Source organism: Oncorhynchus mykiss, chromosome 5, assembly GCF_057628025.1.
Source record: "Oncorhynchus mykiss isolate SJ-2025 chromosome 5, ASM5762802v1, whole genome shotgun sequence".
Taxonomy (NCBI): Eukaryota; Metazoa; Chordata; class Actinopteri; order Salmoniformes; family Salmonidae; genus Oncorhynchus; species Oncorhynchus mykiss.
Genome location: NC_143026.1, coordinates 80,702,555 through 80,846,733, shown reverse-complemented (window position 1 = coordinate 80,846,733; position 144,179 = coordinate 80,702,555). Strand labels below are relative to the sequence as shown.

The 144,179-nt window shown below is 44.8% G+C and overlaps 4 protein-coding genes, 1 non-coding gene and 1 pseudogene across 5 annotated transcripts; 3 read left to right on the top strand and 3 right to left on the bottom strand.

The window, feature by feature from the left end:
• The first annotated feature begins 26,740 nt into the window (after positions 1 to 26,740).
• Positions 26,741 to 26,867, top strand: LOC118964780 (small nucleolar RNA ACA64). Its single transcript, XR_005051973.1, has one exon. It is a non-coding gene; the product is annotated as a small nucleolar RNA ACA64 (small nucleolar RNA).
• A 9,014-nt stretch (positions 26,868 to 35,881) lies between these two features.
• LOC118964722 (aquaporin-4-like) lies at positions 35,882 to 97,812 on the top strand (annotated as a pseudogene).
• Positions 97,813 to 106,338: 8,526 nt separating this feature from the next.
• LOC110524635 (uncharacterized) lies at positions 106,339 to 113,344 on the top strand. Its single transcript, XM_021604478.3, has 5 exons — positions 106,339 to 108,046; positions 109,380 to 109,573; positions 109,777 to 109,921; positions 110,084 to 110,389; positions 112,475 to 113,344. Exons 1-5 carry the CDS (start codon positions 106,469 to 106,471, stop codon positions 112,634 to 112,636), a joined length of 2,385 nt encoding a protein of 794 aa, XP_021460153.3. The 5' UTR covers positions 106,339 to 106,468; the 3' UTR covers positions 112,637 to 113,344.
• A 1,049-nt stretch (positions 113,345 to 114,393) lies between these two features.
• Positions 114,394 to 126,048, bottom strand: taf4b (TAF4B RNA polymerase II, TATA box binding protein (TBP)-associated factor). Its single transcript, XM_021604477.3, has 16 exons — positions 125,940 to 126,048; positions 125,065 to 125,733; positions 124,613 to 124,746; positions 124,135 to 124,242; positions 123,790 to 123,957; positions 123,394 to 123,516; positions 121,277 to 121,366; positions 120,936 to 121,151; positions 120,050 to 120,185; positions 119,599 to 119,683; positions 119,257 to 119,426; positions 117,927 to 118,057; positions 117,129 to 117,254; positions 116,772 to 116,828; positions 115,648 to 115,755; positions 114,394 to 114,998 (listed from the first exon to the last, which is right to left on the bottom strand). The coding sequence occupies exons 2-16, from the start codon at positions 125,720 to 125,722 to the stop codon at positions 114,852 to 114,854; spliced, it is 2,457 nt and encodes an 818-aa protein (XP_021460152.3). The 5' UTR covers positions 125,723 to 125,733; positions 125,940 to 126,048; the 3' UTR covers positions 114,394 to 114,851.
• A 495-nt stretch (positions 126,049 to 126,543) lies between these two features.
• Positions 126,544 to 129,233, bottom strand: LOC110524636 (proteasome subunit alpha type-7). Its single transcript, XM_021604480.3, has 7 exons — positions 128,752 to 129,233; positions 128,268 to 128,394; positions 127,896 to 128,020; positions 127,580 to 127,702; positions 127,258 to 127,377; positions 126,966 to 127,028; positions 126,544 to 126,875 (listed from the first exon to the last, which is right to left on the bottom strand). Exons 1-7 carry the CDS (start codon positions 128,851 to 128,853, stop codon positions 126,780 to 126,782), a joined length of 756 nt encoding a protein of 251 aa, XP_021460155.1. The 5' UTR covers positions 128,854 to 129,233; the 3' UTR covers positions 126,544 to 126,779.
• Positions 129,234 to 132,529: 3,296 nt separating this feature from the next.
• rad54l (RAD54 like) lies at positions 132,530 to 139,763 on the bottom strand. The gene is made up of 18 exons (XM_021604476.3): positions 139,538 to 139,763; positions 139,030 to 139,116; positions 138,816 to 138,926; positions 138,618 to 138,678; positions 138,333 to 138,468; positions 138,047 to 138,116; positions 137,602 to 137,890; positions 137,272 to 137,396; positions 136,946 to 137,096; positions 136,644 to 136,770; positions 136,118 to 136,192; positions 135,675 to 135,808; positions 135,351 to 135,461; positions 134,343 to 134,466; positions 134,161 to 134,239; positions 133,896 to 134,075; positions 133,502 to 133,665; positions 132,530 to 133,340 (listed from the first exon to the last, which is right to left on the bottom strand). The coding sequence occupies exons 1-18, from the start codon at positions 139,538 to 139,540 to the stop codon at positions 133,139 to 133,141; spliced, it is 2,229 nt and encodes a 742-aa protein (XP_021460151.3). The 5' UTR covers positions 139,541 to 139,763; the 3' UTR covers positions 132,530 to 133,138.
• Between the last annotated feature and the right edge of the window lie 4,416 nt (positions 139,764 to 144,179).

The window sequence follows — 144,179 nt, the reverse complement described above, 5'->3', positions numbered from 1 at the left end:
ACACACACACACACACACACCATGAAGGCACTTCACACAGCCAAACATACTAGCTTGTCCAGACACACAAGGGCAGTTTATCCACTCAAATATATCGTGAGTATATTTAAAACATCTGCAAATACACAAGCATGATTCACCAAGTACCTATTTCACAAAGCCAGATACTGTCACACCCTGACCATAGTTTGCTTTGTATGTTTTGGTTGGTCAGGGTGTGATCTGAGTGGGCATTCTATGTTACATGTCTAGTTTGTCTAGTTCTATGTTTGGCCTGATATGGTTCTCAATCAGAGGCAGGTGTTAGTCATTGTCTCTGATTGGGAACCATATTTAGGTAGCCTGTTTGGTGTTGGGTTTTGTGGGTGATTGTTCCTGTCTCTGTGTTTGCACCAGATAGGACTGTTTAGGTTTTCACACATTTATTGTTTTGTTAGTTTATTCATGTATAGTTCCTTTATTAAAGAACATGAATAACCACCACGCTGCATTTTGGTCCGCCTCTCCTTCACCACAAGAAAACCGTTACAGATACACACATCATAGGAGAGCTCTTCAGACACCTATACACACTTACACACCATGAGACCACTTCAGATGGAGCATATCATATTGATGTACAGTGCTTTTGGAAAGTATTCAGATCCCTTGACTTTTTCCAAATGTTGTTACGTTACAGCCTTATTCTAAAATGGATTAAATAAAAATAATTCCTCAGCAATCTACACACAATACTGCATAATGACAAATGGAAAACAGCTTTTTAGAATAGTTTGCAAATGTATTAAAAATAAAAACAGAAATACCTAATTTGCATAAGTATTCAGACCCTTTGCTATGAGACTCGAAATTGAGCTCAGCTGCTTCCTGTTTCCATTGATCATCCTTGAGATGTTTTGACAACTTGATTGCAGTCCACCTGTGGTAAATTCAATTGATTGGACATGATTTGGAAAGGCACACACCTGTCTATATAAGGTTCCACAGTTGACAGTGTATGTCAGAGCAAAAACCAAGCCACGAGGTGAAGGAATTGTCCGTAGATGGATTGTGTCAAGGCACAGATCTGGGGAAGGTTACCAAAGAAACATTTCAGCATTGAATGTCCCCAAGAACACAAGTGGCCTCCAATCGGGGGAGAAGGGCCTTGGTCAGGGAGGTGACCAAGAACACGATTGTCACTCTGACAGAACTCTAGAGTTCCTATGTGGAGACGGGAGAACCTTCCAGAAGGGCAACCATCTCTGCAGCACTCCTCCAAACAGGCCTTTATGGTAGAGTTGCCATACGGAACCCACTAAAAAGGCACATGACAGCCCGCTTGGAGTTTGCCAAAATGCACCTAAAGACTCTCAGACCATGTGAAAAAATATTCTCTGAACTGATGAAACCAAGATTGAACTCTTTGGCCTGAATGCCAAGCATCACATCAGAAGGAAATCTGGCACCATCCCTACGATAAATCATGGTGGTGGCAGCATCATGCTGTGGAGATGTTTTCCAGTGGTAGGGACTGGGATACTAGTCAGGATTGAGGGAAAGATGAACGGAGCAAAGTACAGAGGGATCCTTGATGAAAACCTGCTCCAGAGTGCTCAGGACCTCAGCCAAGACAACAGAGGAGTGGCTTTGGGACAAGTCTCTGAATACCCTTGAGTGGCCCAGCCAGAGCCCGGACTTGAACCCGATCGAACATCTCTAAAGAGACCTGAAAAACGCTGTGCAGCGATGCTCCCCATCCAACCTGACAGAGCTTTAGAGAAACTCCCCAAATGCAGCTGTGCCAAGCTTGTAGTGTCATACCCAAGAAGAATCCAGGCTGTAATCGCTTCCAACGGTGCTTCAACAAAGTACTGAGTAAAGGGCCATTTACAAAAAATATATAAATTAGCAAAAATGTCTAAAAACCTGTTTTGTCATTATGGGTTATTGTGTGTAGATTGATGAGGGAAAAAACAATGTAATCAATTTTAGAATAAGGCTGTAATGTAATGTGGAAAATACGTTCTGAAGACACTGTAGATGATGTCAGTAAAAGCATGATCATCCTGCAACCCTCTGGTCCAACATGTTGACCAGATCTCATCTTTTATCAATATTCAACCAAATACAACAATCCCATGACCAGAATGTTAAGTCCTAAATCACACTTGTAAATGTAAAATATATTATATACTTATACTCATATTCATGCAGCACTGTTGCTGTTCTAATGACTTGGTCTAATGCAGGGATCATCAACTAGATTCAGCAGTGGGACGTTTTTTTCTTCAGCGGATGGTCAGGATGCCAGAACATAATTACAAATCATTTGTAGACTGCAAATTGTCCGCAAGAAGCCCAAACAGATATACAGTAATATTTTACAAAAACATAATATTTTCAAACCTTGCCCTCATTTGCATATGATCACATGCCTCGCAATTATGTGTGGGAATACTTGGGAATTTCGAAATTAAAATCACTTGGAGCAGATTTCCTGGTGTTTTTACAGTCTTTTATGCCCAGCAATAAAAACTAAAAACTTGGGGAGCCAAATAAAACCAACCATGGGCCAAATTCGGGCCGTGGGCTGCCAGTTGGGCAACCATGTTTTAATGGCTTCATCCCGAAGAGAAACTATGTCTCATGGCTGTTTCTCTCACTAATTCTCTGAGTTATACAGAATTATGTGAGTTATTTTAAACCCATATTCTTATTAACTTCCCTTCCTCTACTCTTCCTGTGTTATGAGATGCATAAAGAAAACTCAAATTCAAAGCAACTCAGAAACTCTGGAGTGAGTAAAAAAAGAAAAGCATACAGGAAGAGACTATGCCAGTGTCCCAAATGGCACCCTATTTCCTATATAGTGCACTACCTCTGACCAGAGCCCTATGGGGACAAGGATTCCATTTGGGTTGCACACACCCTATGATTATTATGACGGAGGAAAAGAGTGAAAAGCAAAAGTAGGCATGAGATTAGCACAGTGAAATTTTATAGTGTAGCGTAGCATAGACTACTGCTGGGACTGAATTATAAATGAAAGCATTGTGAGATGAAAGGGATTGTGGGTGGCCCTCGCTCACTGACACCCACTGAGTACACCTCTCATGGGAGAGAACAGCATTCTGGGGGAATAAAACATAAACAAAAATGCCCTCCGCTGTGGGAAGACGTTATGGTGTACCAGTACTTGCTTAACAGTATAGCTTCCTTCCCTAAGTACCCTGTCCCTTAATGGGCTCAAACCAGGGATCCTCTGCTTTGCAAACACATGTGACCGTCTACTTGACAACGTGTTATTCAATATGCTATAGAAAAGGTACCAATTTGAGAGCTCGAGTGGAGATATTTCAGTCGCATGACACTGGGAAGAGAAGAGGAAGGGAGAAGAAGCAGGGAAGTAAAGACATGGATAGAGGGAGAGAGAGCAGACCCCTCTTCATTTGAGAGGGTGACCTAGGGTATTGAACACTGTTACAAACAAACCAAAAAGTTGCATCACAAAGTCTGCAGAGGAAACAATACACACACAGGGAGAGTTCAAAGTAAAGTTTGTGGTGTTTCTCTCTTTCTCTCTCTCTCTCTCTCTCTCTCTCTCTCTCTCTCTCTCTCTCTCTCTCTCAATTCAATTCAATTAGGGGGCTTTATTGGCATGGGAAACATATGTTAACATTGCCAAAGCAAGTGGAGTAGATAATATACAAAAGTGAAATAAACAATAAAAATTAACTGTAAACATTACACTCATAATGTACAAACAAACAACGTGTTAAACATTTAGTGTCATATTAGTTAAACATTTAAATCGCAATTCCATGTGAATCTGATCTGAACTTGAATGTGTAGATTTTCCAAGAATCAGTTTATGTCGTCCTATCATCAGTAATCATGTCTCAGACGCCAACTGAACTGACATCACATTCATTAACTTCTCTAGGCAGCATTTAGAATGTTGGATGAAAAGCGTGCCCAAATTAAACTGCCTTCTACTCAGGCCCAGAAGATAGGATATGCATATAATTGGTAGATTTAGATAGAAAACACTCTACAGTTTCCAAAACTGTTAAAATAGTGTCGGTGAGTATAAGAGAACTGATTTGGCAGGCAAAAACCTGAGAAAAATCCATTCAGGAAGTAGGATAAAAAATGTTTTTGTACTTTTCTATTCAATGCCATTACAGTATCCATTGACGTATTGCAGTTCCTATGCCTAGTTCCTCAAATTGCAGTTCCTATGCCTTCCACTAGATGTCAACAGTCTTTAGAAATTGTTTCAGGGTTGTATTCTGAAAAATGAGGGAGTAAGAGCAGTCTGAATGAGTGGACCCTGCCATGTCACAGAGCTTTTTCATGCGCGCGACCGAGAGAGTGCCTTTCTTGTTTACCTTTTATATTGACAACGTTATTGTCCGGTTGAAATAATATCGACCTGAGGCATGAGGACTGAGGATTGATTATGGACATCGTTTGAAATGTTTCTACAAACTTTACGGATACTATTTGGATTTTTTTGTCTGCCTGTTGTGACTGTGTTTGAGCCTGTGGATTGCTGAAGAAAACACGTGAACAAAACCGAGATTTTTGGATATAAAGAGACTTTATCCAAAAAAAGGAACATTTATTGAATAAATGAATGTCTTCTAAGTGCAACCATATGAAGATCATCAGAGGTAAGTGATTCATTTTATCTCTATTTCAGACTTGTGTAACTTCTACTTGGCTGGTTACTGTTTGTAATGATTTGTCTGTTGGGATATGTTCTCAAATAATCGTACGGTATGCTTTCGCCATAAAGCTTTTTTGAAATCTGACACCGTGGTTGGATTCACAAGAAGTTAATCTTTAAACCTATAAAATAGTTGTATCTTTTCTGAATTATTATAATGAGTATTTCTGTATTTGAATTTGGCTATCTGCAATCTCACTGGATGTTGGCCAGGTGGGAAGCTAGCGTCCCACATACCCTAGAGAAGTTAAGTCCCAACTAATATTTTCAACTGGTTGGATTACCAAAATATGGTTCTATTTCCCATCTTTTGATATCACCAGACTCTCTCTCAATGTTAACAAAGGGATTTTCAGTAGTCACATCGGTAGAGTAGAGAGAGGAAAAAGGGGAAAGGTATTTATGGGGGTCATAAACCTCCCCCTCAGGCCAACATCATGACACTGCCCACAAAATGAGGTGGAAATTGAGATCGCCATCCTAACCTCCTGCCAAATGTATGACCATATTAGAGACACATACTTCCCTCAGATTACACAGACCCACAAAGAATTTTAAAACAAATCCAATTTTGTAAAACTCCCATATCTATTGGGGGAAATAGCACAGTGTGCCATCACAGCAGCAAGCTGTTGCCATAAGAAAAGGGGCAACCAGTGAAGAACAAACACCATTGTAAATACAACCTATCACATTTCAGGTAAGACCCAGATGCAGACAAAGTTGAAGTAACAACAGTTTATTAATCCAACAGGGGCAGACAAAATCAGGTCAAGGGCAGGCAGGGGTCAGTAATCCAGATAGATAGGGGCGAAGGTACAGGACGACAGGCAGGCTCAGGGGCAGGGCAGGCAGAAAAGGTTAACACAGGGAAAACTACAAAACAGGAACAATCGAGAGACAGGACCAGAGAGAAAAAGCTGGTAGGCTTGACGAAACAAAACGAACTGGCAACAGACAAACAGAGAACACAGGTATAAATACACAAGGAATAATGGGGAAGATGGGCGACACCTGGAGGGGGGCGGTTATAACACTGTACATAGCCAAAATATGACATTGACATTTTTCTATTCCTTTGAAACATTTGTGAGTGTAATGTTCACAGTTAATTGTTATTGTTTATTTCACTTTTGTTTATTATCTATTTCACTTGCTTTGGCAAGGTAAACACGTTTCCCATGCCAATGAAGCCCTTTGAATTGAATTGAGAGAGAGAGAGAGAGAGAGAGGTACTGAACTAGACACAGAGATTAAGAATGATCTGATGTCCTCAGAGCCAGGGACTCTCTTTCTCACTCATTCCCTCATCCTGTCTCCCATCTCTTGCTCTCCCTCTTGCTCTCTCTCTCACTCTCTCTCTTTCTCTCGCTGTCTCTCTCACTGTCTCTCTCTCTCGCTGTCTCTCTCTGTCCCTCCTTCATGCTCTCTCTCTTTTCACAAACACTGATGAAACATGACAATATGGAGGAGTGGAGATGGGACATTATGAATAATACCTAACATCTGAGAATCTGAGAAAAGAAAGACAAGAAAGAGACTGAAGAAGAAGAAGAGAAAGAGAGAGTTGAGTGAAGAAAACCGATGTAAGAGTGTGTGTGTGTGTGTGTGTGTGTGTGTGTGTGTCTTTCCCTTCCCAATTGTAATTTTAAAGAGGGGTTTAATTAAACAACTGACATTTCTGAACTGTTTCCTGACTGTTGTCCATGGAGACGAACAGCAGGATGTCGAAACAAGGAAATCAAAGAGGTGTCAGCCAATCGCAGCTAAACATCCCAGAAAGAACCATGTTAGATCAATGACAACGCGGTAATTACCCTGCGGTTAAATGTACAGTGCCTTGCGAAAGTATTCGGCCCCCTTGAACTTTGCGACCTTTTGCCACATTTCAGGCTTCAAACATAAAGATATAAAACTGTATTTTTTTGTGAAGAATCAACAACAAGTGGGACACAATCATGAAGTGGAACGACATTTATTGGATATTTCAAACTTTTTTAACAAATCAAAAACGGAAAAATTGGGCGTGCAAAATTATTCAGCCCCTTTACTTTCAGTGCAGCAAACTCTCTCCAGAAGTTCAGTGAGGATCTCTGAATGATCCAATGTTGACCTAAATGACTAATGATGATAAATACAATCCACCTGTGTGTAATCAAGTCTCCGTATAAATGCACCTGCACTGTGATAGTCTCAGAGGTCCGTTAAAAGCGCAGAGAGCATCATGAAGAACAAGGAACACACCAGGCAGGTCCGAGATACTGCTGTGAAGAAGTTTAAAGCCGGATTTGGATACAAAAAGATTTCCCAAGCTTTAAACATCCCAAGGAGCACTGTGCAAGCGATAATATTGAAATAGAAGGAGTATCAGACCACTGCAAATCTACCAAGACCTGGCCGTCCCTCTAAACTTTCAGCTCATACAAGGAGAAGACTGATCAGAGATGCAGCCAAGAGGCCCATGATCACTCTGGATGAACTGCAGAGATCTACAGCTGAGGTGGGAGACTCTGTCCATAGGAAAACAATCAGTCGTATATTGCACAAATCTGGCCTTTATGGAAGAGTGGCAAGAAGAAAGCCATTTCTTAAAGATATCCATAAAAAGTGTCATTTAAAGTTTGCCACAAGCCACCTGGGAGACACACCAAACGTGGAAGAAGGTGCTCTGGTCAGATGAAACCAAAATTGAACTTTTTGGCAACAATGCAAAACGTTATGTTTGGCGTAAAAGCAACACAGCTCATCACCCTGAACACACCATCCCCACTGTCAAACATGGTGGTGGCAGCATCATGGTTTGGGCCTGCTTTTCTTCAGCAGGGACAGGGAAGATGGTTAAAATTGATGGGAAGATGGATGGAGCCAAATACAGGACCATTCTGGAAGAAAACCTGATGGAGTCTGCAAAAGACCTGAGACTGGGGCGGAGATTTGTCTTCCAACAAGACAATGATCCAAAACATAAAGCAAAATCTACAATGGAATGGTTCAAAAATAAACATATTCAGGTGTTAGAATGGCCAAGTCAAAGTCCAGACCTGAATCCAATCGAGAATCTGTGGAAAGAACTGAAAACTGCTGTTCACAAATGCTCTCCATCCAACCTCACTGAGCTCAAGCTGTTTTGCAAGGAGGAATGGAAAAAAAATTCAGTCTCTTGATGTGCAAAACTGATAGAGACATACCCCAAGCGACTTACAGCTGTAATCGCAGCAAAAGGTGGCGCTACAAAGTATTAACTTAAGGGGGCTGAATAATTTTGCACGCCCAATTTTTCAGTTTTTGATTTGTTAAAAAAGTTTGAAATATCCAATAAATGTCGTTCCACTTCATGATTGTGTCCCACTTGTTGTTGATTCTTCACAAAAAAATACAGTTTTATATCTATATGTTTGAAGCCTGAAATGTGGCAAAAGGTCGCAAAGTTCAAGGGGGCCGAATACTTTCGCAAGGCACTGTAAATGTTTTCAAAATGTTCTATAATACCAATGTGATCTAAATTGGGAGGAGAACATGTCTGCGTCCCAAATGGCACCCTGGGCTCTGGTCAAAAGTAGTGCCCTGTATATAGAATACTAGGGTGCCATTTGGGACGCACCCCATCTCTGGGGTACTATGAATCACTTTCAGGTAAGCTTTCCTCGGCTCTCCTATACAGCTGGTTACAAATAATTCCAATGTATACAATGCTATAAATAGGATGAACGTATGTGGGAAAAATGTGTAGGTTTATTGGACTGGTTTCCTGTATACCTGCGCAGTGGGGATTGGCATTAAATGAATGGCTCACAGAAGTTTCTGTAATGGGCATAGGATAGGAGAAAGCAATCGCTTATTGGGAGATTAAGTGTATGTCCCAAACGGCACCCTATTCCCTATATAGTGCCCTACCTTTGACCGGAGCCCTGGGCACTGGTCAAAAATAGTGCACTATATAGCGTAGAGGGAGACATTTGCGATTCAGTCAATGTTTCAACATGGAAGGAGATGATTAACTTTGTGAGAAATGTGGAGCATTAAAGGAGAGACTGCTTAGGTTCTTGTGATTGCTGTATTCATTCCGTGAAGAGCAATTACTTAACTGCAGCACAGCAAGACATTTTCAATTTGAATGGACACACAACAGTCAGGTCTCTCTCTGTTCTTTATCCATCACTCAATCTCCTCTTTTCCTGTCCTCACATTCTTTAGCTATACATCTCCCTCTCTCCATCTTCTTCATCCATGACTCTCTCTTCTGACCTCTTCCCCGTTCCTCATTCTCTTTCTATCTCTTTCTCTCTCTCTATTTCTCCCCCCCCCCCCCCCCCCCCCCATCTCTTTCTGAGATAGCATGTTTTAAATCATTTTTATTGTGGAAAAGCTTAAGATACCTATCTTAATCTAACATTACAGGTACAAACACCAACCTACAAAAAACATGCTCAACCTCACACAACAGCCAGTTGTGACTGTGGCTCACAAACAGAGATACCAATAAATGTGTCTTTTTCCCTCCAGTCTAACCCTTTAACTCCCTATTTCAAATGACAAGTGAAAATCCTCTCAGATTCCAGATCACCTTCAGAGACCATTCTGTATGAAGACTGGATGACCTACCTCTGAACCTGGACTATACTGGTATATTACGGCAGACCTCTCTCTCTCTCTCCCTCCCTGACTGTCTTATCTCTCCATCTCTCTATGTAGCTCTCTCAATCTCTTGCTCGCTTTCTCTCTCTCTCTCTCTCTGTTCTTTTATCTTTTTTCTTTATTGTCCTCTAAATCAGCCCAGTTCTCTTGGTTTTCCTCTAGGGGCTCAGGAGGACCCGTGTCTGTCTGGGCTGTCTAGCTGTCTGTAGGGAACTGGTAGCTTTGCTCTTCCCTGTTATTTACCCCTGGTTTCAGATAAAAAGTATACATTTTAATTGATTTAATAACGGTTCATCTCTTCATTGTGCACCTCCTTGCTGTGCTATTGAATAGTTTGTTATGAGACATCTCTATTGGAGGTGTCTGGTTGACACAGACACCATTACAGGGCCACCATGTCTCTATAAAGAGCCCCTGCTGTGAAGAAGTTGGCGTTTTACTCAAACTCTTTGATGTCTCTTTGTGTTGTCTCAATAAGGCACAGAGTGGACAGCGTTTTCACATAGGAAAGGTCATTCCACTGTTTGCGCTCTCTTTACAAACTACCGATTTTATATCATTCGCATTCACACATGCAAGCACACACACACACACACACACACATGAACATACACACACTACCACTCAAAATGTGAGAATTACAACATAATCCTGTGTAGTTTGTGCTACACACAAACGCACACACATGCACACACACACACACACACACACACACACACACGCACATTGCAACCATGTTTCCAGTACGTTGCATAAAAAATGTCACGACAGGCCTGATGGAAACAGCAAATTTATCTATATAAACTTTCCAAATATCGACAAAACAAAATACACTAGACAAGGTGGTATCTGTTTGTCAGCCAGGTCACCCGTGATACAAGTCAATATTAGACGTTCAGCAACGTCTGTGGATGTGAGCGCTGTTACCTTAAAAAAGTATTGATATAATAACATTATATTGAAGTAAACTTGGAGTCATGCTGTGTGGTCCCCCCACTACGACTCGACAAAGCATACAGTTTATTAGGCTACAGGTGAAATAGGCTATGATACACTTCAGACGGTTTCAAAAGTGCATGGTGATGAGCTTGATGCATTTGTCACATGCTTTGTAGACTGAACAGTGAAATGCTTGCTTATGGATTCTTTTCAAACAATGCAGAGTTAAAGATTATATAAATGTTTTATAAAAAAATGTAAATAGTGACGCAGTGAATAATGAATAAAGATAATGAGTAAAAATTGCATGGCTATATGTAGGGAATAGAAAAGAGCATGGCTATGTACAGATAGTACCAGTACCAAGTTGATGTACAGGGGTACAAAGTAATTGAGGTAGCTATGTGATGTATATTGTTTTTATAAGTGTTTTTATTTAACAAGTCAGTTAAGAACAAATTCTTATTTACATTGAATGCCTACCCCGGCCAAACCCGGACGATGAAGGGACAATTGTGCTCTGCCCTATGGGACTCCCAATCACGGCCGGATGTGATACAGCCTGGATATAAAGTAGGTAGGGGTATAGTGACTAACAGCATATGTAGTTTGTGTGTGCGTGTGTGTGTGTGTGTGTGTGTGTGTGTGTGTGTGTGTGTGTGTGTGTGTGTGTGTGTGTGTGTGTGTGTGTGTGTGTGTGTGGCGTCAGGATGCATGTGTGTGTGTGTTTGTGCGCGTGTGCGCGCGTGCGGCCACACAGTCATGGGTAAACAGGGAGTACAGGAGTGGACTAAGCATACACCCCTGAGGGGTCTCTGTGTTGAGGGTCAGCTTGGCGGATGCATAGTTGCCTACCCTCACCACCTGGGGGCGTCCCATCACGAAGTCCAGGATCCATTTGCAGAGGGAGGTATTCAGTTCCAGAGACATTAGCTTAGTGATGAGCTTTGAGGGCACTATGGTGTTGGACGCTGAGCTGTAGTCAATGAGCAGCATTCTCACGTAGGTCTTCCTTTTGTCCAAGTGGGAAAGGGCAGAGTGGAGTGCAATAGAGATTGTGTCATTTGTGGATCTGTTTGGGTGATATGCAAATTGGAGTGGGTGTCTGTGAGGATGGTGTCTGGGAGGATGGTGTCTGGGAGGATGGTGTTGATGTGAGCCATGACCGTCCTTTCAAATAATTTCATGGCTACAGATGTGAGTGCTATGTGGTCTGCTTGAAACATATAGGTATTACAGACTGGGTCAGGGAGAGGTTGAAAATGTCAGTGAAGACACATGCCAGCTTGTCAGCACATGCTCTGAGTATGCGTCCTGGTAATCCGTCTGGCCCTGACGGATTCCAAGCTGTTTAAAGGCACAGTCAACATAGTATATGTAAACTTCTGACCCACTGGAATCGTGATAAAGTGAATTCTAAGTTAAATAATCTGTCTGTAAACAATTGTTGGAAAAATTACTTGTGTCATACACAAAGTAGATGTCCTAACTGACTTGCCAAAACTATAGTTTGTTAACAAGAAATTTGCTGAGAGGTTGAAAAACTAGTTTTAATGACTCCAACCTAAGTGTGTGTAAATTCTTCAAATGTAAATATTGAGGGTCTCAATATTAAAGGACAGGCAGAGGTTCGTAACCAGGTCTGAGACCGATAGGTAATGGGCGGCAGGCAGGCTCAGGGCAGCAGAAATTCGTAAACCAGGTCAGAGTCAGATAGGTACTGGGCGGCAGGCAGGCTCAGGGCAGCAGAAGTTCGTAAACCAGGTCAGAGTCAGATAGGTACTGGGCGGCAGGCAGATTCAGGGCAGCAGAAGTTCGTAAACCAGGTCAGTCAGATAGGTACTGGGCGGCAGGCAGGCTAAGGGCAGCAGAAGTTCTTAAATCAGGTCAGAGTCAGATAGGTACTGGGCGGCAGGCAGATTCAGGGCAGCAGAAGTTCGTAAACCAGGTCAGAGTCAGATAGGTACTGGGCGGCAGGCAGATTCAGGGCAGCAGAAGTTCGTAAACCAGGTCAGTCAGATAGGTACTGGGCGGCAGGCAGGCTAAGGGCAGCAGAAGTTCTTAAACCAGGTCAGAGTCAGATAGGTACTGGGCGGCAGGCAGATTCAGGGCAGCAGAAGTTCGTAAACCAGGTCAGTCAGATAGGTACAGGACGGCAGGCAGGCTCGGGGTCAGGGCAGGCAGATTGGTACGACGGGCGGGCTCAGGGGCAGGCAGAAATGGTCAGAACCGGGAGGATTAGAAAACAGGAACTAGAGAAACATTAGTATGGAAAAACACACTGCTAGGCTTGACGAGACAAGACGAACTGGCAACAGAGAAACATAAAATGCAGGTACACATATTGCACAGGGGATAATGGGGGAAATGGGAGACACCTGGAGGGGGTGTGGAGACAAGACAGGTGAAACAGATCAGGGTGTGACAAAGAGAGTTCAACTGCAAAAGTTTTTATGTGGACTGTGTAATCACACACAGCCTTTTATACAAAACAAGCAATTTGATGGAATCACATATCTGGTGGGATAATGCACATATTATTTTTATGCAGATCTTTGAATATTTACATGAAAATCTTTTGCCATTTGGATGGAAATGTAGCTACAGACACACTTTTATTCATCTATTTTATTTTTGCATTGTGCTCTGCATTCGGAAAGTATTCAGACCCCTTGACTTCTTTCACATTTACAGTACGTAACAGCCTTATTCTAAAATGGATCAAATTGTTTTTTTCCTCTCATTAATCTACACACAGTACCCCAAAATGACAAAGCAAAAACAGGGTTTTAGAATTTTTAGCACATTTCTTGCAAAGACCCTTTACTCAGAACTTTGTTGAAGCACCTTTGACAGCGATTACAGCATCGAGTCTTCTTGGATATGACGCTACAAGCTTGGCACACCTGTATTTGGGGAGTTTCTCCCATTCTTTGCACATTCACTCAAGGCCTGTCAGCTTGGATGGGGAGCGTCGCTGCACAGCTATTTTCAGGTCTCTCCAGAGATGTTCCATCGGGTTCAAGTCCGTGCTTTGGCTGGACTTCTCAAGGACATTCAGAGACTTGTTCTGAAGCCCCTCCTGCATTGTCTTGGCTGTGTGCTTAGGGAAATTCTCCTCTTGGAAACCTCTCCCCAGTCTGAGGTCCTGAGTGCTCTGGAGCAGGTTTTCATCAGGAATCTCTGTACTTTGTTACGTTCATCTTTCCCTTGATCCTGACTAGTCTCCCGGTCCCTGCCGCTGAAAAACATCCCCCACAGCATGATGCTGCCACCACCATGCTTCACTGTAGGGATTGTGCCAGGTTTCCCCCAGACATGACACTGCATTCAGGCCAAAGAGTTCAATCTTGGTTTCATCCGACCAGAGAATATTGTTTCTCATAGTCTGAGTCGTTAGGTGCCTTTTGGCAAACTCCAAGCTGGCTGTCATGTGCCTTTTACTGCATTGTCAACTGTGGGATCTTATATAGACAGGTGTGTGCCTTTCCAAATCATGTCCAATCAATTGAATTGACCACAGGTGGACTCATCAAGTTGTAGAGACATCTCAAGGATGATCAATGGAAACAGGATGCACCTGAGCTCAATTTCAAGTCTCGTAGCAAAGGGTCTGAACATTTATATATATAAGGTATTATTATTATAATTGTTTTGGGAGTGCAAAAATGTCTAAAAACCTGTTTTCGCTTTGGGTATTGTGTGTAGATTAATGAGGGAAAAATGTATTTAATCAATTTTAGAATAAGACTGTAACATAACAAAATGTGCAAAAGGTCAAGGGGTCTAAATACTTTCCAAATATAAATACATTAATGTCATTTGAGAAATTGAAAATGATGTTTTTCCAACGATACCAGATAGCATCAGGGCAGTGCCCCCAGGTAGTTCATTTTATTTGTTTCCCTCTCCAAATCCAATAGTTTTTATCATTCTACTTTACATGGTAGAGATATAAGACAATGCCTTTAAAGCTGAGATCCCATCGCAATTAAAAAGATGGATGACATAGAAGCTCTGTATAAGTGACTGAGATTGCCCTGTTTTCAGCGTCAGCCCAGAACTCAGGCAAATTTCCTAAATATTGCTTTAATGTGTTTTTGAATACTACTGATTTGATGCCCCTGCACCTCTGAGGGTATAGATGTCTCTGAGAGTATAGATGTCTCTGTGGGTATAGATGTCTCTGAGAGTTTAGATGTCTCTGAGGGTATAGATGTCTCTGAGGTTATAGATGTCTCTGAGGGTATAAATGTCTCTGAGAGTATAGATGTCTCTGAGGGTATAGATGTCTGAGGGTATAAATGTCTTACTGAAGCAGACGTTCTCAGTCAATCATCTGTGAAGAATGTTACAGTATATGGGGTGGAGCAATCTGAATGGCCAAGCAGTCCATAGCACCAGTAGGCTACAGAATAAAGTACAATCTAAAACCATAAAACACGTGTCATGTTTATAACTTTAATGTCAGTGTTTAAACATAAACATTAGGCATTTAGATTTGCCAATAAGTGTTCTCGTCTTTAACACAAGCGTTTAGAATGCAAGATTAAATAGTCAGCTTTTCCAGTCAGTTTCTAACCAGGAGAACACAATATATATCTTAAGTGTTCAGATTTTAAACATTAGTGTTTACTTTCCCATCGTCTAAACTAATCCAATCTGTAAGGAGTTGGACATATTGTACCTGTTACTGAGATGGTTGTTCCAGTTTAGGTAGTCTTGTTTATTCAGTCTTTCACCACAGCAGTCATTCTGCAGGTTAGGGATGCTAAAATATTCCAATTGTTGGATATCCTCCCTCTGGCTGGATTCCGATATGAATTACTTATTCACTTCACAAACTAGCGTAGTGTGACTTGCTGGTCTGATGTGGCTCATGAGGATTTTCAGACCACAATGTCAAGGATAACTAAGCGAAACTAAAGGCCTTATGACATGTATAATATGTGGTCATAAAGGGTTGACTTTTTATTGATTCACATTCTCTTAGACAGTCACTTGGTGAAGGCTTAATGAATTAGGAGTTTTTGAATGCAACAACCATGTCTCTGTCACTAACAAAAGCAGTCATAGGTACGGGTATCTCTCACATTCACGTTTTTACACCAAATATTCAAATATGGCTTTACACCACATTTAGTGTTTAAAACCTAAATGCCTTGTGCTGAATAAATGTGTTCATGTGTTTAAAAAGTGTTACAGCGAATTAACATGTCCTGGCGTTTGCAATCTAAAGACTGTGATGTATTTTTATGGAAATTCTAAATGCCTTGATGTGTTTAAAAAGTGTTACTGAAAGTGTTTAGTTTTGTGTTCAGATCCTAAACAATTGGTTTTACAGTGTAGTCCCTACTATACCTGTCACACCCTGATCTGTTTCACCTGTCTTTGTGATTGTCTCCACCTCCCTCCAGGTGTCGCTCATCTTCCCCATTATCCCCTGTGTATTTATACCTGTGTTCTCTGTTTGTCTGTTGCCAGTTCGTCTTGTTTGTCAAGTCAACCAGCGTTTTTTGTTTCAGCTCCTGCTTTTTCCCAGACCACGTATTCACGCTTCGTTGATTTCAAAAAAGCTTTAGACTCTATTTGGCATGAGGGTCTGCTATACAAATTGATGTAAAGTGGTGTTAGGCGGAAAACATACAACATTATAAAATCCATGTACACAAACATGGATTGGCAAAAACACACACATTTCTTTCCCGGGGGTGAGACAGGGATTCAGCTTAAGCCCCACCCTCTTCAACATATATATCAACGAACAACGAGGGAACTAGAACAGTAGAATCAAATGTTTCCTGTTGCTGATTATCTGGTGCTGTTCACAACCAAGGAGGGCCTACAGCAGCACCTAGATCTTCTGCACAGATTCTGTCAGACCTGGGCCCTGACAGTAAATCTCAGTAAGACAAAAATAATGGTGTTCCACCTAGACACCGTTGCCCTAGAGCACACAAAAAACGATACATACCTCGGCCTTAACATCAGCGCCACAGATATCTTCCACAAAGCTGTGAACGATCTGAGAGACAAGGCAAGAAGGGCCTTCTACGCCATCAAAAGGAACATAAAATTCGACATACCAATTAGGATCTGGCTAAAAATACTTGAATCAGTTACACAACCCATTACCCTTCAAGGTTGTGAGTTATGGGGGCCGCTCGCCAACCAAGAATTCACAAAATGGGACAAACACCAAATTGAGACTCTGCATGCAGAATTCTGCAAAAATATCCTCCACGTACAAAGTAAAACACCAAATAATGCACGCAGAGCAGAATTAGCCCGATACCGGCTAAATATCAAAATCCAGAAAAGAGCTGTTAAATTCTACAACCACCTAAAAGGAAGAGATTCGCAAACCTTCCATAATAAAACCATCACCTACAGAGAAATTAACATTGAGACAAAATGAGGTGGAAACTGAGCTGCACTTCCTAACCTCCTGCCAAATGTATGACTATATTAGAGACACATATTTCCCTCAGATTACACAGACCCACACAAGGAATTTGAAAACGAATCCAATTTCGATAAACTCCCATATCTATTGGGTGAAATAGCTGTTGCCACAAGAAAAGGGCAACCAGGTAAGAACGAACACCATTGTAAATACAATTTATTTTCTCTTTGGTAATTTAACTATTTGCACATCACTACAATACTGTATATAAGCATAATATGACATTTGAAATGCCTTTATTCTTTTGGAACTTTTGTGAGTGTAATGTTTACTGTTAATTTTTTACAGTTTATTTCACTTTTGATTATTATCTATTTCACTTGCTTTGGCAATGTAAACATGTGTTTCCCATGCCAATAAAGCCCCTTGAATTGAAATTGAAATTGAGAGAGAGAAGTCAGTCCATACCGTAGCACCAACTCTAGACTCTACTGACCTGTCCTGCTCTGCAATGTATGGCTGGAGGCAGGACAGAGTCGATTTGAGACTGGAGCAGGAAGTCACATTCATGTTGCACGAACACACAGACACATTGATTTGTTACTCATTCATAACCCAATCATTTTCTTTTGACTATTTTACCACATCTCCCATCAGTCCTTATCTGAATTTCTGCCAATTACAGTGCTGAAGTTGTACATTTGAAGTTATGCTACTCTGCCTTTGCAACATTGTATTAACACCCAACCCACAGCATTAGCTCCAAGCAGGCACTGGAGTAAGACACAGGGCTCTATTTTAACAAACCTAATGAAATGGTAACTCGAAGCCCAGTCGGTAGCTGCTATAGGTTCAGGGGTGTGTCAGAAGAAAAAAAATCAAACATTATCAGTGCACTTGCTAGCGTTGGCGCGATAGGGCTGGGGTTTTAGAAATGAACAAACTGTGGGTATGTCGAGGCTTGGCCCCTCACTGGCCAATCAGAACGTGCTCCATTGTTAAATATGTGGTTGCTTTAAGTTGTGTATTTACGGTATTTTAATCTTTACTAAATATGTTAATTTTAACCAATTTGCATTCCATATTGTTCTAACTGCATGGCTTCAATAGCATTCACACTAATATAGGGGCTTGTCAATAAGCAATATTAAATTCATTATCGATAAGACCTAAAAAGAGAACGAATAATTATAATCAAATTCTAACCAAAATGAAACAGCAACTTGTTTTAAACAGGCTATGTCACACTTACAGGCACAATCACTTCTCCCTGTGGCATATTCTAAACTCAGCAAAAAAAGAAACAACCCTTTTTCAGGACCCTGTCTTTCAAAGATCATTTGTAAAAATCCAAATAACTTCACAGATCTTCATTGTAAAGGGTTTAAACAGTGTTTCCCATGCTTGTTCAATGAACCATAAACAATTAATGAACATGCACCTGTGGAACGGTCATTAAGAAACTAACAGCAATTAAAGTCACAGTTATGAAAACTTAGGACACTAAAGTGGCCTTTCTACTGACTCTGGAAAAACACCAAAAGAACGATGCCCAGGGTCCCTGCTCATCTGCGTGAACGTGCATTAGGCATACTGCAAGGAGGCATGAGGACTGTAGATGTGACCAGGGCAATAAATTGCAATGTCCGTACTGTGAGACACCTATGACAGTGCTACAGGGAGACAGGGCGGACAGCTGATTGTCCTGGCAATCACGTGAAACAACACCTGCACAGGATCAGTACATCTGAACATCACAACTGCGGGACAGGTACAAGATGGCAACAACAACTGCACGAGTTACACCAGGAACGCACAATCCCTCCATCACTGCTCAGACTGTCCACAATAGGCTGAGAGAGGCTGTAATGAGGGCTTGTAGGCCTGTTGTAAGGCAGGTTCTCACCAGGGGAGATGGTCGGTTTCGAGCTTATCGTCGAAAGGAATGAGAGTTACACCGAGGCCTGTACTTTGGAGCGGGATTGATTTGGAGGTGGAGGGTCCGTCATGGTCTGGGGCAGTGTGTCACAGCATCATCGGACTGAGCTTGTTGTCATTGCAGGCCATCTCAACTGTGCGTTACAGGGAAGCCATCCTCCTCCCTCATGCAGGCTCCTCCTAACATGACCCTCCAGCATGGCAATGCCACCAGCCATACTGCTCGTTCTGTTCTTGATTTCCTGCAAGACAGGAATGTCAGTGTTCTGCCATGGCCAACGAAGAGCACGGATCTCAATCCCATTGAGCACGCTTGGAACCTGTTGGATCAGAGGGTGAGGGCTAGGGCCATTCCCCCCAGAAATGTCCGGGAACTTGCAGGTGCCTTGATGGAAGAGTGGTGTAACATCTCACAGCAAGAACTGTCAAATCTGGTGCAGTCCATGAGGAGGAGATGCACTGCAGTACTTAATGCAGCTGGTGGCCACACCAGATACTGACTGTTACTTTTGATTTTGACCCCCCCTTTTGTTTAGGGACACATTATTCAATTTGTTAGTCACATGTCTGTGGAACTTGTTCAGTTTATGTCTTCTCAGTTGTTGAATCTTGCTATGTTCATATAAATATTTACACGGAAAATAAACGCAGTTCACAGTGAGAAGACATTTCTTTTTTCGCTGACTTTATTAAAACAACGCAGACTATGGAGGGTTTTACGCACTTCCAAACTTTTCACAGTAGCTGGACAAAGATCCAATATAAATAGAAAGGGAGAATGTCAACTCATGGTTATACTGCTCCCAAATATGCCTGTTTTATGAACATGATCGGAACCATTTTACAGATCAGATCACATTTACACATCTCCAGAAGTTAAATTGCAAACGCGCCACGGACGTTGTCACAATAAAACCGGGAAGGTGAATCATTCTAATAAGTGTGGTTGTAAAAAAAAGTAATGACACACAAGTTAGAACAAGATCTCATTTACAACTGCAACCTGGCCAAGATAGAGCAAAGCAGTGCGACACAAACAACACAGAGTTACATATACACATGGGATAAACAAACGTACAGTCAATAACACAATAGAAAAGTCTATATACAGTGTGTGCAAATGTAGTAAGATTAGGGAGGTAAGGCAATAAATAGGCCATAGTGGCAAAATAATTACAATTTAGCAATTAAACACTGGAGTGATAGATGTGCAGACGATGAATGTGGAAGTAGAGATACTGGGGTCCAAAGGAGCAAAATCATTTAAAATAACAACATGGGGATGAGGTAGTTGGGTGGGCTATTTACAGATGGGGCTATGTACAGGTGCAATGATCGGTAAGCTGCTCTGACAGCTGATGCTTAAAGTTAGTGAGGGAGATATTAGTCTCCAGCTTCAGTGATTTTTGCAATTCGTTCCAGTCATTGCTTGGTTTTTAACAAAATAAAACGAAATGGGGAAAAAAAGTTTTTTGTTTCTCAATACGTATGCAGGCACTAAAAGCACATTAGGCTACTCTTGTTCAATGCGTATATGGGCAGTGTGCATCATGGCTGGACAGCTTTTGGTTGGTCTAAAATATCAACATCAGCGCTGCCTGATATTAGCACTTTTGGGCCATGTTTTTAAGGACACACCTCAGATATTTCCCCCCTCTCATCTGAGTACAAGCGAGCTGATATAAGATGGGTAAATTCCCGAATCTGACGTTAGGTCTGGAAAAGTTTTTACACCAGTTTTTACATAATGAAATTGCAAACTAACTTGCCTTAGTTGCGCAAGGCAATCTGGTAAACTCATTATGACATAATTCTGTGTACAGAGTAACAACAGCTGCCTACCAGTTAAGTACATTTGACATTTTAGTCATTTAGCACACTCTCTTATCCAGAGCGACTTACAGTAGGGAGTGCATACATTTTCATGTGGTTTTTTTCATACTGGTCCCCCGTGGGAATCAAACCCACAACCTTGGTGTTGCAAACACCAAGTAGTGATGATCATTAATATGTCTGTTTATACTCAGTAAAGCTGTGCAAATATACAGATATTGTACTGTATGTGCATACAGTGGCCTAGCCATTTGCACTGTTCTCTTCCTGAAAGGATGCAGGGAGTACATTTGGATTTAACACTGACAGGCTGACAGCCTACTATTGCTTCTGCTGAATTGGAGGTTGGTGTGTGCGTGTGTGTGTATACTGTGAATGGTCATGTGAGCATCTCTGTGTTGTTATTTTTGTATGTCAGACACATGCACACACTATGCACACACACTCTTACTCAGTCAAATATAAATGCTCAGAGAAACATTTACACAGGTTTATATTCAGGACAGGAGGAAATTATCAATAATCAGGCTGTGGAAATGTCAGAATCAATCAGCTAGTCCCTGATGAGCAGAACATTCCCTATGGCAGGGAGGGAGGGAGGGAGGGAGGCAAAGACAGAGGCAAAGACAGAGACAGAGACAGAGACAGAGTGAGTGAGATTGTAATCACTTCACCAGCACAATGAGTTTGTTCAGTTAGTCATTGGTAGCAGAGTCTACTTTCTAAAAAAACCTCTGCTGCCCTCTATAGGTATAGCTCTTCGCTCTTAACCAAACTATTTCATGTAATGTGAATGTATGGTGGAAAAATTGCAAGATGATGTTATATTACTCTTATTGCATCAAATGGTTGTTTTATGGAACAGAATAGAGTATTCATAACTATTGTGTGTGTGTTCTACTGAGGATGGGCCTCTGGGAGATAACACTGACAGGAGATTTACCATGTCCTTTGGGTGATAAAACCCAAAAAGCATTCCAGAGCATGAGTTAATGTTTCTGTTCTATATGGGGCCAGACACTGGTCTCTACACAATGAAAACTGTTGACACAGCAGATACTGTCTGCTATGTATTATAGGTATCTTTCATACAAATCTTAACCTTGTGACCGATTCTATATATCTGTTGTTCGTCATGTAGGTTGAAAGGGGTGCATCTTGGCTATAAAATACCTTTGTACTTTTGTCTCGGGATCTCAACAAATCATCTGAGCCATGACAGCCATGACCAGCCATTATCGTAGAGCACTCAATCGATTCACTTTATATGTGTTAGTTGTCTTGACCTGCTTCCTTATTAATAAGTGATTAAAGATTTAGTTTAATGGAAGCAAGTCCCTGCAGCAATGTTCCAACGTCTAGTGGAAAGCCTTCCCAGAAGAATGGAGGCTGTTGTAGCAAGCAAAGGGGAACCAACTCCATGTTAATACCCATGATTTTGGAATGAGATGTTTGACAAGCAGGTGTCCATATACTTTTGGTCATGTAGTGTATCAGAAAGGTGGGGATATGACCCAACAATGTCCCCAGTATGACGCGTGTTTAAGAGTTAGTATTGCCAAATCTTAAACTCCATTATGTTTGCTTGGCACTAAAGTACCCCCAGCTTCTGTACTCCAAGCCTCATCCTTCTGTCAGCCAACCCAACTGTTTAAACACGTACCCCTAGCGTGTGTGCATTTGTGTGTGTGTGAGTGTGTGTGACACTGTGTGTGTGTGTGTGGATGTGTGCGTTTGGAGCGTGCGAGTCTGTGTGTGTTCTGGCCAAGAGTCAGCCCCTGATTAGCCCACTGTAGGGTTGCAGGGAGAGAGACCATGTGTGGTTTGATAATGACGGAATAATTAGACCCTTCATACACCATCAGGCCAGAAAAATACAACTGGATTCCTGCGATCATGGGCTATTTAACGACCATCATCTATGTATTGATGACAGGTCATTGATGATGTCTGAACAGGCATAGACTATCTAACTGCGGGGGTCAAAGGCAGTATGTGAGCTCGTTCATAGGACACTTTCTCTCTGTGGCGCACTGTTGCTATATGACTCTTTCTGTCAAGGTGTACTCCAACAACTCCCTTTCAGATAAAGGCTGGAAGGCTTTGACCTCAGCGTTTTGGGTTTTCTTGAACAAGAATAACGTGTGATGAATGATCTTTTTTGTCCTATCCCTCCTTTCCCTTATCCCTCTCTCCTCTCTGAGAGTTCCACTAAAGCAACTACCAATACCAAGCCACTCCACATGAAGGAGAGGGGCTCTGTTAGGTTGAAGATGGGAGAGAAGGGGAGGTAAAGAGTTTGATGGGACTAGAGAGGGGTGGAGGAGAGCCTTCTCTCCCCACCATTCAGAGCCATTTATTTGGCTGATTGGACTTGCCTGTGTTTCTTCCTGTGGAACTTCACTCTTTCAGGAATCTGCATCAGACATGAATGAGTAATGTGTCTTTGATGAGTCAATCTGTATACACACACCATTCAGACACACACTCAACAAGCCATGTACACTGTGAAGCCCACATTGAACTGAAAACACTCCAGATATACACACTGAAATGCATATTGAGCCCCTCAAACAGACAAAGAGAGCCTAGAAACATATGAATTAATCTCTAAATAAACTCTGGATAAGTAGAGAATAAGATAGACTATTCTCTTACAAAGGGCAGCATCTCTGTGTATTCGAGGAGAGAAAAGCAGAGTAAAGCTACTGTATGTGAACATTCACTCCACATGGCAGAATCACTCATTGAAAATATCTTTCTCATCCACCCCTCTCTTCCCGCTCCCCTCTACAGTACATGTCTCTATTGGTCTCTCTAGCCTTTCTCTCTCATTCTAGGTCTCTCTTTATCTATTTTCTTCTCTCCCTCTCCCACTCACCCTCTCTCTCTCTCTCTCTCTCTCTCTCTCTCTCTCTCTCCCACCCTCTCTCTCTCTCTCTCTCTCTCTCTCTCTCAATTCAATTCAATTCAATTCAAGGGCTTTATTGGCATGGGAAACATGTGTTAACATTGCCAAAGCAAGTGAGGTAGATAATATATAAAGTGAATATATAAAGTGAAATAAACAATACAAATTAACAGTAAACATTACACATACAGAAGTTTCAAAACAGTAAAGACATTACAAATGTCATATTATATATATACAGTGTTTTAACAATGTACAAATGGTTAAAGGACACAAGATAAAATAAATAAGCATAAATATGGGTTGTATTTACAATGGTGTTTGTTCTTCACTGGTTGCCCTTTTCTTGTGGCAACAGGTCACAAATCTTGCTGCTGTGATGGCACACTGTGGAATTTCACCCAGTAGATATGGGAGTTTTTCAAAATTGGATTTGTTTTCGAATTCTTTGTGGATCTGTGTAATCTGAGGGAAATGTGTCTCTCTAATATGGTCATACATTGGGCAGGAGGTTAGAAAGTGCAGCTCAGTTTCCACCTCATTTTGTGGGCAGTGAGCACATAGCCTGTCTTCTCTTGAGAGCCATGTCTGCCTACAGCGGCCTTTCTCAATAGCAAGGCTATGCTCACTGAGTCTGTACATAGTCAAAGCTTTCCTTAATTTTGGGTCAGTCACAGTGGTCAGGTATTCTGCCGCTGTGTACTCTCTGTGTAGGGCCGAATAGCATTCTAGTTTGCTCTGTTTTTTTGTTAATTCTTTCCAATGTGTCAAGTAATTATCTTTTTGTTTTCTCGTGATTTGGTTGGGTCTAATTGTGCTGTTGTCCTGGGGCTGGATAATTAGGGGGTATCGGCCTAATTCTGCTCTGCATGCATGATTTGGTGTTCTACGTTGTACACGGAGGATATTTTTGCAGAATTCTGAGTGCAGAGTCTCAATTTGGTGTTTGTCCCATTTTGTGAAGTCTTGGTTGGTGAGCGGACCCCAGACCTCACAACCATAAAGGGCAATGGGCTCTATGACTGATTCAAGTATTTTTAGCCAAATCCTAATTGGTATGTTGAAATTTATGTTTATTTTGATGGCATAGAATGCCCTTCTTGCCTTGTCTCTCAGATCGTTCACAGCTTTGTGGAAGTTACCTGTGGCGGTGATGTTTAGGCCAAGGTATGTATAGTTTTTTGTGTGCTCTAGGGCAACAGTGTCTAGATGGAATTTGTATTTGTGGTTCTCTCTCTCTCTCTCTCTCTCTCTCTCTCCCTCTCCCTCTCCCCCTCCCTCTCCCTCCCTCCCTCCCTCCCTCCCTCCCTCCCTCCCTCCCTCCCTCCCTCCCTCCCTCCCTCCCTCCCTCTATCTCATTTTCTCACTTTGTCTTGGTCTCTCTTTCTCCCTCTCTCCTCCTTCTTTCTCCCTCCCTCTTTCGCTCTCTCCTTCATACTCTCTGTCCCCCTCTCCACCTCACCATCTCTCTATCTTTTTCTACCTCTGTTTCCTTTTCCCCCTCTCTCTCTCTCTCTTTCTCTCTCTCCATCTCTCTCTCCCTCATTCTCTGTCCTGTCAATGTTGGTTCTGCTCAAACTGTCTTTGTTTGTGTCCCTGGTTCCTCTAGAGGGGTGCAGCTGCACAGTGATAGAAAGGGGGAAGGGGTGTGGGAAACATAATTTATATATTTTTGTTTAACTATTTAAAACCTGTTCTCTGTATTGTAGAATTGGTGTTGAGCTTCACTTATACTAGTTTTTGGGGCTCTGGTCTTACATGGTTGCAGTAATATTATGTGGATGTTGTGTAACTATTTCAGGGTTGAAGTTGGTTTGGAGCTGGTTTGAACTTCTCTGTGGTTACAGTGTAACCAGGAACATTGTGTTAGTAGAGGCCTTATCAGCATGTCCCATGACCCTCCCTCCCTCATCTTTGTTTCTTCTACAAACACTAACGCCATACGCTGGTGTCTGTCTGCTACCTTCAACTGATATAAGCAAACAGTATTTTCTTGTGGTGGCAGCATTATGTTATGAGTATACTTGTCACTGGCAAGGACTTGAGAGTTTGTCAGGATCAAAATAAATATAAATGTAGCAAAGCACAGGTTCAAATGTTACAGGAAACCCTGCCTCCTGCTTCTGAAAATCTAACACTGGAACAGAGTTGGACAATTACACAAATTGCCAAAGTCACACCAGAATGGCTGTCCAAGAGGTGTTGAGTGTTCCGGAATGATCCAGTCTCAGTCCTGACCTAAATTTGCTTCAAGATCAGAGACAAGGTTGCAACTCTATATTAGGAAGGTGTTCCTAATGTTTAGTATATTCATTGTATGTTGCCCTAAGAGCTGTGCAACGTTGGTAGAATCTTATTCAAAAGGATTCACAGCTGTAATGGCTGACAAAAGTGCTTCCACCATGTCCTAACTCTGGGGTGGGAAGACATACGCAATCAAGACATCTTTGTTTTTTACTTGTAATTAAGAACATTTTCACTTAGAAAATGTACAGTAGCTTTTGTAGATCAGTAGGAAAAACATCTCATTTAATTAATGTTTTGATTTCATTTTAAGGCAGCAAAATGTGAAAACTGTACAAAGGGTGTGTTGTCCTGAGAAGACTTCTCCAAGTCTGGCCTCTGACCGCAGAGAGAACTTTCACCTCGTTCAGAACTACTTCAAGCTACATGTGTTTGTGTTTATATCCTCGATAAGACTGAATTAATAAATGTAATGTAATATAATATCAAATATGGTATAAGATCACTGACACGTACCCCATGCCTTCCTGAACTAACCTTTGACCCTTACCCACGGGTGTGTCTGCGTCGTCTCGGGGCCCAGGTGTGTGGGCTGTTTGTGGAGGTGGAGGGCGTTCAGTTTGGCCGTTGTCTAGATGCTCTGCTGCCCCTTATCGAGAAACATTTACTCTTTTATAAATCAAACTTTTAAGTTATCAAAATATTTAGTATGCTTTAGTATGCTTCCAAAATCATTATCAATGCATGATGTAGGTATTTATCTTTTCATTACAATCTTATATAACCTGTGCTAACAGCTGCTCTATATCTGTCTCTGTGTCAGTGAGGAGGAGCAGGATGATAAGGTAGCAGACAAACAGCTGTTCAGCTTCCTGACCCTGGTCTTCAAACTCACCAAGGACTGTAGCCTCCTGGAGCTCAGCAAGCCTCAGGACACTCTCGCTAACCTCCTGGTTAAGACACTACAACAGTACCTAGAACCTGGTCCCAGATCTGTTTGTGCTGTCTTGCCATCTGTTTGTGCTGTCTTGTAGTTGCGACCATAGGAATTGGCACGACAGCACTAACAGCTCAGGGACCCATCTTTACTACCTCTGGATATCATATCTGTGACGTGGGCCCAGTCTGAAAATCACCTCAGATATCTCAGTTGTCTGGAGAGAGACAACTGGGCCTACAGTACTGTGGTACGTTACGTTTATTGCCTGCTCTGTACAGCAGTGTGATTAAACTCATGTCCCACAATTGTTCACCTCTTAGCACGTTTCTCACCTCTTGTTCTTTGGGTCGATAATGATGGCTATGTAGAACTACAGATCTACATCAATTCAGCGATCACTTAATTGATTTCTCAAATAAATAGTTTACTCTCTGTACTGCTTGCGTACCCCTTGGTGAAATGGTGTAATATTTCCCTCCACCAGTTCATGTTGAGACCAACTTGTGCTTCCCCCACTGTTGGGTGTGGCTCACCGCCTCTCAGCTGTTTGGTCAGCTGTTTGCTGCCTACCGGCCGGACCAGCTATCAGCCCACTGGAGGGAGGACACCACAGATGAGGGCAGTGCCAACAACACCACAGAGGAGGGCAGTGCCAACAACACCACAGAGGAGGGCAGTGCCAACAACACCACAGCCTGTTGCTCCTACATTCCTTTCTACCAGCCTGGACAAGAATGTGACACACCACTTCACATACTCATATTTATCCTGCTACAAAAGATTCTGGTGTAATCAAGATAGGTTTATCAATGACTTTTTCTGTCCTCCCTATCTCCCCTGTCCCTCAGATGAGACTGCCTGTCCTGTCCTTTCATCATCAGCTCCAGTCTAAATACCTAGACATGTGCACAGGAGAATAGGTGAAGACTGTGCTATTACTCTGATCATGATGTAAACAGACAAACAATTTTGGTCCGGGTGTCAAACATCAGGGTCATATTCATTTGTCACGAATGGAAGAAAATAGACTGGAAAAGGAGGGACAAACCAAACTTGTCCAATATGAAACACTTGCTTTTGTTTTACTTTATCTTATGCTGCAGTGTGCCCTCATCAATACAACTGAGTCAGTAAAACAACAAGGACCAAGGCACACTTCATACAATTCATAAAAAATGCCTTATTTTAAACGAATACAGCAAAAAAATACATACAAAATATAGTTTTAGATAAATGTTTGGGGATACATGTGAAATATAAAAAACTGCCCAAATAATTATATTTAAATACATTTGAAATACATTCCAGCATATATTACAGAATTACTGTGCCTTTGGAAAGTATTCAGATCCCTTGACTTTTTCCACATTTTGTTACGTTACAGTCTTATTCTAATTCTTGTTTGTTTTTTAAATTGTAAATCCTCACCACACACAATACCCCATAATGACAAAGTGAAAACAGGTTTTTAGAAATGGTTGCATATGTATAAAATATTTTAAAAAACAGAAATACCTTATTTACATAAGTATTCAAGATCTTCTGGTCTGATGAAACCAAGATTGAACTCTTTGGCCTGAATGCGAAACGTCACGTCTGGAGGAAACCTGGCACCATCCCTACAGTAAAGCACGGTGGTGGCAGCATCATGCAGTGGGGATGTTTTTCAGCGTCTGGGCCTGGTATACTAGTCAGGATCGAGGCAAAGAGGAACGGAGCAAAGTACAGAGAGATCCTTGATGAAAAAATGCTCCAAAGCACTTAGGACCACAGACTGGGTGAAGGTTCACCTTCCAACAGGACAACCACCCTAAGCACACAGCCAAGACAACGCAGGAGTAGCTTTGGGACAAGTCTCTGAATGTCATTGAGTGGCCCAGCCAGAGTGCGGACTAGAACCTGTTCGATCATCTCTCTGGAGAGACCTGAAAATAGCTGAGCAGCAACACTCCCCATCCAACCTGACAGAGCTTTAGAGGATCTGCAGAAAATAATGGGAGAAGTTCCCAAAATACTGGTGTGCCAAGCTTGTAACGTCATTCCCAAGAAGACTCAATGCTGTAATCGCTGCCAAAGGTGCTTCAACAAAGTACTGAGGAAAGGGTCTGAATACTTATGTAAATATGATATTTCAGTTTTATATTTTTAATACATTTGCAAAAAAAAATCTAAACTTGTTTTTGCTTTGTCATTATGGGGTATTGTGTGATTAGGGGGGAAAAAAACAATTGAATATATTTTAGAATAAGGCTGTAATGTAACAAAATGTGGAAAAGACAAGGGGTCCAAAGGCACTGTATATCACAATATATGTTAAATATATCAGGAAAAGTATTTCATGTATTTCAAAATACATTCTGAAAAACATCAAAAATATATTTTCAAATGTATTAATCGATAAATTTGGTCAATATATGTTTTTATGTGTTTGGAAATGTTTAGTAAAATATATTCTAACATGCATTTAAATGTATTTGTAAGAAATATATTTCTAAATAAAAATGTAGGGCAAATATACAAAATTGGCCAAATCATACTGTAATAAAATGCTGACAGTCTTATGGTATCATACAATGAAAATTGCAGAGTGAGACACATTCATAACTAGATTGCAGAGGCTTGCCCGCTGTCCTGCCATAGATGGAGCCCCATCTGTGCAAAAGCCCACTATTTGATCCCATATGGAATCTGCTTTTTGTCAATATAGCCACTGCATTTTGGAGCTGCCTTAATCAAGAAATCAAAAAAGAGACCATGTTTGTATGCAGCTGAATTAACTCATTGACAGGTGAAGTCGGAAGTTTACATACACCTTAGCCAAATATCTTTAAACTCAGTTTTTCATAATTCCTGACATTTAATCAGAATAAAAATTCCCTGTCTTAAGTCAATTAGGATCACCGCTTTATGTTAAGAATGTGAAATGTAGAATAATAGTGATTTATTTCAGCTTTAATTTCTTTCATCACATTCCCAGTGGGTCAGAAGTGTACATACACTCAATTAATATTTGCTAGCATTGCCTTTAAATTGTTTAACTTGGGTCAAACATTTCGGGTAGCCTTCCACAAGCTTCCCACAATAAGTTAGGTGAATTTTGGCCCATTCCTCCTGGCAGAGCTGGTGTAACGGAGTCAGGTTTGTAAGGCCTTCTTGCTCGCACACGCTTTTTCAGTTCTGCCCATACATTTTCTATAGGATTGAGATCAGAGCTTTGTGATGGCCACTCCAATACCTTGACTTTGTTGTCCTTTAGCCATTTTGCCACAACTTTGGAAGTATGCTTGGGGTCATTGTCCATTTGGAAGACCATTTGAGACCCAGCTTTAACTTCCTGACTGATGTCTTGAGATGTTGCGTCAATATATCCACACCATTTTCCTTCCTCATGATTCTATCTATTTTGTGAAGTGCACCAGTCCCTCCTGCAGCAAAGCACCTCCACAACATGCTGCCACCCCCATGCTTCACGGTTGGGATGGTGTTCTTCGGCTTGCAAGCCTCCCCCTTTTTCCTCCAAACATAACGATGGTCATCATGGCCAAACAGTTCTATTTTTGTTTCATCAGACCAGAGGACATTTCTCCAAAAAGTACGATCTTTGTCCCCATGTGCCGTTCGCAAACTGTAGTCTGGCTTTTTTATGGCGGTTTTGGAGCAGTGGCCTCTTCCTTGCTGAGCGGCCTTTCAGGTTATATCAATATAGGACTCATTTTACTGTGGATATAGATGCTTTTGGACCCGTTTCCTCCACCATCTTCACAAGGTTCTTTGCTGTTGTTCTGGGACTGGGGCAGCAGGGTAGCCTAGTGGTTAGATCGTTGGACTAGTATCTGGAAAGTTGCAAGTTCAAATCCCCGAGCTGACAAGGTACAAATCTGTCATTTTGCCCCTGAACAGGCAGTTAACCCACTGTTCCTGTCATTGAAAATAAGAATTTGTTCTTAACTGACTTGCCTAGTTAGATCAAATTTGCACTTGTCGCACCAAAGTACGTTCATCTCTAGGAGACAGAACGCGTCTCCTTCCTGAGTGGTATGACGGCTGCATGGTCCCATGGTGTTTATACTTGTGTACTATTGTTTGTACAGATGAACATGGTACCTTCAGGCATTTGGAAATTGCTCCCAAGGATGAACCAGACTTGTGGAGGTCTATAATTTTTCCCTGAGGTCTTGGCTGATTTCTTTAGATTTTCCCATGATGTCAAGCAAAGACGCACGAGTTTGAAGGTAGGCCTTGAAATACATCCACAGGTATCCACAGGTGCCTATCAGAAGCTTCTAAAGCCATGACATCATTTTCTGGAATTTTCCAAGCTGTTTAAAGGCAGTCAACTTAGTGTATGTGAACTTCTGACCCACTGGAATTGTGATACAGTGAATTATAAGTGAAATAATCTGTCTGTAAACAATTGTTGGAAAATTACATGTGTCATGCACAAAGTAGATGTCCTAACTGACTTGCCAAAACTATAGTTTGTGGTGGTTGAAAAATGAGTTTTAATGACTCCAACCTAAGTGTATGTAAACGTCCGACTTCAACTGTATATCATTTTTTACATTGTTTTCAAACTGATGTGACATGTATTAATGCCAAAATATCTTCACTATTATTCTACAATGTAGAAAATGAGTAGGTTGTCAACTTTTTACTGGTACTGCACATTTTTGTTGTCTGTTTTACATGCTATCAAAACTATGAAATAACACATATTGGAAAATGTAGTAACCTGATAAAAGTTCATTTGTGGAATTTCTTTCCTTCTTAATGTGATTAAGCTAATCAGTTGTGTTGTGACAAGGTAGGGTTGGTATACAGAAGATAAGCTATAAGGTCACAAGGCGAGACCCATATGCAGACGGTTGAGCTCCGATATTTATTATGACACAAGGGATAGGCAAAAGGCAGGTCGGGTACAGCCGAGAGTTCATAAACCAGGTCAGGGTCCAAACAGGGCGTTAGACAGTCTCGAGGTCAGGACAGGCAAGGGTCAAAACCAGGAGGACTAGGAAAAACAGAGACTGGGAAAAATAGGAGCTAGAAGACTGGTTGCTTTGGCAAACAAGACGAACTGGCACAGAGAGACAGAAAACACAGGGATAAATACACTGGGGATGATGAGCGACACCTGGAGGGGATGGAGACAAATGCAAGGACAGGGGAAACAGATCAGGGCATGACAATATCCCTATTCGGTAAAAGACCAAGTCCTTATTATAGCAAGAACAGCTCAAATAAGTAAAGAGAAACTACAGTCCATCATTACTTTGAGACATGAAGGTCAGTCAATCCGGGAAATTTTAACTTTTAAAGTTTCTTCAAGTGCAGTCACAGAAACTGGCTCTCATGAGGACCGCCACAGGAAAGGAAGACCCAGAGTTACCTTTGCTGTAGAGTATAAGTTCATTAGAGTTAACTGCACCTCAGATTGCAGCCCAAACAAACGCTTCACAGAGTTCAAGTAACAGACACATCTCAACATCAACTGTTCAGACGAGACTGCGTGAATCAGGCCTTTGTGGTCGAATTGCTGCAAAGAAACCACTATTAAAGGACACCAATAAAAGGAAGAGACTTGCTTGGACCAAGAAACATAAGCAATGCACATTAGACCGATGGAAGCATGGAGGAAGAGGTATGATGGTGCTTTGCTGGTGACACTGTCTGTGATTTCCTTCGAATTCAAGGCACACTTAACCAACATGGCTACCACAGCATTCTGTAGCGATACGCCATTTCATCTGGTTTGCACTTAGTGGGACTATAATTTGTTTGTCAATTGGATAATGACCTACCTCCACAATCACTCGACCTCAACCCAACTGAGAAGGTTTGGGATGAGTTGGACTGCAGAGTGAAGGAAAAGCAGCCAACTAGTGCTCAGCATATGTGGGAACACCTTCAAGACTGTTGGAAAAGAATTCCAGGTGAAGCTGGTTGAGAGAATGCCCAGAGTGTGCAAAGCTGTCATCTAGGCAATGGGTTGAAGAATTTTTGAAGAATCAAAAAAAAAGAAGATATATTTTGATTTGTTAAACTCTTTTTTGGTTACTACATGATTCCATATGTGTTATTTCATAGTTTTGATGTCTTTCATCAAGAGGCACATGCACATCCTTCTAGAGCAGAGTGCATCATTTAAAGAGGTCACCATGGAGATGACTCTGGCCCAGCTTGGCTCTCCAATCAATCAATTCAAACAGGGACAATGACCTGTGTGCCCAACAGGAGAGGATGGCCACATCACTAAAGGGAGTGAAAGAGAGGGGCTCCACCATCTTCACCCTGCTCCAGAGGAGAGATTTCCACCCTGCCACCATCCAGGGGGTAAATGCCAGCCTCTCTCAGGGCTGTGTGCTATGGCCCAAAGTACACCTGGCCCACCATCCCAGCCTCAGCCTGGACTGCCTTTACGACAATGTACACCTATACAAAGAGGCAGTCCCAACCTTCGCCAGGACGTTAAAGGATGTTCAGGGTGGCCAGACCACCTCACCCCACAGGAGCAGCAGACCAGCCACCAACTCCCTGAGACAAATCAGATATCTGCATCCGGTGGTGCCTCACAGAGACTGGAGAACAGCCAGCAACACTGTCCCCCATAACACCCTCCACCTCTTCTCTCGCAGGAACTGCATGCAGATACATGGAGCATTGCCCAAGCCATAAGCAGTCAAAGAGACCCCATGCAGAGTTTGGAACATCGCCGGCCACACCACCCTCTTCAATTCCTCCAATAACCTCCCTCCCATGCTACCAAACAAGGCCCGCCTCAGCACAGCTCTACCAGACCAGGCCCATCACAGCACAGCTCAACCAGACCCGGCCCATCACAGCACAGCTCAACCAGACCCAGCCCATCACAGCATAGCACAACCAGACCCATCACAGCATAGCACAACCAGACCCGGCCCATCCCAGCACAGCACAACCAGAGCTGGCCCATCACAGCATAGCACAACCAGACCCGGCCCATCACAGCACAGCACAACCAGACTCTGCCCATCACAGCACAGCACAACCAGACTCGGCCCATCACATCACAGCTCTACCAGACTCGGCCTATCACAGCGCAGCTCTACCAGACTTGGCCCAACACAGCACACCTCTACCAGACTCGGCCCATCACAGCACAGCTCTACCAGACCCAGCCCATCACAGCACAGCTCTACCAGATCCGGCCCATCACAGCACAGCTCTACCAGACCAGGCCCACCTCAACTCAGCCCAGCTCTACACAGCACCGACCACTACCCTAGGGCCTGGCAGAACACTGTTGAGGGTAGGGCACCACATGATGCCACCCTCCTTAATTCCTCACAACCTCCCTCCTAGGCTAGTTTTGGTTACCCTCCATACTCCAATCCCCGGGACAGGCCGTACACTCCTGCCCCCCATGGCAGCCCCAACCGTGCAACAGGAGCCACACCAAGGCTGTGCATACTCAGAATGGCGCATTGGCAGCCACTCCGATCCCCTGCAGCAACTCCACTCCTTTGGCGGGAGCTTCATCAGGGTGGACTCAGCTCTGCCAACACTGCTCTCCCAGTTCCAACACCAGCCCCTGCATCCAGCGACTGGAGGGAGGTCTGTCAAATGCTCAGTCTGCTCTGCTCTCATGTGGTTGGCCAGAGACCTTGGCAAAGCCTCAGCTCACTCAACAAATAGCTGCAGATGATCCTGTGCCTGTTAGCTCTTATGGGAATGATCTGATTTTAAATCTCGTAGGGGGCTTTTGATAATTAACCTAAATGTGCAAAATATGATTTAAAAAATGGACACAATTTACATTTGGGTATAGGAAACATGGTTAAATGGTTAAGTATCTGATAAAGACATTGAAGTAAATTATTATAATGTAGATGGGACAGATTACAGAAAGGGGGAGAAGTGGCCATATATGTCAAATCTAATTTCATGGCGTCCCAATCTTTAGATATTTTTGTTCCCAAGACATTTGACATCCTGGTTGTAGATGTGTCCATAAACCAAAATACATTTATATTTGTTGTTGGGATTTACCGCCCCCTGCTGCCATTGTGGATGCTATTGGTGCCAAATACAAGTATTTTAACGCCTTTCTTTAATCCTCGGAGTTGGTCATTTTAGGGGATTTGAATATGGATCCCGGCCTCAGATCAATTTAAGAGACACTGATTTGAATTGGATTTAACAAGTGTTTTTTACACTCAGTGTATATAATATATTTTATTATTATTTGTATTTAAAAATACACCTCCCCAAAACACCCCACCCTGGTGGACACACAAAAGCTAACAAACAAGAAATTACAAACTACAAAAGGACATAAACAGCTATTGCATATATAAACACACACACACAAAAACAATAAATAAAACTCAACAAACAAAACAAAACTACTACTAGAATTTGGCTGGTGTTCAGGAGCACCTTTCCTTTGTCTATGAAATCAGACCATCCCTCTTGACATGTTATGTGGTCCCACTTATTAGTAAAATCTTGAGACCTCACACTTCATTTTGCAAACAATCCTTCTAGTGTATAATAGTGTTTGAATAATAGTGTTATTTTGAAAGCATCCAATACTAACATATTTGTTTTCTGAGATTTAAAATGAAAACCTTCCCCAGCAGAATTAAGAGATTGTATATTGTTTTGCAAATGGAAAATATTTCCATAAAAAATAGGATTAGAACGGCAGCGAAACTGGAAATGCATCATTATGGATAAATAGAGTCTATTATAGCAATGATCTGCCTTTTCTCTGTCCAAACTGAGCAGGATATCAGCAGTGAGGGGATGTTGATGGATACAGCAGAAACATCCTCAGAATCAGAGGCATCACCTTTATAAACAGGGACATGCAGGGTCACATTTGTTGTTTGGTGTAAATTAAACAGATATTTCTAAACTACCAGTGAGTGAAGCTGGATGTCTCCCTCCCTCCCTCCCTCCCTCCCTCCCTCCCTCCTTCTCTTTCCTCTCCCTCCCTCCCTCCCTCCCTCATCCTCTTTCCCCTCCCTCCCTCCCCCCCTCCCTCCCTCCCTCCCTCCCTCCCTCCCTCATCCTCTTTCCTCTCCCTCCCTCCCTCCCTCATCCTCTTTCCTCTCCCTCCCTCCCTCCCTCCCTCCCTCCCTCCCTCCCTCCCTCATCCTCTTTCCTCTCCCTCCCTCCCTCCCTCCCTCATCCTCTTTCCTCTCTCTCCCTTATTCTCTCTCCTCTCTCTCTCTCCTTATTAGGACGTATTGGTCCTGGTGTCTGTGTCCTTGCTGTACCAACCAGTGCCAACCTATCTCCTCTCCCTCCTGGCCTGCATGTTGTCATAGAGACAGGGTCATGGCCGCCTTCAAGGGGATCTTGACGCAGGAGTTCTGGCGTTGCATGGGGGCAGAGTTCCTAGCCATGATAATCTTTGTCCCACCCTGACCTAGTCCTCCTGACCTAGCACCCACCCTGACCTAGTCCTCATCTCCCTCTGCTTCGGAATCAGCATTGCCACCCTGGTCAAGTGTTTTGGACACATGAGTGGAGCTCATATTAACCCTGCGGTGACCGCAGCCATGGTGGTGACCCAGGGACTCAGCTTGGCCAAGGCAGTGTTTTACCTCCTGGCACAGTGTCTGGGAGCATTGGTGGGTGCAGCTGTGCTCTACGGGGTTACTCCAGATGTTCTCAGGGTCGAGGTGGGCGTCACATCAGTAAGAGGGAAGGGAGACAGAGTCTGAACTTTAACCTTGATTAGTTGTCATGTTAGCTGTCATCATCACTGAAGAGGAACTCACAGTTGAAGTTGTTATGGGTAGTCATTGTCCGAGTCTAAAATGGCACACTATTCCCTACATAGTGCACTACTTTTAATCAGAGCCCTATGGGCCCTGGTCAAAAGTTGGCCCGGGATAAAACCAGTATCACGATACATGTTAGTATCGTGGCAAGGAAACAAAACAAAAGCACAAAGCAGATTTCATTTCTTTAGGAAAACAGCCCTAATGTTGGAAACAAACATCATTATGTTGTCATCCAGAGTCATAAGTATTTATTTTCCCAGCTATAGCATACTATATTTTACATACAGCAGGTTTTTAAAGGACCAAAGAGTTTTTTCATTTAGTCAAAAGTAGTGTACTACATAGGGAAAGGGGTGGCATTTGGGATTTAGCCCTTGTCCTCAAGTCTACTGTCTGGTTTGCTAACCAAGGTCATGTGACTCTCCCCAAGTGAACACGAGTATCTCTGTGGGCCATCACCTTCGAACTCATCTTCACCATGTTAGCCACCTGTGACCCCAAATGCAGAGACCTGAAGGGCTCAGCTGCCCTGGCAATCGGCTTCTCTGTCTGCATCGGACACCTGTTCGATGTGAGTAGTACCTCAGATAGCCAACAGAGTTTGCCACTCTTCATCAGTCAACAAACCCCAACCCTAGCACTAACTACAGCCCCTAAACCTGACCCTAGCACTAACTCTAGCCCCTAAACCTAACCCTAGAACTAACTCTAGCCCCTAAACCTAACCCTAGCACTAACTCTAGCCCCTAAACCTAACCCTACCACTAACTCTAGCCCCTAAACCTAACCCTAGCACTAACTCTAGCCCCTAAACCTAACCCTAACCCTAAACCTAACCCTAGCACTAACTCTAGCCCCTAAACCTAAACCTAGCCCCTAAACCTAACCCTACCACTAACTCTAGCCCCTAAACCTAACTCTAGCCCTTAAACCTAACCCTACCACTAACTCTAGCCCCTAAACCTAACCCTAGCACTAACTCTAGCCCCTAAACCTAACCCTAACCCTAACCCTAGCACTAACTCTAGCCCCTAAACCTAACCCTAGCACTAACTCTAGCCACTAAACCTAACCCTAGCACTAACTCTAGCCCCTAAACCTAACCCTAGCACTAACTCTAGCCCCTAAACCTAACGCTAGCACTAACTCTAGCCCCTAAACCTAACCCTAGCACTGACTCTAGCCCCTAAACCTAACCCTAGCACTAACTCTAGCCACTAAACCTAACCCTACCACTAACTCTAGCCCCTAAACCTAACCCTGGCACTAACTCTAGCCCCTAAACCTAACCCTAACCCTAAACCTAACCCTAGCACTAACTCTAGCCCCTAAACCTAACCCTAGCCCCTAAACCTAACCCTAGCACTAACTCTAGCCCCTAAACCTAACCCTAGCCCCTAAACCTAACCCTACCACTAACTCTAGCCCCTAAACCTAACCCTAACCCTAAACCTAACCCTAGCACTAACTCTAGCCCCTAAACCTAACCCTAGCCCCTAAACCTAACCTTAGCACTAACTCTAGCCCCTAAACCTAACCCTAGCCCATAAACCTAACCCTAGCACTAACTCTAGCCCCTAAACCTAACCCTAGCACTAACTATAGCCCCTAAACCTAACCCTAGCACTGACTCTAGCCACTAACCCTAACCCTAAACCTGACCCTAGCACTAACTCTAGCCCCTAAACCTAACCCTAGCACTAACTCTAGCCCCTAAACCTAACCCTAGCACTAACTCTAGCCCCTAAACCTAACCCTAGCACTAACTCTAGCCACTAAACCTAACCCTACCACTAACTCTAGCCCCTAAACCTAACCCTGGCACTAACTCTAGCCCCTAAACCTAACCCTAACCCTAAACCTAACCCTAGCACTAACTCTAGCCCCTAAACCTAACCCTAGCCCCTAAACCTAACCCTAGCACTAACTCTAGCCCCTAAACCTAACCCTAGCCCCTAAACCTAACCCTACCACTAACTCTAGCCCCTAAACCTAACCCTAACCCTAAACCTAACCCTAGCACTAACTCTAGCCCCTAAACCTAACCCTAACCCTAAACCTAACCCTAGCACTAACTCTAGCCCCTAAACCTAACCCTAGCCCCTAAACCTAACCTTAGCACTAACTCTAGCCCCTAAACCTAACCCTAGCCCATAAACCTAACCCTAGCACTAACTCTAGCCCCTAAACCTAACCCTAGCACTAACTATAGCCCCTAAACCTAACCCTAGCACTGACTCTAGCCACTAACCCTAACCCTAAACCTGACCCTAGCACTAACTCTAGCCCCTAAACCTAACCCTAGCACTAACTCTAGCCCCTAAACCTAACCCTAGCACTAACTCTAGCCCCTAAACCTAACCCTAGCACTAACTCTAGCCACTAAACCTAACCCTACCACTAACTCTAGCCCCTAAACCTAACCCTGGCACTAACTCTAGCCCCTAAACCTAACCCTAACCCTAAACCTAACCCTAGCACTAACTCTAGCCCCTAAACCTAACCCTAGCCCCTAAACCTAACCCTAGCACTAACTCTAGCCCCTAAACCTAACCCTAGCCCCTAAACCTAACCCTACCACTAACTCTAGCCCCTAAACCTAACCCTAACCCTAAACCTAACCCTAGCACTAACTCTAGCCCCTAAACCTAACCCTAGCCCCTAAACCTAACCCTACCACTAACTCTAGCCCTTAAACCTAACCCTAACCCTAAACCTAACCCTAGCACTAACTCTAGCCCCTAAACCTAACCCTAGCACTAACTCTAGCCCCTAAACCTAACCCTAGCACTGACTCTAGCCACTAAACCTAACCCTAAACCTGACCCTAGCACTAACTCTAGCCCCTAAACCTAACCCTAGCACTAACTCTAGCCCATAAACCTGACCCTAGCACAAACTCTAGCCCCAAAACCTAACCCTAGTACTAACTCTAGCCCCTAAACCTAACCCTAGCACTAACTCTAGCCACTAAACCTAACCCTAGCACTGACTCTAGCCACTAACCCTAACCCTAGCACTAACTCTAGCCCCTAAACCTAACCCTAGCCCCTAAACCTAACCCTAGCACTAACTCTAGCCCCTAAATCTAACCCTAGCACTAACTCTAGCCCCTAAACCTAACCCTAGCACTAACTCTAGCACCTAAACCTAACCCTAGCACTAACTCTAGCCCCTAAACCTAACCCTAGCACTAACTCTAGCCCCTAAATCTAACCCTAGCACTAACTCTAGCCCCTAAACCTAACCCTAGCACTAATTCTAGCCCCTAAACCTAACCCTAGCACTAACTCTAGCCCCTAAACCTAACCCTAGCACTAACTCTAGCCCCTAAACCTAACACTAGCCCCTAAACCTAACCCTACCACTAACTCTAGCCCCTAAACCTAACCCTAGCACTAACTCTAGCCCCTAAACCTAACCCTAACCGTAAACCTAACCTTAGCACTAACTCTAGCCCCTAAACCTAACCCTAGCCCCTAAACCTAACCCTAGCACTAACTCTAGCCCCTAAACCTAACCCTAGCCCCTAAACCTAACCCTAGCACTAACTCTAGCCCCTAAACCTAACCCTAGCACTAACTCTAGCCCCTAAACCTAACCCTAGCACTGACTCTAGCCACTAAACCTAACCCTAAACCTGACCCTAGCACTAACTCTAGCCCCTAAACCTAACCCTAGCATTAACTCTAGCCCCTAAACCTGACCCTAGCACTAACTCTAGCCCCTAAACCTAACCCTAGTACTAACTCTAGCCCCTAAACCTAACCCGAGCACTAACTCTAGCCCCTAAACCTGACCCTAGCACTAACTCTAGCCACTAAACCTAACCCTAGCACTAACTCTAGCCCTAAACCTAAACCTAGCACTAACCCTAGCCATTAAACCTAACCCTACCACTAACTCTAGCCACTAAACTTAACCCTAGCCCCTAAACCTAACCCTAGCACTAACTCTAGCCCCTAAACCTAACCCTAGCACTAACTCTAGCCCCTAAACCTAACCCTAGCACTAACTCTAGCCCCTAAACCTAACTCTAGCACTAACCCTAGCCATTAAACCTAACCCTACCACTAACTCTAGCCCTAAACCTAACCCTAGCCCCTAAACCTAACCCTAGCACTAACTCTAGCCCCTAAACCTAACCCTAGCACTAACTCTAGCCCCTAAACCTAACCCTAGCACTGACTCTAGCCACTAAACCTAACCCTAAACCTGACCCTAGCACTAACTCTAGCCCATAAACCTGACCCTAGCACAAACTCTAGCCCAAAAACCTAACCCTAGTACTAACTCTAGCCCCTAAACCTAACCCTAGCACTAACTCTAGCCACTAAACCTAACCCTAGCACTGACTCTAGCCACTAACCCTAACCCTAGCACTAACTCTAGCCCCTAAACCTAACCCTAGCCCCTAAACCTAAACTTAGCACTAACTCTAGCCCCTAAATCTAACCCTAGCACTAACTCTAGCCCCTAAACCTAACCCTAGCACTAACTCTAGCACCTAAACCTAACCCTAGCACTAACTCTAGCCCCTAAACCTAACCCTAGCACTAACTCTAGCCACTAAACCTAACCTTAGCACTAACTCTAGCCCCTAAACCTAACCCTAGCACTAACTCTAGCCCCTAAACCTAACCCTAGCACTAACTCTAGCCCCTAAACCTAACCCTAGCACTAACTCTAGCCCCTAAACCTAACCCTAGTACTAACTCTAGCCCCTAAACCTAACCCGAGCACTAACTCTAGCCCCTAAACCTGACCCTAGCACTAACTCTAGCCACTAAACCTAACCCTAGCACTAACTCTAGCCCTAAACCTAAACCTAGCACTAACCCTAGCCATTAAACCTAACCCTACCACTAACTCTAGCCACTAAACCTAACCCTAGCCCCTAAACCTAACCCTAGCACTAACTCTAGCCCCTAAACCTAACCCTAGCACTAACTCTAGCCCCTAAACCTAACCCTAGCACTAACTCTAGCCCCTAAACCTAACTCTAGCACTAACCCTAGCCATTAAACCTAACCCTACCACTAACTCTAGCCCTAAACCTAACCCTAGCCCCTAAACCTAACCCTAGCACTAACTCTAGCCCGTAAAACTAACCCTACCACTAACTCTAGCCCCTAAACCTAACCCTAGCCCCTAAACCTAACCCTAGCACTAACTCTAGCCCCTAAACCTAACCCTAGCACTAACTCTAGCCCCTAAACCTAACCCTAGCACTGACTCTAGCCACTAAACCTAACCCTAAACCTGACCCTAGCACTAACTCTAGCCCATAAACCTGACCCTAGCACAAACTCTAGCCCAAAAACCTAACCCTAGTACTAACTCTAGCCCCTAAACCTAACCCTAGCACTAACTCTAGCCACTAAACCTAACCCTAGCACTGACTCTAGCCACTAACCCTAACCCTAGCACTAACTCTAGCCCCTAAACCTAACCCTAGCCCCTAAACCTAAACTTAGCACTAACTCTAGCCCCTAAATCTAACCCTAGCACTAACTCTAGCCCCTAAACCTAACCCTAGCACTAACTCTAGCACCTAAACCTAACCCTAGCACTAACTCTAGCCCCTAAACCTAACCCTAGCACTAACTCTACCCACTAAACCTAACCTTAGCACTAACTCTAGCCCCTAAACCTAACCCTAGCACTAACTCTAGCCCCTAAACCTAACCCTAGCACTAACTCTAGCCCCTAAACCTAACCCTAGCACTAACTCTAGCCCCTAAACCTAACCCTAGCCCCTAAACCTAACCCTAGCACTAACTCTAGCCCCTAAACCTAACACTAGCCCCTAAACCTAACCCTACCACTAACTCTAGCCCCTAAACCTAACCCTAGCACTAACTCTAGCCCCTAAACCTAACCCTAACCGTAAACCTAACCTTAGCACTAACTCTAGCCCCTAAACCTAACCCTAGCCCCTAAACCTAACCCTAGCACTAACTCTAGCCCCTAAACCTAACCCTAGCCCCTAAACCTAACCCTAGCACTAACTCTAGCCCCTAAACCTAACCCTAGCACTAACTCTAGCACCTAAACCTAACCCTAGCACTGACTCTAGCCACTAAACCTAACCCTAAACCTGACCCTAGCACTAACTCTAGCCCCTAAACCTAACCCTAGCATTAACTCTAGCCCCTAAACCTGACCCTAGCACTAACTCTAGCCCCTAAACCTAACCCTAGTACTAACTCTAGCCCCTAAACCTAACCCGAGCACTAACTCTAGCCCCTAAACCTGACCCTAGCACTAACTCTAGCCACTAAACCTAACCCTAGCACTAACTCTAGCCCCTAAACCTAAACCTAGCACTAACCCTAGCCATTAAACCTAACCCTACCACTAACTCTAGCCCCTAAACCTAACCCTAGCCCCTAAACCTAACCCTAGCACTAACTCTAGCCCCTAAACCTAACCCTAGCACTAACTCTAGCCCCGAAACCTAACCCTAGCACTAACTCTAGCCCCTAAACCTAACTCTAGCACTAACCCTAGCCATTAAACCTAACCCTACCACTAACTCTAGCCCCTAAACCTAACCCTAGCCCCTAAACCTAACCCTAGCACTAACTCTAGCCCCTAAACCTAACCCTACCACTAACTCTAGCCCCTAAACCTAACCCGAGCACTAACTCTAGCCACTAAACCTAACCCTAGCACTGACTCTAGCCACTAAACCTAACCCTAGCACTAACTCTAGCCGCTAAACCTAACCCTAGCACTAACTCTAGCCACTAAACCTAACCCTAGCACTAACTCTAGCCCCTAAACCTAACCCTAGCACTAACTCTAGCCCCTAAACCTAACCCTGGCACTAACTCTAGCCACTAAACCTAACCCTAGCAATAACTCTAGCCCCTAAACCTAACCCTAGCATTAACTCTAGCCCCTAAACCTAACCCTAGTACTAACTCTAGCCCCTAAACCTAACCCGAGCACTAACTCTAGCCCCTAAACCTAACCCTAGCACTAACTCTAGCCCCTAAACCTAACCCTAGCACTAACTCTAGCCCCTAAACCTAACACTAGCCCATAAACCTAACCCTACCACTAACTCTAGCCCCTAAACCTAACCCTAGCACTAACTCTAGCCCCTAAACCTAACCCTAACCGTAAACCTAACCTTAGCACTAACTCTAGCCCCTAAACCTAACCCTAGCCCCTAAACCTAACCCTAGCACTAACTCTAGCCCCTAAACCTAACCCTAGCCCCTAAACCTAACCCTAGCACTAACTCTAGCCCCTAAACCTAACCCTAGCACTAACTCTAGCCCCTAAACCTAACCCTAGCACTGACTCTAGCCACTAAACCTAACCCTAAACCTGACCCTAGCACTAACTCTAGCCCCTAAACCTAACCCTAGCATTAACTCTAGCCCCTAAACCTGACCCTAGCACTAACTCTAGCCCCTAAACCTAACCCTAGTACTAACTCTAGCCCCTAAACCTAACCCGAGCACTAACTCTAGCCCCTAAACCTGACCCTAGCACTAACTCTAGCCACTAAACCTAACCCTAGCACTAACTCTAGCCCTAAACCTAAACCTAGCACTAACCCTAGCCATTAAACCTAAACCTAGCACTAACCCTAGCCATTAAACCTAACCCTACCACTAACTCTAGCCACTAAACCTAACCCTAGCCCCTAAACCTAACCCTAGCACTAACTCTAGCCCCTAAACCTAACCCTAGCACTAACTCTAGCCCCTAAACCTAACCCTAGCACTAACTCTAGCCCCTAAACCTAACTCTAGCACTAACCCTAGCCATTAAACCTAACCCTACCACTAACTCTAGCCCTAAACCTAACCCTAGCCCCTAAACCTAACCCTAGCACTAACTCTAGCCCGTAAAACTAACCCTACCACTAACTCTAGCCCCTAAACCTAACCCTAGCCCCTAAACCTAACCCTAGCACTAACTCTAGCCCCTAAACCTAACCCTAGCACTAACTCTAGCCCCTAAACCTAACCCTAGCACTGACTCTAGACACTAAACCTAACCCTAAACCTGACCCTAGCACTAACTCTAGCCCCTAAACCTAACCCTAGCACTAACTCTAGCCCATAAACCTGACCCTAGCACAAACTCTAGCCCAAAAACCTAACCCTAGTACTAACTCTAGCCCCTAAACCTAACCCTAGCACTAACTCTAGCCACTAAACCTAACCCTAGCACTGACTCTAGCCACTAACCCTAACCCTAGCACTAACTCTAGCCCCTAAACCTAACCCTAGCCCCTAAACCTAAACTTAGCACTAACTCTAGCCCCTAAATCTAACCCTAGCACTAACTCTAGCCCCTAAACCTAACCCTAGCACTAACTCTAGCACCTAAACCTAACCCTAGCACTAACTCTAGCCCCTAAACCTAACCCTAGCACTAACTCTAGCCACTAAACCTAACTCTAGCACTAACCCTAGCCATTAAACCTAACCCTACCACTAACTCTAGCCCTAAACCTAACCCTAGCCCCTAAACCTAACCCTAGCACTAACTCTAGCCCGTAAAACTAACCCTACCACTAACTCTAGCCCCTAAACCTAACCCTAGCCCCTAAACCTAACCCTAGCACTAACTCTAGCCCCTAAACCTAACCCTAGCACTAACTCTAGCCCCTAAACCTAACTCTAGCACTAACCCTAGCCATTAAACCTAACCCTACCACTAACTCTAGCCCTAAACCTAACCCTAGCCCCTAAACCTAACCCTAGCACTAACTCTAGCCCGTAAAACTAACCCTACCACTAACTCTAGCCCCTAAACCTAACCCTAGCCCCTAAACCTAACCCTAGCACTAACTCTAGCCCCTAAACCTAACCCTAGCACTAACTCTAGCCCCTAAACCTAACCCTAGCACTGACTCTAGACACTAAACCTAACCCTAAACCTGACCCTAGCACTAACTCTAGCCCCTAAACCTAACCCTAGCACTAACTCTAGCCCATAAACCTGACCCTAGCACAAACTCTAGCCCAAAAACCTAACCCTAGTACTAACTCTAGCCCCTAAACCTAACCCTAGCACTAACTCTAGCCACTAAACCTAACCCTAGCACTGACTCTAGCCACTAACCCTAACCCTAGCACTAACTCTAGCCCCTAAACCTAACCCTAGCCCCTAAACCTAAACTTAGCACTAACTCTAGCCCCTAAATCTAACCCTAGCACTAACTCTAGCCCCTAAACCTAACCCTAGCACTAACTCTAGCACCTAAACCTAACCCTAGCACTAACTCTAGCCCCTAAACCTAACCCTAGCACTAACTCTAGCCACTAAACCTAACCTTAGCACTAACTCTAGCCCCTAAACCTAACCCTAGCACTAACTCTAGCCCCTAAACCTAACCCTAGCACTAACTCTAGCCCCTAAACCTAACCCTAGCACTAACTCTAGCCCCTAAACCTAACCCTAGCCCCTAAACCTAACCCTAGCACTAACTCTAGCCCCTAAACCTAACACTAGCCCCTAAACCTAACCCTACCACTAACTCTAGCCCCTAAACCTAACCCTAGCACTAACTCTAGCCCCTAAACCTAACCCTAACCGTAAACCTAACCTTAGCACTAACTCTAGCCCCTAAACCTAACCCTAGCCCCTAAACCTAACCCTAGCACTAACTCTAGCCCCTAAACCTAACCCTAGCCCCTAAACCTAACCCTAGCACTAACTCTAGCCCCTAAACCTAACCCTAGCACTAACTCTAGCACCTAAACCTAACCCTAGCACTGACTCTAGCCACTAAACCTAACCCTAAACCTGACCCTAGCACTAACTCTAGCCCCTAAACCTAACCCTAGCATTAACTCTAGCCCCTAAACCTGACCCTAGCACTAACTCTAGCCCCTAAACCTAACCCTAGTACTAACTCTAGCCCCTAAACATAACCCGAGCACTAACTCTAGCCCCTAAACCTGACCCTAGCACTAACTCTAGCCACTAAACCTAACCCGAGCACTAACTCTAGCCACTAAACCTAAAACTAGCACTGACTCTAGCCACTAAACCTAACGCTAGCACTAACTCTAGCCACTAAACCTAAACCTAGCACTAACTCTAGCCACTAAACCTAAACCTAGCACTAACTCTAGCCACTAAACCTAACCCTAGCACTAACTCTAGCCCCTAAACCTAACCCTAGCACTAACTCTAGCCCCTAAACCTAACCCTAGCACTAACTCTAGCCCCTAAACCTGACCCTAGCACTAACTCTAGCCACTAAACCTAACCCTAGCACTAACTCTAGCCCCTAAACCTAAACCTAGCACTAACCCTAGCCATTAAACCTAACCCTACCACTAACTCCAGCCCATAAACTTAAGCCTAGCCCCTAAACCTAACCCTAGCACTAACTCTAGCCCCTAAACCTAACCCTAGCACTAACTCTAGCCCCTAAACCTAACTCTAGCACTAACCCTAGCCATTAAACCTAACCCTACCACTAACTCTAGCCCCTAAACCTAACCCTAGCCCCTAAACCTAACCCTAGCACTAACTCTAGCCCCTAAACCTAACCCTACCACTAACTCTAGCCCCTAAACCTAACCCTAGCCCCTAAACCTAACCCTAGCACTAACTCTAGCCCCTAAACCTAACCCTAGAACTGACTCTAGCCACTAAACCTAACCCTAAACCTGACCCCAGCACTAACTCTAGCCCCTAAAGCTAACCCTAGCATTAACTCTAGCCCCTAAACCTGACCCTAGCACTAACTCAAGCCCCTAAATGTAACCCTAGTACTAACTCTAGCCCCTAAACCTAACCCGAGCACTAACTCTAGCCACTAAACCTAACCCTAGCACTGACTCTAGCCACTAAACCTAACCCTAGCACTAACTCTAGCCGCTAAACCTAACCCTAGCACTAACTCTAGCCACTAAACCTAACCCTAGCACTAACTCTAGCCCCTAAACCTAACCCTAGCACTAACTCTAGCCCCTAAACCTAACCCTGGCACTAACTCTAGCCACTAAACCTAACCCTAGCAATAACTCTAGCCCGTAAACCTAACCCTAGCACTAACTCTAGCCCCTAAACCTAACCCTAGTACTAACTCTAGCCCCTAAACCTAACCCGAGCACTAACTCTAGCCCCTAAACCTAACCCTAGCACTAACTCTAGCCCCTAAACCTAACCCTAGCACTAACTCTAGCCCCTAAACCTAACACTAGCCCATAAACCTAACCCTACCACTAACTCTAGCCCCTAAACCTAACCCTAGCACTAACTCTAGCCCCTAAACCTAACCCTAACCGTAAACCTAACCTTAGCACTAACTCTAGCCCCTAAACCTAACCCTAGCCCCTAAACCTAACCCTAGCACTAACTCTAGCCCCTAAACCTAACCCTAGCCCCTAAACCTAACCCTAGCACTAACTCTAGCCCCTAAACCTAACCCTAGCACTAACTCTAGCCCCTAAACCTAACCCTAGCACTGACTCTAGCCACTAAACCTAACCCTAAACCTGACCCTAGCACTAACTCTAGCCCCTAAACCTAACCCTAGCATTAACTCTAGCCCCTAAACCTGACCCTAGCACTAACTCTAGCCCCTAAACCTGACCCTAGTACTAACTCTAGCCCCTAAACCTAACCCGAGCACTAACTCTAGCCCCTAAACCTGACCCTAGCACTAACTCTAGCCACTAAACCTAACCCTAGCACTAACCCTAGCCATTAAACCTAAACCTAGCACTAACCCTAGCCATTAAACCTAAACCTAGCACTAACCCTAGCCATTAAACCTAACCCTACCACTAACTCTAGCCACTAAACCTAACACTAGCCCCTAAACCTAACCCTAGCACTAACTCTAGCCCCTAAACCTAACCCTAGCACTAACTCTAGCCCCTAAACCTAACCCTAGCACTAACTCTAGCCCCTAAACCTAACTCTAGCACTAACCCTAGCCATTAAACCTAACCCTACCACTAACTCTAGCCCTAAACCTAACCCTAGCCCCTAAACCTAACCCTAGCACTAACTCTAGCCCGTAAAACTAACCCTACCACTAACTCTAGCCCCTAAACCTAACCCTAGCCCCTAAACCTAACCCTAGCACTAACTCTAGCCCCTAAACCTAACCCTAGCACTAACTCTAGCCCCTAAACCTAACCCTAGCACTGACTCTAGCCACTAAACCTAACCCTAAACCTGACCCTAGCACTAACTCTAGCCCCTAAACCTAACCCTAGCACTAACTCTAGCCCATAAACCTGACCCTAGCACAAACTCTAGCCCAAAAACCTAACCCTAGTACTAACTCTAGCCCCTAAACCTAACCCTAGCACTAACTCTAGCCACTAAACCTAACCCTAGCACTGACTCTAGCCACTAACCCTAACCCTAGCACTAACTCTAGCCCCTAAACCTAACCCTAGCCCCTAAACCTAAACTTAGCACTAACTCTAGCCCCTAAATCTAACCCTAGCACTAACTCTAGCCCCTAAACCTAACCCTAGCACTAACTCTAGCACCTAAACCTAACCCTAGCACTAACTCTAGCCCCTAAACCTAACCCTAGCACTAACTCTAGCCACTAAACCTAACCTTAGCACTAACTCTAGCCCCTAAACCTAACCCTAGCACTAACTCTAGCCCCTAAACCTAACCCTAGCACTAACTCTAGCCCCTAAACCTAACCCTAGCACTAACTCTAGCCCCTAAACCTAACCCTAGCCCCTAAACCTAACCCTAGCACTAACTCTAGCCCCTAAACCTAACACTAGCCCCTAAACCTAACCCTACCACTAACTCTAGCCCCTAAACCTAACCCTAGCACTAACTCTAGCCCCTAAACCTAACCCTAACCGTAAACCTAACCTTAGCACTAACTCTAGCCCCTAAACCTAACCCTAGCCCCTAAACCTAACCCTAGCACTAACTCTAGCCCCTAAACCTAACCCTAGCCCCTAAACCTAACCCTAGCACTAACTCTAGCCCCTAAACCTAACCCTAGCACTAACTCTAGCACCTAAACCTAACCCTAGCACTGACTCTAGCCACTAAACCTAACCCTAAACCTGACCCTAGCACTAACTCTAGCCCCTAAACCTAACCCTAGCATTAACTCTAGCCCCTAAACCTGACCCTAGCACTAACTCTAGCCCCTAAACCTAACCCTAGTACTAACTCTAGCCCCTAAACCTAACCCGAGCACTAACTCTAGCCCCTAAACCTGACCCTAGCACTAACTCTAGCCACTAAACCTAACCCTAGCACTAACTCTAGCCCCTAAACCTAAACCTAGCACTAACCCTAGCCATTAAACCTAACATTACCACTAACTCTAGCCCCTAAACCTAACCCTAGCCCCTAAACCTAACCCTAGCACTAACTCTAGCCCCTAAACCTAACCCTAGCACTAACTCTAGCCCCGAAACCTAACCCTAGCACTAACTCTAGCCCCTAAACCTAACTCTAGCACTAACCCTAGCCATTAAACCTAACCCTACCACTAACTCTAGCCCCTAAACCTAACCCTAGCCCCTAAACCTAACCCTAGCACTAACTCTAGCCCCTAAACCTAACCCTACCACTAACTCTAGCCCCTAAACCTAACACTAACCCTAAACCTAACCCTAGCACTAACTCTAGCCCCTAAACCTAACCCTAGAACTGACTCTAGCCACTAAACCTAACCCTAAACCTGACCCCAGCACTAACTCTAGCCCCTAAACCTAACCCTAGCATTAACTCTAGCCCCTAAACCGGACCCTAGCACTAACTCTAGCCCCTAAATGTAACCCTAGTACTAACTCTAGCCCCTAAACCTAACCCGAGCACTAACTCTAGCCACTAAACCTAACCCTAGCACTGACTCTAGCCACTAAACCTAACCCTAGCACTAACTCTAGCCACTAAACCTAACCCGAGCACTAACTCTAGCCACTAAACCTAAAACTAGCACTGACTCTAGCCACTAAACCTAACGCTAGCACTAACTCTAGCCACAAAACCTAAACCTAGCACTAACTCTAGCCACTAAACCTAAACCTAGCACTAACTCTAGCCACTAAACCTAACCCTAGCACTAACTCTAGCCCCTAAACCTAACCCTAGCACTAACTCTAGCCCCTAAACCTAACCCTAGCACTAACTCTAGCCCCTAAACCTGACCCTAGCACTAACTCTAGCCACTAAACCTAACCCTAGCACTAACTCTAGCCCCTAAACCTAAACCTAGCACTAACCCTAGCCATTAAACCTAACCCTACCACTAACTCTAGCCCCTAAACCTAACCCTAGCCCCTAAACCTAATCCTAGCACTAACTCTAGCCCCTAAACCTAACCCTAGCACTAACTCTAGCCCCTAAACCTAACTCTAGCACTAACCCTAGCCATTAAACCTAACCCTACCACTAACTCTAGCCCCTAAACCTAACCCTAGCCCCTAAACCTAACCCTAGCACTAACTCTAGCCCCTAAACCTAACCCTACCACTAACTCTAGCCCCTAAACCTAACCCTAGCCCCTAAACCTAACCCTAGCACTAACTCTAGCCCCTAAACCTAACCCTAGAACTGACTCTAGCCACTAAACCTAACCCTAAACCTGACCCCAGCACTAACTCTAGCCCCTAAAGCTAACCCTAGCATTAACTCTAGCCCCTAAACCTGACCCTAGCACTAACTCAAGCCCCTAAATGTAACCCTAGTACTAACTCTAGCCCCTAAACCTAACCCGAGCACTAACTCTAGCCACTAAACCTAACCCTAGCACTGACTCTAGCCACTAAACCTAACCCTAGCACTAACTCTAGCCGCTAAACCTAACCCTAGCACTAACTCTAGCCACTAAACCTAACCCTGGCACTAACTCTAGCCACTAAACCTAACCCTAGCACTAACTCTAGCCCCTAAACCTAACCCTAGCACTAACTCTAGCCCCTGAACCTAACCCTAGTACTAACTCTAGCCCCTAAACCTAACCCGAGCACTAACTCTAGCCCCTAAACCTGACCCTAGCACTAACTCTAGCCACTAAACCTAACCCTAGCACTAACTCTAGCCCCTAAACCTAAACCTAGCACTAACCCTAGCCATTAAACCTAACCCTAGCCCCTAAACCTAACCCTAGCACTAACTCTAGCCCCTAAACCTAACCCTAGCACTAACTCTAGCCCCTAAACCTAACCCTAGCACTAACTCTAGCCCCTAAACCTAACTCTAGCACTAACCCTAGCCATTAAACCTAACCCTACCACTAACTCTAGCCCCTAAACCTAACCCTAGCCCCTAAACCTAACCCTAGCACTAACTCTAGCCCCTAAACCTAACCCTACCACTAACTCTAGCCCCTAAACCTAACCCTAGCCCCTAAACCTAACCCTAGCACTAACTCTAGCCCCTAAACCTAACCCTAGAACTGACTCTAGCCACTAAACCTAACCCTAAACCTGACCCCAGCACTAACTCTAGCCCCTAAACCTAACCCTAGCATTAACTCTAGCCCCTAAACCTGACCCTAGCACTAACTCTAGCCCCTAAATGTAACCCTAGTACTAACTCTAGCCCCTAAACCTAACCCAAGCACTAACTCTAGCCACTAAACCTAACCCTAGCACTGACTCTAGCCACTAAACCTAACCCTAGCACTAACTCTAGCCACTAAACCTAACCCGAGCACTAACTCTAGCCACTAAACCTAAAACTAGCACTGACTCTAGCCACTAAACCTAACCCTAGCACTAACTCTAGCCACTAAACCTAAACCTAGCACTAACTCTAGCCACTAAACCTAACCCTAGCACTAACTCTAACCCCTAAACCTAACCCTAGCACTAACTCTAGCCCCTAAACCTAACCCTAGCACTAACTCTAGCCCCTAAACCTGACCCTAGCACTAACTCTAGCCACTAAACCTAACCCTAGCACTAACTCTAGCCCCTAAACCTAAACCTAGCACTAACCCTAGCCATTAAACCTAACCCTACCACTAACTCTAGCCCCTAAACCTAACCCTAGCCCCTAAACCTAACCCTAGCACTAACTCTAGCCCCTAAACCTAACCCTAGCACTAACTCTAGCCCCTAAACCTAACTCTAGCACTAACCCTAGCCATTAAACCTAACCCTACCACTAACTCTAGCCCGTAAACCTAACCCTAGCCCCTAAACCTAACCCTAGCACTAACTCTAGCCCCTAAACCTAACCCTACCACTAACTCTAGCCCCTAAACCTAACCCTAGCCCCTAAACCTAACCCTAGCACTAACTCTAGCCCCTAAACCTAACCCTAGAACTGACTCTAGCCACTAAACCTAACCCTAAACCTGACCCCAGCACTAACTCTAGCCCCTAAAGCTAACCCTAGCATTAACTCTAGCCCCTAAACCTGACCCTAGCACTAACTCAAGCCCCTAAATGTAACCCTAGTACTAACTCTAGCCCCTAAACCTAACCCGAGCACTAACTCTAGCCACTAAACCTAACCCTAGCACTGACTCTAGCCACTAAACCTAACCCTACCACTAACTCTAGCCCCTAAACCTAACCCTAGCCCCTAAACCTAACCCTAGCACTAACTCTAGCCCCTAAACCTAACCCTACAACTAACTCTAGCCCCTAAACCTAACCCTAGCCCCTAAACCTAACCCTAGCACTAACTCTAGCCCCTAAACCTAACCCTAGAACTGACTCTAGCCACTAAACCTAACCCTAAACCTGACCCCAGCACTAACTCTAGCCCCTAAAGCTAACCCTAGCATTAACTCTAGCCCCTAAACCTGACCCTAGCACTAACTCAAGCCCCTAAATGTAACCCTAGTACTAACTCTAGCCCCTAAACCTAACCCGAGCACTAACTCTAGCCACTAAACGTAACCCTAGCACTGACTCTAGCCACTAAACCTAACCCTAGCACTAACTCTAGCCCCTAAACCTAACCCTAGCACTAACTCTAGCCCCTAAACCTAACCCTAGCACTAACTCTAGCCCCTAAACCTAACCCTAGCACTAACTCTAGCCCCTAAACCTAACTCTAGCACTAACCCTAGCCATTAAACCTAACCCTACCACTAACTCTAGCCCCTAAACCTAACCCTAGCCCCTAAACCTAACCCTAGCACTAACTCTAGCCCCTAAACCTAACCCTACCACTAACTCTAGCCCCTAAACCTAACCCTAGCCCCTAAACCTAACCCTAGCACTAACTCTAGCCCCTAAACCTAACCCTAGAACTGACTCTAGCCACTAAACCTAAACCTGACCCCAGCACTAACTCTAGCCCCTAAACCTAACCCTAGCATTAACTCTAGCCCCTAAACCTGACCCTAGCACTAACTCAAGCCCCTAAATGTAACCCTAGTACTAACTCTAGCCCCTAAACCTAACCCGAGCACTAACTCTAGCCACTAAACCTAACCCTAGCACTGACTCTAGCCACTAAACCTAACCCTAGCACTAACTCTAGCCACTAAACCTAACCCTAGCACTAACTCTAGCCACTAAACCTAACATTAGCACTAACTCTAGCCCCTAAACCTAACCCTAGCACTAACTCTAGCCCCTAAACCTAACCCTGGCACTAACTCTAGCCACTAAACCTAACCCTAGCACTAACTCTAGCCCCTAAACCTGACCCTAGCACTAACTCTAGCCCCTAAACCTAACCCTAGTACTAACTCTAGCCCCTAAACCTAACCCGAGCACTAACTCTAGCCCCTAAACCTGACCCTAGCACTAACTCTAGCCACTAAACCTAACCCTAGCACTAACTCTAGCCCCTAAACCTAAACCTAGCACTAACCCTAGCCATTAAACCTAACCCTACCACTAACTCTAACCCCTAAACCTAACCCTAGCCCCTAAACCTAACCCTAGCACTAACTCTAGCCCCTAAACCTAACCCTAGCACTAACTCTAGCCCCTAAACCTAACCCTAGCACTAACTCTAGCCCCTAAACCTAACTCTAGCACTAACCCTAGCCATTAAACCTAACCCTACCACTAACTCTAGCCCCTAAACCTAACCCTAGCCCCTAAACCTAACCCTAGCACTAACTCTAGCCCCTAAACCTAACCCTAGAACTGACTCTAGCCACTAAACCTAACCCTAAACCTGACCCCAGCACTAACTCTAGCCCCTAAACCTAACCCTAGCATTAACTCTAGCCCCTAAACCGGACCCTAGCACTAACTCTAGCCCCTAAATGTAACCCTAGTACTAACTCTAGCCCCTAAACCTAACCCGAGCACTAACTCTAGCCACTAAACCTAACCCTAGCACTGACTCTAGCCACTAAACCTAACCCTAGCACTAACTCTAGCCACTAAACCTAACCCGAGCACTAACTCTAGCCACTAAACCTAAAACTAGCACTGACTCTAGCCACTAAACCTAACGCTAGCACTAACTCTAGCCACTAAACCTAAACCTAGCACTAACTCTAGCCACTAAACCTAAACCAAGCACTAACTCTAGCCACTAAACCTAACCCTAGCACTAACTCTAGCCCCTAAACCTAACCCTAGCACTAACTCTAGCCCCTAAACCTAACCCTAGCACTAACTCTAGCCCCTAAACCTAAACCTAGCACTAACCCTAGCCATTAAACCTAACCCTACCACTAACTCCAGCCCATAAACCTAACCCTAGCCCCTAAACCTAACCCTAGCACTAACTCTAGCCCCTATACCTAACCCTAGCACTAACTCTAGCCCCTAAACCTAACTCTAGCACTAACCCTAGCCATTAAACCTAACCCTACCACTAACTCTAGCCCCTAAACCTGACCCTAGCACTAACTCAAGCCCCTAAATGTAACCCTAGTACTAACTCTAGCCCCTAAACCTAACCCGAGCACTAACTCTAGCCACTAAACCTAACCCTAGCACTGACTCTAGCCACTAAACCTAACCCTAGCACTAACTCTAGCCACTAAACCTAACCCTAGCACTAACTCTAGCCACTAAACCTAACATTAGCACTAACTCTAGCCCCTAAACCTAACCCTAGCACTAACTCTAGCCCCTAAACCTAACCCTGGCACTAACTCTAGCCACTAAACCTAACCCTAGCACTAACTCTAGCCCCTAAACCTGACCCTAGCACTAACTCTAGCCCCTAAACCTAACCCTAGTACTAACTCTAGCCCCTAAACCTAACCCGAGCACTAACTCTAGCCCCTAAACCTGACCCTAGCACTAACTCTAGCCACTAAACCTAACCCTAGCACTAACTCTAGCCCCTAAACCTAAACCTAGCACTAACCCTAGCCATTAAACCTAACCCTACCACTAACTCTAACCCCTAAACCTAACCCTAGCCCCTAAACCTAACCCTAGCACTAACTCTAGCCCCTAAACCTAACCCTAGCACTAACTCTAGCCCCTAAACCTAACCCTAGCACTAACTCTAGCCCCTAAACCTAACTCTAGCACTAACCCTAGCCATTAAACCTAACCCTACCACTAACTCTAGCCCCTAAACCTAACCCTAGCCCCTAAACCTAACCCTAGCACTAACTCTAGCCCCTAAACCTAACCCTAGAACTGACTCTAGCCACTAAACCTAACCCTAAACCTGACCCCAGCACTAACTCTAGCCCCTAAACCTAACCCTAGCATTAACTCTAGCCCCTAAACCGGACCCTAGCACTAACTCTAGCCCCTAAATGTAACCCTAGTACTAACTCTAGCCCCTAAACCTAACCCGAGCACTAACTCTAGCCACTAAACCTAACCCTAGCACTGACTCTAGCCACTAAACCTAACCCTAGCACTAACTCTAGCCACTAAACCTAACCCGAGCACTAACTCTAGCCACTAAACCTAAAACTAGCACTGACTCTAGCCACTAAACCTAACGCTAGCACTAACTCTAGCCACTAAACCTAAACCTAGCACTAACTCTAGCCACTAAACCTAAACCAAGCACTAACTCTAGCCACTAAACCTAACCCTAGCACTAACTCTAGCCCCTAAACCTAACCCTAGCACTAACTCTAGCCCCTAAACCTAACCCTAGCACTAACTCTAGCCCCTAAACCTAAACCTAGCACTAACCCTAGCCATTAAACCTAACCCTACCACTAACTCCAGCCCATAAACCTAACCCTAGCCCCTAAACCTAACCCTAGCACTAACTCTAGCCCCTATACCTAACCCTAGCACTAACTCTAGCCCCTAAACCTAACTCTAGCACTAACCCTAGCCATTAAACCTAACCCTACCACTAACTCTAGCCCCTAAACCTAACCCTAGCCCCTAAACCTAACCCTAGCACTAACTCTAGCCCCTAAACCTAACCCTACCACTAACTCTAGCCCCTAAACCTAACCCTAGCCCCTAAACCTAACCCTAGCACTAACTCTAGCCCCTAAACCTAACCCTAGAACTGACTCTAGCCACTAAACCTAACCCTAAACCTGACCCCAGCACTAACTCTAGCCCCTAAAGCTAACCCTAGCATTAACTCTAGCCCCTAAACCTGACCCTAGCACTAACTCAAGCCCCTAAATGTAACCCTAGTACTAACTCTAGCCCCTAAACCTAACCCGAGCACTAACTCTAGCCACTAAACCTAACCCTAGCACTGACTCTAGCCACTAAACCTAACCCTAGCACTAACTCTAGCCGCTAAACCTAACCCTAGCACTAACTCTAGCCACTAAACCTAACCCTAGCACTAACTCTAGCCCCTAAACCTAACCCTAGCACTAACTCTAGCCCCTAAACCTAACCCTGGCACTAACTCTAGCCACTAAACCTAACCCTAGCACTAACTCTAGCCCCTAAACCTAACCCTAGCACTAACTCTAGCCCCTAAACCTAACCCTAGTACTAACTCTAGCCCCTAAACCTAACCCGAGCACTAACTCTAGCCCCTAAACCTGACCCTAGCACTAACTCTAGCCACTAAACCTAACCCTAGCACTAACTCTAGCCCCTAAACCTAAACCTAGCACTAACTCTAGCCCCTAAACCTAACCCTAGCACTAACTCTAGCCCCTAAACCTAACCCTAGCACTAACTCTAGCCCCTAAACCTAACTCTAGCACTAACCCTAGCCATTAAACCTAACCCTACCACTAACTCTAGCCCCTAAACCTAACCCTAGCCCCTAAACCTAACCCTAGCACTAACTCTAGCCCCTAAACCTAACCCTACCACTAACTCTAGCCCCTAAACCTAACCCTAGCCCCTAAACCTAACCCTAGCACTAACTCTAGCCCCTAAACCTAACCCTAGAACTGACTCTAGCCACTAAACCTAACCCTAAACCTGACCCCAGCACTAACTCTAGCCCCTAAACCTAACCCTAGCATTAACTCTAGCCCCTAAACCGGACCCTAGCACTAACTCTAGCCCCTAAATGTAACCCTAGTACTAACTCTAGCCCCTAAACCTAACCCGAGCACTAACTCTAGCCACTAAACCTAACCCTAGCACTGACTCTAGCCACTAAACCTAACCCTAGCACTAACTCTAGCCACTAAACCTAACCCGAGCACTAACTCTAGCCACTAAACCTAAAACTAGCACTGACTCTAGCCACTAAACCTAACGCTAGCACTAACTCTAGCCACTAAACCTAAACCTAGCACTAACTCTAGCCACTAAACCTAAACCAAGCACTAACTCTAGCCACTAAACCTAACCCTAGCACTAACTCTAGCCCCTAAACCTAACCCTAGCACTAACTCTAGCCCCTAAACCTAACCCTAGCACTAACTCTAGCCCCTAAACCTAAACCTAGCACTAACCCTAGCCATTAAACCTAACCCTACCACTAACTCCAGCCCATAAACCTAACCCTAGCCCCTAAACCTAACCCTAGCACTAACTCTAGCCCCTATACCTAACCCTAGCACTAACTCTAGCCCCTAAACCTAACTCTAGCACTAACCCTAGCCATTAAACCTAACCCTACCACTAACTCTAGCCCCTAAACCTGACCCTAGCACTAACTCAAGCCCCTAAATGTAACCCTAGTACTAACTCTAGCCCCTAAACCTAACCCGAGCACTAACTCTAGCCACTAAACCTAACCCTAGCACTGACTCTAGCCACTAAACCTAACCCTAGCACTAACTCTAGCCACTAAACCTAACCCTAGCACTAACTCTAGCCACTAAACCTAACATTAGCACTAACTCTAGCCCCTAAACCTAACCCTAGCACTAACTCTAGCCCCTAAACCTAACCCTGGCACTAACTCTAGCCACTAAACCTAACCCTAGCACTAACTCTAGCCCCTAAACCTGACCCTAGCACTAACTCTAGCCCCTAAACCTAACCCTAGTACTAACTCTAGCCCCTAAACCTAACCCGAGCACTAACTCTAGCCCCTAAACCTGACCCTAGCACTAACTCTAGCCACTAAACCTAACCCTAGCACTAACTCTAGCCCCTAAACCTAAACCTAGCACTAACCCTAGCCATTAAACCTAACCCTACCACTAACTCTAACCCCTAAACCTAACCCTAGCCCCTAAACCTAACCCTAGCACTAACTCTAGCCCCTAAACCTAACCCTAGCACTAACTCTAGCCCCTAAACCTAACCCTAGCACTAACTCTAGCCCCTAAACCTAACTCTAGCACTAACCCTAGCCATTAAACCTAACCCTACCACTAACTCTAGCCCCTAAACCTAACCCTAGCCCCTAAACCTAACCCTAGCACTAACTCTAGCCCCTAAACCTAACCCTAGAACTGACTCTAGCCACTAAACCTAACCCTAAACCTGACCCCAGCACTAACTCTAGCCCCTAAACCTAACCCTAGCATTAACTCTAGCCCCTAAACCGGACCCTAGCACTAACTCTAGCCCCTAAATGTAACCCTAGTACTAACTCTAGCCCCTAAACCTAACCCGAGCACTAACTCTAGCCACTAAACCTAACCCTAGCACTGACTCTAGCCACTAAACCTAACCCTAGCACTAACTCTAGCCACTAAACCTAACCCGAGCACTAACTCTAGCCACTAAACCTAAAACTAGCACTGACTCTAGCCACTAAACCTAACGCTAGCACTAACTCTAGCCACTAAACCTAAACCTAGCACTAACTCTAGCCACTAAACCTAAACCAAGCACTAACTCTAGCCACTAAACCTAACCCTAGCACTAACTCTAGCCCCTAAACCTAACCCTAGCACTAACTCTAGCCCCTAAACCTAACCCTAGCACTAACTCTAGCCCCTAAACCTAAACCTAGCACTAACCCTAGCCATTAAACCTAACCCTACCACTAACTCCAGCCCATAAACCTAACCCTAGCCCCTAAACCTAACCCTAGCACTAACTCTAGCCCCTATACCTAACCCTAGCACTAACTCTAGCCCCTAAACCTAACTCTAGCACTAACCCTAGCCATTAAACCTAACCCTACCACTAACTCTAGCCCCTAAACCTAACCCTAGCCCCTAAACCTAACCCTAGCACTAACTCTAGCCCCTAAACCTAACCCTACCACTAACTCTAGCCCCTAAACCTAACCCTAGCCCCTAAACCTAACCCTAGCACTAACTCTAGCCCCTAAACCTAACCCTAGAACTGACTCTAGCCACTAAACCTAACCCTAAACCTGACCCCAGCACTAACTCTAGCCCCTAAAGCTAACCCTAGCATTAACTCTAGCCCCTAAACCTGACCCTAGCACTAACTCAAGCCCCTAAATGTAACCCTAGTACTAACTCTAGCCCCTAAACCTAACCCGAGCACTAACTCTAGCCACTAAACCTAACCCTAGCACTGACTCTAGCCACTAAACCTAACCCTAGCACTAACTCTAGCCGCTAAACCTAACCCTAGCACTAACTCTAGCCACTAAACCTAACCCTAGCACTAACTCTAGCCCCTAAACCTAACCCTAGCACTAACTCTAGCCCCTAAACCTAACCCTGGCACTAACTCTAGCCACTAAACCTAACCCTAGCACTAACTCTAGCCCCTAAACCTAACCCTAGCACTAACTCTAGCCCCTAAACCTAACCCTAGTACTAACTCTAGCCCCTAAACCTAACCCGAGCACTAACTCTAGCCCCTAAACCTGACCCTAGCACTAACTCTAGCCACTAAACCTAACCCTAGCACTAACTCTAGCCCCTAAACCTAAACCTAGCACTAACTCTAGCCCCTAAACCTAACCCTAGCACTAACTCTAGCCCCTAAACCTAACCCTAGCACTAACTCTAGCCCCTAAACCTAACTCTAGCACTAACCCTAGCCATTAAACCTAACCCTACCACTAACTCTAGCCCCTAAACCTAACCCTAGCCCCTAAACCTAACCCTAGCACTAACTCTAGCCCCTAAACCTAACCCTACCACTAACTCTAGCCCCTAAACCTAACCCTAGCCCCTAAACCTAACCCTAGCACTAACTCTAGCCCCTAAACCTAACCCTACCACTAACTCTAGCCCCTAAACCTAACCCTAGCCCCTAAACCTAACCCTAGCACTAACTCTAGCCCCTAAACCTAACCCTAGAACTGACTCTAGCCACTAAACCTAACCCTAAACCTGACCCCAGCACTAACTCTAGCCACTAAACCTAAACCAAGCACTAACTCTAGCCACTAAACCTAACCCTAGCACTAACTCTAGCCCCTAAACCTAACCCTAGCACTAACTCTAGCCCCTAAACCTAACCCTAGCACTAACTCTAGCCCCTAAACCTAAACCTAGCACTAACCCTAGCCATTAAACCTAACCCTACCACTAACTCCAGCCCATAAACCTAACCCTAGCCCCTAAACCTAACCCTAGCACTAACTCTAGCCCCTATACCTAACCCTAGCACTAACTCTAGCCCCTAAACCTAACTCTAGCACTAACCCTAGCCATTAAACCTAACCCTACCACTAACTCTAGCCCCTAAACCTAACCCTAGCCCCTAAACCTAACCCTAGCACTAACTCTAGCCCCTAAACCTAACCCTACCACTAACTCTAGCCCCTAAACCTAACCCTAGCCCCTAAACCTAACCCTAGCACTAACTCTAGCCCCTAAACCTAACCCTAGAACTGACTCTAGCCACTAAACCTAACCCTAAACCTGACCCCAGCACTAACTCTAGCCCCTAAAGCTAACCCTAGCATTAACTCTAGCCCCTAAACCTGACCCTAGCACTAACTCAAGCCCCTAAATGTAACCCTAGTACTAACTCTAGCCCCTAAACCTAACCCGAGCACTAACTCTAGCCACTAAACCTAACCCTAGCACTGACTCTAGCCACTAAACCTAACCCTAGCACTAACTCTAGCCGCTAAACCTAACCCTAGCACTAACTCTAGCCACTAAACCTAACCCTAGCACTAACTCTAGCCCCTAAACCTAACCCTAGCACTAACTCTAGCCCCTAAACCTAACCCTGGCACTAACTCTAGCCACTAAACCTAACCCTAGCACTAACTCTAGCCCCTAAACCTAACCCTAGCACTAACTCTAGCCCCTAAACCTAACCCTAGTACTAACTCTAGCCCCTAAACCTAACCCGAGCACTAACTCTAGCCCCTAAACCTGACCCTAGCACTAACTCTAGCCACTAAACCTAACCCTAGCACTAACTCTAGCCCCTAAACCTAAACCTAGCACTAACTCTAGCCCCTAAACCTAACCCTAGCACTAACTCTAGCCCCTAAACCTAACCCTAGCACTAACTCTAGCCCCTAAACCTAACTCTAGCACTAACCCTAGCCATTAAACCTAACCCTACCACTAACTCTAGCCCCTAAACCTAACCCTAGCCCCTAAACCTAACCCTAGCACTAACTCTAGCCCCTAAACCTAACCCTACCACTAACTCTAGCCCCTAAACCTAACCCTAGCCCCTAAACCTAACCCTAGCACTAACTCTAGCCCCTAAACCTAACCCTAGAACTGACTCTAGCCACTAAACCTAACCCTAAACCTGACCCCAGCACTAACTCTAGCCCCTAAACCTAACCCTAGCATTAACTCTAGCCCCTAAACCGGACCCTAGCACTAACTCTAGCCCCTAAATGTAACCCTAGTACTAACTCTAGCCCCTAAACCTAACCCGAGCACTAACTCTAGCCACTAAACCTAACCCTAGCACTGACTCTAGCCACTAAACCTAACCCTAGCACTAACTCTAGCCACTAAACCTAACCCGAGCACTAACTCTAGCCACTAAACCTAAAACTAGCACTGACTCTAGCCACTAAACCTAACGCTAGCACTAACTCTAGCCACTAAACCTAAACCTAGCACTAACTCTAGCCACTAAACCTAAACCAAGCACTAACTCTAGCCACTAAACCTAACCCTAGCACTAACTCTAGCCCCTAAACCTAACCCTAGCACTAACTCTAGCCCCTAAACCTAACCCTAGCACTAACTCTAGCCCCTAAACCTAAACCTAGCACTAACCCTAGCCATTAAACCTAACCCTACCACTAACTCCAGCCCATAAACCTAACCCTAGCCCCTAAACCTAACCCTAGCACTAACTCTAGCCCCTATACCTAACCCTAGCACTAACTCTAGCCCCTAAACCTAACTCTAGCACTAACCCTAGCCATTAAACCTAACCCTACCACTAACTCTAGCCCCTAAACCTGACCCTAGCACTAACTCAAGCCCCTAAATGTAACCCTAGTACTAACTCTAGCCCCTAAACCTAACCCGAGCACTAACTCTAGCCACTAAACCTAACCCTAGCACTGACTCTAGCCACTAAACCTAACCCTAGCACTAACTCTAGCCACTAAACCTAACCCTAGCACTAACTCTAGCCACTAAACCTAACATTAGCACTAACTCTAGCCCCTAAACCTAACCCTAGCACTAACTCTAGCCCCTAAACCTAACCCTGGCACTAACTCTAGCCACTAAACCTAACCCTAGCACTAACTCTAGCCCCTAAACCTGACCCTAGCACTAACTCTAGCCCCTAAACCTAACCCTAGTACTAACTCTAGCCCCTAAACCTAACCCGAGCACTAACTCTAGCCCCTAAACCTGACCCTAGCACTAACTCTAGCCACTAAACCTAACCCTAGCACTAACTCTAGCCCCTAAACCTAAACCTAGCACTAACCCTAGCCATTAAACCTAACCCTACCACTAACTCTAACCCCTAAACCTAACCCTAGCCCCTAAACCTAACCCTAGCACTAACTCTAGCCCCTAAACCTAACCCTAGCACTAACTCTAGCCCCTAAACCTAACCCTAGCACTAACTCTAGCCCCTAAACCTAACTCTAGCACTAACCCTAGCCATTAAACCTAACCCTACCACTAACTCTAGCCCCTAAACCTAACCCTAGCCCCTAAACCTAACCCTAGCACTAACTCTAGCCCCTAAACCTAACCCTAGAACTGACTCTAGCCACTAAACCTAACCCTAAACCTGACCCCAGCACTAACTCTAGCCCCTAAACCTAACCCTAGCATTAACTCTAGCCCCTAAACCGGACCCTAGCACTAACTCTAGCCCCTAAATGTAACCCTAGTACTAACTCTAGCCCCTAAACCTAACCCGAGCACTAACTCTAGCCACTAAACCTAACCCTAGCACTGACTCTAGCCACTAAACCTAACCCTAGCACTAACTCTAGCCACTAAACCTAACCCGAGCACTAACTCTAGCCACTAAACCTAAAACTAGCACTGACTCTAGCCACTAAACCTAACGCTAGCACTAACTCTAGCCACTAAACCTAAACCTAGCACTAACTCTAGCCACTAAACCTAAACCAAGCACTAACTCTAGCCACTAAACCTAACCCTAGCACTAACTCTAGCCCCTAAACCTAACCCTAGCACTAACTCTAGCCCCTAAACCTAACCCTAGCACTAACTCTAGCCCCTAAACCTAAACCTAGCACTAACCCTAGCCATTAAACCTAACCCTACCACTAACTCCAGCCCATAAACCTAACCCTAGCCCCTAAACCTAACCCTAGCACTAACTCTAGCCCCTATACCTAACCCTAGCACTAACTCTAGCCCCTAAACCTAACTCTAGCACTAACCCTAGCCATTAAACCTAACCCTACCACTAACTCTAGCCCCTAAACCTAACCCTAGCCCCTAAACCTAACCCTAGCACTAACTCTAGCCCCTAAACCTAACCCTACCACTAACTCTAGCCCCTAAACCTAACCCTAGCCCCTAAACCTAACCCTAGCACTAACTCTAGCCCCTAAACCTAACCCTAGAACTGACTCTAGCCACTAAACCTAACCCTAAACCTGACCCCAGCACTAACTCTAGCCCCTAAAGCTAACCCTAGCATTAACTCTAGCCCCTAAACCTGACCCTAGCACTAACTCAAGCCCCTAAATGTAACCCTAGTACTAACTCTAGCCCCTAAACCTAACCCGAGCACTAACTCTAGCCACTAAACCTAACCCTAGCACTGACTCTAGCCACTAAACCTAACCCTAGCACTAACTCTAGCCGCTAAACCTAACCCTAGCACTAACTCTAGCCACTAAACCTAACCCTAGCACTAACTCTAGCCCCTAAACCTAACCCTAGCACTAACTCTAGCCCCTAAACCTAACCCTGGCACTAACTCTAGCCACTAAACCTAACCCTAGCACTAACTCTAGCCCCTAAACCTAACCCTAGCACTAACTCTAGCCCCTAAACCTAACCCTAGTACTAACTCTAGCCCCTAAACCTAACCCGAGCACTAACTCTAGCCCCTAAACCTGACCCTAGCACTAACTCTAGCCACTAAACCTAACCCTAGCACTAACTCTAGCCCCTAAACCTAAACCTAGCACTAACTCTAGCCCCTAAACCTAACCCTAGCACTAACTCTAGCCCCTAAACCTAACCCTAGCACTAACTCTAGCCCCTAAACCTAACTCTAGCACTAACCCTAGCCATTAAACCTAACCCTACCACTAACTCTAGCCCCTAAACCTAACCCTAGCCCCTAAACCTAACCCTAGCACTAACTCTAGCCCCTAAACCTAACCCTACCACTAACTCTAGCCCCTAAACCTAACCCTAGCCCCTAAACCTAACCCTAGCACTAACTCTAGCCCCTAAACCTAACCCTAGAACTGACTCTAGCCACTAAACCTAACCCTAAACCTGACCCCAGCACTAACTCTAGCCCCTAAACCTAACCCTAGCATTAACTCTAGCCCCTAAACCTGACCCTAGCACTAACTCTAGCCCCTAAATGTAACCCTAGTACTAACTCTAGCCCCTAAACCTAACCCAAGCACTAACTCTAGCCACTAAACCTAACCCTAGCACTGACTCTAGCCACTAAACCTAACCCTAGCACTAACTCTAGCCACTAAACCTAACCCGAGCACTAACTCTAGCCTCTAAACCTAAAACTAGCACTGACTCTAGCCACTAAACCTAACCCTACCACTAACTCTAGCCCCTAAACCTAACCCTAGCCACTAAACCTAACCCTAGCACTAACTCTAGCCCCTAAACCTAACCCTACCACTAACTCTAGCCCCTAAACCTAACCCTAGCCCCTAAACCTAACCCTAGCACTAACTCTAGCCCCTAAACCTAACCCTAGAACTGACTCTAGCCACTAAACCTAACCCTAAACCTGACCCCAGCACTAACTCTAGCCCCTAAAGCTAACCCTAGCATTAACTCTAGCCCCTAAACCTGACCCTAGCACTAACTCAAGCCCCTAAATGTAACCCTAGTACTAACTCTAGCCCCTAAACCTAACCCGAGCACTAACTCTAGCCACTAAACCTAACCCTAGCACTGACTCTAGCCACTAAACCTAACCCTAGCACTAACTCTAGCCGCTAAACCTAACCCTAGCACTAACTCTAGCCACTAAACCTAACCCTAGCACTAACTCTAGCCCCTAAACCTAACCCTAGCACTAACTCTAGCCCCTAAACCTAACCCTGGCACTAACTCTAGCCACTAAACCTAAAACTAGCACTGACTCTAGCCACTAAACCTAACGCTAGCACTAACTCTAGCCACTAAACCTAAACCTAGCACTAACTCTAGCCACTAAACCTAAACCTAGCACTAACTCTAGCCACTAAACCTAACCCTAGCACTAACTCTAGCCCCTAAACCTAACCCTAGCACTAACTCTAGCCCCTAAACCTAACCCTAGCACTAACTCTAGCCCCTAAACCTGACCCTAGCACTAACTCTAGCCACTAAACCTAACCCTAGCACTAACTCTAGCCCCTAAACCTAAACCTAGCACTAACCCTAGCCATTAAACCTAACCCTACCACTAACTCTAGCCCCTAAACCTAACCCTAGCCCCTAAACCTAACCCTAGCACTAACTCTAGCCCCTAAACCTAACCCTAGCACTAACTCTAGCCCCTAAACCTAACTCTAGCACTAACCCTAGCCATTAAACCTAACCCTACCACTAACTCTAGCCCCTAAACCTAACCCTAGCCCCTAAACCTAACCCTAGCACTAACTCTAGCCCCTAAACCTAACCCTACCACTAACTCTAGCCCCTAAACCTAACCCTAGCCCCTAAACCTAACCCTAGCACTAACTCTAGCCCCTAAACCTAACCCTAGAACTGACTCTAGCCACTAAACCTAACCCTAAACCTGACCCCAGCACTAACTCTAGCCCCTAAAGCTAACCCTAGCATTAACTCTAGCCCCTAAACCTGACCCTAGCACTAACTCAAGCCCCTAAATGTAACCCTAGTACTAACTCTAGCCCCTAAACCTAACCCGAGCACTAACTCTAGCCACTAAACCTAACCCTAGCACTGACTCTAGCCACTAAACCTAACCCTAGCACTAACTCTAGCCGCTAAACCTAACCCTAGCACTAACTCTAGCCACTAAACCTAACCCTAGCACTAACTCTAGCCCCTAAACCTAACCCTAGCACTAACTCTAGCCCCTAAACCTAACCCTGGCACTAACTCTAGCCACTAAACCTAACCCTAGCACTAACTCTAGCCCCTAAACCTAACCCTAGCACTAACTCTAGCCCCTGAACCTAACCCTAGTACTAACTCTAGCCCCTAAACCTAACCCGAGCACTAACTCTAGCCCCTAAACCTGACCCTAGCACTAACTCTAGCCACTAAACCTAACCCTAGCACTAACTCTAGCCCCTAAACCTAAACCTAGCACTAACCCTAGCCATTAAACCTAACCCTAGCCCCTAAACCTAACCCTAGCACTAACTCTAGCCCCTAAACCTAACCCTAGCACTAACTCTAGCCCCTAAACCTAACCCTAGCACTAACTCTAGCCCCTAAACCTAACTCTAGCACTAACCCTAGCCATTAAACCTAACCCTACCACTAACTCTAGCCCCTAAACCTAACCCTAGCCCCTAAACCTAACCCTAGCACTAACTCTAGCCCCTAAACCTAACCCTACCACTAACTCTAGCCCCTAAACCTAACCCTAGCCCCTAAACCTAACCCTAGCAATAACTCTAGCCCCTAAACCTAACCCTAGAACTGACTCTAGCCACTAAACCTAACCCTAAACCTGACCCCAGCACTAACTCTAGCCCCTAAACCTAACCCTAGCATTAACTCTAGCCCCTAAACCTGACCCTAGCACTAACTCTAGCCCCTAAATGTAACCCTAGTACTAACTCTAGCCCCTAAACCTAACCCAAGCACTAACTCTAGCCACTAAACCTAACCCTAGCACTGACTCTAGCCACTAAACCTAACCCTAGCACTAACTCTAGCCACTAAACCTAACCCGAGCACTAACTCTAGCCACTAAACCTAAAACTAGCACTGACTCTAGCCACTAAACCTAACCCTAGCACTAACTCTAGCCACTAAACCTAAACCTAGCACTAACTCTAGCCACTAAACCTAACCCTAGCACTAACTCTAACCCCTAAACCTAACCCTAGCACTAACTCTAGCCCCTAAACCTAACCCTAGCACTAACTCTAGCCCCTAAACCTGACCCTAGCACTAACTCTAGCCACTAAACCTAACCCTAGCACTAACTCTAGCCCCTAAACCTAAACCTAGCACTAACCCTAGCCATTAAACCTAACCCTACCACTAACTCTAGCCCCTAAACCTAACCCTAGCCCCTAAACCTAACCCTAGCACTAACTCTAGCCCCTAAACCTAACCCTAGCACTAACTCTAGCCCCTAAACCTAACTCTAGCACTAACCCTAGCCATTAAACCTAACCCTACCACTAACTCTAGCCCGTAAACCTAACCCTAGCCCCTAAACCTAACCCTAGCACTAACTCTAGCCCCTAAACCTAACCCTACCACTAACTCTAGCCCCTAAACCTAACCCTAGCCCCTAAACCTAACCCTAGCACTAACTCTAGCCCCTAAACCTAACCCTAGAACTGACTCTAGCCACTAAACCTAACCCTAAACCTGACCCCAGCACTAACTCTAGCCCCTAAAGCTAACCCTAGCATTAACTCTAGCCCCTAAACCTGACCCTAGCACTAACTCAAGCCCCTAAATGTAACCCTAGTACTAACTCTAGCCCCTAAACCTAACCCGAGCACTAACTCTAGCCACTAAACCTAACCCTAGCACTGACTCTAGCCACTAAACCTAACCCTACCACTAACTCTAGCCCCTAAACCTAACCCTAGCCCCTAAACCTAACCCTAGCACTAACTCTAGCCCCTAAACCTAACCCTACAACTAACTCTAGCCCCTAAACCTAACCCTAGCCCCTAAACCTAACCCTAGCACTAACTCTAGCCCCTAAACCTAACCCTAGAACTGACTCTAGCCACTAAACCTAACCCTAAACCTGACCCCAGCACTAACTCTAGCCCCTAAAGCTAACCCTAGCATTAACTCTAGCCCCTAAACCTGACCCTAGCACTAACTCAAGCCCCTAAATGTAACCCTAGTACTAACTCTAGCCCCTAAACCTAACCCGAGCACTAACTCTAGCCACTAAACGTAACCCTAGCACTGACTCTAGCCACTAAACCTAACCCTAGCACTAACTCTAGCCCCTAAACCTAACCCTAGCACTAACTCTAGCCCCTAAACCTAACCCTAGCACTAACTCTAGCCCCTAAACCTAACCCTAGCACTAACTCTAGCCCCTAAACCTAACTCTAGCACTAACCCTAGCCATTAAACCTAACCCTACCACTAACTCTAGCCCCTAAACCTAACCCTAGCCCCTAAACCTAACCCTAGCACTAACTCTAGCCCCTAAACCTAACCCTACCACTAACTCTAGCCCCTAAACCTAACCCTAGCCCCTAAACCTAACCCTAGCACTAACTCTAGCCCCTAAACCTAACCCTAGAACTGACTCTAGCCACTAAACCTAAACCTGACCCCAGCACTAACTCTAGCCCCTAAACCTAACCCTAGCATTAACTCTAGCCCCTAAACCTGACCCTAGCACTAACTCAAGCCCCTAAATGTAACCCTAGTACTAACTCTAGCCCCTAAACCTAACCCGAGCACTAACTCTAGCCACTAAACCTAACCCTAGCACTGACTCTAGCCACTAAACCTAACCCTAGCACTAACTCTAGCCACTAAACCTAACCCTAGCACTAACTCTAGCCACTAAACCTAACATTAGCACTAACTCTAGCCCCTAAACCTAACCCTAGCACTAACTCTAGCCCCTAAACCTAACCCTGGCACTAACTCTAGCCACTAAACCTAACCCTAGCACTAACTCTAGCCCCTAAACCTGACCCTAGCACTAACTCTAGCCCCTAAACCTAACCCTAGTACTAACTCTAGCCCCTAAACCTAACCCGAGCACTAACTCTAGCCCCTAAACCTGACCCTAGCACTAACTCTAGCCACTAAACCTAACCCTAGCACTAACTCTAGCCCCTAAACCTAAACCTAGCACTAACCCTAGCCATTAAACCTAACCCTACCACTAACTCTAACCCCTAAACCTAACCCTAGCCCCTAAACCTAACCCTAGCACTAACTCTAGCCCCTAAACCTAACCCTAGCACTAACTCTAGCCCCTAAACCTAACCCTAGCACTAACTCTAGCCCCTAAACCTAACTCTAGCACTAACCCTAGCCATTAAACCTAACCCTACCACTAACTCTAGCCCCTAAACCTAACCCTAGCCCCTAAACCTAACCCTAGCACTAACTCTAGCCCCTAAACCTAACCCTAGAACTGACTCTAGCCACTAAACCTAACCCTAAACCTGACCCCAGCACTAACTCTAGCCCCTAAACCTAACCCTAGCATTAACTCTAGCCCCTAAACCGGACCCTAGCACTAACTCTAGCCCCTAAATGTAACCCTAGTACTAACTCTAGCCCCTAAACCTAACCCGAGCACTAACTCTAGCCACTAAACCTAACCCTAGCACTGACTCTAGCCACTAAACCTAACCCTAGCACTAACTCTAGCCACTAAACCTAACCCGAGCACTAACTCTAGCCACTAAACCTAAAACTAGCACTGACTCTAGCCACTAAACCTAACGCTAGCACTAACTCTAGCCACTAAACCTAAACCTAGCACTAACTCTAGCCACTAAACCTAAACCTAGCACTAACTCTAGCCACTAAACCTAACCCTAGCACTAACTCTAGCCCCTAAACCTAACCCTAGCACTAACTCTAGCCCCTAAACCTAACCCTAGCACTAACTCTAGCCCCTAAACCTAAACCTAGCACTAACCCTAGCCATTAAACCTAACCCTACCACTAACTCCAGCCCATAAACCTAACCCTAGCCCCTAAACCTAACCCTAGCACTAACTCTAGCCCCTATACCTAACCCTAGCACTAACTCTAGCCCCTAAACCTAACTCTAGCACTAACCCTAGCCATTAAACCTAACCCTACCACTAACTCTAGCCCCTAAACCTAACCCTAGCCCCTAAACCTAACCCTAGCACTAACTCTAGCCCCTAAACCTAACCCTACCACTAACTCTAGCCCCTAAACCTAACCCTAGCCCCTAAACCTAACCCTAGCACTAACTCTAGCCCCTAAACCTAACCCTAGAACTGACTCTAGCCACTAAACCTAACCCTAAACCTGACCCCAGCACTAACTCTAGCCCCTAAAGCTAACCCTAGCATTAACTCTAGCCCCTAAACCTGACCCTAGCACTAACTCAAGCCCCTAAATGTAACCCTAGTACTAACTCTAGCCCCTAAACCTAACCCGAGCACTAACTCTAGCCACTAAACCTAACCCTAGCACTGACTCTAGCCACTAAACCTAACCCTAGCACTAACTCTAGCCGCTAAACCTAACCCTAGCACTAACTCTAGCCACTAAACCTAACCCTAGCACTAACTCTAGCCCCTAAACCTAACCCTAGCACTAACTCTAGCCCCTAAACCTAACCCTGGCACTAACTCTAGCCACTAAACCTAACCCTAGCACTAACTCTAGCCCCTAAACCTAACCCTAGCACTAACTCTAGCCCCTAAACCTAACCCTAGTACTAACTCTAGCCCCTAAACCTAACCCGAGCACTAACTCTAGCCCCTAAACCTGACCCTAGCACTAACTCTAGCCACTAAACCTAACCCTAGCACTAACTCTAGCCCCTAAACCTAAACCTAGCACTAACTCTAGCCCCTAAACCTAACCCTAGCACTAACTCTAGCCCCTAAACCTAACCCTAGCACTAACTCTAGCCCCTAAACCTAACTCTAGCACTAACCCTAGCCATTAAACCTAACCCTACCACTAACTCTAGCCCCTAAACCTAACCCTAGCCCCTAAACCTAACCCTAGCACTAACTCTAGCCCCTAAACCTAACCCTACCACTAACTCTAGCCCCTAAACCTAACCCTAGCCCCTAAACCTAACCCTAGCACTAACTCTAGCCCCTAAACCTAACCCTAGAACTGACTCTAGCCACTAAACCTAACCCTAAACCTGACCCCAGCACTAACTCTAGCCCCTAAACCTAACCCTAGCATTAACTCTAGCCCCTAAACCTGACCCTAGCACTAACTCTAGCCCCTAAATGTAACCCTAGTACTAACTCTAGCCCCTAAACCTAACCCAAGCACTAACTCTAGCCACTAAACCTAACCCTAGCACTGACTCTAGCCACTAAACCTAACCCTAGCACTAACTCTAGCCACTAAACCTAACCCGAGCACTAACTCTAGCCTCTAAACCTAAAACTAGCACTGACTCTAGCCACTAAACCTAACCCTACCACTAACTCTAGCCCCTAAACCTAACCCTAGCCACTAAACCTAACCCTAGCACTAACTCTAGCCCCTAAACCTAACCCTACCACTAACTCTAGCCCCTAAACCTAACCCTAGCCCCTAAACCTAACCCTAGCACTAACTCTAGCCCCTAAACCTAACCCTAGAACTGACTCTAGCCACTAAACCTAACCCTAAACCTGACCCCAGCACTAACTCTAGCCCCTAAAGCTAACCCTAGCATTAACTCTAGCCCCTAAACCTGACCCTAGCACTAACTCAAGCCCCTAAATGTAACCCTAGTACTAACTCTAGCCCCTAAACCTAACCCGAGCACTAACTCTAGCCACTAAACCTAACCCTAGCACTGACTCTAGCCACTAAACCTAACCCTAGCACTAACTCTAGCCGCTAAACCTAACCCTAGCACTAACTCTAGCCACTAAACCTAACCCTAGCACTAACTCTAGCCCCTAAACCTAACCCTAGCACTAACTCTAGCCCCTAAACCTAACCCTGGCACTAACTCTAGCCACTAAACCTAACCCTAGCACTAACTCTAGCCCCTAAACCTAACCCTAGCACTAACTCTAGCCCCTAAACCTAACCCTAGTACTAACTCTAGCCCCTAAACCTAACCCGAGCACTAACTCTAGCCCCTAAACCTGACCCTAGCACTAACTCTAGCCACTAAACCTAACCCTAGCACTAACTCTAGCCCCTAAACCTAAACCTAGCACTAACTCTAGCCCCTAAACCTAACCCTAGCACTAACTCTAGCCCCTAAACCTAACCCTAGCACTAACTCTAGCCCCTAAACCTAACTCTAGCACTAACCCTAGCCATTAAACCTAACCCTACCACTAACTCTAGCCCCTAAACCTAACCCTAGCCCCTAAACCTAACCCTAGCACTAACTCTAGCCCCTAAACCTAACCCTACCACTAACTCTAGCCCCTAAATCTAACCCTAGCCCCTAAACCTAACCCTAGCACTAACTCTAGCCCCTAAACCTAACCCTAGAACTGACTCTAGCCACTAAACCTAACCCTAAACCTGACCCCAGCACTAACTCTAGCCCCTAAACCTAACCCTAGCATTAACTCTAGCCCCTAAACCTGACCCTAGCACTAACTCTAGCCCCTAAATGTAACCCTAGTACTAACTCTAGCCCCTAAACCTAACCCAAGCACTAACTCTAGCCACTAAACCTAACCCTAGCACTGACTCTAGCCACTAAACCTAACCCTAGCACTAACTCTAGCCACTAAACCTAACCCGAGCACTAACTCTAGCCACTAAACCTAAAACTAGCACTAACTCTAGCCACTAAACCTAACCCTAGCACTAACTCTAGCCACTAAACCTAAACCTAGCACTAACTCTAGCCACTAAACCTAACCCTAGCACTAACTCTAACCCCTAAACCTAACCCTAGCACTAACTCTAGCCCCTAAACCTAACCCTAGCACTAACTCTAGCCCCTAAACCTGACCCTAGCACTAACTCTAGCCACTAAACCTAACCCTAGCACTAACTCTAGCCCCTAAACCTAAACCTAGCACTAACCCTAGCCATTAAACCTAACCCTACCACTAACTCTAGCCCCTAAACCTAACCCTAGCCCCTAAACCTAACCCTAGCACTAACTCTAGCCCCTAAACCTAACCCTAGCACTAACTCTAGCCCCTAAACCTAACTCTAGCACTAACCCTAGCCATTAAACCTAACCCTACCACTAACTCTAGCCCCTAAACCTAACCCTAGCCCCTAAACCTAACCCTAACACTAACTCTAGCCCCTAAACCTAACCCTACCACTAACTCTAGCCCCTAAACCTAACCCTAGCCCCTAAACCTAACCCTAGCACTAACTCTAGCCCCTAAACCTAACCCTAGAACTGACTCTAGCCACTAAACCTAACCCTAAACCTGACCCCAGCACTAACTCTAGCCCCTAAAGCTAACCCTAGCATTAACTCTAGCCCCTAAACCTGACCCTAGCACTAACTCAAGCCCCTAAATGTAACCCTAGTACTAACTCTAGCCCCTAAACCTAACCCGAGCACTAACTCTAGCCACTAAACCTAACCCTAGCACTGACTCTAGCCACTAAACCTAACCCTAGCACTAACTCTAGCCACTAAACCTAACCCTAGCACTATCTCTAGCCACTAAACCTAACCCTAGCACTAACTCTAGCCACTAAACCTAACCCTAGCACTAACTCTAGCCCCTAAACCTAACCCTAGCACTAACTCTAGCCCCTAAACCTAACCCTGGCACTAACTCTAGCCACTAAACCTAACCCTAGCACTAACTCTAGCCCCTAAACCTAACCCTAGCACTAACTCTAGCCCCTAAACCTAACCCTAGCACTAACTCTAGCCCCTAAACCTAACCCTAGCACTAACTCTAGCCCCTAAACCTAACCCTAGCACTAACTCTAGCCCCTAAACCTAACCCTAGCACTAACTCTAGCCCCTAAACCTAACTCTAGCACTAACCCTAGCCATTAAACCTAACCCTACCACTAACTCTAGCCCCTAAACCTAACCCTAGCCCCTAAACCTAACCCTAGCACTAACTCTAGCCCCTAAACCTAACCCTACCACTAACTCTAGCCCCTAAACCTAACCCTAGCCCCTAAACCTAACCCTAGCACTAACTCTAGCCCCTAAACCTAACCCTAGAACTGACTCTAGCCACTAAACCTAACCCTAAACCTGACCCCAGCACTAACTCTAGCCCCTAAAGCTAACCCTAGCATTAACTCTAGCCCCTAAACCTGACCCTAGCACTAACTCAAGCCCCTAAATGTAACCCTAGTACTAACTCTAGCCCCTAAACCTAACCCGAGCACTAACTCTAGCCACTAAACCTAACCCTAGCACTGACTCTAGCCACTAAACCTAACCCTACCACTAACTCTAGCCCCTAAACCTAACCCTAGCCCCTAAACCTAACCCTAGCACTAACTCTAGCCCCTAAACCTAACCCTAGCACTAACTCTAGCCCCTAAACCTAACTCTAGCACTAACCCTAGCCATTAAACCTAACCCTACCACTAACTCTAGCCCCTAAACCTAACCCTAGCCCCTAAACCTAACCCTAGCACTAACTCTAGCCCCTAAACCTAACCCTACCACTAACTCTAGCCCCTAAACCTAACCCTAGCCCCTAAACCTAACCCTAGCACTAACTCTAGCCCCTAAACCTAACCCTAGAACTGACTCTAGCCACTAAACCTAACCCTAAACCTGACCCCAGCACTAACTCTAGCCCCTAAAGCTAACCCTAGCATTAACTCTAGCCCCTAAACCTGACCCTAGCACTAACTCAAGCCCCTAAATGTAACCCTAGTACTAACTCTAGCCCCTAAACCTAACCCGAGCACTAACTCTAGCCACTAAACCTAACCCTAGCACTAACTCTAGCCACTAAACCTAAACCTAGCACTAACTCTAGCCACTAAACCTAACCCTAGCACTAACTCTAACCCCTAAACCTAACCCTAGCACTAACTCTAGCCCCTAAACCTAACCCTAGCACTAACTCTAGCCCCTAAACCTGACCCTAGCACTAACTCTAGCCACTAAACCTAACCCTAGCACTAACTCTAGCCCCTAAACCTAAACCTAGCACTAACCCTAGCCATTAAACCTAACCCTACCACTAACTCTAGCCCCTAAACCTAACCCTAGCCCCTAAACCTAACCCTAGCACTAACTCTAGCCCATAAACCTAACCCTAGCACTAACTCTAGCCCCTAAACCTAACTCTAGCACTAACCCTAGCCATTAAACCTAACCCTACCACTAACTCTAGCCCCTAAACCTAACCCTAGCCCCTAAACCTAACCCTAGCACTAACTCTAGCCCCTAAACCTAACCCTACCACTAACTCTAGCCCCTAAACCTAACCCTAGCCCCTAAACCTAACCCTAGCACTAACTCTAGCCCCTAAACCTAACCCTAGAACTGACTCTAGCCACTAAACCTAACCCTAAACCTGACCCCAGCACTAACTCTAGCCCCTAAAGCTAACCCTAGCATTAACTCTAGCCCCTAAACCTGACCCTAGCACTAACTCAAGCCCCTAAATGTAACCCTAGTACTAACTCTAGCCCCTAAACCTAACCCGAGCACTAACTCTAGCCACTAAACCTAACCCTAGCACTGACTCTCGCCACTAAACCTAACCCTACCACTAACTCTAGCCCCTAAACCTAACCCTAGCCCCTAAACCTAACCCTAGCACTAACTCTAGCCCCTAAACCTAACCCTACAACTAACTCTAGCCCCTAAACCTAACCCTAGCCCCTAAACCTAACCCTAGCACTAACTCTAGCCCCTAAACCTAACCCTAGAACTGACTCTAGCCACTAAACCTAACCCTAAACCTGACCCCAGCACTAACTCTAGCCCCTAAAGCTAACCCTAGCATTAACTCAAGCCCCTAAACCTGACCCTAGCACTAACTCAAGCCCCTAAATGTAACCCTAGTACTAACTCTAGCCCCTAAACCTAACCCGAGCACTAACTCTAGCCACTAAACGTAACCCTAGCACTGACTCTAGCCACTAAACCTAACCCTAGCACTAACTCTAGCCACTAAACCTAACCCTAGCACTAACTCTAGCCACTAAACCTAACCCTAGCACTAACTCTAGCCACTAAACCTAACCCTAGCACTAACTCTAGCCCCTAAACCTAACCCTAGCACTAACTCTAGCCCCTAAACCTAACCCTGGCACTAACTCTAGCCACTAAACCTAACCCTAGCACTAACTCTAGCCCCTAAACCTAACCCTAGCACTAACTCTAGCCCCTAAACCTAACCCTAGCACTAACTCTAGCCCCTAAACCTAACCCTAGCACTAACTCTAGCCCCTAAACCTAACCCTAGCACTAACTCTAGCCCCTAAACCTAACCCTAGCACTAACTCTAGCCCCTAAACCTAACTCAAGCACTAACCCTAGCCATTAAACCTAACCCTACCACTAACTCTAGCCCCTAAACCTAACCCTAGCCCCTAAACCTAACCCTAGCACTAACTCTAGCCCCTAAACCTAACCCTACCACTAACTCTAGCCCCTAAACCTAACCCTAGCCCCTAAACCTAACCCTAGCACTAACTCTAGCCCCTAAACCTAACCCTAGAACTGACTCTAGCCACTAAACCTAAACCTAAACCTGACCCCAGCACTAACTCTAGCCCCTAAAGCTAACCCTAGCATTAACTCTAGCCCCTAAACCTGACCCTAGCACTAACTCAAGCCCCTAAATGTAACCCTAGTACTAACTCTAGCCCCTAAACCTAACCCGAGCACTAACTCTAGCCACTAAACCTAACCCTAGCACTGACTCTAGCCACTAAACCTAACCCTAGCACTAACTCTAGCCACTAAACCTAACCCTAGCACTAACTCTAGCCACTAAACCTAACATTAGCACTAACTCTAGCCCCTAAACCTAACCCTAGCACTAACTCTAGCCCCTAAACCTAACCCTGGCACTAACTCTAGCCACTAAACCTAACCCTAGCACTAACTCTAGCCCCTAAACCTGACCCTAGCACTAACTCTAGCCCCTAAACCTAACCCTAGTACTAACTCTAGCCCCTAAACCTAACCCGAGCACTAACTCTAGCCCCTAAACCTGACCCTAGCACTAACTCTAGCCACTAAACCTAACCCTAGCACTAACTCTAGCCCCTAAACCTAAACCTAGCACTAACCCTAGCCATTAAACCTAACCCTACCACTAACTCTAACCCCTAAACCTAACCCTAGCCCCTAAACCTAACCCTAGCACTAACTCTAGCCCCTAAACCTAACCCTAGCACTAACTCTAGCCCCTAAACCTAACCCTAGCACTAACTCTAGCCCCTAAACCTAACTCTAGCACTAACCCTAGCCATTAAACCTAACCCTACCACTAACTCTAGCCCTTAAACCTAACCCTAGCCCCTAAACCTAACCCTAGCACTAACTCTAGCCCCTAAACCTAACCCTACCACTAACTCTAGCCCCTAAACCTAACCCTAGCCCCTAAACCTAACCCTAGCACTAACTCTTGCCCCTAAACCTAACCCTAGAACTGACTCTAGCCACTAAACCTAACCCTAAACCTGACCCCAGCACTAACTCTAGCCCCTAAACCTAACCCTAGCATTAACTCTAGCCCCTAAACCTGACCCTAGCACTAACTCTAGCCCCTAAATGTGACCCTAGTACTAACTCTAGCCCCTAAACCTAACCCAAGCACTAACTCTAGCCACTAAACCTAACCCTAGCACTGACTCTAGCCACTAAACCTAACCCTAGCACTAACTCTAGCCACTAAACCTAACCCGAGCACTAACTCTAGCCACTAAACCTAAAACTAGCACTGACTCTAGCCACTAAACCTAACCCTAGCACTAACTCTAGCCACTAAACCTAAACCTAGCACTAACTTTAGCCACTAAACCTAACCCTAGCACTAACTCTAGCCACTAAACCTAACCCTAGCACTAACTCTAACCACTAAACCTAACCCTAGCACTAACTCTAGCCCCTAAACCTAACCCTAGCACTAACTCTAGCCCCTAAACCTGACCCTAGCACTAACTCTAGCCACTAAACCTAACCCTAGCACTAACTCTAGCCCCTAAACCTAAACCTAGCACTAACCCTAGCCATTAAACCTAACCCTACCACTAACTCTAGCCCCTAAACCTAACCCTAGCCCCTAAACCTAACCCTAGCACTAACTCTAGCCCCTAAACCTAACCCTAGCATTAACTCTAGCCCCTAAACCTAACTCTAGCACTAACCCTAGCCATTAAACCTAACCCTACCACTAACTCTAGCCCCTAAACCTAACCCTAGCCCCTAAACCTAACCCTAGCACTAACTCTAGCCCCTAAACCTAACCCTACCACTAACTCTAGCCCCTACACCTAACCCTAGCCCCTAAACCTAACCCTAGCACTAACTCTAGCCCCTAAACCTAACCCTAGAACTGACTCTAGCCACTAAACCTAACCCTAAACCTGACCCCAGCACTAACTCTAGCCCCTAAAGCTAACCCTAGCATTAACTCTAGCCCCTAAACCTGACCCTAGCACTAACTCAAGCCCCTAAATGTAACCCTAGTACTAACTCTAGCCCCTAAACCTAACCCGAGCACTAACTCTAGCCACTAAACCTAACCCTAGCACTGACTCTAGCCACTAAACCTAAACCTAGCACTAACTCTAGCCACTAAACCTAACCCTAGCACTAACTCTAGCCACTAAACCTAACCCTAGCACTAACTCTAGCCACTAAACCTAACCCTAGCACTAACTCTAGCCCCTAAACCTAACCCTAGCACTAACTCTAGCCCCTAAACCTAACCCTGGCACTAACTCTAGCCACTAAACCTAACCCTAGCACTAACTCTAGCCCCTAAACCTAACCCTAGCACTAACTCTAGCCCCTAAACCTAACCCTAGCACTAACTCTAGCCCCTAAACCTAACCCTAGCACTAACTCTAGCCCCTAAACCTAACCCTAGCACTAACTCTAGCCACTAAACCTAACCCTAGCACTGACTCTAGCCACTAAACCTAACCCTAGCACTAACTCTAGCCACTAAACCTAACCCGAGCACTAACTCTAGCCACTAAACCTAAAACTAGCACTGACTCTAGCCACTAAACCTAACCCTAGCACTAACTCTAGCCACTAAACCTAAACCTAGCACTAACTTTAGCCACTAAACCTAACCCTAGCACTAACTCTAGCCACTAAACCTAACCCTAGCACTAACTCTAACCACTAAACCTAACCCTAGCACTAACTCTAGCCCCTAAACCTAACCCTAGCACTAACTCTAGCCCCTAAACCTGACCCTAGCACTAACTCTAGCCACTAAACCTAACCCTAGCACTAACTCTAGCCCCTAAACCTAAACCTAGCACTAACCCTAGCCATTAAACCTAACCCTACCACTAACTCTAGCCCCTAAACCTAACCCTAGCCCCTAAACCTAACCCTAGCACTAACTCTAGCCCCTAAACCTAACCCTAGCATTAACTCTAGCCCCTAAACCTAACTCTAGCACTAACCCTAGCCATTAAACCTAACCCTACCACTAACTCTAGCCCCTAAACCTAACCCTAGCCCCTAAACCTAACCCTAGCACTAACTCTAGCCCCTAAACCTAACCCTACCACTAACTCTAGCCCCTACACCTAACCCTAGCCCCTAAACCTAACCCTAGCACTAACTCTAGCCCCTAAACCTAACCCTAGAACTGACTCTAGCCACTAAACCTAACCCTAAACCTGACCCCAGCACTAACTCTAGCCCCTAAAGCTAACCCTAGCATTAACTCTAGCCCCTAAACCTGACCCTAGCACTAACTCAAGCCCCTAAATGTAACCCTAGTACTAACTCTAGCCCCTAAACCTAACCCGAGCACTAACTCTAGCCACTAAACCTAACCCTAGCACTGACTCTAGCCACTAAACCTAACCCTAGCACTAACTCTAGCCACTAAACCTAACCCTAGCACTAACTCTAGCCACTAAACCTAACCCTAGCACTAACTCTAGCCACTAAACCTAACCCTAGCACTAACTCTAGCCCCTAAACCTAACCCTACCACTAACTCTAGCCCCTAAACCTAACCCTGGCACTAACTCTAGCCACTAAACCTAACCCTAGCACTAACTCTAGCCCCTAAACCTAACCCTAGCACTAACTCTAGCCCCTAAACCTAACCCTAGCACTAACTCTAGCCCCTAAACCTAACCCTAGCACTAACTCTAGCCCCTAAACCTAACCCTAGCACTAACTCTAGCCCCTAAACCTAACCCTAGCACTAACTCTAGCCCCTAAACCTAACTCTAGCACTAACCCTAGCCATTAAACCTAACCCTACCACTAACTCTAGCCCCTAAACCTAACCCTAGCCCCTAAACCTAACCCTAGCACTAACTCTAGCCCCTAAACCTAACCCTACCACTAACTCTAGCCCCTAAACCTAACCCTAGCCCCTAAACCTAACCCTAGCACTAACTCTAGCCCCTAAACCTAACCCTAGAACTGACTCTAGCCACTAAACCCAACCCTAAACCTGACCCCAGCACTAACTCTAGCCCCTAAAGCTAACCCTAGCATTAACTCTAGCCCCTAAACCTGACCCTAGCACTAACTCAAGCCCCTAAATGTAACCCTAGTACTAACTCTAGCCCCTAAACCTAACCCGAGCACTAACTCTAGCCACTAAACCTAACCATAGCACTGACTCTAGCCACTAAACCTAACCCTACCACTAACTCTAGCCCCTAAACCTAACCCTAGCCCCTAAACCTAACCCTAGCACTAACTCTAGCCCCTAAACCTAACCCTACCACTAACTCTAGCCCCTAAACCTAACCCTAGCCCCTAAACCTAACCCTAGCACTAACTCTAGCCCCTAAACCTAACCCTAGAACTGACTCTAGCCACTAAACCTAACCCTAAACCTGACCCCAGCACTAACTCTAGCCCCTAAAGCTAACCCTAGCATTAACTCTAGCCCCTAAACCTGACCCTAGCACTAACTCAAGCCTCTAAATGTAACCCTAGTACTAACTCTAGCCCCTAAACCTAACCCGAGCACTAACTCTAGCCACTAAACCTAACCCTAGCACTGACTCTAGCCACTAAACCTAACCCTAGCACTAACTCTATTCACTAAACCTAACCCTAGCACTAACTCTAGCCACTAAACCTAACCCTAGCACTAACTCTAGCCACTAAACCTAACCCTAGCACTAACTCTAGCCCCTAAACCTAACCCTAGCACTAACTCTAGCCCCTAAACCTAACCCTGGCACTAACTCTAGCCACTAAACCTAACCCTAGCACTAACTCTAGCCCCTAAACCTAACCCTAGCACTAACTCTAGCCCCTAAACCTAACCCTAGCACTAACTCTAGCCCCTAAACCTAACCCTAGCACTAACTCTAGCCCCTAAACCTAACCCTAGCACTAACTCTAGCCCCTAAACCTAACTCTAGCACTAACCCTAGCCATTAAACCTAACCCTACCACTAACTCTAGCCCCTAAACCTAACCCTAGCCCCTAAACCTAACCCTAGCACTAACTCTAGCCCCTAAACCTAACCCTACCACTAACTCTAGCCCCTAAACCTAACCCTAGCCCCTAAACCTAACCCTAGCACTAACTCTAGCCCCTAAACCTAACCCTAGAACTGACTCTAGCCACTAAACCTAACCCTAAACCTGACCCCAGCACTAACTCTAGCCCCTAAAGCTAACCCTAGCATTAACTCTAGCCCCTAAACCTGACCCTAGCACTAACTCAAGCCCCTAAATGTAACCCTAGTACTAACTCTAGCCCCTAAACCTAACCCGAGCACTAACTCTAGCCACTAAACCTAACCCTAGCACTGACTCTAGCCACTAAACCTAACCCTAGCACTAACTCTAGCCACTAAACCTAACCCTAGCACTAACTCTAGCCACTAAACCTAACCCTAGCACTAACTCTAGCCACTAAACCTAACCCTAGCACTAACTCTAGCCCCTAAACCTAACCCTAGCACTAACTCTAGCCCCTAAACCTAACCCTAGCACTAACTCTAGCCCCTAAACCTAACCCTAGCACTAACTCTAGCCCCTAAACCTAACCCTAGCACTAACTCTAGCCCCTAAACCTAACCCTAGCACTAACTCTAGCCCCTAAACCTAACCCTAGCACTAACTCTAGCCACTAAACCTAACCCTAGCACTAACTCTAGCCCCTGAACCTAACCCTAGCACTAACTCTAGCCCCTAAACCTAACCCTAGCACTAACCCTAGCCATTAAACCTAACCGTATCACTAACTCTAGCCCCTAAACCTAACCCTAGCCCCTAAACCTAACCCTAGCACTAACTCTAGCCCCTAAACCTAACCCTAGCACTAACTATAGCCCCTAAACCTAACCCTAGCACTAACTCTAGCCCCTAAACCTAACCCTAGCACTAACTCTAGCCCCTAAACCTAACCCTAGCGATAACTCTAGCCCCTAAACCTAACCCTAGCACTAACTCTAGCCCCTAAACCTAACCCTAGCACTAACTCTAGCCACTAAACCTAACCCTACCTCTAACTCTAGCCCCTAAACCTAACCCTAGCCCCTAAACCTAACCCTAGCACTAACTCTAGCCCCTAAACCTAACCCTAGCACTAACTCTAGCCCCTAAACCTAACCCTAGCACTAACTCTAGCCCCTAAACCTAACCCTAGCACTGACTCTAGCCACTAAACCTAACCCTAAACCTGACCCTAGCACTAACTCTAGCCCCTAAACCTAACATTAACTCTAGCCCCTAAACCTGACCCTAGCACTAACTCTAGCCACTAAACCTAACCCTAGCATTAACCCTAGCCATTAAACCTAACCCTACCACTAACTCTAGCTCCTAAACCTAACCCTAGCCCCTAAACCTAACCCTAGCACTAACTCTAGCCCCTAAACCTAACACTAACTCTAGCCCCTAAACCTAACCCTAGCACTAACTCTAGCCCCTAAACCTAACCCTAGCACTAACTCTAGCCCCTAAACCTAACCATGGCACTAACCCTAGCCATTAAACCTAACCCTACCACTAACTCTAGCCCCTAAACCTAACCCTAGCCCCTAAACCTATCCCTAGCACTAACTCTAGTCCCTAAACCTAACCCTAGCACTAACTCTAGCCCCTAAACCTAACCCTAGCACTAACTCTAGCCCCTAAACCTAACCCTAGCACTAACTCTAGCCCCTAAACCTAACCCTAGCACTAACTCTAGCCACTAAACCTAACCCTACCACTAACTCTAGCCCCTAAACCTAACCCTAGCCCCTAAACCTAACCCTAGCACTAACTCTAGCCCCTAAACCTAACCCTAGCACTAACTCTAGCCCCTAAACCTAACCCTAGCACTAACTCTAGCCCCTAAACCTAACCCTAGCACTGACTCTAGCCACTAAACCTAACCCTAAACCTGACCCTAGCACTAACTCTAGCCCCTAAACCTAACCCTAGCATTAACTCTAGCCCCTAAACCTGACCCTAGCACTAACTCTAGCCCCTAAACCTAAACCTAACACTAACTCTAGCCCCTAAACCTAACCCTAGCACTAACTCTAGCCCCTAAACCTAACCCTAGCACTAACTCTAACCCCTAAACCTAACCCTGGCACTAACCCTAGCCATTAAACCTAACCCTAGCACTAACTCTAGCCCCTAAACCTAACCCTAGCCCCTAAACCTATCCCTAGCACTAACTCTAGTCCCTAAACCTAACCCTAGCACTAACTCTAGCCCCTAAACCTAACCCTAGCACTAACTCTAGCCCCTAAACCTAACCCTAGCACTAACTCTAGCCCCTAAACCTAACCCTAGCACTAACTCTAGCCCCTAAACCTAACCCTAGCACTAACTCTAGCCACTAAACCTAACCCTACCACTAACTCTAGCCCCTAAACCTAACCCTAGCCCCTAAACCTAACCCTAGCACTAACTCTAGCCCCTAAACCTAACCCTAGCACTAACTCTAGCCCCTAAACCTAACCCTAGCACTGACTCTAGCCACTAAACCTAACCCTAAACCTGACCCTAGCACTAACTTTAGCCCCTAAACCTAACCCTAGCATTAACTCTAGCCCCTAAACCTGACCCTAGCACTAACTCTAGCCACTAAACCTAACCTTAATACTAACTCTAGCCCCTAAACCTAACCCTAGCACTAACTCTAGCCACTAAACCTAACCCTAGCACTGAATCTAGCCACTAAACCTAACCCTGGCACTAACTCTAGCCACTAAACCTAATCCTAGCACTAACTCTAGCCACTAAACCTAATCCTAGCACTAACTTTAGCCCTTAAACCTAACCCTAGCACTAACTCTAGCCCCTAAACCTAACCCTAGCACTAACTCTAGCCCCTAAACCTAACCCTAGCACTAACTCTAGCCTCTAAACCTAACCCTAGCACTAACTCTAGCCCCTAAACCTAACCCTAGCACTAACTCTAGCCACTAAACCTAACCTTAATACTAACTCTAGCCCCTAAACCTAACCCTAGCACTAACTCTAGCCACTAAACCTAACCCTAGCACTGAATCTAGCCACTAAACCTAACCCTGGCACTAACTCTAGCCACTAAACCTAATCCTAGCACTAACTCTAGCCACTAAACCTAATCCTAGCACTAACTTTAGCCCTTAAACCTAACCCTAGCACTAACTCTAGCCCCTAAACCTAACCCTAGCACTAACTCTAGCCCCTAAACCTAACCCTAGCACTAACTCTAGCCCCTAAACCCAACCCTAGCACTAACTCTAGCCACTAAACCTAACCCTAGCACTAACTCTAGCCCCTAAACCTAACCCTAGCACTAACTCTAGCCCCTAAACCTAACCCTAGCACTAACCCTAGCCATTAAACCTAACCCTACCACTAACTCTAGCCCCTAAACCTAACCCTAGCCTCTAAACCTAACCCTAGCACTAACTGTAGCCCCTAAACCTAACCCTAGCACTAACTCTAGCCCCTAAACCTAACCCTAGCACTAACTCTAGCCCCTAAACCTAACCCTAGCACTAACTCTAGCCCCTAAACCTAACCCTAGCACTAACCCTAGCCATTAAACCTAACCCTACCACTAACTCTAGCCCCTAAACCTAACCCTAGCCCCTAAACCTAACCCTAGCACTAACTCTAGCCCCTAAACCTAACCCTAGCACTAACTCTAGCCACTAAACCTAACCCTAGCACTAACTCTAGCCCCTAAACCTAACCCTAGCACTAACTCTAGCCCCTAAACCTAACCCTAGCACTAACTCTAGCCACTAAACCTAACCCTAACACTAACACTAGCCCCTAAACCTAACCCTAGCACTAACTCTAGCCACTAAACCTAACCCTACCACTAACTCTAGCCCCTAAATCTAACCCTAACCCTAAACCTAACCCTAGCACTAACTCTAGGCCCTAAACCTAACCCTAGCCCCTAAACCTAACCCTAGCACTAACTCTAGCCCCTAAACCTAACCCTAGCCCCTAAACCTAACCCTAGCACTAACTTTAGCCCCTAAACCTAACCCTAGCACTAACTCTAGCCCCTAAACCTAACCCTAACCCTAAACCTAACCCTAGCACTAACTCTAGCCCCTAAACCTAACCCTAGCCCCTAAACCTAACCCTAGCACTAACTCTAGCCCCTAAACCTAACTCTAGCCACTAAACCTAACCCTAGCACTAACTCTAGCCCCTAAACCTAACCCTAGCACTAACTCTAGCCCCTAAACCTGACCTTAGCACTAACTCTAGCCCCTAAACCTAACCCTAGCACTAACTCTAGCCCCTAAACCTAACACTAGCACTAACCCTAGCCATTAAACCTAACCCTACCACTAACTCTAGCCCCTAAACCTAACCCTAGCCCCTAAACCTAACCCTAGCACTATCTCTAGCCCCTAAACCTAACCCTAGCACTAACTCTAGCCACTAAACCTAACCCTAGCACTAACTCTAGCCCATAAACCTAACCCTAGCACTAACTCTAGCCCCTAAACCTAACCCTAGCATTAACTCTAGCCACTAAACCTAACCCTAGCACTAACACTAGCCCCTAAACCTAACCATAGCACTAACTCTAGCCACTAAACCTAACCCTACCACTAACTCTAGCCCCTAAATCTAACCCTAACCCTAAACCTAACCCTAGCACTAACTCTAGCCCCTAAACCTAACCCTAGCCCCTAAACCTAACCCTAGCACTAACTCTAGCCCCTAAACCTAACCCTAGCCCCTAAACCTAACCCTACCACTAACTCTAGCCCCTAAACCTAACCCTAGCACTAACTCTAGCCCCTAAACCTAACCCTAACCCTAAACCTAACCCTAGCACTAACTCTAGCCCCTAAACCTAACCCTAGCCCCTAAACCTAACCCTAGCACTAACTCTAGCCCCTAAACCTAACCCTAGCCCCTAAACCTAACCCTAGCACTAACTCTAGCCCCTAAACCTAACCCTAGCACTAACTGTAGCCCCTAAACCTAACCCTAGCACTGACTCTAGCCACTAAACCTAACCCTAAATCTGACCCTAGCACTAACTCTAGCCCCTAAACCTAACCCTAGCACTATCTCTAGCCCCTAAACCTGACCCTAGCACTAACTCTAGCCCCTAAACCTAACCCTAGTACTAACTCTAGCCCCTAAACCTAACCCTAGCACTAACTCTAGCCACTAAACCTAACCCTAGCACTGACTCTAGCCACTAAACCTAACCCTAGCACTAACTCTAGCCCCTAAACCTAACAATAGCCCCTAAACATAACCCTAGCACTAACTCTAGCCCCTAAACCTAACCCTAGCACTAACTCTAGCCCCTAAACCTAACCCTAGCACTAACTCTAGCCCTTAAACCTAACCCTAGCACTGACTCTAGCCCCTAAATCTAACCCTAGCACTAACTCTAGCCCCTAAACCTAACCCTAGCACTAACTCTAGCCCCTAAACCTTACCCTAGCATTAACTCTAGCCCCTAAACCTAACCCTAGCACTAACTCTAGCCACTAAACCTAACCCTAGCACTAACTCTAGCCCCTAAACCTAACCCTAGCACTAACTCTAGCCCCTAAACCTAACCCTAGCACTAACTCTAGCCCCTAAACCTAACCCTAGCACTAACTCTAGCCCCTAAACCTAACCCTAGCACCAACTCTAGCCCCTAAACCTAACCCTGGCACTAACTCTAGCCCCTAAACCTAACCCTAGCACTAACCCTAGCCATTAAACCTAACCCTACCACTAACTCTAGCCCCTAAACCTAACCCTAGCACTAACTGTAGCCCCTAAACCTAACCCTAGCACTGACTCTAGCCACTAAACCTAACCCTAAATCTGACCCTAGCACTAACTCTAGCCCCTAAACCTAACCCTAGCACTATCTCTAGCCCCTAAACCTGACCCTAGCACTAACTCTAGCCCCTAAACCTAACCCTAGTACTAACTCTAGCCCCTAAACCTAACCCTAGCACTAACTCTAGCCACTAAACCTAACCCTAGCACTGACTCTAGCCACTAAACCTAACCCTAGCACTAACTCTAGCCCCTAAACCTAACAATAGCCCCTAAACATAACCCTAGCACTAACTCTAGCCCCTAAACCTAACCCTAGCACTAACTCTAGCCCCTAAACCTAACCCTAGCACTAACTCTAGCCCTTAAACCTAACCCTAGCACTGACTCTAGCCCCTAAATCTAACCCTAGCACTAACTCTATCCCCTAAACCTAACCCTAGCACTAACTCTAGCCCCTAAACCTTACCCTAGCATTAACTCTAGCCCCTAAACCTAACCCTAGCACTAACTCTAGCCACTAAACCTAACCCTAGCACTAACTCTAGCCCCTAAACCTAACCCTAGCACTAACTCTAGCCCCTAAACCTAACCCTAGCACTAACTCTAGCCCCTAAACCTAACCCTAGCACTAACTCTAGCCCCTAAACCTAACCCTAGCACCAACTCTAGCCCCTAAACCTAACCCTGGCACTAACTCTAGCCCCTAAACCTAACCCTAGCACTAACCCTAGCCATTAAACCTAACCCTACCACTAACTCTAGCCCCTAAACCTAACCCTAGCACTAACTGTAGCCCCTAAACCTAACCCTAGCACTGACTCTAGCCACTAAACCTAACCCTAAATCTGACCCTAGCACTAACTCTAGCCCCTAAACCTAACCCTAGCACTATCTCTAGCCCCTAAACCTGACCCTAGCACTAACTCTAGCCCCTAAACCTAACCCTAGTACTAACTCTAGCCCCTAAACCTAACCCTAGCACTAACTCTAGCCACTAAACCTAACCCTAGCACTGACTCTAGCCACTAAACCTAACCCTAGCACTAACTCTAGCCCCTAAACCTAACAATAGCCCCTAAACATAACCCTAGCACTAACTCTAGCCCCTAAACCTAACCCTAGCACTAACTCTAGCCCCTAAACCTAACCCTAGCACTAACTCTAGCCCTTAAACCTAACCCTAGCACTGACTCTAGCCCCTAAATCTAACCCTAGCACTAACTCTAGCCCCTAAACCTAACCCTAGCACTAACTCTAGCCCCTAAACCTTACCCTAGCATTAACTCTAGCCCCTAAACCTAACCCTAGCACTAACTCTAGCCACTAAACCTAACCCTAGCACTAACTCTAGCCCCTAAACCTAACCCTAGCACTAACTCTAGCCCCTAAACCTAACCCTAGCACTAACTCTAGCCCCTAAACCTAACCCTAGCACTAACTCTAGCCCCTAAACCTAACCCTAGCACCAACTCTAGCCCCTAAACCTAACCCTAGCACTAACTCTAGCCCCTAAACCTAACCCTAGCACTAACCCTAGCCATTAAACCTAACCCTACCACTAACTCTAGCCCCTAAACCTAACCCTAGCCCCTAAACCTAACCCTAGCACTAACTCTAGCCCCTAAACCTAACCCTAACCCTAAACCTAACCGTAGGTATCACTACACTACCCTAAGCCCTCTGGTTGGAATGTCCCAATTAGTATATGTGTATAATATCTCTCCTCTGTTTAGCTTCCCTACACTGGTGCCAGTGTGAATCTTGCTCGATCATTCGGACCTGCCTCGGTCACCTGGAGCTGGGAGAACCACTGGGTAAGAGTTAACAAATGAAACACAACACACAGAACCACATGAAATCATCAGTCAACTTCTACACCTGCATTGCTTCTACACCTGCATTGCTTGCTGTTAGGCTGGGTTTCTGTACAGCACTTTGAGATATCAGCTGATGTACGAAGGGCTATATAAATACATTTGATTTGATTTGATGAAATCCCTCAAACCCAACCAGCATACAACCACAACCACAAAAACATTGACGCAATGCACAACCACACAAAAGCTGTATAAACTGCACACATTACCCTATGTGTTTACACACACAAAGAGAGAGCTCAAGCAGATCATTTAGTGGTTTCATGCATTGTGTGAATACAACTGTATGGTAAATAATGTATTGTATTATTTTGGAGTCACAGTAAAAGCGGCACAATACATTATTTACCATATATTTCTATTGGGAACAAAATAATCTGAAACACAACCAAAACAAACAGCAAAACAAACAGCAAATGCATCTAACAAGTTTGTAGAGTCACAAGCTTGGAATATGGGACAAAATACTCCAATTTATATAAGTGAATTTTCCCTAATACTTTTGCCCCCCTAAAATGAAGGGACTATGTACAAAAAGTGCTGTAATTTCTAAACGGTTTACCCAAAATACTAGATAACATTTATTGATATTGAGTCACTAACTTTATATGTAATATGTGTATAATAAGACAGGGATGTGGCAGAGTGGCTTAGAGAGATGTATTCTACTTTTATACTACTGTGTTTATTTCAACTGTTTTATTGTTTCCCTTCCTTTCCCTCTCTCACAAACGTATTTAATCACACACACAAACACACACACACTCTGATCTTCCTCTGTTTTAAGTGAATATTATAATTGATAAAATTATTGTCACATAATAAAAATGATTATTACTCAGCCAGAAGGATTAAGTAGTTTCGTGCTGTTTTTATACAGTTAATATTGTTGTAATGGATAAGACCTCATGTTGGACAGATCTCTTGAATTTTATATCAGTTGTCTTTCCACTGAGCTGTGCTGCAGTATACTGAGGTACCTCATCACTAATAAAGTGAACTGGCCGATGGATTGGTTGGTTTGTTGATTGATTAATTGACTGATTGATTCGTTTAGCAACATGATTCATAATCTAGTGTATGCTTTCCCTAACCCACCACTATCGGATACAGTGTTTTCCAAAACAAATCCCCTGCGTTTGACGCTCCTAAGTGGAACTGAAGTTTGATCAATGTTAAGGTGTACTTACCACTTTCTAACAGCAGAGGGCACCAAAGACCTCAGGAAAGGCTTGACAGGCTTTCAAGTTTTTGGGAAAGCACAAGCATGTGCATGCATGAGTGTTTTCTGTGTGTTTGTGAGCACACGTGTTGTGCGTGCATTTATGTGAGTGTACGGTAGGCCAGTCCCAGGACCGTGCTTTGTAAACTGTTGGTACAGTGGAGTCCCTCTCTCCTCAAAGAGCTCTGTGTTCTATCCTGTGGCTATCTATTACAATTTTAAGCATAATTGCTCCATTTAAATTAACTGGAGGGAGAAAAAACACAATTATTCTAATTTAAATTAATTGACCAGAATAGCAAGATACAGACATACTGTAGTTGTCCACAAATACCACAAGGACATAGAGACAGGGACATAGAAAGTGCTAGCTATGTCAAGACCTTGTTCTGTTGCTGGACATTCTGGCAATGAGGGAGATGTTTAGCCTCAGAATGTGAAGGACATCACACAGCCTCATTGTACTGTGAATGGGAGGATTCAGATGACAAGCCTGAATGAGAATACAACAGGGCAGGCTGATTGCACACAGCCATGAGCTCCCCTTGTTCTGATGAGCACCTCCACTGAGGAAGTTTAAATATGAAGTATTATTGATGTCTGACTGACTGACTGGTGTTTAATATTTACCAATTTGTGGTGGAATACCACAGGAGACCAATCAAACAAGACATGCCTGAAGGTGTGCCCAGCCTACCGTCTCCCTGTATGTGGCTTCTCATCATCAACAGATCACCAAACCACTGCAATACTAACACAAAGTCACCACAATCATTGAGAGATCCTCAAAGTTGACACAATCATACTCATCAGTGTGCTGGTAGTTAGGGACCATATCCTCCCCTCAGTGGTAACAGGGACCAAATTATCCACAGGTGGTGCACCGTTGTGAGGACAGTAACCACTACTATAGGGCTGAGTGACCAAGGTGACGCTAACTCACTCTGAGAATTGTTACCAAACAACTGTAAGAAAACAACCCAGTCATAATAGAGCTGCTGATAATAGCACATTATGGCGCTCTTTCCCAATCTCTAACGCTCTTTGACTGCATCTCCATTCTCTCTCCTTCCACTTTCCTGTGTCTGTTGTTCACCATTCTCTCTCCTTCCACTTCCCTGTGTCTGTTGTTCACCATTCTCTCTCCTTCCACTTCCCTGTGTCTGTTGTTCACCATTCTCTCTCCTTCCACTTCCCTGTGTCTGTTGTTCACCATTCTCTCTCCTTCCACTTCCCTGTGTCTGTTGTTCACCCTTCCTCTCCATTCTCTCTCCTTCTACTTTCCTGTGTCTGTTGTTCACCATTCCTGTCCATTCTCTCTCCTTCCACTTTCCTGTGTCTGTTGTTCCCCATTTCTCTCCATTCTCTCTCCTTCCACTTCCCTGTGTCTGTTGTTCACCCTTCCTCTCCATTCTCTCTCCTTCTACTTTCCTGTGTCTGTTGTTCACCATTCCTGTCCATTCTCTCTCCTTCCACTTTCCTGTGTCTGTTGTTCCCCATTTCTCTCCATTCTCTCTCCTTCCACTTCCCTGTGTCTGTTGTTCACCCTTCCTCTCCATTCTCTCTCCTTCTACTTTCCTGTGTCTGTTGTTCACCATTCCTGTCCATTCTCTCTCCTTCCACTTTCCTGTGTCTGTTGTTCCCCATTTCTCTCCATTCTCTCTCCTTCCACTTTCCTGTGTCTGTTGTTCACCCTTCCTCTTCATTCTTTCTCCTTCCACTTTCCTGTGTCTGATGTTCACCCTTCCTCTCCATTCTCTCTCCTTCCACTTTCCTGTGTCTGTTGTTCACCCTTCCTCTCCATTCTTTCTCCTTCCACTTCCCTGTGTCTGTTGTTCACCCTTCCTCTCCATTCTCTCTCCTTCTACTTTCCTGTGTCTGTTGTTCACCATTCCTGTCCATTCTCTCTCCTTCCACTTTCCTGTGTCTGTTGTTCCCCATTTCTCTCCATTCTCTCTCCTTCCACTTTCCTGTGTCTGTTGTTCACCCTTCCTCTCCATTCTTTCTCCTTCCACTTTCCTGTGTCTGATGTTCACCCTTCCTCTCCATTCTCTCTCCTTCCACTTTCCTGTGTCTGTTGTTCACCCTTCCTCTCCATTCTTTCTCCTTCCACTTTCCTGTGTCTGATGTTCACCCTTCCTCTCCATTCTCTCTCCTTCCACTTTCACGTGTCTGTTGTTCACCATTTGTCAGGTGCGTGAATGAGGACCCAAAAGCGAATTAACAAAACAGAGTTTCTTTAATGACGAAACACACGTAGGCTCAGATGGACAGGCAGATTCCGACAGGACAGGACAAGGTTGCAGCAAACACAACGATAGTCTGGTTCAGGCATGAGAAACACAAACGAGAATCCGACAAAGACAGAAGCAGGAACAGAGAGAGATATAGGGACCTAATCAGAGGGAAAAAGGGAACAGGTGGGAAAAGGGGTGAACGAGGTAGTTAGAGGAGACAAGGAACAGCTGGGGGAAAGAGGGGAAGAAAAGGTAACCTAAAACGACCAGCAGAGGGAGACAGGGTGAAGAGAAAGAACAGGAACAAGACACAACATGACAATACATGACACCATTCCTCTCCATTCTCTCTCCTTCCACTTTCCTGTGTCAGTTGTTCACCCTTCCTCTTCATTCTTTCTCCTTCCACTTTCCTGTGTCTGATGTTCACCCTTCCTCTTCATTCTTTCTCCTTCCACTTTCCTGTGTCTGTTGTTCACCCTTCCTCTCCATTCTCTCCTTCCACTTTCCTGTGTCTGTTGTTCACCCTTCCTCTCCATTCTCTCTCCTTCCACTTTCCTGTGTCTGTTGTTCACCATTCCTCTCCATTCTCTCTCCTTCCACTTACCTGTGTCTGTTGTTCACCATTCCTCTCCATTCTCTCTCCTTCCACTTTCCTGTGTCTGTTGTTCCCCATTTCTCTCCATTCTCTCTCCTTCCACTTTCCTGTGTCTGTTGTTCACCCTTCCTCTTCATTCTTTCTCCTTCCACTTTCCTGTGTCTGATGTTCACCCTTCCTCTCCATTCTCTCTCCTTCCACTTTCCTGTGTCTGTTGTTCACCCTTCCTCTCCATTCTCTCTCCTTCCACTTTCCTGTGTCTGTTGTTCACCCTTCCTCTCCATTCTCTCTCCTTCCACTTTCCTGTGTCTGTTGTTCACCATTCCTCTCCATTCTCTCTCCTTCCACTTTCCTGTGTCAGTTGTTCACCCTTCCTCTTCATTCTTTCTCCTTCCACTTTCCTGTGTCTGATGTTCACCCTTCCTCTCCATTCTCTCTCCTTCCACTTTCCTGTGTCTGTTGTTCACCCTTCCTCTCCATTCTCTCCTTGCACTTTCCTGTGTCTGTTGTTCACCCTTCCTCTCCATTCTCTCTCCTTCCACTTTCCTGTGTCAGTTGTTCACCCTTCCTCTTCATTCTTTCTCCTTCCACTTTCCTGTGTCTGTTATTCACCCTTCCTCTCCCTCCACTTTCCTGTGTCTGTTGTTCACCCTTCCTCTCCCTCCACTTTCCTGTGTCTGTTGTTTGCCCTTCCTTTACATCTCTCTGAGCCCAAGTAGACTCCCAATTTCAGGACGAGAAAGTAATTAATGGTGGCTTACGGGCATGGTGTCACTATTGTGTTCTAAGCCCTTTGATCAGCACCTACTGTGGATATATGAGCTGCATGACTTATTGGGCTGCATTAAAACTGAAACATTTACCTGACTGAGAGAGAGCAAGATAGAAAGAGAGATAAATCGTTTTTATGGAAATAAAAAAATATACACAAAAATGAAATTAGACATGTAGACACACTTTATCCCTTTCTTTCTGAATAGTCAACAGTCTGACTCCTATCTCTTCCTCTTGGTCCATTGGTCCCGACAGTGTTCAAGAGGTGTACTTTCTCTAATGTATAGTAGGATACATATTTGATTTCGATAGATAGTGGCAGTTGACACAAGCTACAGTTTATATAACCACCATCATCTGCTGTTTCCCTGCCTGGCACACAGCATTGTCTCTCCATCCATTAGAAGAAAAGTGCCCTTGGAAGGTCTCCATCAAAACTAATCATCACGAATAACATCAGCCTCTCCCGCCAAGAGGAGTAGCGCAGGCGAGCTAAAGACGGGAGTGCGAGAGCCACAACTCTATTGCGGGGAGGCTTTCCAAACAAACCAGCTGTATAATATAATAGTAATTATTGTATAGAGTTGATCATTAGAAAAGGTATAAACGGAATCCAGAATAATGTTCATTTGATATGATGCAGGAATACGATAATTGTCTCCTGATCTTAGCCTGAGGGGCTAGTGGAGCCTTGGAGCGACTGTTCTGTCTTCCGTCCATCGCCAGGCTAATGCATTTCTCTGTAGCGTGCCGGGGAAGCAGCATACCGCCGTTTTTCAGAGAGAAAAGCCGATGATTGATGTCGGATGTTTCAGGTAAGAACTGTCTGAAATTTGGTTCATTTTTAATTTCCTTGTAAAGATTGTGGAGGTGGTTGGTGCAACTTATATGGGCAAGGGGAGCAGCACTGTTTTGCCCATGGGGTAGGATAGTGGACAAGACTACAGTTTGCTGCTAAAATGAATCACTTGTGGTGAGGAAATACTGATCTCTGTTAGTTTTGGAAGTTGTCGCTGTCCATGGTCCTGCACATGTAGAGTGTGTTGATGGCTTGTCAGGAGTAGCTGACCAGGGCAGTGCTGAATGGACAGCTCCCAGGTATTCACCATGAGGGAATGCCTTCTCATGGTGATGCACCTTATTCAATTACAAAGTTAAATATGGAAATAAATTAATTACAATATTCTGTTGTTATACTGCAGTTCTATTGTTCACAGTAAGAATCTCATCATACTTACATGTTTCATATTTCCCCACACTCTGGGACACTGTGTGTGTGTGTGTGTGTGTGTGTGTGTGTGTGTGTGTGTGTGTGTGTGTGTGTGTGTGTGTGTGTGTGTGTGTGTGTGTGTAGCTTGCATGCGTGAGTGTGTGTAGAGCAGACACAGTGTATAGGATGTGCAGTCAGCCCTGAGCCATCCAGTTGTTTGGCATGTCATTAATAATGGATCCTAGAACTCATTAAAGCTGAAGTGACAGCTTGCTATTTACGCTGGCTGGCAGGGAGAGGAATATGCTTATAGATGTACATTCCAAAGCATGTCTGTTCTCCTGCTGTTCATACCTTTTCAGGATAACATGAATTACATGAATTATCATGAAAATTATCATGAAAATACCAAATATAGGATCAGAAAAGTATATATGAGTTTGAAAGAGTAGGTAAGACATTAAAGACATGCTCCGGAACTTTGGCGACTAAGTACTTTTTAAACCTCCTGATGCACACACAGGAGAGTGAGAGAGAGAGATCAATGACGTGGTGAACATATCTGCACCTGTGACTTTAAATAAGCAATTTCCGGGGATCACTTTTGGCTTGCGAGCGCTTCCAGAACTACTGGCTAAAAAAGTATAAGAAAGTACCAGGAGATCTCATCAAAGGTGTTATGGTGTAGGCCTACTTCATATGTGGTTATTACACTATTGTAAAGTCTTTACACTGCGAATGATTGTGCAGTTGTGTAGGTATTTTTGTTATAATGGTATTTATATTGTGTATGTAAGGGATGGTGTACAACTGGCTGTGTAATCTAGTCTTCAAGGTTTTCCTGCATTCTTTCTTGTGACAAACATTGCTCTAATAGGCTTTGTATGTATGCCAATAGAGTTTCTGAATTAGTGTGTGTGGGTTTAGTGTGTTTGATATAGTGGGCATGTTTACATGGTGTTGCAGGTCTCTCCCGCGAGACAGAGAGTTAAACAGAGCGTTTGTCCCTGACTGTGATCTCATTAGAGACCACTGCTGGGAAGACTGGTTGTAGTCAATATTGTGAAGGGCAGGTGTAATGTGAGCACTTTCTGTTTAAATAAGAACACACACACACTTTATATACTCACACACTCTTTCACACACAAACATGTCAACACAAACATCCCTCTTTCATGCCAGCCATATGCTGGCATATGCATCTTTATCTAATGCATGGTGTTCATTTCGTAGGTTTTGACAAGGTGCCTCAGAGAGTGAGAGAGAGCTTTGTTCTTTGTGTAAGTGATTTTTCTACTACAACTTCTCCCTATCTCTGCAGATTAGTCAGGGAGTAAATTACCTACCTGCACACAATAAAGCGCAATCCTACACACTTTGCTGCCACGCGGCACACAGATATCCTTTTGAAGAGCAGCTACGTTATCCCCGGAGCCCCCAAGGCTCTCCTGACATGCAAATCATCATAAAATTAAATGTAAAACTCTAATATGTATTCTGGGGCCCTTCTCTTATCAGCAACTGCACAAGCGGCATATAAATCAGGCTGGGATCAGACGCCACAGCAAAGGTCTCAACTTAAAAGGCCTGGCTAATTGCTAATTGGGTACGGAGGTGCAAAACGCAGCGTGGGTGTTTTTTCCAAATGTCTCAGCCTTCCTTACTGGTGATATGCCTTGGAGGCTGAGACACGGTCAGAGACAAAAGACACTGCTTCAGTTAAGAAAAGAGGTTTCAGAATGGAAGGTTTCACTTTGGCTGTTTCTGTAGGGCTGTGTTTGCTTGTTGGTTGCTCTTTCCTGTACTGGACCTAGATTCATCTTCATCTTTGACCAAAAAAAAACACATTTTCAAAGTGATTTTCAAAGTGATTTTCAGTCCCTCAATGTGTGCAGGTTTAGGATCAAGGTATTTCATATTAATTTCCTCACATATGTAACATTCTGACACATTCACATCACACTCACTCAGAAAATATGGTTATATTGCTATGTTCTACTCTCTGCACTGCTGTGATGGATTGAAGTGGATCACACTGCTTTTTCCATTGTAATAAATGTCATTAACACACTCCCCATAGACACACACTGTCTGTCGGGTCTGTCTATCAGACAATTTCCATTACTGCCACACAACACCTAATTACCCAAGACATTACCCACAACATTACCCATGACATTACCCATGACATTACCCACAACATTACCCACGACATCCAGCACTGCCATATAGCAGCAAAGATAAACAGACTGCCTGAGATTTGTTCACCATCATATTACATTAGAATTTAAATGACAGCTCTGTTAGGCACTTGGCTTCTCACAGGTCTTCCGTTTTGTTACTCTGAGTAAAGTTAGAGAAGAGGGTCTTCAACATTACAACTCTCTACATCTATCTCCTTAGGGTAAAGTCAGGGAAATGTTCACTGTATGTCTATATGAATACTAAGTTGGCAGCACAAGAAGTCTATGAACTTCCACAAGGGCAACATACAGTACAGTGAGCTCCAAAAGCATTGGGAGAGGGACACGTTTTTTGTTGTTGTTTTGGCTCTGTACTCCAGCACTTTGGACTTGAAATGATACAATGACTATGTTCATTTGAGGGTATTTTCATCCCTATGGGGTGAACCGTTTAGAACACTTTTGTACATAGTCCCCCCATTTTAGGGGACCAAAAGTATTGGGACAAATTCACTTATTTGTGTATTAAAGTAATCAAAAGTTTAGTATTTGGTCCCATATTCATAGCATGCAATGATTACATCAAGCTTGTTGGATGTATTTGCTGTTTGTTTTGGTTGTGTTTCCGATTATTTTGTGCCCAAAATAAATTAATGGTAAATTATGTATTGTGTCATTTTGGAGTTGTTTTAATTGTAAATAAGAATAACATATATGTTTCTAAACACTTCTACATTAATGTGGACGCTACCATGATTACAGATAATCCTGAGTGAATTGTGAATAAAGATGAGTGAGAAAGTTACAGAGGCAGAAATATTATACCCCCCAAAAATGCTAAATTCCCCGGTTATCAAGTAGGGGTGCTGAGGGTGCTGCATCACCCCCTGATAAATCACAATTAAAAAAGATATACCGTATATACAGTAACAGTAAAAAGTTATTCAAGGGTTTTTCTTCATTTTTACTATTTTCTACATTGTAGAATAATAGTGAAGACATCAAAACTATGAAATAACACATATGGAATCATGTAGTAAGCAAAAAAAGTGTTAAGCAAATCAAAATATATTTTAGATTCTTCAAAGTAGCCACCTTTTTCCTTAATGTCAGCTTTGCAAACTCTTGATTCATGTTTTTTTTTTATAGAACCTTAGGAAAGGGTTCTTTATAACACCATACAGGTTCCATTTAGAACCTGATGAAGATGATTCTTTATAGAATCTTTAAAAAAAAGGTTCCAATAGCACTAAAAAGGGTTCCGCTATGGTTACAAGCCAAAGAATCCTTATTTCGACCAATCAATCACTCAATCAAGCAATCAAATGTATTTATAAAGCTCTTTTTATATCAGCAGATGTCACAAAGTACTTATACAGAAACCCAGCCTAAAACTCCAAAGACACCAAAGAGCAAGCAATGCAGATGTAGAAGCACGGTAGCTAGGAAAAACTCCCTAGAAAGGCAGGAACCTAGGAAGAAACCTAGAGAGGAACCAGGCTCCGAGGGGTTGCCAGTCCTCTTCTGGCTGTGCCGGGTGGAGATTGTCTGGGTACATGGCCATTAAGGCCAGATCCTTCTTCAAGATATTCAAAACATTCATATACGACCAGCAGATCAAATAGTAATCACAGTGGTTATATGGGGTACAACAGGTCAGCACCACAGTAGTTAATGTCAGCTGGCTTTTCATAGCCGAGCATTCAGAGGTTGAGACTGCAGGTGCAAAAGAGAGAGAGAAAGAGAGAGATCACACAGGATGCCAGAAAAGACAGGATAATTACAGCAGATAGGAAAGACCCTAGCCACCTGGCACATACACTATTGCAGTATAGATACGAGGGACTGAGACAGGGGGGGTTGGAGAACACCCGGACAGGGCCAAACAGGCAGGATATAACCCCAATCACAGCACCCACACCACCAAAGGGATATCAACAGACCACTAACTTACTACACTGAGACAAGGTTGAGTATAGCCCACGAAGATCACCCTCACTGCACGAGCCGGAAGGGGTGCAAAACCAGACAGAAAGATCAGGTCAGTGACTCAACCCACTCAAGTCAAGTATAGTGGAAAAAAGCCTGGCATGACGTGATGCACCCTTCCTAAGGATGGCATGGGGGAGCGCGAGTAAGCCGGTGACTCAGCCCCCATAACAGGGTCAGAGGCAAAGAATCACAGTGGAGAGAGGGGAGCCGGCCAGGCAGAGACAGCAACGGGGCTCCGTCACTCCAGTACCTTGACATTCACCTTCGCACCCCTGGGCCAGACTACACTCAATCATAGGACCAACTGAAGAGATTAGTCATTCGGAAACATTGTGTTTCCGAATGACATCACCAAGAGGTAGCATATAGGGTGAGAACAATAGTGGTCCCAGAACAGAACCTTGAGGAACAGTGAAACTTACCATCGATTTGTCAGAGGACAAACCATCCACAGAGACGAACAGATATCTTTTCAACAGATGAGATCTAAACCAGGCAAGAACTTGTCTGCGTAGACCTATTAGCACAGAATTGTCTAGAATGCCATTGTATACTGTAGCGTTAAGATTTCCCTTCACTGGAAATAAGAGGCCTAGTCCAAACCATGAAAAACAGCCCTAGACCATTATTCCTCCCCCACCAAACTTTACAGTTGGCGCTATGCATTGGGGCAGGTAGCGTTCGCCTGGCATCCGCAAAACCCAGATTCGTTCATCGGACTGCCACATGGTGATGCATGATTCATCATTCCAGAGAATGCATTTCCACTTCTCCAGTGTCCAATGGTGGCAAGCTTTACACCACTCCAGCAGACGCTTGACATTGCTCATGCAGATCTTAGGCTTGTGTGCAGCTTCTCGGCCATGAAAACCCATTTCATGATACTCCCAACAAACAGCTATTGTGCTGACGTTGCTTCCAGAGGCAGTTTGGAACTCGGTAGTGAGTGCTGCAACAGAGGGCAGATGATTTTTACACACTACACGCTTCAGTGGTCCCGTTCTGTGAGCTTATGTGGCCTACCACTTTTCGGCTGAGCCGATGTTGGTCCTAGATGTTTTCACTTCACAATAACAGCACTTACAGCTGACCAGGGCAGCTCTAGCAGGGCAGAAATTTGACAAACTGACTTGTTGGAAAGGTGGCATTCTATGACAGTTCCACGTTGAAAGTCACTGAGCTCATCAGTAAGGCCCTTCTACTGCCAATGTTTGTCTATGGAGATTGCATGGCTGTGTGTTCAATTTCAAACACCTGTCAGCAACGGGTGTGGCTGAATTAGCCAAATTCACTCATTTGAAGGGGTGTCCACATACTTTGTATATACAGTGGGGCAAAAAAGTATTTAGTCAGCCACCAATTGTGTACGTTCTCCCACTTAAAAAGATGAGAGTCCTGTCATTTTCATCATAGGTACACATCAACTATGACAGACAAAATGAGAAAGAAAAAAAACAGAAAATCACATTGTAGGATTTTTTATTAATTTATTTGCAAATTATGGTGGAAAATAAGTATTTGGTCAATAACAAAAATGTCTCAATACTTTGTTATATACCCTTTGTTGGCAATGACAGAGGTCAAACGTTTTCTGTAGGTCTTCACAAGGTTTTCACACACTGTTGCTGGTATTTTGGCACATTCCTCCATGCAGATCTCCTCTAGAGCAGTGATGTTTTGGGGCTGTTGCTGGGCAACACGGACTTTCAACTCCCTCCAAAGATTTTCTATGGGGTTGAGATCTGGGGACTCGCTAGGCCACTCCAGGACCTTGAAATGCTTCTTACGAAGCCACTCCTTCGTTGCCCGGGCGGTGTGTTTGGGATCATTGTCATGCTGAAAGACCCAGCCACGTTTCATCTTCAATGCCCTTGCTGATGGAAGGAGGTTTTCACTCAAAATCTCACGATACATGGCCCCATTCATTCTTTCCTTTACACGGATCAGTCGTCCTGGTCCCTTTGCAGAAAAACAGCCCCAAAGCATGATGTTTCCACCCCCATGATTCACAGTAGGTATGGTGATCTTTGGATACAACTCAGCATTCTTTGTCCTCCAAACACGACGAGTTGAGTTTTTACCAAAAAGTTATATTTTGGTTTCATCTGACCATATGACATTCTCCCAATCTTCTTCTGGATCATCCAAATGCTCTCTAGCAAACTTCAGACGGGCCTGGACATGTACTGGCTTAAGCAGGGGGACACGTCTGGCACTGCAGTATTTGAGTCCCTGGCGGCGTAGTGTGTTACTGATGGTAGGCTTTGTTACTTTGGTCCCAGCTCTCTGCAGGTCATTCACTAGGTCCCCCCGTGTGGTTCTCGGATTTTTGCTCACCGTTCTTGTGATCATTTTATCCCCACGGGGTTAGATCTTGCGTGGAGCCCCAGATCGAGGGAGATTATCAGTGGTCTTGTATGTCTTCCATTTCCTAATAATTGCTCCCACAGTTGATTTCTTTAAACCAAGCTGCTTACCTATTGCAGATTCAGTCTTCCCAGCCTGGTGCAGGTCTACAATTTTGTTTCTGGTGTCCTTTGACAGCTCTTTGGTCTTGGCCATAGTGGAGTTTGGAGTGCGACTGTTTGAGGTTGTGGACAGGTGTCTTTTATACTGATAAGTTCAAACAGGTGCCATTAATACAGGTAATGAGTGGAGGACAGAGGAGCCTCTTAAGCCTCTTAAAGAAGAAGTTACAGGTCTGTGAGAGCCAGAAATCTTGCTTGTTTGTAGGTGACCAAATACTTATTTTCCACCATAATTTGCAAATAAATTCATTAAAAATTCTACAATGTGATTTTCTGGATTTTGTTTTCTAATTTTGTCTGTCATAGTTGAAATGTACCTATGATGAAAATTACAGGCCTCTCTCATCTTTTTAAGTGGGAGAACTTGCACAATTGGTGGCTGACTAAATACTTTTTTGCCCCAATGTATAGTGTAGCTCTTTCAGTAGTTTAGTTGGAATAGGGTCCAGTAGACAGCTGAAAAGTTTAGATGCCATAACTATTTTAGTGAATGTGTTGAGCAATACAAGTAAAATAAAAACTTGAGTGTCTACATTGAGCCAAGGTCCTCGCAGTTCTGTGCAGAATCAGGACAACTGAGTTTTGGAGAAATATGCATATTCAAAGAGGTGTCCGTAATTTGTTTTCTAATGATCATGATCTTTTTATCAAAGAAGTTCATGAATTCACCACTGCTGAAGTGAAGGGCATCTTTACTTGGGGAATACTGATTTTTAGTTAGCTTTGCTACAGGATCAAAACATTTATTTGTGATTGTTTTTATTAAAGGTTGGAAAGGTATGCTGATATTTGGCACAATATTGAACCACTTGTTTTTAGTTTGTAGAGTCCTTAGAAGCTGTAATTGTAGAATAGTATGGAGGACATAATTAACCTAGGCTAAGGTGGCAGCATAACTATGAACCTACACAAGAGCAGCATAAGAAGTATATGAACCCTCACAAGGGAAACATAGCTAACCTATGAGCCTTTATAAGCTATAATGGGAGCAGTGCATCGTATGGAGGACACCCTGTAGCCTATCAGGCTGTATAAGGCTGCATCAAGGTCACGGATGCCCAAGGGAAGGAGCAGTACTCTTAGCCTGGAGGTACAGCAGGGTGATGAGGTTCTATATTAAGAGGAATATAATACCATTGCTTTGTACTTCTGAGGCATTGGCATGCATGCTCAAATCAATGCACAAGTCTAACAACAGACTTCACACACAGTGGCTTGCGAAAGTATTCACCCTTGGCATTTTTCCTATTTTGTTGCCTTACCACCTGGAATGAAATACAATTTTGGGGAGTTTGTATCATTTGATATACACAACATGCCTACTATTTTGAAGATGCAAAATAGTTTTATTGCGAAACAAACAAGAAATAACACACACACACAAAAAACTTGAGCGTGCATAACTATTCACCCCCCCCCAAAATCAATACTTTGTAGAGCCACCTTTTGCAGCAATTACAGCTGCAAGTATCTTGGGGTATGTCTCTATAAGCTTGGCACATCTAGACACTGGAATTTTTGCCCATTCTTCAAGGAAAGACTGCTCCAGATCCTTCAAGTTGGATGGGTTCTGCTGGTGTATAGCAATCTTTAAGTCATACCATAGATTCTCCATTGGATTGAGGTCTGCGCTTTGACTAGGCCATTCCAAGACATTTAAATGATTCCCTTAAACCACTCGAGTGTTGCTTTAGCAGACTGCTTAGGGTCATTGTCCTGCTGGAAGATGAACCTCTGTCCCAGTCTCAAATCTCTGGAAGACTGAAACAGGTTTCCCTCAAGAATTTCCCTGTATTTGGCACCATCCACCATTCCTTCAAATCTGACCACTTACCCAGTCCCTGCCAATGAAAACAATCCCCACCGCATGATGCTGCCACCACCATGCCTCACTGTGGGGATGATATTCTCGGGGTGATGAGAGCTGTTGGGTTTGTGACAGACATAGCGTTTTCCTTGATGGCCAAAAAGCTCAATTTTAGTCTCATCTGACCAGAGTACCTTCTTACCTATGTTTGGGGAGTCTCCCACATGCCTTTTGGCAAACACCAAAGATGTTTACTTATTTTTTTCTTTAAGCAATGGCTTTTTTCTGGCCACTCTTCCGTAAAGCCCAGCTCTGTGGAATGTACGGCTTAAAGTGGTCCTATGGACATATACTCCAATCTCTGCTGTGGAGCTTTGCAGCTCTTTCAGGGTTATCTTTGATCTCTTTGTTGCCTCTCTGATTAATGTCCTCCTTGCCTGGTCCGTGAGTTTTGGTGAGCGGTCCTCTCTTGGCAGATTTGTGGTGCCATATTCTTTCCATTTTTTATAATGGATTTAATGGTGCTCAGTGGGATGTTCAAAGTTTCTGATATTTTTTTAGAACCCAACCCTGGGATCTGTACTTCTCCACAACTTTGTCTGTGACCTGTTTGGGGAGATCCTTGGCCTTCATGGTGCCACTTGCTTGGTGGTGCCACTTGCTTAGTGGTGTTGCAGACTCTGGGGCCTTTCGGAACAGGTGTATATGTACTGAGATTGTGTGACACTTAGATTGCACATAGGTGGACTTTATTTAACTAATTATGTGACTTCTGAAGGTAATTAGTTGCACCAGATCTTATTTAGGGGCTTCATAGCAAAGGGGTGAATACATATGCACACACCACTTTTCCTTTTGAAATATTATGGATTTTTTTTAAACAAGTTGTTTTTTCATTTCAATTCACCAATTTAGACTATTTTGTGTATGTCCATCACATGAAATCCAAATCCAAATCTAATTACAAGTTGTAATGCAATCAAATTTGAAAAATGCCAAGGGGGATGAATAGTTATGCAAGGCACTGTAGCGCTCAGATAGAGTACAGTGTATGACAACCAGGAAAGTACTGAATGTTCACTAAAGAGTTTATATTAGGACTGTCAAACAATGAAAAAAATGTCAGAGTAAATCGCCTTATTTGCTCAAATTGAGCTGTAATTTAAGATTTTTTTTGATTCAAAAAGCATTACAAGAATATTGATTTTGTCCAAAGTAAAGGTAAGCAAAATCTGGTACATTTATAAAGCACACTCTCTTTAACATCAATAACTTGTTTTTTACGTTCTATTGTAGTAAAGCTGTATAAAATATGTATTTTGAACACTTCCAGATAATGGGATTAATTGTGATTTAAAAAAAAAAATTGACTGATTCATTCTGACAGCCCTAGTTTCTAATTTTTCCCAAGAAACCTCGCTGACCCTGGCCTGTATCATGTGCAGGGAAAGGTTTTTGTGTGTATGTGTGTGTGTCAGGTGTTGCCTTATCAAATGCAGCAGTTACTTCAATTAAAGAGAGACATGAAACCGTTACATATTCGTGCTGCATGTGAGTGGTCCAATATGCAGTCCAATACTGCAGCCTTTTTTTGTGAGCGCGCTCCATTTACCCACTCGCTCGCTCCCTGCACCTTTAAGAGCGCGTGCCTAGCTGAAGGTCACTAAACAGTAACACAAAGCTCTCTTAGCTCTGCGGTCCAATATAGCGCATGCGCTCTGCCTGAGGACTGCTACACAGACTGCAATATGGCGAGAATGCCTGGCAGCGCAGACTGCTCTAGCGACACGGCGGGGACAGAGCGGGTGGAGCACATGAGCTGCCCAGAGACTGAGAGGAGCGGAGACGAGGCGGAAGAGGATGAGATCCAGGAGGTGCAGATCACCGGCGAGGAGGAGGGGGAGTACGAGGAGGATGTCGAGCTGGAGTGGGAGGCAGAATGTGTGGACCCCGGCAGCTGCTCGGTTATGGAGACAGAAGCGGTCCGTATGGGCAGTACGGACCAGTGCAGCGGGATGGGAGCAGGGGCGGACCCCAGACTTTTCCACATCCCCGGACTGGACTCGGATCCGGAGGGAGACCTGCAGCGGTCTGACCGCTCCAGACTGAGCGAGAACACTCGCCTGGCTACTAGGTACGCAGTCAGGATCTTCCGGGAGTACCTGAGTGAGAAAGCCCAAAGTCCTGACTTTGAAACTCTGGACAAGGAAGCGCTGTGCGCGGTCCTGCGCTCCTTCTACGCGGAGGCGCGATCGAAGAGTGGCCAGCTCTACAGCAAGTCCTCTCTCATCAGCATCCGGAGTTCTCTGAACCGCTACCTGAATGAGCCGCCTTACTGTCGCACCCTGGACCTCACCAAGGACCCAGAACTGCGCAGCGCCAACCTGACCCTGGCCGCAGTCATCAGAAAGCTGGAGGAGCAAGGTGCCGGTCCCGTTGTGCAAAAACAGGCTATTACGCGGGCGGACCTGAGAAAACTCTACACCTCTAGTGTGTTTAACACCGATACGCCGTTCGGGCTTCTCAACAAAGTGTGGTTCGAGACATGTATGTATTTCTGCACGAGGGGGAGAGAGAATCAGCGCGAGCTGGAGGAGGATTCATTCGGGCTAGCCATAGACGAGGATGGGAGAAAGTTTATCTATTTCAAAGCGCTGGGGCCGTATCACAAGTCTCGCTCGGCGTCCTGGACTAAAAAAAGACCAGACACGGATGATGATACTCTGCCGCGCATGTATGAGACGGCCACGGAGTTTTGTCCGTATGCCAGCTTTGTGAAGTATGTCTCGAAACGGAACCCGCTGTGCAAAGCGTTCTTCCAGCGCCCGCGAGACCACTGCTGCTTAAGCGACATGACATGGTACGAGAACAAAGCAATCGGTAAAAACCTGCTGGGCACGAGGATGCAGATGCTGTCGCGTGCTGCCAAGCTTTCAAAGACCTACACCAACCACTGCATCGGCGCAGTCTCCATAGCAACGCTCAACAGCATCGCTGGTATCGGGTCAAAGTCAGTATCGCTTCACGTTGCCTCGGAAACGGTCAATGGTGGCGCACAGTCTTATCTCCAGCTCGTGATCCCTTATAGCCGACAGGTCACGGACGCAGTGGAACTGAAGCCGCAGAGAACGACAAGGAAATGTCGTTCTCACTGCCCCGGCGACGTCTCTGGACCTCCATCACCTAAGAAGCTCTGTGTGCGTTCCGAGGAACGCGGAGAGTCCCCGGTGGTCATAGTGGACGGTACCGAGCCCGTGGACACCCGAGCCCCGGAGCCCCACGGCCAGCCGCCCGCTCCTTTACCAGCTGGCGTGGTAGCAGCGCAGGTAACACTGTTTCACACTCTGCACCAACACAGGTTTTTAATTGATCAGCAGTCTTCTAAATTTAATGTAGAATAACCTTACTAGTCTCCAAAGCATCCACAGATTATGCATAAATGTAATGATTTAGATAATTTTCCATTTACTGTGGAAGTATTAACCAGTAAGATGTGTGTGTTTGTACTGTTTAGGAGTGAGTTCTGTCATTGGGTGTTCTAGGTGCTTTAGTAAAGAGGTCATGAACATTGTGTTAGAGTCCCAAATGGCAACAATCCCTTATATAGTGCACAATTTGTTTACCAGAGCCCTATGGACACTGGTCAAAAGCAGTTCATTGTATGTATAGAGGTTAGGGTGCCATTTGGGACAAGCCTGTGAGTGCAGAGTAGAGGACACATGAGTGAGTTCTCTCTGGGATTTTGTCTGTTGCTATGGGTGATGGCGCCCCAGGCCCACAATTACCCACCATGCACCACAGTGGAGCCCGCAGGGGGAGTGCCAGAGCGTGCAAGCTCTCACTCACTCACACACTTATTTTATACCAATTTGCCTAAAGCTCACATTTTCCTGAGACACAGGCACTATAATGAACAATAGTACAACAGGCTGTCTCAAGCCTCTTTCCCCTAATGAAAAAAATATTGTGTTTGTGTGGGTGAGTGTGTGTGAATGTGCGTGTTTATCCAGTATCATAATGAGTTTAATGTTTTTGCGTCGTTCCTCTCAGAGGAGCCTGCCTGTCGTGACCCTAGAGACATGCACGTCTGCTGCAGCACTGCTCATCTGTTTTCTGCTTTATCAGCTATACATCCATCTATCTCACTATTTACCGGTTTCTCAGCTTTAAGAGGCAGACTGCCTTCGGCCATGGCTGTCTTTCTCCCTCACTGCACTTACCACAGTGAATGCTGACCAGTAGACTTCATAGCTTGTCAGCTGAAAACTTACTTGAAGCATTTCTAAGGTGTTTAAATCCTTCCTCTACAGGAATGTCCTCACCTGTCTCACCTGGAACCTGTATAGCAGAGGAGGAGACAGACTCATATCGGTCTCTGAGTTTCTTTAACAACACTCAGCCCACTCCACTGTCCTTAGTTAGCCCTGACAGACAGACACTGAAAAGGGCCAAAACCACTCTGCGTCATGTTGTTCAGTGCATCATGAGTTAATTGTACTAAAAACGTTGACGGAGTATGAATGAAGTCCCAGTCTACAACTCTTTACTAGTGTCCTGTCTCTACTTAGTCACTCAGGGAATGACTGTGTGCTATGTTCACACACAATACCTGTGACAAATTTCAGTTGGACATTTGTGTATCTTCTTCTTCTCTCCCAGGATAGCCGTAATAGCAGCATGGCCAGCCGGCCACTGGTCTCCCAGTCCCCTGCCTCTCCGCTGGGCTCAGGGGGTATAGGGGGCATCCCCACCCCCGCCCAGCTCACCAAAACCAACGCCCCTGTACACATAGACGTAGGAGGTCACATGTACACCAGCAGCCTGGCGACACTGACCAAGTACCCAGAGTCACGGTAAGACTCGCACACACATAGGGTGTTTAAGATTGACTACATTGAAGTGGAATGCAATCACTGATCTACAAATGACCTTGCATCCCAAATACATACTCATTATGTGATCAAGATTAGCAATTCTACGCTTGGCCTTGCTCAAACTGATCCCCTCAAACATGTACACTCTGATGATGATCTCAATGATATCCCCTTCCCCCCAGGATTGGTCGTCTGTTCAACGGGACAGAGCCCATAGTGTTGGACAGTCTGAAGCAGCACTACTTCATAGACCGAGACGGTCACATGTTCCGCTACATCCTCAACTTCCTGCGGACGGCAAAACTGCTCGTCCCTGACGACTTCAAAGTGAGTTTATCTGACCCTGCTCTCAGGCCTGGAAAACCTTGTCTGTAATTGCACACTTATAACATATAATGTAAAGCTTTGTGGGATACATTTTCTGAAGAATCTGATGATCATTGTGTTTATGTGTGCATGTCTGTGTACATTTGTGTGTGTGTGTTACAGGAGTACTCTCTACTCTATGAGGAGGCCAGGTTCTTCCAGCTATCTCCACTACAAGCAGAATTAGAACGCTGGAGGAGTGAGCGCGAGGCCAGGAAGGTGTGGCGTGTGTGTGAGTGTGTGGTGGTGCGTGTAGCTCCAGAGCTGGGGGAGAGGATCACTCTAAGTGGGGACAGGGCTCTGATCGAGGTGGTGTTTCCAGAGGTCGGGGACGTCATGTGCAACTCCCTGAACGCAGGCTGGAATCATGACTCTACTCACGTCATACGCTTCCCACTCAACGGATACTGTCACCTCAACTCTGTACAGGTAACATGACAGACACTACCCTTACACTGCATAGAATAACCATAAAAATACCCTACAACAACCCAAAATACGAAGTTAACAGATAACGTCACCTCAACTCTGTATAGGTAACATCCCACTAACTAGTACCCATGGCACAAGCATAGTATAACCTCAGAGGGCCAGACCAGCCAGAGAAAGAGAGACTAATCCTGGTTAGATATGAAACGTGGCCATCGGCTACTGCGTCTGCTGGTTGCAACACTCACTACAGAGTTCCAAACTGCCTCTGAAAGGAACGTCAGCACAAGAACTGTTCATCGGGATCTTCATGAAATGGGTTTCCATGGCTTCCAGCCGCACGCACACAAGCCTAAGATCACCATGTGCAATACCAAGCGTTGGCTGTAGTGGTGTAAAGCTCGCAGCCATTGGACTCTGGAGCAATGGAAACATTCTCTGGAGTGATAATCACGTTTCACCACTTGGCAGTCCGAAAGATGAATCTGGGTTTGGTGGATGCCAGGAGAACGCTACCTGCCCAAATGCATAGTGCCAACTGTAAAGTTTGATGGAAGAGGAATAATGGTCTGGCACTGTTTTTCATAGTTCGGGCTAGGTCCCTTAGTTCCAGTGAAGGGAAACCATAACACTACAGCATACAATTACATTATAGATGATTCTGTGCTTCCAACTTGTGGCAACAGTTTGGGGAAGGTGCTTTCCTGTTTCAGCATGACAATGCACCTGTGCACAAAGCGAGGTCCATACAGAAATGGTTTGTCAAGATCGGTGTGGAAGAACTTGATTGGCCTGCACAAAGCCCTGACCCCAACCCCATCGAACACCTTTGGGATGAATTGGAACACCGACTGCGAGCCAGGCCTAATCGCCCAGCATCAGTGCCTAACCCCACTAATGCTCGTGGCTGAATGGAAACAAGTCCCCACAGAAATATTCCAACATCTAGTAGAAAGCATTCCCAGAAGAGTGGAGGCTGTTAAAGCAGCAAAGGTGGGACCAACTCCATATTAATGGCCATGATTTTGGAATGAGATGATCAACAAGCAGGTGTCCACATACCTTTTGTCATGTAGAGTAGCTCCTTATAGCACTGCACTGACATGATTGGTTGATGGTAGGTGGAGGCGGGACGTCCTGTATAATCACAAACTCACTTCCTTGACAACTTTCTTTAAAACAGCTCTGGCCTGCTCTGTGACATGCAAGAAGTATGAATGCTCCGATATCTGCGGAGGCCACATCACAGTAAATGCTGTACGGCCACTGCAGATGTCAGTTTGACCATGCAGAGCCTTCAAGGCAGAGAGAGAGAGGGATGGAGGCAGACAGAGGTTTCTAATTTAGCCTACTGCCTGCAACAAACAAAGAGAGGAGAGGGCGACAGAGCGAGACAGCGAGGCAGACAGGATAGAGGTACAGATGCTCCTTCAGTGTATACTAATGGAATGCCTTGCAGCTAGAGAGAATGTCTGCATACAAAATGTCACCGTATTCACAATTTAGTGCACTACTTTTAACTAGGGCCCATAGTGCACTACATAGGGAATATGGTGCCATTTGGGATGCACATAATATTGCACTAGAAAAAGGGTTTGCATCTGTGTTTGTGTGTGAGTTGTTGCGATAGAGAGGATCTGCCTGTCTGTCACTTGGTTTTTAGGTCAGGGAAGGACAGGGTGAGATGGCTGGCTCTTCTTTAGTCAGACTGAGTCTTGCTAAAGAGAGAGATGAGTGAACTTGGGCCCTATGGACACTGTCTGTGCTATTGTTAGTAGCACATTTGCACATATTCACACATTGGTTCTCTTCCACAAACTGGAGTCCTGTATGACTGTGGTATGACTGGACCCTGAATCAGCCCCTCTGAAATCACTTCTCTGCCCCACGGTCAACTGACCTTCCATACATACTGTATCAGACCACCAATTACCTGATTCATTGTGTATTCTCTTTTTGTCAAACCCCAAATAATTGTTTTGAATGTGATTAAAACTTGAGATCTGAGTCTGTGTCTACCCGAGTGGTTATTCTGACCACAAGTGTGTGTGTACGGTGTCTGTAATGTATGTGTTTGATTGACAGGTGTTGGAGAGGTTGCAACAGAGAGGATTCGAGATAGCAGGGGCGTGTGGCGGGGGAGTAGACTCCTCCCAGTTCAGCGAGTACGTCCTACGCAGGGAGGGAAGTAGCAACGGACAGCGTGGCCACACCCTCATCCGCATCAAACAGGAAGCACTGGACTAAGCCCGACCCAGGTCAGATCAGAGGTCAGGGGTCAGTGGATAATTGGTCAGGAGAATCCAGAAAGCGACGCCTCCATCTCCAAGGGAACGCCAATAGTTGTTTTAGAATTTTGTGGACATAGGTATTGCCATGATGAAACGGTGATTGTACCTACACCAAAGGAGAGCAATAGAACTATGACCTCACCGCAATGAACTATGGAAGTCACTAACCAGGCGGTACGCAGATAGTGACTGACCCCTCTCCCCATGAGCAGGGACCTATAGCATAGAGAGAAGCAACATTAGCACTATCATACTACTCATGTTACCGTGTAGGATTATTCTGTTTTATAGTGTCATAATAATACTATGTGGATTCATTAAGATTCTTACAATAATGTAAATAATCACAGAATGGGATGAGGTCATGACTGAAACTCTGAAATGGAGAAACGACACTAATGAACATGGAAGATATGCAGCTGAATGTTAAAAAGCACAAGTGTCTGGGAAATCTAACCCAGCCTAAACTAAATAGATGAAATATATGGTTCTGTGAAGCTAAAGTTATTACGAGGAACTCATGGAAGTTTTTTTTGTTGTTGAAATTTTTATAAACCAAAAATATGGTTTTCACATGTTAAGTCTTAATATTATGACAATGGAATTCTGAAGAGGTTCTTCTACACTTTATATTCAGCACAATGATAAAAGAGATTTGTCTTGTCAGAGATTGAATTGTTGCATGTTTTATGCTGAGCATTTGAGCAGCAGAGGACTTGAGATCTGTATCAAAACTGTCTGTCACACTAAAGGAAATTTGATTTCATAAGCGAATGTACCAAAAGGATGTAAAAACATGTTTCATACAAAAAAAAGTCTGCATGTGTGTGTGTCTATTAGTTATTCAGGAAACTGTAAATGAGAATATTCACTAAAATGTTCATTTTAGTTAGGCTAGCAATCACAGATCAGATGACAAACCTACCATCACCGTATAATTGAAACCGGAAAGTTAAGGGAGAGGTTTGCATTAATTTTAGGTGGCATGGTAAATATTCCACCTGCTTCAGAGTTTAGCAGAAAGTAGTTAATGAATATCTATAAGCAATGCATGAATATTAAGTACACTAAAGTGCCTTTGTCTTCCTGGATTTGACAAGCTGTCAGAGGGAAGGGCTTGTCTTTGATCTGAGACAGGAACAGGAAGCAGTGGGACATATGATGAGCTTGTTAACGTTGCCGACGATGATCAATAATTCAGCAATCACCTAATCAATCAGTAATCACATGAATTAAAATACTCCCAGTTATAGCAAATGGTTAGGAACAGTTATATGAAACAGTCTACGTAGCTAACCTCCACATTAAGGGTCAGCATTCATTGCCACTATCAGATCCTTCTTTAACTGGCACACGGTCAGTTTGCCTAGCTTAGTGTAAAGTTATTGGTCAGCAGCCTTTTCAGCTGAAAGAATTCTGATCCACTTCATTCTTTCCACCCTCTGTATTTCATTGCCAAAAGGTAGTTCTGTGCCTTAAAGCGCCTCTCTTCTGTATTCAGAGATAGCGGAATAATGAATCTCAAACACATCCACAACTCTGACACATTTCCACACACGCCGTGAAGGATCACTATTTCTCCCTCCAAGTGACAACCTAAAAAGGTATCAATTATGAAGCATAACATTGTCATGAAAATGTGTGAGTAATGTGGAAATAAACAAAGAATCCCTGATAGACTGTAAAAGTACACAGTACGACACTCAACTAGGGTTTGCTATTAACTTATTTTAAATTGTCACAGGTTTACAATCATCAGGTCAACCATGTAAACATCAAACTAAAGAATGATATTATTAGCATGAAACTGAAAAACAAGGAAGAGTCAATGACTTCACCACAGAACACTCTGAATCACACTAAGGGCAGAGGGTCACTGCTTTAGGCTGTAACACAGAGCTGACTTCTACTGTTATGACCTCTTCTCTCACAGAGTTGCCCTTCTCAAAAAGTGTACTATAAAAATGTTTGGTCCTGCCAACCTGACTACAATCTTTTCTCTCTCAGCATGAATCAGCAGAATTCAGTTACATTGCTGACTGTGCTACAAATTGTTAGAAAATAAAATACATAACAAAAATAACAAAATAAAAATATCAAAATAAATATAATATACATCTGAAAGAGTGGTAAGGCACACAGAATCTGGCACAAACGGTGGGGGAGAGATACTATCTGAGCAGGCCCTTGTAGAGAGTGAGAGAGTGTCGTAGAGGAGGGTCCTGTTCCAGACAGAAGAGTAGGTCCCTCAGAGAGACCCCAGTCACTCTCTGAACCCCAGCCCTCTGTAGTACTGACATAATACCACCTGGCCCCACCTGAGAGAAAGGGTGGGGGGGGGTGAACACCAACAAAGAGAGAGAGAGAAAAAGAAAGATGAACGGCCCAACAGATAAAGATTTCATCCTAAACTTTTCAACATTACCATTATGCCAAACAGCTTCCCGTCTCCCCCCGCCGTTTCTCCTTCCAATTCTGGCACACAGAGGTGATGCCATAGAGAGCAGAAAGGAAGGCCCTGTAGCGCTACAAAGGAAAGGGAGAGGAGGCAGGAGAGGAAAGCTCCTCAGGCTGCAGGGTCCTCTGGGTAACGCAGTTCAAAGGCAGCGGTTAATGTGTTCAGTTTAAAGAGCTTCATCTCTAAACCCATCGCCTGTAGGCCAGGGAATTAAATAAACTCCATTCAATTAGACACTTTAACCTAAACTAAAAGTCCTGCGCATGTCTGCTCCTTCGCGTCACAGGTCTAGTCTCCCCTGAATGTTGTTTCTTATCAGTGACACTAACACAGGTGTTCCTCATATACGCATCCCCTACCCACCTGGTACACCCCCTGCCCACCTGGTACACCCCCTGCCCACCTGATTTCAAAGATTGAAAATCTGCCACAGATACCATAAAAACACTGATAACCAAGAACCTCCATCCACTCTTCAGTATAATAACGCACACGCATACTGTACATACCTGGTTTCCATTGGAGTCCAGTGGTCTCTTCCTGCGAGGTCCGATGGCAGCCAGGGCAGTGAGGTTGGCTTCTCTGTGCTGCAGCTGAGCCTGCTCCAACTGCTGGAGCTACAGAGAGAGGGAGAGGGGGGGGGGGGGGGGTTATAAAGCAAGGTTTCCCAAACTCCCCCCCAACTCATTATCCATCTTTGTATATTTGAGTTAGCTATGTAGTGCTAATCTAAAAAATGTGCACCCCTTGGGGTCCCAAGACAGAGTTAAAGAAACTGCTGCTCTATAGGATGAGAAGCTGAATGCTCATAAAGTAATAACTGAAACACTGAAGCTAGGGTAATTTCCATAAAACGATATACAGTGAGATATACAGTGAGCCAACAAAGAATCACACAAGCCAAATCTCAACCAATTAATGTATAATGTTGTCAAGGTCACATAGAGACAACCTCACACACACCGTAGGTGTTCTAATTTGATTCCACTTTGTGCCTGCCGGCCTCAACTCCAGCCCCAGAAACAGGCTCCATTAAAATTAGCTCCAATTACAGCTGTACCTTCTCTGGGGCTTGGATGTGTGTGTGTGTGCGTTGGTGTGTAGGGTGAGTCTGAACACCCACACAGGCTGGGTATGCAAATGAAACTATTTTGTTGATTTCTGCTGTTGCCGTGGAGAGACCTCTGGGAACATTGTTGCCGTGAGCGATCCACCAACGGAGAGAAAACAACCTCAGTCTCTCCTCCCTCTTTATTACCAGTACCCTACCGCTGGCTCTGTCTCATCTAGCTACAGCCTCAGCCCCTACAACCCCCTCAGCCAAACATCACACACAATCTGATTTACTAAATGAACAATTAGTCTAAGAAATAGCAGGCATTATAGAATTCCCAAACATTACTAATAAAAAGTATTTATTAGGTTAGATGTGGTAAAACTTTTCGAAAATGCTCCACCACTGAGCTATAACTTTGAAGAGGAGAAAGAATCTAAAAATGAAGCTCATTTTGAGCTGATGTGTGTGTGTGTTCTACTTGTCCTTCCCTGGGAACAGGCTTCCCTCAAACTGTTTGGAAATGGCAGTCTGATTTCAAGTAAAGCAAGCGCACACACAATGACATAACACACAAACCTCTTTGGCCCGTTGTTTCAGTAGTTGCTGGTCTGGGTCATCGGTGTTACAGCGACTCTGTGAAGCAGAAACGAAACAGACAGATGTTGACCTTCTGGAGGTAGCAGGGTTCTACAATGGTTCATCTAGACCAGACAACTTAAGTAATCATGAGCAGCCATGTCCTCAGCATACTATAATCATACAGTCAATATTTGTTTTTCATTCCAATAACTTAATACACAGTAACTAATATGAATAATGTAGCACCCATCACTCGCACTCATTCACCACAAAATGCTAAATAATCCAAATCATGTCTGAGTAGCTTCTTGACCCCTTGTCAAAACTGAAACCCCATTAGTCTGCAACATGTACCCTGGCGACGCTGAGCAGTGTCTCCCTCTCCTCGTCGTCTCTCCTCTGCTTCTCCAGACGTTCCAGCTCTTCCAGGAAGTGGAGCTGGGAACGCACATCACTGGTCTGAACGTGACTGTAGTCCTCCTACACAGAGAGACCATGGGGATTCTACAAGAGCTGTAGTACAAGTTGTGAAATGCTGTTACAGTTGTAGTGTGTGTATTATGAAGGCATCATAATGATAATAATGGTGTAGTGCAGGGTTTCTAAACTCCTGGAGAGCTTCTGTATGTGCAGGACTTTACTCCGGCCCTTCACTAACATACCCGATTCACCTAATCACGGTCCAGCAAAGAGAAGTGCTTGATAAGTTGAATTTTCCAATCAGGTGTGTTACTGCTGGGCTGGAACAAAAGCCTGTACTCCAAGTACCTCTCCAGAAGCAGAGTTGGAGACCCCTGTTGTATTGCTTGTGTATAATATAGTGATGCCAGGGTAGGGCTGTTGTAGTGTGTATAATATAGTGATGCCAGGGTAGGGCTGTTGTAGTGTGTATAATATAGTGATGCCAGGGTAGGGCTGTTGTAGTGTGTATAATATAGTGATGCCAGGTTAGGGCTGTTGTAGTGTGTATAATATAGTGATGCCAGGGTAGGGCTGTTGTAGTGTGTATAATATAGTGATGCCAGGGTAGGGCTGTTGTAGTGTGTATAATATAGTGATGCCAGGGTAGGGCTGTTGTAGTGTGTATAATATAGTGATGCCAGGGTAGGGCTGTTGTAGTGTGTATAATATAGTGATGCCAGGGTAGGACACCTTGAGGGCAATCTTGCGATGCTGTGCCAGCACTGTGACTTTCTCCAGCAGGTCTCTGAGACGCTCCTGTGTGGCGTGAGACACCAGACTGACCACGTCTGACCCCACCTCGGACACTCCAAACTTCTCACCTGAGAGAGAGAGCGATGGAGAGAGAAGGCGAGAGAGTCCGGGTGGCCATTTCATTAATTGTTCAGCAGTCTTATGGCTTGGGGATGGAAGCTGTTAATGAGCCTTTTGGACCTCGACCTGGTGCGCCGGTCCCACATGCCGTGCGGTAGCAGAGAGAACAGTCTATGACTTGGGACTTCCTCTGACACCATCTAGTATCTAGGTCCTGTATGGCAGGAAGTTTGGCCTCAGTGATACAGAGGGTAGTGCGTATGGCCCAGTGTAACGCCTTACAGTCATATAGACCTTTAATTCTGAACATTTTGACATCGCCACACTAATTCCATTCTCCTCATTTCTCCTACAATTCTGAAACACTGAGGCGAGAGGGAGAGATTCATTGTTTTCTGTATCTGAGGTTAAGAAAGGTCAATTTCTAGTCAACATTGCTCCCTGCAGGTGACCAGAGGCATGACGCCTATCTAAAGCACAGAAGGAGTGCAGAAGTTGTACATCTTTACTGGTTACCAGTGTGGAGGATGTGTGTGAGCAGTGGAGAAGGATTGTGGGTACCAGTGTGGAGGATGTGTGTGAGCAGTGGAGAAGGATTGTGGGTACCAGTGTGGAGGATGTGTGTGCGCAGTAGAGGTAGATTGTGGGTACCGGTGTGGAGGATGTGTGTGTGTGCAGTAGAGGAGGATTGTGAGTACCGGTGTAGAGGATGCGTGTGAGCAATAGAGGATTGTGGGAAAAGAGGGATTGTGGATACTGGTGTAGAGGATGTGTGAGAGTAGCAGCGAGGTGGATTGTGGGTAGAGAGAAGGATTGTGGATACTGGTGTAGAGGATGTGTGAGAGTAGCAGCGAGGTGGATTGTGGGTAGAGAGAAGGATTGTGGATACTGGTGTAGAGGATGTGTGTGAGCAGTAGAGGATTGTGGGAAAAGAGAGGGATTGTGGATATTGGTGTAGAGGATGTGTGAGAGTAGCAGCGAGGTGGATTGTGGGTAGAGAAGGATTGTGGGTACCAGTGTGGAGGATGTGTGTGAGCAGTAGAGGATTGTGGGAAAAGAGAGGGATTGTGGATACTGGTGTAGAGGATGTGTGAGAGTAGCAGCGAGGTGGATTGTGGTTAGAGAGAAGGATTGTGGGTACCAGTGTGGAGGATGTGTGAGAGTAGCAGCAAGGTGGATTGTGGGTAGAGAGAAGGATTGTGGGTACCAGTGTGGAGGATGTGTGTGAGCAGCGGGGCTGGGGACAGGAAGGGTTTGTCCTGACAGGATCGCTCCACAGAGCCCACGAGCCCAGAGTTGGTTGCTAGGATACGGGCATTCTCCTCGCTCACGTTGACCCCAGCCATGGAGGCCACATCGTTGATGTCATCCTCCTCCCTGAGGTAAGCAAGTAAACAGAGTTAACAGAAAAAAATCTACCTCAGACAAACAAGATAACTCGGGTCTGGCTTAGAGTGAATTAGCGTTCAGTGAATAGCTATAAAATATTTGGACCCTCCATACATTCTGGTGCAGTACAACAGGCTCTGGTCACAAATGTATGTGTTACCTGAAAGAACCAACACTGTCCTTGAAGGCGTGTCTCTGGGCTGGAGGCGGTGGGACAAGGAAAGGAGTCCGCCTGACAACAGCACCTAGGGGGACAACAAGGAAGATGAGAACACAAAGTAGTGAGGAGAAAATGGCCTTAGTCAGTTGACGTGTAAGGTGTGGTTGACCTGTGTTGTGGTGCTGTGTGTGTGTGTGAGACTGTCAGGTGAGTGTGGTTCTACCTGTGTTGTAGTGCTGTGTGTGTGTGTGTGGTTCAACCTGTGTTGCTGTGTGTGTGTGGTTCTACCTGTGTTGCTGTGTGTGTGGTTCAACCTGTGTGTGTGTGGTTTTACCTGTGTTATTCTACCTGTGTTGCTTTGTGTGTGTGGTTCTACCTGTGTTGTTCTACCTGTGTTGTTCTACCTGTGTCTGTGTGTGTGAGAGAGACTGTCAGGTGAGTGTGGTCCTACCTGTGTTGTAGTACTGTCCTGACTGTATGACCATAGGTTTGGCCAGGCTCCTGTTCTGAACAGACAGGTATGTACGGGCCGGGGTGGGGTTTGTCACAGCAGGCTTATACACCACACCTCTAGGCTGCTGGATCACCTGTGGTGGGGCAAACACACCTCAGACCGAGCCTCGAACACAATAACACAAACCATTCACAAACCAGAACATCTGGACAGGTATATGATCTACTCAGGGATTGAAGAATAATGCTGAGTGTGATGCTCCTAAAACGCCAAACAAACACAACTACATCCACTCATACAGAGCTGTTCGTCACACTGTTAATTACATAATCAACATGACAGGAAATCTGAATAAATATTGCCACAAGTTTTCCTTCTGAAGGTGAGAGAGCTGTGTGTGTCTCTCTGCAGAGGGAAGTCTGTCTGTGTGCAGAAGAGAACTGATGTGAATCCTCATTTTGGGAGCAGTAGCTGTAACCTAGTTAGTCCTCAGCCTAGGCTCTAACGGAATTAGGCCTAACCTCAGGGCTCCGTGTGTTAGGAGAGAGAGAATGAAGACAAAGTGCAGAGAAGAACTTTGAGAAGTGAGCTGCCTGCTACACAACAGGGACTCTACATCTATATTACACTTTAACTGGATTACTATGTAAACCTCAGGTACATTATACAGGGTTGGAGTCGCCAAGCCCAGAACTTTTGAATGGATATAGACCGGAGAATATAGGAGCCCTGACCTGGGATCATGCTTGGCGTTTGTGTGATAGGTATATGTGTGATCAGTAGGATAGGCATGATTGGCATTTGCGTTGAATAAAATGGATAACTTATATCCTGACGGAAACCTCTGCCTGATGCTTGGGTAATCATTGAGAGTCTGGCTTACTAGCTGGGTGGATTTGATTGACTGGCCACTAGCAGCGCTGAGGTGGGCAGGCCTAGAGTTGGTGGAGAGGAGGGTAGGGGTGCGGCCTGCAGTGGGGGCCGGGGCTTTGGAGGCCGGGGCCTTGGAGGTGGCTGGAGCCTGTGGCTTCGGTTGGTCAACCTCCTGGATGAAGAGCTGTGGGTTGGGGGTGAGCTGCCGCACAGCTGGGAGACTTTTCTGGAGGTATGGAGATAGGAGTGAAGAGGAAAGAGAGAGTGAGTGAAGAACAGAGAATGAGAGGGAGATGAATAAGTAAGAGAATGTCCAGTTTGTGTGTTGGTGTTTCTCTCTGATCACATCACCTTGAGAAAGGGTACCAGGTAGGGCTGGGGAGAAGACTTGAGCTCACGGTAGAGTTGGTCAGTGAACTCCTCAGGTTCAAGTCTCCCATCCTGGAGGAGAAGAGAGAGAGACAGGAAAAAGTGTGTATGAGAAAGCATTCGAATGTGTGATTATTTAAGTAGTGTGAGCATGTGAGTGTGCTTTTCCCTGGTTACCAACTCGGTTAAACCCCCATTAAATATCATATTTGTACATTCACACTTCACGATTAACAAACAGACCATATTACATTTTAAGTACACAATGCTGAGCTGTTATCCTACAAGTGTTTCAAATGTCACTTCTATTTTTATTTACTCTATAATCCTAGGCCACAGGTTTGACTCCCTACTTAAACATTTTCTGCACAGGAAGGCCACGGCACACTTTACTTTCTCATTATTGGAAGGCATGGTTTATGTATTTTAGTCTTACTCTAAAATGTTACAGTATATCCTCCTGAGACCCAGTACGTCGTTTTTGGTCCGTATTTCTAAGCCCACTGAGTTAGGTCCTGTTGTACCTTAGAGGACACGTTGGGCTTTTCAATGAGATCACATTTGGGGTTGTCACCTTAATCCTTTTTTAGTTCTGCTTCTTCAAAAATGTCTACCATCACATTTAGCACATTTCTTGGTAAGAGTGTGGTTGTGTAATTATAATTGTGAGTCTGATATTCAAATAGTTTCTAATAGGTAAATACTGTGCATTTGGAAAGTACTCAGACACCTTCCCTTTTGTTACGTTAAAACATTATTCTAAAATGGATTAAATAAATGTTTTCCCTCATCAATCTACACACAATACCCCATAATGACAAAGCGAAAACGTAAATGTAAATTTTAAAATAAAATACCTTATTTACATAAGTATTCAGACCTTTGCTATGAGACTAGAAATTGAGCTCAAGTGCATCCTGTTCCCATTGATCATCCTTGATATTTTTCTACCACTTGATTGGAGTCCACCTGTGGTAAATTCAATTGATTGGACATCATTTGGAAAGGTACACACCTGCCTATATAAAAAAAAGGTCCCACAATTGACAGTGCATGTCAGAGCAAAAACCAAGCAATGAGGTTGAAGGAATTGTCCCTAGAGCTCCGAGAAGGGATTGTGTCAAGGCACAGATCTGGGAAAGGGTACCAAAACATTTCTGTAGCATTGAAGGTTGCCAAGAACACAGTTGCCTCCATCATTCTTAAATCAAAGAAGTTTGGAACCACCAAGACTCTTCCCAGAGCTGGCCGCCCAGCCAAACTGAGCAATTGGGGGAGAAGGGCCTTGGTCAGGGAGGTGAGCAAGAACCTGAGTGCCACATATGAAAGAGCTTCAGAGTTCCTTTTGTAGAGATGGGAGAACCTTCCAGAAGGACAACCGTAACTGCAGTACTCTACCAATAAGGCATTTATGGTAGTGGTCGGACGGAGACCACTCCTCAGTGAAAGGCACGACAGCCCGTTGGAGTTTGCCAAAAGGTACCTAAAGGACTCAGACCATGAAAAACAAGATTCTCTGGTCTGATGAAACCAAGATTGAACTCTTTGGCCTCAATGCTAAGCGTCACGTCTGGAGGAAACCTGGCACCATCCCTACGGTGAAGCATGGTGGTGGCAGCATCATGCTGTGGGGATGTTTTTCAGCGGCAGGGACCAGGAGACTAGTCAGAATCGAGGGAAAGATGAACGGAGCAAAGTACAGAGAGATCCTTGATGAAAACCTGTTCCAAAGCCCTCAGGACCTCAGACTGGTGTGACGGTTCACCTTCCAACAGGACAATGACCCTAAGCACACAGTGCCCAAATTATTTAAGGACATAACATTAATTTTACCTTTACTTTCTGACAAATTGTATTATAAAATAATTGAATTTTCCCAAAAAATGTGAGCATACACTACCTTTCAAAAGTTTACCACATTAACAATGTCTACACTGTATTTCTGATAAATTTGATGCTATTTTCAATGGACAAAAATGCTTTTCTTTCAAAAACAAGGACATTTCTAGTTGACGCCAAACTTTTGAATGGTAGTGCACATTATAGTTCGGTATTTGTATTATTTATTTTATACTGTGTGTGTGTGTGTGTGTGTGTACCAGCAGGCTCTTGACGAGTTCTCGGACGTTCTTGGCCATGTCAGCAGAGTGGGTTCCACTAGAGGCCAGCTTGATCAGCGTCACTAGGAAGTTCTTACACTTCTTCACATTCTCCAGGACCTCCTGAACAGAGAGCATAATGGGAGATGTCAGAGGTCACACTGAGCAACAGAAAGACATACTAACCTTGGGTGTATCCAGGTAAGTGAAATGTGCTAATAGAAATGCAATGAATAGAGCTGACAAAATTCCCCACCTACCTGGCAATCATTTATTTTTTATTTTTACACTATACATTTCTATTTGAACTTTATGTAGCATTACACCCTAATGAACATGACCCAGAGATATGCTAAACAATAGCTTTAGCCAATCCCAGTCAGCGGTCTGACTCACAGGTGTGATGGTCGGGGGTGTGGCCCTGGGGGTGTTGGTGGGTTTGGTTGGGATGATGAGAGGACCAGGGCCAGGAGAACGGGTGACTGTGACAGGGGCCACTGGGCGGATCATAGGCCTGGGGATCTGGATCTGGCCTGCAGGAGGGGTCGGAGCAACCCCTACGACCTGGAGTGAAGCAGAGCAAAACACGCATGCAGACAGAAAATGGTAACTGAAAAGTCATAGTAGTAATGTCCAATGTTACCCCACTAAATTAACCACTCTTTATCCACAAATCAAACCATACCTGTAGTTAAATAACACACTAAACCAGACCTTGACCATTGGTTGAGACCAGCGTACCTTAACCATGGGTGTACTCTGTGCTGTGGTCACATGGGGGCTAGGAGGAGGAGGCACTCTGATCACACCTGGATTCTCAGCTTTTCTCACGACAGTCGCTGCAGACACCTTTAATGACATAACAGCTGAATCTGTATCCACAGTAAGGCGGAAATCCAGTGCACAGCCCTAACAGACACACACACACACACAGTTACAGCCCTAACACACACACACACACACAGTTACAGCCCTAACACACACATTAATCTTCCAGGTAGGTACATAGTATGATAAGACAAGTCACAGGTTAACACACACACAGACAGTTATAGCCCTAACACGCAGTTACAGCCCTAACACACACACAGTTACAGCCCTAATACACACACAGTTACAGCCCTAATACACACATTCATCTTCCAGGTAGGTACATAGTATGATAAGACACCTGTCAGTTTCACTCACACACACACACAGAGCCAACCCCCACACACACCTGTGTGGTTGGTGGCCTTGGGCTAGGAGAGGTCCCAGTGCCAGGAGTTCTGGCTGCGAGGCCCTGGGCTGCAGCCAAAGCTTGTTGGGACACCAGCATCAGTTGGCCACTGTCACTACGGATGAGCACCATGCCTGTCGACAGAACAGTGTCTATGTTAAAAAGTGCCCCTTAAGACGACCTCTACACACTTTGCCAGCTAATCTTTCATTGATTCATTGTGTCCTCTCTCCTCCTCAAAATGCATTGGAGGAGAAGGTCCAAGGGGGGGGGGGACCTTGGAACTTCTCCAATAAGGTTTGAGAAGGATTGGTGGTTGTGAGGAATTGAGGAAAGATGAATCAAGAAAGATCCACTAGCTCATTTGCACTTTTTTTCTCCAATATCCCTACTCCTACCTCCCTCCATTTTGCTTTCAATCAGTTCCAGGTGATGCCTGGTCAGGCACTCACCTGGCGGGATATGAAAGTTGGCTGGAAGCTGGACAGACGTGGTCTGTGGGGGTCTGATCGATGCAGCTGGTTGCTGAAAAGTTGTTGGTCTTGGTATGGCTATCACTGCAGCCTTCCCCGGTACCTGGGTCGCGGTGGCAACTCGAGTCACCGCTGGTCCCAAAGGAGAGCTCATGCGCACCGGTGGCTGTGCGCTCATGGTCACCGTTGGAGAGCTCACTCTCGGTCCCGCAACCATTGGAGAAATGGGTCTCAGTCCCGTGGTTATCATGACCACCGTTGGAGGCAGGTTGCTCACAACTGACTTTATGGTTGTGGATGACGTGACCGGTTGAGTGCTTGCCTGGACAGGTGCGACAGTCACGGTTGCGGTAGTAGGTGCAACTTGCATCACGGACAACGGAAGCTGGGTGGCACTGGATCCAATATTTGCGTTCTGTGGCTGGGTTTGGGCAGGGTCGGGGTCTTTCGTTGTACCTTTCGAAATGAAGGGGGCTATTGCAGGGCAACTGGCAGAAGGTGTCGGGGCTTTGACTGTCGCTCCCACCTGCACAATAGTGTCCGAGATATTCGCTGTTCCACTGCCACTGTTTGCCGGGGAGGCACTTTTCTCTGCCTGATTTGGAGTTTCATTTGCGGAGTTTTCGGTGGTTGGCATGACTTTGAGATCTAAATTGAAACATACAATAACTTAGTTTGCAATAATATCTCTCAGATGACCTCACCATAGCAATCATTTGGTAGTTGCTTTTTGTCGCTAGTTAGCGGGGAACTGACTAGCACCACCAATAAACAGCAAGTGGAAAAGGTCTAGTGAATTGTTGGAAATGCCAGTCTAGGAATCACAGAAAAACATGAAAAATCGCAGGTTTAACCTTAGTCGTGTTCATTCATCTTCAAACCCACGCGCCCAGCAAGTGACCAAGAGTTTGTAGCCATGTGTAGCGTGCATACGGAGTCTGCACTGCGCTCTGAAAGCGCGAGGGATTCTGTTATACTGTATTCTCATTGGCTGGTTTACGCGATGACGCAGAAATATGAGCCACCTGCACGCCATACCGGTGTTTCCCGGAGAATAAATGCTGCCTGGAAGCCAAGCATCCCCAAAGGTGAACACTTGAACTATACTCAATTTCACTACATCAGTTCTGGAAATACTGTGTACACCCATTATTTGCACACAAATGTTAGGCTACAGCACATTTACATTTGAGTAATTTAAGATGCTCTTATCCAGAGCAATTAGGGCTAAGTACCTTGCTTTCGGTTACTGGCCCAATACAAAACTAAATTGCCCAATGCAGTACTATTTGCAATCATCCATAATGAAAATGTGCATCTCTTGGTTCCATTCTATTTCCTATGTAAGCAAATAAGAATGCACTGCACTCACATCTCATTATCCCATCAGGTCAACAATGCCTATGAGTAACAGTTATTTTACAACATGGTAATGATACCCCTTTGAGCAGTCAAAAATAAAATCACAATCTTTATTATTCAAGGTTCAATTTATAAAAGCATTATTTGAGTCAAATGCTTCAGTTCAGGGTCAGAATAATGTGCTAACATAACAGTAGTAGCCACACTACAGAACAAAATATATAAAATGGAGACGAGTCTGTGTCTAGGATAAAGGGGGTGTTTGTGTTCACCCTTATTGAATCCTATCCTCACACAAACTGAAAACAGGTCATGTGACAGACTAGTTTGATTTATGTAGATTTTTTCGGCTTCTTTTTCTCTGCCTCCTCCTCTTTCTCCTTCTCGATTTCAGCCACAAGGGTTTCAATTTCTTTAGACTCCAAAAGCTGATAAAGATGTACAAAACAGGGAATTAGTAATGATTTCAAATGAGAATTAATTGTTCAGTTAACTGCTTTTAGTGTTTGTGTGTGTACCTTCAGTGGCTGATTCCTCCTGATCACTGCCAGCTCAATGTTCTTTCCTCCTGACTGAACAACCTGTAAGCATAGGGTCAGGAGGTAAGCATGTTCATTACCATCAACACCCATTAGTGACTTAGTTGCCCAATTCACATTATAGGGTCAACATAAACCATATTGTTCCCGGCTCAGATATTTTCATTTCCAGAAACTATGGTAGATGGGTAATCAGGCCAGCCTAGTACAGCTTGCCTTGTTGGCCTTCTAGTGTGAATCAAGCAAATGTTAGTGCCTTATGTTAGCCTACCTCCAGCAGGGCTTTGATGGCCAGCTTTATAGCCTCGTTGTCAGTAGCGATGGCCTCATCTGTGTAGTTCTTCTCCAGAAACTCCCGGACAGTCTTTGCACTGCGACCGATAGAATTGGCCTGCAGGGGAGAAGTTCGAGAGAGGTAACACATAGAAAATGGAACACTAAGAATAAACCACACCCCCAAAGTGAAAAATTCACCAAACAGATTGGATAATGCCAGCATTAGTGTGCGGGCCTGTGTGTTATGTTTTCTACCCATTTAGCAGGATAGCAGAGTGTGATCTACTATACATAAGAGAGAGGACAGTGTTACACACCTTCCAGGCATGATATGTTCCAGATGGGTCCGTTTGGTAGAGTCGTGGGGTTCCATCGTTGTCAAAGCCCACGATCAGAGCAGAGATACCGAAAGGTCTGCGTCCATTACTCTGTGTGTAGCGCTGAAGGGGGGGATAAAGAGAGAGACACACACTTACTCAATGGGTTTGACTGTGTGAGAGACTGCCTGGATCATGTTCATTAGGCACCCAATGGAAGAAAACAATGAAACCAAGATGACTACCACTACCAAGAAACATTCATTTCTATGGCAGTGAAGCATGTTCATACCAGTGTGTTTTGCATGCAGTCTACCTGTTTGAGTGTGGCAATGTGGCGTGTGATATACTCCACAGTAACAGGGTCCTCTACAGTAAGCCGGTGGCTCTGACACTCCACCCTGGCTCTGTTGATAACGATACGAGCATCGGCCGTCAGACCTAGAAGGACAGAAGAGAGGGACAATGTCTGAGTCACAACATTCTACATTTCAGGCCTTTTACTCAAAACTGACACAAAATACCTGCTTTTCGACTAACAAAACCAGTTCTGCATCTGAAATCAAATCAAAGTTTATTGAAAACCAGTGAGAACTACAGCAAGGCTCAATAAAAACTAGCTAACTAGGCGAATCAGACTGATAACAGGTGGTTAGGACTGGGTGTGTGAGTAAATGGATGGTCTTACCTGCAAATGCCATACAGACATGATCATCAAGTGCACATATCTTGCGTACAGTCCTCTCGTCTTGGAGTTTAGCTACAGACTTTTTCTCAACACCCAAAACGACAATGTCTTTCCCTCTGATGCCCACCTGCACAAAATAACAATGATTAGTCAGCATATTACCATGTTCTGAAATGCGCATTGCGACTGCAATAAAAACAACGTTGAACAAAACCTGTTTGCTAGCTAGCTGGGCTAGTTGGAGGGTTAGCAATTACATGCAAGTCATGCTGTCCCCGCTGAATGTGTATCTCGTTGTTAGCAAGTTAGCTATATTGAATAATCATCTAATCTAGCTAATTCAGCTATCAATTGTCAGGTCAAATTCACAAAGCAAATGAAGTAACGTTATGACAAATGCAAGAGAGTGAAAAGTAACTAAAGATAACGTTAGCCTTGCTAAATTGGCTAGCTAGCTAACTTAGCTAGTAGTAATAACACTCACCGCAGTAGAGCCTTTTTTCACAGCCTCTTGTGCATATTCCACTTGAAACAGGTGTCCATCGGGGGAAAATACTGTTATAGCTCTATCATATCTAGCGGCCATCTCTAACCACTAAGAAAAGTTAAAATACGAAGAAGTATTCACTTGTTAGCCAAATAAACCGCTGAGGATTTTGACTGGTACAAATCTGCGCATGCGGTTCAAGCTACACACCAGCGGTTGGTGCGATTGGACAGAAAGGACTAACCGGACGTCCACAAAACATCAATTTGAAGAAGAGATATTTTACAATTAAATGGTAAACTAGTTAGCTATTTTGAGGTATTCAGTGGTGAAATTCATTGAACCCATGTGTTTGATATCATTTCACTACTCTGTTCCAGCCATTACCACGAGCCTGTCCTTGCCAAGGACTAGACCCCCTTTTTTTCAATTTTCTCCTAAAATGACATACCCAAATCTGTAGCTCATGACCTGAAGCCAGGATATGCATATTCTTGATACCGTTTGAAAGGAAACACTTTGAAGTTTGTGGAGATGTGAAATTAATGTAGGAGAATAACACATTAGACCTGGTTAAAGATAATAAACAAAAAAAATGTTTATTTTTTTTGTTCCATCATCTTGCTAGAGAAAGCAAGAGAAAAGCCATACATTGAGAAATGATTATAGGTGTAATCTAGGTGTTGTCCACAAGATGACAGCAGTGTGTGCAAAGGTTCAGACCGATCCAGTGAAGAATTACATCATTACACAATAGCTTGTATCAAGTCTGCCAGGAGTTCGCCAAAATATTCAGAATTGGTCACTTTTCCATTTAACAAGGTGCTACCAACCTATGCTTGAAGAAGATATGTCTCAACTGTCAGTCATCACATGATGTACTGGACAAGAAAGCTTTTTTAATTTTTTTTTACTTTATTTAACTCTTGGTAAGTGTCTCTCAGCTATTTTAGCTAATTGAAGTGTGTTTGTAAATGCATTTACAATACATGAATTGGCTACTACCCAACCCTAATTAGTCAATTAATTGTACTTGGTCCAGTGAAGAAATTCAGATTTACTGAGCCTCAGTGACTATTCCTTAAGAGGATACAATTCTAAAAGTCTAAATATCTTAATTAACAATTTGTTATTATTATAAAGTATGTGGACACCTGCTCATCAAACATCTCATTCCAAAATCATAGGAATTAATATGGAGTTGGTCCCCCTTTTCTGCTATAACAGCTTTCTACTAGATGTTGGAATATTGTCACGGGGACTTGCTTCCATTCAGCCACAAGAGCATTAGTGAGGTCGGGCACTGATGTGCGATTTGGCCTGGCTCGCAGCCGAACATCCCAAAGGTGTTAGATGGGGTTGAGGTCAGGGCTCTGTGCAGGCCAGTCAAGTTCTTCCACACCGATCTCAACAAACCATTTCTGTATGGACCTCGCTTTGTACACGGGGGCATCGTCATCCTGAAACAGGAAAAAGCGCCTTCCCCAAACTGTTGCCACAAAGTTGGAAGCACAAAATCATCTGATGTCATTGTATGCTTTAGCGTTACAATTTCCCCTTCACTCGACCCATGAAAAACAGCCCCAGACCAATATTCCTCCCTCACCAAACTTTACAGTTGGCACTATGCATTCGGGCAGGTAGCGTTCTCCTGGCATCTACTAATCCCAGATTAGTCCGTCAGACTGCCAGATGGTGGCGCGTGATTCATCACTCCAGAGAGGTGTTTCCACTGCACCAATGGTGACGAGCTTTACACAACTCCAGCCGACACTTGACATTGCGTATGGTGGTCTTTGGCTTTTGTGCGGCTGCTCGGCCATGGAAACCCATTTCATAAAGCTACAGACGAACAGTCCTTGTGCTGACGTTGCTTCCAGAGGCAGTTTGGAACTCTCGCGCTTCAGCGATCCCGTTCTGTGAGCTCGTGTGGCCTACCACTTTGTGGCTGAGCCGCTGTTGCTCCTAGACATTTCCACTTCACAATAACAGCACTTACAGTTGACCAGGGCAGCTCTATCAGGGCATACATCTGACAAACTGACTTGTTGGAAAGGTGGCATTCGATTACTGTGCCGAGTTGAAAGTCACTGAGCTCTTCAGTAAGGCCCTTCTACTGCCAGTGTTTGTCTATGGAGATTGCATGGCTGTGTGGCTGAAATAGTAGAACGCACTAATTTGAAAGGGTAGTCTACATACTTTTGGCCATGTAGTGTATATTAGTTTTTTTTAAATGATTTTATTACAGCTGGCACCAAATGTTATAATGTCCTCTTAACCCCTCAGGTCATTCTCCATGGAGATGCACTCTGTAGCAGAGTTCCACAAAGTCCCAAATGAGAAGCATCCCCCGGCCCACACACCACTCAGGTGACTGATAACCTAGCATTTCAGTATAGATTCCCAGACCCAGATTAAGCCTAGTCCTGGATTAACATTTACTTTCAATGGATATTCTAATTTTAGTATGATTATATGTGTATATATACATAAACTCATCAAAAAAAGAAACGTCCCTTTTTCAGGACCCTGTCTTTCAAAGATATATTCAATGTAAATTGTTTAAACACTGTTTCTCATGCATGTTCAATGAACCATAAACAGTTAATGAACATGCAGCTGTGGAACGGTCGTTAAGACACTAACAGCTTACAGACGGTAGGCAATTAAGGTCACAGTTATGAAAACTTAGGACACTAAAGAGGCCTTTCTACTGACTCTGAAAAACACCAAAAGAAAGATGCCCAGGGTCCCTCCCTGCTCATCTGTGTGAACATGCCTTAGGCATGCTGCAAAGAGGCATGAGGACTGCAGATGTGGCCAGGGCAATAAATTGCAATGTCCGTGCTGTGAGATGCCTAAGACAGCGCTACAGGGAGACAGGACGGACAGCAGATCGTCCTCAGTGGCAGACCACGTGTAACACCTGCACAGGATCGGTACATCCGAACATCACACCTGCGGGACAGGTACAGGATGGCAACAACTGCATGAGTTACAACAGGAATGCACAATCCCTTCATCAGTGCTCAGACTGTCCGCAAAGCCTGAGAGAGGCTGAATTGAGGGCTTGTAGGCCTGTTGTAAGGCAGGTCCTCACCAGACATCACCGGCAACAACATCACCTATGGGCACAAACCTACCGACGCTGGACCAGACAGGACTGGCAAAAAGTGCTCTTCACTGACAAGTTGTGGTTTTGTCTCACCAGGGATGATGGTCGGATTTGCGTTTATCGTCGAAGGAATGAGCGTTACACTGAGGGCCTGTACTCTGGAGCGGGATTGATTTGGAGGTGGAGGGTCCGTCATGGTCTGGGGAGGTGTGTCACAGCATCATCGAACTGAGCTTGTTGTCATTGCAGGCAATCTCAGCGCTGTGCGTTACAGGGAAGACATCCTCCTCCTTCATGTGTTACCCTACTTGCAGGCTCATCCTAACATGACCCTCCAGCATGACAATGCCATCAGCCATACTGCTCATTCTGTGCATGATTTCCTGCAAGACAGGAATGTCAGTGTTCTGCCATGCCCAGCAAAGAGCCCGGTTCTCAATCCCATTGAGCACGTCTGGGACCTGTTGGATCGGAGGGTGAGGGCTAGGGCCATTCCCCCCAGAAATGTCAGAGAACTTGCAGGTGCCTTGGTGGAAGAATGGGGTAACAGCTCACAGCAAGAACTGGCAAATCTGGTGCAGTCCATGAGGAGATGCACTGCAGTACTTAATGCAGCTGGAGGCCACACCAGATACTGTTACTTTTGATTTTGACCTCCCCTTTGTTCAGGCACATATTATTCAATTTATTTTAGTCACATGTCTGTGGAACTTGTTCAGTTTGCCTCAGTTGTTGAATCTTATGTTCATACAAATATCTACACATTAAGTTTGATGAAAATAAACATTTTCATTATCAAGGGAAATAAAAGTATACGATTTAACAGAAAACAATAACATTTACACTGTGGGTACAACCCAAAAGACTGTGAAGAGAGATGTGTGGACAATTGCAGGTAGGGTTGCCTTTCATAAGAAGAAAATGGTCTTCAATATGGTTATTACTCTGTTACACACCCTTATAAAGAGTATGGGGGAATTCAGCCGTGAATCCATCACGATAAGTAGTATTCCCATCATAAGATAGCATGTCTGTTTTCCTAGGGTCCATGCAATCCTGGGTCCTTGGGAGATCCCTACCACATTGAAATTTAAAAGGGGTAGCGGTTTAGGGTACGGACATCCCAAGGATTCCAGACAGCACAGACAGTTTTCCTGGGCCCTCTTGTCCAGTAACGTTGCTCCTACATGCTGGTTGGCCGTCCTTGGTTCAGGGCTAGGCCCTCTCGTCAAATACCATGACTCCTGGTTGTCTCAGACCGCCTGGCTGTCACACGACCCCTCTCTGGTCCTCGTGGGAGCGCTGGTGGAAGACAAAGGAGATGGCAGCGTCCCAGGAGGCCTGCAGTATGGGGTCTCTCAGGCCCCTCTTGTCAGAGCAGTGTTGCCACTGGGACAGGTCACAGGTACAATCAGAGTCCTCAGGAGGGGGCCGCACCTGTCGCCCATTCACACAGCGCCGACAGCGGAACCTGGCAGGGGCACAGGAGACAGAATAGTTAACATTAGTGAACTCTTCCAAAGAGGGAGGATGTAACAACCTCCAAGAATTGACCGCAACCATCTTTAAATTACTGTCAATGGGCTCTGCCTACTGCTGCGAACTGTGTTTGTACCAGTCGTGTGTGTGTACCTGTCATGCGTGTCACTGGTGGTCTCCTCACTGAGATGAAAGAGTTCTCGTAGCTCCCCCAGAGAGAAGTGTCTCTCCACATCCTGCTCTTCGTCCACCACACAGCTGCTCAGAGCCTTCTTATGGGCCTGCCTCTGAAGGATCTTCTCCTCAATTGTCCCCGTCTGCAGGAACACACATTCACACAGAGCAACTGTCAGTCATACACGTGACTTAAAACACCATTTTGTTAGTTCAATTGCAAATACCACCATGCTCCATACCGAGGCAAGTCTCCCCTCCCTCCCCAAGCTCTTGGAAAAGCGATATAAATCAAATGAATGAATTAACTCATTTGTGGCCGACACCACTTTTCAGTATGATACTCTCTCTAGTCATTCTCTGTTCTACTCACTGAAAGCAGTCTGTAGATGTAGCAGGTCTTTTTCTGTCCGTCTCTCCAGACTCGAGCCATGGCCTGCTCGTCATTGGCTGGGTTCCAGTCAGGGTCAAACATCACCAGGCGATTAGCACCAATCAGATTCAGGCCACACCCCCCAGCTTTGCTGCTCAGCATAAATATGAACTCTGGGCTCTGAGTGAGAGAGATGTCATGTAAATACTTATGATCAAACAAACTCTTATAGCAAGATGCCATTTACAACATGTTCACTACCTACAGATGGGCTGTTGAACCTCTCCACTATCTTTGCTCTCTTCTTGATGGACATTGTGCCATCAAGCCGAACGTAGAGGTATCTGATCAAAAGAAGAAAGTGGTTTCTTTCCATTCTCAAAGTTCATTTTCAAGAATAACTGAAAACAATGGATATGACAGCTCCTGTGTCAGTTCCTTTCTTACCTTCGAGTTCGACAGAGCTTCTCAAAGAGGTCCAGTGTTTGTGTGTAGTTGGAGACCAACACCACTTTGTCACTGGTGGTGCTTCTGGTCATGGCCAGGATATAGTCCAGAACCAGCATTTTACCTGGAGGAAAGTTCAACGTCATTATAGATCCCATATTAACAATGGGGTGATTATAAATAATTATAAAATCAGGTGGTTCAAGCCCTGAATGCTGATTAAACTGGAAACACTTATCTCCCTCACTAGCTTTAAGCACCAACTGTCAGAGCAGCTCACAGATTACTGCACCTGTACATAGCCCACCTATAATTTAGCCCAAACAACTACCTCTTTCCCTACTGTATTTAATTTATTTATTTATTTATTTTGCTCCTTTGCACCCCCATTATTTTTATTTCTACTTTGCACATTCTCCCATTGCAAATCTACCATTCCAGTGTTTTACTTGCTATATTGTATCTACTTTGCCACCATGGCCTTTTTGCCTTTACCTCCCTTATCTCACCTCATTTGCTCACATCGTATATAGACTTGTTTATACTGTATTATTGACTGTATGTTTGTTGTAACTCTGTGTCGTTGTATGTGTCGAACTGCTTTGCTTTATCTTGGCCAGGTCGCAATTGTAAATGAGAACTTGTTCTCAACTTGCCTACCTGGTTAAATAAAGGTGAAATAAAATAAAATTGGCTGAAAGCCGTGGTATATCAGACTGTATACCATTGGTATGACACTTTTTTTTGTTTGTAACCAGTTTATAATAGCAATAAGCCACCTCTGGGGTTTGTGGTATATGGCCAATGTACCATGGCTAAGGGTTGTGTCCAAGCACTCCGCGTTACATTGTGCGTAAGAACAGCCCGTAGCTGTGGAATATTAGCCATATACCACACTCCTCAGGCCTTATTGCTTATTTATAAGGGGATAATGTAATGAATTATATCTGCGAGTTCTAAGTGTTACCTGTCCCTAATCCTTCCAAAATGGAAATAATGTGTTCTTACCAGAAAGCTGTGGCTCCACAGCCTTGGTGGAGTATCCTGTAGGGAAGAGATTCAGGGCCCCATCGAAGCCCTCATCTCGCTCCACACACTTATCATAGATGAGAGCCGGGTCTGGGAGGCAAAGGAGAAATAAGTCACAATACAACAGACCAACAAACACTGACGCAAAACCAAACAGCTAACAAATGGATATCCACACACACAACAACAAAAACAAGTTGTGTCAGGACAGAAATGTACATGGGAGGACGTCACTAATAATAAAATAAAGACAGTACATATAAGAAAGCACCAGTTGATTTGTTGTCGTTTGTGGACACTTACGGTTACAGAGCTTCTTGAGAGAGGTGATGGAGGACAGAGAGGAGACACTGATCTTGCCCTGCTGCTGCAGTGTCTGTAAGGGCTTAGCCTGCCTCAGGAACAGTTTATACAGCTCTGACTGGAGGGGGGTCAGCCTGCAGAGAACACGCAAATATTAAGCCGTCAACAATACAGGCTTTTAAATCTTTCCACTAAATGAGAGTGCCTTGATTACTTCTGGAAGTTTGGTTGCACAAATACTTTTTTGGTATTGTTTATTATCCAACATCAACTTATTTTTATAGTATACATTTGCAATTATTAGTTGAACCACGACACCATTATTTGTGACACTAAACACACCTGTTAATTACCATCAGAAATACCATTATCAGTGGTCAGTTGCAATCAATACATATAATAAAATCTTAAAATGTAAAAATACATGAAAATGGAAGAGTGACCTGCAACAGACGACCTGCTCGATCTTAACAGGAAGATACTTTGAGAGGATGTCTGAGGTTCTCCGAATCAAGCATCTAAAACCACCAAGGAGAGAAAAAGATTAAGTATAGGGCTGTGACGATAGCAGTATCACAACAGTTTTTCCATGGTAAAAATGAAAACACGAAGCACACCAAACACTCTGGCCCTTTAAAAACCTACTGTATGTAAAATAGTGTGCTATAGAAAATAAATAAAATGGGAGTCTGGATGACAACATAAGGATTTTGGTTTTCCTAAAGTTTCATGTTTTGCTTCCTTGCCACGATACTAACGAGTATCACGAACTGGTATTGTCCCGGACATATTAAGTAGTTATGTTTTGCCTGACTAAAGCGACCGACTTGCTCACTGTGTACCATGTGGGTCTGCGCTTCAGCCAAGCTAAGATATATTAGGCAGATAGTCTGAAAATACACATGACCATAAAGATGTCCATTGTGTTGTAGGTAAACTATTAAGTCTTCAGCAAAGTGTGAGGTTTACCCATTGACAATGCTGATCAGCTCCTTGAGTTTCTCCTCTCCAACCTGCCTGTCTTTGCCGCTGGCGTCTGCATCACGACCCTTCAGGATGGGGAGCTCAAAACGCTTCTTAAACTCCTGGGCTGTTCCTGAGAAGGGAAAGAAAAACCACAGGAGGACAGTTAGAAGGCAGAGAAGGGGAGATCTAACCAACCTCATTTAACATGTCTCTCCGTCTATTCAGAAAGCATACATACCTTAGAAATTTTCACATCAACTTTTTATAGAATTTTGTCCATTTGCCTCCATGTAGTGTCAGCTTACCCAGGATGCCAGCGTTGACAAAGTGCACCAGACTGAAGTATTCCAGCAGGTCATTCTGAATGGGAGTGCCTGAGATAAGCACCCTCCTCTGGGCACTCATAGCATTCAGAGCCTGGTACGTCTGGTTGTCCGAGTTCTTCAGCCGATGACCCTACAGGGTGCACAAGGAACAAGGTGTTATTGGCATAACCAGGTTAAATCAAATCTGGAAATGAACACAATATATTACAACTATTACTACTTGTATATGGTCCATTTGAGGATAACATCAATCCAAGATCAGCACCACATTGTGAATATTGGCCTACATCTCCTCGTCACGGTACCTCATCACAGATGACAAGTCCCACTTTTCCTTTGTGTAGAACTTCAGCATGAAGCCGGAACGTCTCGTATGAAATTATCAGGATTGGAGTAGGAACCCTCAAGCCATGCTGGGTCATGAAGTTCACTGTCAAGCACATAAACCCAGTTCACTGTCAAGCACATCAAATGTTAACATTGAACTGGGTTTACTTTATTCTTATTTATTTAGCCTGAATAGTCCACTAAGTAACAATTGTCACCGTTTCCCCAGGGAGTCCTGGGAACAACCATGCCACTGCTAAAATTATTGCCACAACAGGAATAATGCTTAATGGTCAAAACAAACCTACCTAGTTTTTTGTCTATCTCCTCCTTGGATCCCCCATCGATGGCCACCGGTGTGATGCGTCCGCCCAGCCACTTTCCCACCTCGTTGTACCAGTTACGAACCAAACTGGAGGGTGAAACAACAATGGCCTTGTCTATCTCAGGCTTGGCATCAGGACTCTGGCGCAGCAGGGTCCACATGAGGGCAATACACTGCAGGGTTTTCCCCAGCCCCATCTCATCAGCCATGATGCAGCCATACGAGTCGGCAATACGTCTCCCGGTCACACAGTCCCACAGGAATTTCACTCCCTGACAGAATACAACAACATCTGGTTATTAGAAACAAACATATACACAAATACAATTAAGTGTGCTCTGGGCCCTGGTCAAAACTAGTGCACTATATAGGGAATAAGGTGCCATTTGGGACACAGAAAAGTATCAAGATTTACAAAGAGACTGTACCTCTCTCTGATGGGGTCTGAGGACCTTTCCAAGGACTGGATCCACGACAACATGTACAGGCAGTTTATCTCTGCACACAGAGAGACATATTAATAAACTTCTACTACAACATGTCATTTTGTGCAAAGTTATCACCAAAAGTCTGATCTTTATAACGATCTGAGACCATAACTGAGCTATTGACTTCACATCACCATGTTTTTCCTAATCTCTCCCTACCATAATTGTGCTACGGACTTCACATCAACATTTTCTAATCCCTCCCTAAATATTGAGATTAACTCACTTCTCTGCTTTTATCAGCTCATGAGCGCTCAGCACTGGAGGCTCATAGAGGACCAGTGCACCGTTTTCAAATGGGTCGTGAAGAGACTTCCTTACCCCCGCACGCTTCAGTCCTAGTGCTCTTATCCCCAGAGAGCCTATAGAACAAACACAATACCATTGTAATAGATAGATCCATTACTTAGCATAATATATTGAGCCTGTTCCTAAAGATAGTCATATATGATATGTGGAGATATGTGGAGAAGACCTAGGGTAGCAACATTGATTTGACATATTTACTTACCTGTGTAATTGGGGATGGGGATTTTAAAAGGTTTTGAGAGAATACTTCGAATTAAGGCTTCCTGTAAAGACAATACATCCATGAACAAAGTACTTCAAAATGATTGGCATGTCTATAGCAGCATTATACTGATTGTTTGTGTAAGCATATGCCACACACTTGTCAAATTCATTTATGCGTCAAAATGACCATACTCACGTGTGCATTGCTGTCCACACATACAGGCTGGTTGGTCAACTGTGTCAAAGGCTTTCTGAAGGGAGAGATATAGCTTTCTCTGCTTTCATTTCCTCCCTTCTTTCTTTTGGTCTGAAACAACATGGTGTGTTATCCTATCCGCTTGACAATGAAATATAAGTAGGACATCATAGTCAAAATGGATGAGTATCTGATCAACCCAAACATAACTTACATCTTCTTCTGGATTCCAATCCTCATCCTCGGACGAATCTCCTCCATGCTTCCTTTTGGCAACCTGGCTTGGTGCTAGGCTTCTCCTCTGTCATGACATAATACACATTTGAGTAGACCATTTAATGTCACAAATAATTTCTTTCTGCTCCTCCTTATGTCAAAATAAATGTTCCCCCACAAGCCTCATATATATATATATATATATATATATGGCGCACATGTAGGATTTTTGTTGTTGACATGAAGTGAAGTAGAGACAAAAGGGCTTTGTCAGGTGAGGAAATAGAGAACCATTCAGAAAACCAGTCTGTTCGCAGTTTGGATTATTTTGGATATGGTGTCTCAAATTCCGCGCTGCATAAGGACCAACCACCAAGGAAACCGGTAGAGTGAGATCAAATTGAATTGTATTCAACATTCTGGCTATGCACTTCGCTAACTAGCTAACGTTAGCGAGCTAGCAACTGCTGCTTCGATAACAAGCGTATTAGCAACGAACTACTTACCATTTTCCTCGTCTCTGGTGATCAATGGGGTGGTTAGGATATGATAACTGCTGTAGATGAATAGTTAAGTTGACAAAAGATACATGACAGTTGCTACAACAATTGATTAGCTAGCTAGCTAGACTCCCATGTTTCTCCGTGGTTTGTTTACGTCTATTAAATATCCCGCGCGCAGGTTGCACAATCATATGGCGACCGTTAAGGCTCAAAAAATAATTATCGTTTTGGAAATACAGTGTGGGAAAAAGCTCATAGGCCATCATTGGCCACCAGGGGACCTACTGAGACAAGCTATGCAGCACTCAGTTGACAACACATTACACATGTGAGATTATAATGTTGAATGGCAGTTTTATTCAGTAGTTTTATCAGTATCCATTCTTTTGTCATGATTAAAATCATGTGTCTAGCTGTGTCTTCTTTATGTTATGTTATTGATATCTGCTCATAGACCACAATTCACAGAGCTGGGAAACCCTAACAAATATTGAATTCACCTTTTACCAGTGTTGCGGTAATTTAACTATATTGTGCAGTAGCTTGGTGGTATTTGAACTAAATTCAAATCTAGGTAGTGTTTTCAGTAGTTTTAATAACTTTTTTGCCATGTAGTGGTCAGCTAACTACTGTAACTACACTACTTTTATCTGAAAAGAAAATACAGGTGAAGTAGGCAATCTTTTCCTTTTTTTGCATAAGACCTCCATAAATCTCACTTGAAACATGTTTTTGGGTGTTTAATAGGCTAAATTACACACTATGTTAACGTATGACCCAAACGTGATCTGCCCTTAAAATTTGCAGTCTATGACAATTTTTCACTAAATAGTTTGGATGTAGTGAACTACTTTTTCAGAGCAACTTTACTTAAGTAAATAATATGTTTCTTAAGGGTAGCTGTAGTGTAGCTTAACTTCTTCCAGTGTGAAGTGATTGGTAGCTTGGTAAACTATATTTTCAGAGTAGCTTCCCCAACACTGTCTTTTACTGAATTGATTGCTAGGTAAAGATTATGCTACTTCAAGTGTGAAAAGCTTAAATATCTTTATCATCACCGTTCATCTCTGTGTTTGGGCATCTGTACCACACCTGTGTTAACATGGAGTTAATGTTCCTACAGCCAGTGCAGATCTCCCATTCACATGTCTGATAAGAAACATAAGAGTTTCCATAAACTCTGCAAGGTTTCTCCACAGCCTCCCCTTATCCCTTGTAAACCAGGATCAGAGAACATGGGGGCAGGGCAGAGCTGGGTGTGGTAAGGTGAGGTGAGGTCTAGGTAACCACTGACCTGGCCGGCTGCCACGGTGTGTGCATCCCAAATGGCACTCCATTCTCTATTTAGTGCTCTACTTTTGACCAGGGTCCATGGGGATCTGGTTAAAAGTAGTGCACTATGTAGGGAATGGGGTTCCATATGGGATACAAGTTGAGGGTTTCCCAATCAGCTTCTGTTTTATTGTGGTCTGTCTTTCTCTCATGCAAGGCTATATGGGACGTGGGCAGGTGAAAGGACAGGTGATAAGATCCAGGGTCAGGTTCCTATTTTAGACACCTGGGTCATTATCATTATCTCTGACTGAATCTAGACTGAACTAGGCTGATCTGCAGCATCACTGACTGAGTCTAGACTAAACTAGGCTGAACTGCAGCATCACTGACTGAGTCTAGACTAAACTAGGCTAGTCTGCAGCATCACTGACAGAGTCTAGACTAAACTAGGCTGAACTGCAGCATCACTGACTGAGTCTAGACTAAACTAGGCTAGTCTGCAGCATCACTGACTGAGTCTAGACTGAACTAGGCTAGTCTGCAACATCACTGACTGAGTCTAGACTAAACTAGGCTAATCTGCAGCATCACTGACTGAGTCTAAACTAAACTAGGCTAGTCTGCAGCATCACTGACTGAGTCTAGACTAAACTAGGCTAGTCTGCAGCATCACTGACTGAGTCTAAACTAAACTAGGCTAGTCTGCAGCATCACTGACTGAGTCTAGATTAAACTAGGCTAGTCTGCAGCATCACTGACTGAGTCTAAACTAAACTAGGCTAGTCTGCAGCATCACTGACTGAATCTGGACTGAACTAGGCTAGTCTGCAGCATTTCAATTCATGTGTTAGATTTGGCCCTGGTAGCTAATTACAACACACTATTGTGACAGTGCCAAAATCAAGTAGCTGTTTTGGTTCTGGGGCCGAGATTAGAACACATTTTAGTCTCAATATTGTGAAGACATGCAATGGTGATCAGAATGGTTATATCATATGAAAGGCCCACGTTCTGCCATGGTTGCTCTTCAATGGTCTGAGTGACAGGGCCTCAATTGCAAAAGGAGTTCCCACAGGAGTTTTTTCAATAAGCACAGAGCCAACACCACGTTCTGCACGTCTCTGTAAACTACCACACAAGGCAAGTCTTGTTCTCTTATCCAACACCATCAAACTCTTGATAGACCGTTTCTCTTGCATGAACACCTTTACTGTTAAGATAAGACCCTTTTTTAAACCATGAGGCAGGCCCCAGTGTTGCCCAGTAATGCCCCACTCTGTATGACAATGTGCTGTCATCTGTCTATGCTACAGCACATTGCATGACTCACCGATTACACATCCACCACACACAGTCAGCGTGAGGACCTGCTCTAGGAGGTGCAAATCTACATTCTGATCTCTTTACTGTACCCCTGAAGAGAGAACACAGTGTAATAATAATATCTCACAGCCACAGGGCAGGTGGCCAAACAACTTGAGCTCAGGCAGGGTGTAAATAGTCCAGTGTTTTGGGAATGAAGAACCTGCCTCCTGTTCAATCCATTAACAAATACATGGGAGAAACAAAGAAGCCAAAGAGTTATTGATGAATGAACTCAGATCTGCATTCAGTCCTGGGCAATTCCATGGTCACAGAGTGATGCTGAATTTTTCACTTTAAAATGTATGTCAAACAAAAACCAATGATTGCAAAGTTGAACAAACCATACAGATCTATGCACAAGGACTACTTTGACCAGTTTCCACTGAACATTTCACAAAAAAACATTTACTTGAAGAACTGTGCAGATGCACATTTTGGTAACAGAATTACGGTTTGTGCTGTTTGTGCCGTCATTCTGTTACCAAACTTTGCATCTGCACTGTTCTTCCTTAATTAAAAGCCATTAGTAACAATTACTTATAAGTAGTTATGATTACAGTCACAAACATTCTTTGATTAACCTCTGCCTATTGCAGATGTACCATATCTATCTTAAAGCACATTTTTATCAGGGGTATGGTTAAGTCGGGTGTATGTAAAACAAGTACAGGAGATTTTCATATGTAAAGAAGCTTTATTCTTTTAAGAGAAGTACAACAATAGCATCCATGAGACCTTTCAGACATGACAGTAACACAATAACAATAATAACAAGAATAACAATACACTACCATGTCATTATAATATGAATACCAACATTTATTGTCTTCGTTAAACACTGGATAATAAGGTTGTTTTAATAACAGGTAAATGTATGGAACTACAACAAGGTCCCATGAACAGAAGTAGGCCTAGTGCTGTGTCTGACTTAAAAGGGAAAATTCAACATTTTTCAACTTTATATTCATCATCTCCAGCACCTCCTCAACATCAACATATGTGAAAATGGTGCGTTTATATGTTTTGTAGTAAAAAAAAAGATGGAGAAAGATAAGTGTTTCTAATGACATCAACCAGTTAGTCGACAATTAGTAGAAAATGCCTACTCACGATTGGTCAAAATCACACAATCCACACCGATGATGTCATTGGAAACACTTATCTACCCCTATCTTTTTACTACAAAACATAGAAATGCACCATTTTCACATATGTTGATGTTGGGGTGATGCTGGAGATGATGAATATGAAGTTGAAAAATTGTGAAGATTCCCTTTAAGCCTAATTTATAACCTACACAAGTAAACAATCAAAGAATGCAATTAACTATGCAAGAGGTAATCCTACATACTTGCGTCGAGTTCCAAATTGCGGGGCTGCACACGTTTGCATATTTTTGCGACAGAACAACGCAGGATTGCCATTTTGCATAGCTAATTGTGGATGTGTACTTGTGTAGGGTATGAATTGGGTTTTAGAGCAATATCTAAAAAGGGAACAGAGGTGTTTGGTCTCTGATACCAGGGTGCCAGGGACTGACACTCATCTCTTGGCAAGGTTCTCTGGCAACAAATGTGACTGACAGAGCTAGTGGAGGAGGCTACACCAGGTTAAATTAGATTGTTTTCTATCAGTGTATCTATCTGGTTCATATAAACATGTAGTGGATATACCTACATGCACTGTTTTGAAAGGTAATTCCCTCCTTGTCTGTGTGTGTGTGTGTGTGTGTGTGGGGGGGGGGGGGGGGGGGGGGGGGGCAGAGACTTGTTGCTTGGAAACATTCTTGCTCTTTCCACAGAGAAGACAATAGCAAAAGAAAATAAAGCATACATGGCCACTTCATAAATTATAAACATCTGATATTTGTAACAACAAGTGTATCACATAAAATTACAATAAATAAATAATTTAAATGTAATAAATACTTTCCCTAAAGTACAATTCGGCGATGATGAGATGCATGGCATCTAACAGGGAAGTTAAGTTTGGACCTAAACAATGG

Coding starts and splice junctions, on each gene's coding strand:
- LOC110524635 (XM_021604478.3), top strand. CDS start 106,469: ATGGCGAGAATGCCTGGCAGCGCAGACTGCTCTAGCGACACGGCGGGG. Junction 109,922..110,083: donor TCGTCCCTGACGACTTCAAA/GTGAGTTTATCT, acceptor TGTGTGTTACAG/GAGTACTCTCTACTCTATGA. Junction 110,390..112,474: donor GTCACCTCAACTCTGTACAG/GTAACATGACAG, acceptor TTTGATTGACAG/GTGTTGGAGAGGTTGCAACA.
- taf4b (XM_021604477.3), bottom strand. CDS start 125,722: ATGCCAACCACCGAAAACTCCGCAAATGAAACTCCAAATCAGGCAGAG. Junction 123,958..124,134: donor AGAGTACACCCATGGTTAAG/GTACGCTGGTCT, acceptor GCTTCACTCCAG/GTCGTAGGGGTTGCTCCGAC. Junction 121,367..123,393: donor AACTCGTCAAGAGCCTGCTG/GTACACACACAC, acceptor CTTCTCCTCCAG/GATGGGAGACTTGAACCTGA.
- LOC110524636 (XM_021604480.3), bottom strand. CDS start 128,853: ATGGCCGCTAGATATGATAGAGCTATAACAGTATTTTCCCCCGATGGA. Junction 127,703..127,895: donor ACATTGCCACACTCAAACAG/GTAGACTGCATG, acceptor CCCCCCCTTCAG/CGCTACACACAGAGTAATGG. Junction 127,378..127,579: donor GAACATATCATGCCTGGAAG/GTGTGTAACACT, acceptor TCTCCCCTGCAG/GCCAATTCTATCGGTCGCAG.
- rad54l (XM_021604476.3), bottom strand. Junction 135,462..135,674: donor TCTCAAGAAGCTCTGTAACC/GTAAGTGTCCAC, acceptor TTTGCCTCCCAG/ACCCGGCTCTCATCTATGAT. Junction 133,341..133,501: donor ACCAGTGACACGCATGACAG/GTACACACACAC, acceptor TGCCCCTGCCAG/GTTCCGCTGTCGGCGCTGTG.